Genomic DNA, 144,179 nt, shown 5'->3' with positions numbered 1-144,179 from the left:
ATTTGATAGTAAATAATAAGTGTCTCAAAGAACAAATCATAGAAATAATTGGTGATTTCAATAAAGAAAATGACAATGATGAGACAACATATCAAAAATTATGCAATGCAGACAAAACAGTTCTTAGGGGGAGAATTTATATCCCTATCTGCTTACATCAATAAAATAGAGAAAAAGCAAATCAATGATTTGGGCATGCAACTAAAAAAACTAGAAAATGAACAATGTAAAAATCCCCAGATAAACACCAAATTGGAAATCCTGAAAATCAAAGGAGAAATTAATAAAGTAGAAAGTCAGAAAACCATTGAATTAATAATTAAACTAAAAGCTGATTTTATGGGAAAAACCAATAAAATAGATAAACTATTGGATAATTTGATTTAAAAAAAAAAGGAAATAGGGGCAGCTAGGTGGTGCAGTGGATAAAGCACTGGCCTTGGATTCAGGAGGACTTGTGTTCAAATCTGGCCTCAGACACTTGACACATACTAGCTGCGTGACCCTGGGCAAGTCACTTGACCCCTATTGCCTCACCCCCTCCCCCCCAAAAAAAAGGAAATTTAAAAAATTACAAATATCAAAAATTAAAGGGGTGAACTCACCAATAATGAAGAGGAAATTCAGACAATTATTAGGAACTATTTTGCCCAATTATATGACAATAAATTTGACAATCTCAATGAAAAAGATGAATATCTACAAAAATATAAACTACCCAGATTAGCAGAATAACAAATAAAATATTTAAAAACTGAATTTTAGAAAAAGAAATTGAACAAGCCATCAATGAATTTCCTAAGAAATAATCCCCAGTACCAGATGAATTCACAAGTGAATTCTACCAATCATTTAAACAATAATCAATCCAAATACTACATAAATTATTTGAAAAAAGTGAGTGAAAAAGGATTCCTACCCAACTTATTTTTGAGACAAACATGGTGCTGATACCCAAAGCAGGAAGAGCCAAAACAGAGAAAGAAAATTATAGACCAATTTCATTAATGAATATTGATTTAAAAATATAAATAAAAAATTAGCAAAATTATTACAGCAATATATCACAAAGATAATAGAGTATGACTAGGTGGGATTTATACCAGGAAAGGAGGGCTGGTTCAATATTAGGAAAACTATCAGCGTAATTGACCATATCAATAAAAAAACACAGAAATCATACAATTTTCTCAATAGATGCAGAAAAGTCCTTTGACAAAGTACAGCATTCATTCCAATAAAAACAATAGAGAGGGGCAGCTGGGTGGCATAGTGGATAAAGCACCAGCCCTGGATTCAGGAGTACTTGAGTTCAAATCCAGCCTCAGACACTTGACACTAGCTGTGTGACCCTGGGCAAGTCACTTAACCCTCAATGCCCTGCAAAAAACAAAACAAAACAAAACAAACAAACACAAAAAACAATAGAGAGAATAGGAATTAAAGGAACTTACCTTAAAATGATAAGTACTATTTATCTAAAACCATCAGCAAACATTATCTGTATTGGGGTTGAGCTAGAAACCTTACCAATACAAGCAGGGGTGAAGCAAGGATGCCCATTATCACCCCAATTATTTAATATTGTACTAGAAATATTAGCTATAGCGATAAGAGAAGAAAAATACAAGAATTTGAAAAGGTAATGAATGACTAAACAAAAGTATCAATCTTTACAGATGGTATGATATATTTAGAAAACCCTAGAGAGTCAACCAAAAAGCTACTTGAAATTATTAGTAACTTTAGCAAATTTGCAGGCTAAAAAAATATTCCCACATAATTCATCAGCATTTTTTTATATTACCAATAAAATCCATCAACAACAGAAAGAGAAACTCCATTTAAAATAACTGTGGCCAATATAAAATACTTGGCAGTCTATCTGCTAAGAGAAACAGAGGAACAATATGACCAGTACTAGAAAACACTTTTCACACAAATAAAGACATATCTAAATGATCAGAAAAATATTAATTGTTCATGGGTAGGTCAAACTAATATTTAAAAATATACATATATGCATGCACATCTATACATATGTATATGCACACACATATAAACACACATATACATATATCCATATATGTATACATATATATCCATATATACACATATATATGGATATATGTATTATATCATTATTTTCCTTTAATATAAACTAGAAATTTTTGGTAATTCATTCAAGACATAAAGCATTTTATTAGACCTTGATTTTTTTCTCTCAAAAAGTCATAATCAGAAAAAAAATGAAATAAAATAAAAAATAAAAAAAAAATTAAAAAGATCTAAAAAGTCACAGTTGGGGCAGCTTGGTGGCGCAGTGGATTGGGCACTGGCCCTGGACTCAGGAGGATTTAAGTTCAAGTCCAGCCTCAGTCACTTGACACTTACTAGCTGTTTGCCCCTGGGCATATCACTTAAACCCAATTGCCACACACACACACACACACACACACACACACACACACACACACACACACACAGGCGAACCAGAAAACAAACAAAACAAAAAAGTCACAGTCATCTGAAAACCACATTAAAGTCAAATTAGAAATTTATTATGAAATGTTTCACCAGTTCCAAGAACTGTATTTTGTCAATTTATGTCATTTATAGCATTACTGCCATAATTAAGAAATTTCAGCACCATGGCTGACATTTAGCTGTTACTTTATCATAAAATTGGAAGAATATTTTATAGAAATCTCAAAATAAAAACAATGGATCATAGATCTAACATGAAAATGTAGAAGGGACCTCAGAAAAATAATAAACTCCAATGTGTTCATTTTTCAGATGAGAAGGGCCCAGAGAAATTAAATTAATTTCCCTTGATAACAAAGCTAGTATAAGAATTGGAATGACACCCTTTGCTGGGAGGGACATCATGAGCTCTGGTCTGAAAAGAAACTATGCCACTTTTGCATCTGAAAGTGACCTTTTCTGGAGTTTTGAAGGTCAGATAAGTGTCAGGAAGTGATGTTTGCACCTGTGGGTTCTGTCAATCAGAGCTACCAACCAATTAGCTTGGAGCTGTGTGTGTGTGTGTGTGTGTGTGTGTGTGTGTGTGTCTGTGTGGACTGCCCTGTTTCCTGTTTTACTCGAGGCTTCTGGGAGGAATGAGGCCTTTCATTTGAGGACTGCAGCTTGGCGGGAGGACAGATTCTGGGCTCTCTTAGATAGTTAGATGAAGTTTGCTTTTTACCTCTCTCTCTCTCTTCACTATCTTCTGATGCACTTTAATAAATACTTAATGCAGGGGCAGGTAGGTGGCACAGTGGATAGAGCACTGGCCCTGGATTCAGGAGGACCTGAGTTCAAATCTGATCTCAGACACTTGACACTTACTAGCTGTGTGACCCTGGGCAAGTCACAAAGCTCATTGCCCCACCAAAAAATAAATAGATAAATAGACAAATAAATAAATAAACAAACAAATAAACAAATAAATACTTAATGCCCAAAGATTGATGCTATATGTTTTCTAATTTAAGGTGACAACTCATTAGATTTTAGACATCAGAGCTAGAATTTAAAACCCTTACACTAGTAAATATTAAGAACAGGATTATAGTCAAGGCCTTACTTAGTCCGTTCTTGTCCTCCATAATGTTTCAGTTTCTCCTTACCAGACTTCTCATCTCAAGCATTAATATAGACAGCCATGCTTTCATGTAAAAGTCACTCATGATCTAATATTGACTATAATCTCTTTTCTTCTTTTTTTCCCCTAAGAACTTGTATTTGAGCACTGACAAAAACAGTACACTTTTGTTATATGTTGTGAAATATTTAATGAACACCTTAATTTTTAAATTTCCTATTGTTATAATATTTCATATTCCTTTCTTTTAGGAAATTGGTTGGAGTAAAAAATAAATTCCTTAAACAAAAGGAAATAATGAAATTGTGCATCAATATTTTGTGCATGTAAAATGAAATCTTCTATATGTATTTTGCTTCCTATATAATTAGGATATACCAATTCTTATAATTGTACAGGATGATAAATTAATTAGAGTATTTATGATATGCTTTCAGTTAAGCTAAACATTATCCTGGCAAGTTTTGCAATAACTATAAAAGTCTATAAATTTTGATTTTGAAGTTCATATTAATTTAAAGCACTAACATAATCTTAGCATAGATAAATTGCTTCAATTTACAGTAATCCATAAAAGTTCTATAGTGCATCATGTTATTGTATATAAAGTCATTTTTGGATCCCACTTTAAGAGAAAATAGTGGCCAAAATGGTAGAAGAAATGCAAGTGACTTACTGGAGCTCTCCTCAAGACCCCTCCAAATACCTTCAAATAGTGCCATAATACAATTCCTGGAGAAGCAAAACCCACAAAAGGGTGAAATCATTTTCCAGCCAAAGACAGCTTAGAAAGTCAGAAGGAAAGGTTGGTTGTACCAGTGTGAAAGTGGAGTGCAGTCCAGCACAGGCTATTTCAATGGAGATCCAACCCTAGAAAACCAGGAGCAGGTCTAGTGAGTATCTGAATCAGCAGCAGCAGCAGCACCTGCTTCTGGAAATCAGACCATAGACAGTAAGGGGGTCGAACAATTGACCATAAGGAGAATAAAGGGGTCTCTTTGCTAGCACTGAGGCAGGAAACTTGTTTTTCCCATACTCATATCCAGGTCACAGTCTTGGGTAGCAGTCCCAGGCAAGACAGGAGCACAAGGAGAGAAGAACTTGCAGCCACAGTGGAGCAGGACTCTGTTCATAGTTCTGTAAGATGATCTATTTTCAGCAATACAATGACCTAAAACAATTCTGAAGGACTTATAAAAAATGCAATCCATCTCTAGAGAAAGAACTGATTGTGTCTGGTGGTTTTTTTTGTTTGTTTGTTTGTTTTTTTGGTGAGGCAATTGGGGTTAAGTGACTTGCCCAGGGTCACACAGCTAGTAAGTGTCAAGTGTCTGAGGCAGGATTTGAACTCAGGTCCTCCTGAATCCAGGGCCAGTGCTCTATCCTCTGTGCCACTTAGCTGCCCCACCCCCCCTTTTTTGTTTTTGTTTTGATTTGGTTTGGTTCTTTTGATTGTGTCTGAATACAGATTGATGCATAATTTTAAAATTCATTTTTCTTGTGTTTTTTCTGTTTTCTTTCATAACCTAATTTGAAAATGTTTTGCATGACTACACATGTATAACTTATTGTGAATTGCTTGCATTCTTTTTTTTTTATTTTTGGTGGGGCAATGAGAGTTAAGTGACTTGCCCAGGGTCACACAGCTAGTAAGTGTCAAGTGTCTGAGGCTGGATTCGAACTCATGCCCTCCTGAATCCAGGGCCGATGCTTTATCCTCTGTACCACCTAGCTGCCCCAGATTGCTTGCATTCTTAAGTAGGGTTGGGGAAGGAGGGAGGAAGAGAATCTGGAACACAAAGTTTTAAAAATTGACATTAATTTTTTACATATAATTTGTGAAAAAATTCTAAATAAATGAAAAACAAAACCAAAAAAGTAAATAGAATTTTTTAGTAGTGTGAGAAATATCTAGAGACTTATTTAACTGATTATTTTGTCCTTCATGGAATGAATTGAATTAAATTGGGGTGGGGGTGAGAGAAGTAGGGTAATAGTAGTTTAGAGGATAGTCTCATTAGAGTTGCAGTCAGGACAAGACATGTGGCTTGGCCCAAAAGGGCATTTTTTCTGCTAAATTTTTAAAGACCATGATGGAAGGTTTTTGGATGGGTGATTACTGTGTACAATGAGATTGGAAGCACAGCTGATTAAATGTCAGAACCAAGGGACAGATGGGTTCATCTCATACTAATTATGTCTTTGATTCCACTTAAAAAAATTCTGCATTACAAACTAAGATGATGAAATATGTAATATTGTAATGCTGATAACAATGCCTTGTAGACTTTAAGGATATTTAATTTCTGGTTATGTCAAATGAGAGGTAATTGCTAGAAACAGAATTAAAGGCTTATTAACCAATTAACCCGCATTAGTCTTTTAAAGTGTTTATGCTTTCACCTGTGTGTGCTGGTAGCTATTGCTATATGTACATATATCTATGAATTTGGGCCAATATATCTGCATAGTGTTTTTATTCCTCCTTTGTTTTCAAAGAGGACCAATGACATTCCAGACCAATGACACCACAGACCAATAACATCATGAAGTTGGAGTCATGGTACAATGTGTATGGCTGATCACAGTTCAGAAGGCTCTGCCATAGTCTGGGAACAAGTAGTGTTTTGGACTACAGGATGGGGATATCTACGGGTTTGCACAGCTTACGTTTCTTTGTGCTGCTGCAATTCGGCTTTGCTCATGGAGAACAGTACGTTTTTTGATACAGGTATACGATGCAATGCTGAATAGTCCTGTGCCAGTCTCCCATTTCTCACAATGCATACTAAAGTTCTTCAGAGAGACCTTGAGATTGTCCTTGTGCTGCTTTTTTTGACCACTGTGTAAGCACTTGCCTTGTGCATGTACTCAGCAAAATAATCTTTTAGATAATCATGTATTTGGCATTCAGGTTATGTGGCCAGCCCATCAAAGTTGCACTTTCCACAGGAGAGTTTGACTACTTGAGAGAGGACCTCAATGTCTGATACCTTATCTTGCCATTTAGTCCACAGAATCTTCATAAGATAATTTAAGCAGAAGCAGTTTAGGGGCAGCTAGGTGGCGCAGTGGATAGAGCACCAGCCCTGGAGTTAGGAGTACCTGAGTTCAAATCCGGCCTCAGACACATAACACACTTACTAGCTGTGTGACCCTGGGCAAGTCACTTAACCCCAATTGCCTCACTAAAAAAAAATAAAACAAAACAAGCAGAAGCAGTTTAGCTTTCATGAATGACTGATAGAATCTTCATGTTTCACTGGAATACAACAGAGATAAAAGAATTCTGGCTCTGTAGACCTTTAGTTTGGAATGGAGGCTAATCTTCTCTCCCACACCTTCTTTTGGAACCTTCCCAGTGCTTGGCTACCCCTGGCAATATGTTCATCAACCTTATTTCATAGATGATGGACAGACAGACAGACAGACAGAAATATCTATATAGCTATATATACATGTGTGTCTGTGTGTATATGCATATAAAGATGTACACTATTTGTATGCACATATGCATGCATGTTCATATGAATGCATACATGTATATGTAGACACATGCATACACACATATATACATGCAGATATGTGTTGTGAGTGTATTATACATGTTTTAATATATTGCTTACATGTATGCATGTATGTGCACATGCATAAGCACAAGAATAAAAAATATATGTGTGTACACATTTGTGTGTGGTGGTTCCATGCGCAATGTTGGCTCGTAGAGCACCTCTGTTTTCTTGGTGTTGTTTGTCAGGCCAATATTAGTACGAGCAACAGGGAATTGATACATACTCTGTTGAATCTCAACTACATAGGATGAATTGATTGTGTACTCATCTGTGAAAAAAAAAATAACAACAGGTACCACACCAACTCTCCCTCCACTTTGCTCCTCAATTGTAACCTTTTTGAGTTAAATAGATTACCAAAAGTGTGGTAGCTGACCTTGATGACATTTTTATCCTTTTTAAGGCATCTGACAACACCACAGAAAACCTCAAGCTAAAATTCATGGGAGCAAATCCATAACCCTCCTTCCTTTGGTTGGTGACTAGGTAAATGTAACAATATTGTCTTTTATCCAGAACCCATGCATACATACCATCATGAAACTGGCATAAATTATTTTATTTATTTTTTGTTTTTTGTTTTTTTTGTTTGTTTTTGCAGGCAATGGGGGTTAAGTGACTTGCCCAGGGTCACACAGCTAGTAAGTATCAAGTGTCTGAGGCCGGATTTGAACTCGGGTACTCCTGAATTCAGGGCCGGTGCTTTAACCACTACGCCATCTAGCTGCCCCCATAAATTATTGATATTCTTCTCTAGGTAACCAAATTTCATCATGATTTTTCCACCTGACATCCCAACTGACAATATCAAAGGCCTTGGTCAGGTTAACAGATGCTGTGGTGCTTCTGACATTTCTCCTGGAGTTGTCAAGCAGCAAACGTCACTTCAACCATTTCTTGCTCCTTGCTGAAGCCATATTGGTTCTCAGACAAATGACCATTTTCCAAACGAAGGATCAGCTGGTTTAGGAGGACTCTGGCAACAATATCACCAGCAATGACTAAGAGAGAGAATTTTTTTGATTCTTAGAGGACAGATTGTTTCTTTTTTCCTTATAGAGAAAGAAAATGGAGCATCCTTGATCTCTTGGAGGATAACTTCTTGCCATATAATGTATAATATTTTTTTTTCGTTTTTGTGAGGTAATTGGGGGTAAGTGACTTTCCCAGGGTCACACAGCTAGTAAGTGTTAAGTGTTTGAGGCTGGATTTGAACTCAGTTCCTCCTGACTCCAGGGCCAGTGCTCTATCCATTATGCCACCTAGCTGCCCCAATGTATAAGATTTTAATCAGCTTATGTATGAGCAAATGGCCCCATGACTTGTAGATCTCTTCTGGGAAATAATTGATACTAGGTGCTTTGCCATTTGAAAGATGCTGATGGCATACCTCTTCCTCAGTTGTAAGGTGGATTAGTGAGGGATTGACTACAATCTGAGGCATTCAGACAATAGCATCAGCATTGGTTGATGATGGTCTGTTGTGAACACTATGTAAGTGTTCACTCCATATTTCCAGGATTCTATCCTCATTATTAATCAATATAGTTCCATCAGCACTGAGTAGTTGAGATACACCACTGGTCTTTGACCCATAAATAGTCTTCACGGCATTCTAGAAGTGTTTTCCATTGTTGCCGTAGGTATAAAACTGAATCTCATTCACATTTTACTGAGCCAAGCTTGATTTGAACTTTCCTTTTGATGGAATGAAAAAGTTCTTGGAGACAGATGAGGCAGTAAACCCCGTGGAGTTATTGTTTCTGATTTATCAGCTTTTAAATTTCCTCATCTTTTCATCAAACCAATACTGATGTGTGTGTTCTGGTTCAGATGACCAAATGCCTTATTGTACATCATGTCTCTGAAAACTGCCCACACTTTTTCTGTTCCACTGTTGCCATATTCTGACTCAGCTGTCCCTCTAGGTCAGCAATAATTGTTTGCACATGGAAAAGCACTCTAATGTATGGACCTTGAGTCTCCTGACAGTCATCTTGCCTTGGGCCTGCCACTTTGGCTGAATGGGGTTATTTAGCTTTACCTATCTCACAGGCTGTTGTGGGAATCAAATGAAATAATATTTGCCAACAGCTTTGCAAATCTCAAAGTGCTATATAAATGCCAAATCTACAAGGAGATATTATGTCTCATTCTTTCATTTAGCAATAACTTCTTTATGTCATTTGGTCTAATTTATAATGATAACCTCAGGAGACATACAGTTCTACTTCCTTAGTATTATATCCAATATTAAAATTAATATTTGTAGGTGATTGGTAACTATATGGTTCCCAATGTTCTCTAAATCAGTTTGTAATGATTGGAATGATGCCACCTGCTGGAGACTTACTGTAGGAAAGCTCCAACATGAGGAGAGGGCCTCTGAGGGCAGGACCATGCATCTTTTCTTTGGCATCAGGAAGTGACATTTGCTTGTGGGAGGAAGAAGGGGGAGGCTGGCACTCTGACTCTCTTTCGTGTGGACTCTGCCAGAGAACAGAACTAGGAATGCTCTCTCCCTTTAATACTTAGATGAATGTAGGCCTTTCTCTCTCTCTTTACCAAATTCTTATTCTGCTTAACAAATGCTTAAAAGTCTAACTCTTGCTAAAGGTTATAATTTATTGGCAACCACTCATTAGATATTTTATACAGTATAGCTAGAGTTTTAGCCCTTACAATTTTGGCTGTGGATCCATTTTGAATTTTTGCTTTTCTATTTATCAACATGACCTCAAATTAAATTATGTATTGCCCAGATTAAAAAAAAAATAGTGCTTAACTTTCAGTGGATGGGTGTGTGATCCATCTAATACACTGTACAATGCATTGTCTTCATTACCCTCACTACATGTCTCTTCTTTTTTTTTTCTTTTTGTTTTTTTTTAATATTTGGAATTTTTCTTTTTTACCAAATTGCATGTAAAAACAATTTTATTGTTCATTATTAAAACCTTGAGTTACAAATTCACTTTCTCCCTTCCTCAGCACCCCCACTTAAGAATTTAAGAAATTCAATATAAGTTATGCATGTATACTCATGCAAAACATTTCCACTTATGTCAGGTTATGAAAGAAAACCGACAAAAAAAAAACTTTAGAAAAAGGAACAAAAAATATGCTTCATTCTGTATTCAGATACCATCAGTTCTTTCTCTGTAGATGGACTGCATTATTTTCCAGTTACATAAAAGGATAGTTTTCAACATTTAGAGTATTTTCTCCTTCTTTGAAGGAACTGAATGAAAAATTTGACTTTCAAATACAAGACCCTAGAGAACCATAAAAAATTGGAGTTGGGGGACATACCTGGGGTCATGCAGTGGGTGACTGTCTTGTGTCTGAGGCCATATTTTGGCTGAGGTCCCCCTGTATCCAGGGTGTATGCTTTGTCCACTGTGTCACCTAGTTGCCCCATGATGACATCTTTAGGATAAAAATGAGGGGTGAGGGGAATGTACTGGAGAGGGGGAAGGGCAGAGGTAGCATGGGGTGAAATCCCACATGAAAAAAAGAGGGAAAGGGTTTTTTGGAGTGGGAGAAGAGATGGGGGAGGAGCATAGCAGTAAATGAACTTTACACTCATCAGAAAAAGATCAAAGACATTAAACTCCTCAGAGTTGCCTCAAGGGGAGATTAACACACACAACCAATTGGGTGGAGTAATCTACTTAATGTGGGCAGTAAATGAGCCTAACACTCACCAGAACTGGCTGAAAGAACTCAATCTCATCAGCATTGGCTCAAGGAGGGAATAATATACACACACCATTGGGTGGAGTAATCTATCTAATCCTGCAGTAAAATAGAAGGGGAAGGGAATAAAGAGAGAGGGGCAAAAGAAGGGAGGGCAGATTGGGAGAGGGGACAGACAGAAGCAAATCCCTTTTGAAGAGGGATAGGATGAAAGAAGATAGATAATAGAGTAAAAATTGTGGGGAAGGGAATAGGATGGAGGGAACAGTTAACAATAGTAATCATGAAAAAGAGAAAAGGGGGAAAATTGTACCAAAATATTTATAGCAACTCTTTGTGGTGGCTATGAATTGGGAATCAAGAGAATGTCCATAAATTGAGGAATGACTGAAGAAGCTGTGGTATATGATTGTAGTGGAATGGTATTGTGCTAGGAAATGAAAGAATGATCCCAGAAAAACCTGGAAAGACTCATATGAACTGATGCATAGTGAAGTGAGAACTGGGAGGACATTTTGCATAGTGACAGCAGTATTGTTCAATAAGCAATTTTGAATGACTTAACTACTCTCAGCAATACAATGATCTAAAATAATCCCAAGGTATTAATGAGAAAGAATACTATCCACCCCCTAGAAAGAACTGATAAAAAGAGCACTTGTGGATTGTACATATATATCACCTATATCAGATTGGTTAATGTCTTGTGGAGGGGGGAGGAAAAAAATTTGGAACTCTAAATCTTATGAAAATGAATGTTGAAATCTAATCTTACATGTAACTGGAAAAAATAAAATAAATGTTCATTGCAAAAAAATGAGAGAGGTAGAAGAAGGCTTTTTGGTCTTGAGACAAGATCATCTTCCCACTTGAGTCTTCACTTGTAGGCATTTTGACAAACTCATTTGAGTTTTGGACTTCCCTTTCACCATAGAAGCTGTCAGTGGGGAATGGTCCTTTTTTTGTTTCTTGCTCATGTTGTAGCCTATTTTTAAACTTATAAAGTTGAAGTCTGCTCCTGGGGCACAGGATTCACTGTTGCAAGCTTCTTATTGCTCTCAGCTGCCCCACTCTCAGCTGCCCCACTCTCAGCTGCCCCACTCTCAGCTGCCCCCTCTCAGCTGCCCCACTCTCAGCTGCCCCACTCTCAGCTGCCCCTCTCTCAGCTGCCCCACTCTCAGATGCCAAACTCTTAGCTGTGTCTAGTTGCAGCAGTGTCAAGCTGCCCACTGAGCCAACCTGTTTTGAGCTGAGTGGGGATGAGACATTCTCCCTTCATCCAGTTGAGACACCTTTCCTGAAGTCTTATAAATTATCTCAAGTAGGAAGTTTGTGTCTCTCTCTTTGTAGATTGTGTAGTTCCAGAATCTGTTTATAGGTTTGATCTTATGTTGTTTTTGAGAGAAATAAGGGAAAGCTCAGGCAACTTCCTAGCTTCTCTCTGCCATCTTGGCTCCACCCCTGAGAACTGGATCACTGTATTGTTGAAAATAACTAAGTCATTCATAGCAGATCATCCTACAATATTGCTGTTATTTTATATACAGTACATTTCACTTTGCATCAGCTCATCTAAGTCTTTCCAGGTTTTTCTGATAGCATCCTGCTCATAATTTCTTATAGCACAATACTGTTCCATCGTAATCTCATCCCACAATTGGTTCAGCCATTCCCCAATTGATGGGAATCTCCCCAATTTTTAAGTCAATTAAAAAAATCTCTTTTTGTATACCAATTTAGTAGTGGTATTACTAGGTCAAAAAGTATGTGTGGTTTTATATCCTTTTGTCCATAGTTCCTAATTGCTCTCCATAAAGTTTGAATCAGTTTACAACTTTACCAAGAGTGTAATAATGTCTCATTTTCCCCATATCCCCCACAACATTTGTCATTTTACTTTGCTGTCCTATTATTCAATCCAATAGGTATGAGCTAATACCCATAATTGGTGGGACCAGAATCTCTCCAATCAATAGTGAGTTGGAGCAGTTTTTTCATATGGCTATGGGTAGCCTTGATGATTTCATCTGAAAACTTCATGTCTTTTGATGAATTATCAATTGGGGAATGGCTCTTATTTTAACAAATTTGACTCAGTTTTTTATGTGTTTGAGAACTGAGGTCTATCATATAAACTTGCTATAATTTTTTCAGTTGTTATTTCTAAATGTATTTCCCTCCATCTTATTCCTTCCCCATGATATTTACTCTATTTTCTGTCTTTATACTATCCCTATTCAAAAGTGTTTCTGCATCTCTCATTTTACAATGACATAGTTAATTAAATGTCAGTGCTTGCTACAAGAGTGCATCCATTACATTTTATTGCAGTGAAATAAGCAAAAAACAGTGTGGGTGAGAAGATCATGAGACACACAAATCTTTAGTGTTGTTGTTTCCTACTCTATTTCTCCCAAAGACTCTCTATCATGTCTTATAGTCTTTGCTTCTGACATTAAAGTCAGCCAGAATTATAAGCTTGTCTTCTTTTGGCATATTGATGATAAGAGTTTTCAGCTCTTCACATAATTTTTCTTTGACTTCATCAGGGTTCATCATGGTGGGAGCATATGCAATGGCTATGTTGTGGCCTTTTCCTGCAAGTGGCAATTGCTTTATAATGAACCTGTCATTCACTCCTTTTGGAAGATATACAACTTGCTGATGAGATTAGATCTGATTGTAAAATCTAGTCCAGCTTCATGGAACTCCTAAGCACAGTGACCACTCCTGAAAAATGTGTGTTCAGCTATGACTTTAGTAAGCTGGGGTTCATTTAAAAGCCTTAATTCAGTGTTTCTTTTTGGACACTGTAAATGATGAGGTATTTTATTTTGAAAGAAGAGATGTTCATATTTCAGGTTTTATGTTGTCCATAAGCATATGTATTTTCCATGTACAAGTGGTGATCAGAATTATCTTTACAAATATTTCTCTACTATATTTGTGTTTTGACTGCAAGGTGGAATTCCTGCATGCCATGTTAAGTAGGCCAGAGTGGGGTGAAGCAAACAATTTTTAGGACACCTTTCCTAGCTCCTTCCTCATGTGAGGAGCTTCACAGTGTAGTTCTTTAAAAGAAATGTTGCTCAGACACCCATGGAGCTAATGAATCCCACTGCTGTTTCAGTCCAGTGAGAAAATGACCAATGTGCTTGGTTGCCTATGTACAGGGTTGAGGCTAAAGCTTCCAGTGCATCTGTAACTGCTACTGCACTCCTTTGCCACAGAACTTCAGGAGGTAAGATGGTTAGACACTAAAATAATAAAATAGTAAATAATAAAATGATAATAAATAATAAAATAATAAAATGTTCATGAATTAGATTTAAGTCAGAGTTGTACAAAGTTATCAGTCATGCTCTCTTTTCCAGCATCATTGAAGTTCAGTGTCAAGACAAAAATAAAGATGACTGATGATGGCCCAGGATGCAGTGAATGATCTTCTTGTCTTCTTTGAACAAGTTCTAAGAGCTCCATAAGACCTGCTTTAGCCTTATTCCTAGTCATTGGAACAAATTGTTCTCATCTTCCCATTCTATAAGGGTAAGTCTTCATATGCTTGCCAAAGAAGCTCCCCTAACTTACTGATGGGTTTGAGGTCTGTCAATTACCATCAACCTGTTTTGGTCCATCTGTCAAGGCAATTTACTGGGATATGGTCATTGTACATGCTGCACCTTCCTGGAGCCACAGGTGAGAGTTGCTTGATAGGTAGATGCTAAAGATGGATGAGCAGGCCTGAAAAGACCTCAGGAGGCTGTGACACCAAAGGTAGCAGTCCTCCCTGAAACCCCATACACTCCAAATCTACATATATGTATATGCATATATAACATATATGTGTGTATATATGTATCTCTGTGTATGCATATAATGTTTAAGGGAGTCCCTCTGGTTTAAGGGCTGTTGAGCCCTTTTCAGGGCTGCTCATCCACCTTTGGTATCTGCCTATCACCTAGTTCTCACCTGTGGCTCCAAGAGGCTGTGCCATGTACAGAGGTTACATGCCAGTAAAGTGTCTTGGTAGATGGGCTAAACCAGGTTGAGAATAACCAATGGGCTTCAAACCCATTGGTGAGTTAGCCAGGTGTCTACCCTAAGCATGTGAAGACTTGCCCAGTGGAATAGACAGATGCGAACATTTTATTTCAAAGGGGCAATGAAGACAGCAGAAGGATCGAGGCACTGTGGAGCATTTAAAACTTAGTCAGATAACAAAGATGCTAATGCCATCCACTGCTACCAGAGCCATTTGCAGTTGTTTTGACTTTTGTCTTGTCAATGGGATCTAATGAATCTGAAAAAGGGATGAGGCTGATGACTTGGCACAACTCTGGCTCAGTTAAATACAATTTACGTGAGTCAAAATGTATCACCCATATCATTTTAGTTTATTATTATTTTACTATTCAATAATTTTACAAACTTATCATTTTCTTAAATTATTTTACTATTGCATCATTTATTATTTTACCAGTTTGCTATATTACTATCCTATTATTTTACTTCCTTCAAAATCCTTTGCCAAACAGTAAATGAGGCTACATTGGGAATTGTAGTCACAATAATGTACACAGACATTCCAGGCCAAACAGTTGCCTTCTCAATGTGCTTAAGTAGCAACAAGACTTGGCAGTCCCAGTGACTTCACTGCTCAACTCCTGACATGAGGAAGGAGACCTAAAAATTATCTTTTTTACTTAACAATGGCCTGCTTACCATAGTAGGCAAGGATACCACTAAGATGTAGAAAATAACAAACAAACAAACAAAATGTATAAAAAATTTTGGCAAAGATGATTCCACTCACCATGGAATGTACACATGCTTATAAACAACAAAGAATTCAGTAGACCTGAAAGATAAACAGATTTTCTTGTAAGAGAACACAGAAAGTATCACCTCCAAATAGCAGCACTGAGCAAAACAAGGCTGTCAAATGAAATCTAGCTTAGGGAGGTCAAAGGTGAATATATGTTTTTCTGCAGTGGCCACAGTGATGGGGAACACTATAAAGCTGCCATATATTTCACAATAAAATCTTATCTAGTCAACAAATATTTATGCTTTCTTAAAGGAGGGAACAACAGGGTCATTACAAGCATTGCCACAGTGCTATTTCAATATTAGTAAAACGATCAAGATGATTAACCAAATCAATAACTAAACTAACTGAAATTATTTGATTATCTCAATAGAGGAAAAGAAAGTTTTTGACAAAATATAGTGCTCCTTCCTATTAAAACACTAGAGAGCAAAAGGATAAATATGCTTTTCCTTAAAATAATAAGCAGTATTTATCTAAAACCATCACCAAACATTACATGTAATGAGGATAAATTAGAAGTGTTCCCTATAAGATCAGAGGTGAAATAAAGATGCCCATTATCCCACTGTTATTCAACTTTGTACTAGAAATGTTAGCATTAGCAAAAGAAATTGAAGGAATTAGAATTGGTGAGGAGGAAATAAAACTATCACTCTTTCCAGATGATATGATGGCATTCTTAGAGAACTCTAGAGAATCAATGAGGGAAATACTTAAGACAATAAACTTTGGCAAAGTGGCAGGATAAAAAACAAACCCAACTTAATCATCAGCATGCCAATATATGGCTAACAAAGCCTAGCAGCAGGAGGTAGAAAGAGAAATTCCATTTAAAATAACTGTAGACAATATAAAATACTTCGGTATCTACTTGCCAAGACAAACCCAGAAACTATATGAACACCTTTACAAAACCCATTTCACATAAATAAAATTAGATCTAAATAATTGGAAAAATATCAATTGTTCATGTATAGGCCAAGCTAATATATTAAAAATGACCATTACACTTAAATTCATTACTTATTTAGTGCCATACCCATTAAACTACAAAACATATATTTCATAAAGCTAAAAAAAATTACAAAATTAATCTGGAAGAAAAAAATGGTCAAGAATATCAAGGGAATTCATTGGAAAAAATGCAAAGAAGGTAGCCTATGTGTACCTGATCTAAAACTATATTATAAAGTGGCAGTTATCAAAACTCTTTGATATTGGCTAAGAAATAGAGTGGTAGGGGCAGCTAGGTGGAGTCAGTAGTACCTGAATTCAAATCTGGCCTCAGACACTTAACACTTACTAGCTGAGTGACCCTGGGCAAGTCACTTAACCCCAATTGCCTAAGCAAAAAATACAAAAACAAAAAACTATTCTGGGGGGCACTACCTCAATTGGCTTATTAGCACAATAAAGGAAAATGATCAATGTTGGAAATGTGGGGAAACTGGAATACTAATACATTGTTGGTGGAGATGTGAACCAGTCCAACCATTCTGGAGAGCAATTTGGAACTATGCCCAAAGGACTATGGAACTATACATTCCTTTTGACCCATCAAGTGGTAGGCAAATTTGGCCTAATAATTAACACTAAGAAAACAGAAGTTCTCCACCAGCCAGCATTGTACTATCCATATGTGGACCTTCTGGTCATAGAAAGTGGAGAAATTTTGAATGTTTTGTGTAAGTTTACTTACCTTGGCATTATGCTTTTCACGGATATACACAAAGGTGATGACATTGACACACACACATTCCCAGAGTTAGATAAGCCTTTGGGAGGCTTAGAAAGAATGTGTGGGAGAAGTATTAAATTGCCTAACAGGGGGCAGCTAGGTGGCACAGTGGATAAAGCACCAGCCCTGGATTCAGGCGCTCCTGAGTTCAAATCTAGTCTTAGACTCTTGACATTTACTAGCTGTGTGACCCTGGGCAAGTCACTTAACCCTTATTGGCCTGCAAATTTTTTTTAATTTAAAAAAAAAAGACATAAATTGACTACCAAATTGAAGGACCATTGTGTCATCGTGATGACCTCATTGTTATATGCCTATGAAACCTGAACAGTTTACTGACTCAATGACAAAAAATTGAACCACTTCCATTTGAATATTTTAGGAAGATTCTGAAGATCACCTGTTAATATAAAATACCATAGATAAACTTTTTTTTTTTTGGTGAGGCAATTGGGGTTAAGTGACTTGCCCAGGGTCACACAGCTAGTAAGTGTTAAGTGTTTGAGGCCAGATTTGAACTCAGGTACTCCTGACTCCAGGGCCGGTACTCTATCCACTGTGCCACCTAGCTGCCCCCATAGCTAAACTTTTAAGCATTCAACCTCCACTATAGATAGCACAACTGATGAGCTAGCCATATTGTTCAAATGCCAAACATAAGTTTTATCAAAGCACTCACAAGCTGGTCAAGAGAAGCAATATAAGTCCATTTTCATGGTCTCTCTAAAGAACTTTGGTATTGATTGTGAGAAATGAGAGATACTGTCACAGGATTGTCCACCATGGCATGGCATCAAAGAAGACATTGTACTCAATGATCAAAAGAAAATTGCAGAAGCTCAAAAGAAACCTGTAATGCACAAATTTAGAAACATTTCTACTCCAAATGTCCATATGGACTATTTGTGCCTTACCTGTAATAGAGCTTTCTGAACTCATGTTGGAATGATCAACCACAGTTAGATATATCGTACATTAACCCTGATGTTATTTTGGACTTCTTTGAGCATGAAGAACTAACAACAAAAAACTTCATTATACCATTACAATATTTATTACTTATATTTTTTGCAAATATTTCTGACTGAGGATTATACATAAAATTATATGGATATATGTATATGTTCATATAGGTTAATCTATTCATCCATTAACATAAAAAGATGAAGCTTTGATTTTACTGGCAATGATTAAGTTAAAGATTTTTGTACTATCACTTCATTATAGGGACAAGGAATCTTCCTCTCTCAATGAAGATCAACACAATTTCTGTAACTAATAATCTTAAATAATTGCCTAGAGCCATATTATAGGTTTAGAGGTAAAACCACTTGATAAGGTCAATACAGCCAGGATTTGGCTTAGGTATGACTTGGATGTAAGTCTTTCTAGCTGAGGCCCACTCAAATACACTTTTGCCTTTCATATATAGATGCATTTTTCATTTATTCAAGATGATTTACTATCAACCTAAACTATCCAAAAAAAATAGTAGAAAATCCAGAAATAAGCAAAACAGGAACATACTCTAAAAATATGGATGAGGCTAGATGGCATAGTGGATAGAGAACTGAGCCTGAAGTTAAGAAGAATGTACTTTATGTCTGGTCTTAGATACATATATGTATGATCCTGGATAAATCAGTGAATTTCTATCTGCCTTAGTTTTCTCAATTGTAAAATATTGATGATAAACCTACCTTCCTAAGTTATCTTCTAATGAGATATTATTTATAAAGCCCTTAGTATTGTGCATAGCACATAAAAGCAGTTGATAAATACTAGATTCCTTCTACCATTCCTTCCATAAAAATATTTACTAAAGCAGAATAGGGGTGGGGCCAAGATGATGTAGGAGAGGCAGTGACTCCTGCAAACTCCAAATAAACCCATCCACTCACTCCCAAATAATGCCATAATAAAAACCCAAAGCAGCCTAACACATAAGAACAGAGATAGACTATTTTCCAGCCAAAGATGGCAATGGGATCACCTGCTAATAAGGCTGAGAAAGGAGATCAGCTCACAGTCCAGACCCAGCCAGGAACAAACCTTGCCCCAAGCACCTCAGTGTCTTCAGTGCCAGTGCCTTCTTCTGAAGCTTGGCTCAAGGACAGGTGAGGGGGTTCAGAGGTTGGCCAGGGTGAAGTGGCTATGGTCTCTGCTGGAGCTGGGACAAAGCACCCTGGGTCTAATCCAGTGGGCAGAATCAAATGGTGGCGGCCAAGTGGGGGAGGGGCATAGGCACACCAAGCTTCTCACCATGGAGAATCAGATTTCAGACATCTGCTTCCAGGTTGAGATGAGCAAGCTGAGAAAGCAGTGGATTATAGAAAGCATTTTTAGGGAAAAGTAAACCATAATACACCCTCAGAGGACAATAATAACAAAGTCAAAACTCCAACATCCAAAGCTTCCAAGAAAAATATGAATTGGCCACAGGCCATGGAAGCACTCAAAAGGGACTTTGAAGAGAAAGTAAGATAGATAGAAGGAAGATTTAGCAAGGTGGAAGAAAGAATGGAAAGAGAAATGAGAGTGATGCAGGAGAGTCATGAGAAAAAAGTCAACAGCTTGAAAAGCCAAATGGAAAAGGAGATACAAAAGCTCTCTGAAGTACATTATTGCCTAAGAACTAGGATTGAACAAATGGAAGCTAGTGACTGTATGAAAAACCAAGACACAGTAAAGCAAATGCAAATGAATTAAAAAAATGAAGGCAATATGAAATATCACCTTGGAAAAATAGCTGACCTAGAAAATACTTCCAGGAGAGATGATTTGAAAATCTGAAAACCTGAAAACCAGGAACAAGAGTTTAGACATCATCTTCCAAAAAATTATCAGGGAAAATTGCACTGATATTCTAGAAGCAGAAGGTAAAACAAATTGAAAGAATGTACCAGTCACCTCCTAAAAGAGATCCTCAAAGGAAAACTACCATGAATATTATAAGCCAAATTCCATAGATCCCAGGTCAAGGAGAAAATATTGCAAACAGCAAGAAAAAAGGAATTTAAATACTGTGTAGCTATGGTAAGGAGAACACAAGTTCTAGCAGCATCTACATTAAAGGACCAAAGGGCATGGGATATGGTATCCTGGAAGGCAAAGGAACTGGGACTACAGACAAGAATCATGTACCCAGGAAAACTGAGTATAATTTTTCATGGGAAAAAATGGGACTTAAATGAAAGGGGACTTTGAGGCATTTGTGATGAAAAGACCTCAATTGAATAGCAAATTTGACCTTCAAATACAAAACCCTAGAGAAGCATAAAAAGGTAAACAGGAAAAAGAAATCATGAGGGATATTAAAAGATTTAACTGTTTACATTCCTACATGGGAAAATAATACTTCTAACTCATAAGATCTTTCTCATTATAAGGGCAGCTGAAAGGATTATCCTTAGACAAAGGGCACAGGTATGAATTGAATATGAAGGAATGATATCTATAAAGAATTTGTTTTTTGTTTGTCCTTGTTTTTCTGTGGGGCAGGCAGGGTGTGGGTGGCTTCTGTCTGGGGTTGATATGGGCTCAGGACCTTCTGAGTCCAGGGCTGGTGATTTTTCTACTGTGTCACCTAGCTGAGCCATGATGACATCTTTAAAATAAAGTTAAGGGGTAAGAGGAATGCATTGAAAGAAAGGGAAAGGGAGAGGTGGACTGGGGAAAAGTAGCTCACATAAAAGAAACAAGAAAAAGCTTATGGAGTGGAGGGGAAAATGGGGATGTTAAGGACTAAAATTCTAGCTAAACTGTCTAAACTATTTAATGAGTGGTCGCCAATAAATTATAAGCTTTAGGAAGAGTTAGACTTTTAAGCATTTATTAAGGAGAATAAGAATTTGGTAAAGTGAGAGAGAAAGACCTAGATTCCTATCTATTAAAGGGAGAGCGCATTTCTAGCTCCCCTCTCCACCAGCGTCCTCAGGAAAGAGAGTCTCTTCCTTCTTCCTCCCACTAGCCCACGTCACTTCCTGACGCCAAAGAAAAGACTCCTGGTCTTGCCCTTAAAGACCTTCGCTTCATGGACAGAACTCTTCTACAGTAAGTCTCCAGCAGGTGGTGTCATTCCAATCGTTACAGGGAAGGAATGGGGGTGTGAATGAACCATAATCTGATCACACTTGGCTCAAAGAGGGAATAACATACACACTCAAGTGGGCATAGTAATATATTTTGTCCTGAGGGAAGGTGGGAGGGGAAGGGGAAAAGGGGGGAAAGGCAAAGGAAGGGAGGGCAGATTGGGGGAGGGGTAGTGAAAAGCAAAACACATTCAAGGAGGAATAGGGTGAAGGAAGATAGAAAATAGAGTAAATATGAAGGGGAAGGAATAAGATGAAATGTAACACATTTAGCAATAGTTACTATGAAAGAAATGATGAGCAGGATGATATAAGAAGGATGTATGAAAAATTCAAACTATCAACAGAGAAAGAACTGATCGTATCTGAATACAGATTATAGTATAACTTTATTTGTTAGCTCCTTTTTCTAAAATTATTTTATCTATTTTTTCCACAACGTGACTGATGAGAAGATGTTTTGTATGCCTGCACATGTATGACTTATATTGAATTGCTTGATTTCATAGGAAGATATGAGGAGAGAGGGAAGAAGAAAATTTAAAAATCAATGTGAAAAGTAATTATGAGCAGGAGGAGTTCAGAGAAACCTGGAATGACTTACATGAGCTGATGCTGACTGAGAAGAGCAGAACAAGGAGAACATTGTATATAGTAACAGCAACATTGTGTGATGAACAATGGTGATAGAGTTGGCTCTTTTTAGCAATGCAATGGTCCTAAACAATTTCAAATAACTTCATGATAGAAAATGTTCTCAACATCCAGAAAAAAGAACTGTGTTTTATGAATGTAAATTGAATCATACTGTTTCTACTTTTCACCATTTTCCTTCTTTGTTGAGGTTTTTCCCTTGTGCTCTGACTCTTCTTTCACAAGATGACTAATGCAGAAATATGTTTAATGTGATTGCACATATATAACCTATATTAGATTGCTTTCTGTCTTGGGGAGGAGGGAGGGAAGGGAGCGTAGGAGAAAAATTTGGAAGTAAAAATCCTATGAAAACAAATGTTAAAACTATCCCCATATGTAACTGGAAAATAATAAAGTAGTGAACTGTAAAAATATATATTTATTAATGGTCTTTATTTTTTATAAATATCTAGCAGGTCCTCTTCCCAAAGTCTTCCCTCAGTCTAGGATGTTTGGTTATTGTTTTGAATCACTAACAGAAGGCTCACAATAGCTCTAAAATTTCACATAATAAGAAGCAGAAGCTGCTAACATTAGACATGCTGAGATCCAGCAGAAAATACCAACCTGTAATTTGACAATCAAGAAACAGGAAAAAAACCTATAAAAATACCATTATAAGAATTTTTTAAAAACACAATATTCTGGCGTCAGTTAGTTTTCTTTAGTCCATCAGTGCTATACTGGTCTCATTTTTCTGACATTACAGTTTTAAATCTGTAATTAAAAACTTGATCAAAGTGCTGGCTTTTACCCTTGAATAAATTACAAAAGAGGTGGGATAGTTACAACTACAAACGTAGCAAACAATGTGTACACCTGTTTGGCTGAAAAAAGATATGCTGTGAAAAGGAAATGCCATGAAACTCTCTGGAAAACTATGTCATAGCCAAGATGGTAAGAGTAAATACTGAGAGGATTGCATTATTTTCATTGGCAATGGTCTGCCTCTGAATTTGCTATTGCAGGTGACAGAAGTCAACATACTTGTGCATTAGAAAGATTACTTTGGCAAAATTTTGAATAATGGCTTGAAGTAGGTAAAAGATTAGAGAGATTGAGACAGTGATTAATTATTGAGATATTAGACTATCTCTGGGATAAGACTTCCCAGGAGAACTAACAATGGGATAATAGTGAAGATAATAAAGAGAATTCAGGGAAAGAATTTCTTAGTTGACTTAGCAATTCTCTGTATGTGAAGGCTGAGGAAGAATACTCAAAGATGCTCCTGAAATGTGAAGCCTAGATAACATAGAACGATGGTGCTATCATCAGAAATAGAGAAGTTTAGAATGTAGTATCAGTTTAAAAAGTTTGGTGATGAATCCAGTTTTGGTATGCTAGATTACATTTCTTTCTTTTTTTAATCAAAATCAGCTAGAGGTGTCCAGTAAGGAGTTGGAAAGGTGTTCATTGGAGTTTAGCAAAGAGAAGGTTTTGAAATATACATTTTGGAATTATCTTTAAATATATTATATTTTATATTAAATGAGATTCTCAAATGAAAGAGCATGGAAAGAAATGAAAAGGTGACTCAAATGTTAGCACTGGAAACATTCCACATGTAAAAGACAGGAGGATAAAGCAGAACCAGAAAGAAAAAAAAAAGTGATTGAGAAGCAATAATCTGAAGATAAAATGGACAACCTGGAGAGGGTATTTCCTTGGAAATGAAGACTCCTATCTCTACTGAGTATATTAGGATGGAGCAAATGTTTAATACCATTCAATGATGAAGAAGTTGTGGAGGAAAAAAATAGGGGGAGGTACTTAATATGTCACTTCATAGGTTACTGATTCTTAGTGAATAATTTTGATAAGGATAGATGACATATAAGAAGAAATGAAGAATGCATAGTGAGAAAGTGAAAGCAATGACAGATTATCCTTTTTAGAAGTTTAGTAAGAAAGAAGAGATTCTATCTGAATAAATAACAGCATTATAAGGAGGATTTTTTTCCCACATAAAAGTAAACACAAACATGTTTTAGGTAGAATGATAAAAGCAAGAGGGAGAGATTAGAAAAATAGTAAAAGGGAGAAATGATACAGTAATATCCAAGAGGAGTTAAAAAGAGAAGGGTACCAAGGACACAGACAGAAGGTTTACCTTTGAGAAGACAAGAAACACATTATTTTGAACTGTGCTAGAGGAAATATCAGGGTACTCATGTCAAAATAGCTCAGTTTGTATGTAAGAGAGGAGGTTAATCTTGGGAAGAGAGAAAGACTGATAGAGAGTGTAGAATGTCATAGAGTACCAGTAATAGATGAATAAAAAAGACTGCCATACATCAAATGCAACTCAGCACAAATTTAGTCCATCTGGTCATGATTATCTGTGACTTCCTGCAGAATAAATCTGTTTTTCAGCCATAGGATTGAAGAAGGCAGATAGCAAGAATTATCTTGCATTGATACTTTGAAGGGTGGGGATTCAGGTATAAGAAAAGTATGCACAAATAATTTACTATTTTTTGTTTGTTTTGTTTTGTTTTGGTGAGGCAATTGGGGTTAAGTGACTTGCCCAGGGTCACACAGCTAGTAAGTGTTAAGTGTCTGAGACTGGATTTGAACTCAGGTCCTCCTGACTCCAGGGCCAGTGCTCTATCCACTGCACCACCTAGCTGCCCCCAAATAATTTACTATTAAGACTGAAAATAAAAAATAGAATGAAGAAAAGGGATAATTGAATGAGACAACAGGGATCATGATGAAGTGGAATAGTAGAATAAGAGAAGTGAAAGGTTGTAGGAACAGTAGAAAAACAAAGATTGTGGTAAGAAAGGGAAAGTTGAACGTATTATCAAGATGAGAAAAATGGGAGGAGGTGAAATTAATTAGAGATGAGAAGGCAAAGATATTTGGATACCAGAATATTAGAAATGTTACCACTGTAAATATTCAAGTGTTTATATGGAATGAATTCTCACTTTGTGTGTGTGTGAGTGAGAGAGACAGAGGCAGACAGAAAGAGAGAGAGAAAGAGACAGAGAGAAGGATCTTTTTAGAAATCTTGTGAAACTTAAGGACACATTCTCAGAAAAAGATGCCCTTAAACATATACAATGAAATGCAGAGAATTGAAAAAGAGACAACTTATATTAAAATGTTATCACAAAATTAAGAAAAAATGAAGTTCAGGGACTTTAGCAGGAAATCCCTTTTACAGATTTTTGAAGTGGACAATGAAGAAAAGGAGTGTAAAGCAAATGCTAAATCACTGAAGAAGTAGATAGGATATTCTGCAGGTTGATGGATACAAGATAATGATTAGAAGAGTTTCATATAACAGAATGTCTCAAACTGAAAAGCAAACATTTTAGATGGTAGTATTAGTCTAACAACATCTTTATTATTGGTACCAGCGAGTTAGGAGGATTATGAAAAGAAAATGTAGACAACACAGATGAAGGAAGTTAAGGAATTGTTTGTGCCTTTTTTGTGTCTCTCTTCCTTCAGAAGTTATAGTTGTAATATTGTTAGGGTGATAATTGCTTACTATGATCCAATCACAAACAGATTTTAATCTATAGTGGTTTAGTCGAAATACAAGAAGTTAAAAATTCTTTGGTTTGAATCTGACCTCTCATTTAATAATTTTTGATCATGAACAGATCACATAAACTTTTCTACTTTCCTTATCCTTAAAATATTTGTGTTATCTAATGCATTGTTGGTGGAGCTGTGCACTGATCCAACCATTCTTTTTTTTTTTTTTTTTTTTTTTTTTTTTTAGTGAGGCAATTGGGGTTAAGTGACTTGCCCAGTGTTACACAGCTAGTAAGTGTTAAGTGTCTGAGGCCGGATTTGAACTCAGGTCCTCCTGACTCCAGGGCTGGTGCTCTATCCACTGCACCACATAGCTGCCCCTGATCCAACCATTCTTGAGAGCAATTTGGAATTATGCCCAAAGGGCTATAAAGCTGGGCATACCCTTTGACCCAGCAATACCACTTTTGGGTCTTTTGCCCAAAGAAATTATGGAAATGGGGAAAGGGAAAGACATGTATAAAAATACTTATAGTTGCTCTTTATGTGGTGGCAAGAAATTGGAAGTTGAGGGGATGCCCATCAATTGGGGAATGGCTAGACAAGTTGTGGTATATGAATATAATGGAATATTATTGTGCTGTAAGAAACGAGGAGCAGGAGGAGTTCAGAGAAACCTGGAGGATCTTGCGTGGGCTGATGTTGAGTGAGATGAGCAGAACCAGAAGAACATTGTACACAGTATCATCAACATTTAGTGGTGATCTACTGTGATGGACTATATTCTTCTCACCAGTGCAATTTTTGCTGAGGCAATTGGGGTTAAGTGACTTGCTCAGGGTCACACAACTAGTAAGTGTCAAGGGTCTGAGGCCAGATTTGAACTCATGTCCTCCTGAATCCAGGGCCAGTGCTCTATACACTACACCACCTAGCTGCCCCGCCCCCATTTAGTTTTTTTTTTATGGTTTATTGAATAGAATTTTATTTTCCAAAATATATGTAAAAACAAATTTTAACATCAATTTTTTAAAAATTGTGTTCCAACTTCTCTTCCTCCTCCATTTCCACCCCCCACCCACTAGAACTCAAGCATTTCAAAATAAGTTATACATGAGTAATCATGGGAAAGATTCCCACATTAGCTAGGTTGTGAGAGAAAACAATCAAAAACCTCCCAACACTTAAGATTGAGGAATTGTCAAAGAGAAAAAAAAATTTTTTTAAATGTGTTTCCAGGGGCAGCTAGGTGGCACAGTGGACAGAGCACTGGCTCTGGAACCAGGAGCACCCGAGCCCAAATTCGGCCTCAGACTCCCAAAACCCACCAGCTGTGTGACCCCGCGCAAGCCACCCAACCCCAATCGCCCACCCCCCCAAAAATTAAATAAATAAATAATGTGTTTCCATCTATTTTCAGATACTATCACTTCTTTCTCTGTAGATGGGTTGCCATTTTCATAAGTCCTTCAGGGTTATATTAGACCATAGCCTTGCTGAAAATAGCCACATGCTTCCCAGCAGATCATCTTACGCTATTGCTGTTATTTTGTATACAGTACATTTCACTATGCTTCAGTTCATGTAGGTCTTTCCAGGTTTTTCTTATAGTATCCTGTTCATCATAACCTAAATAAAGTACCTTAAACTTGACAAAGAATTTTCTTCATATTAGCCCAGCAAAGTAGGTACCACATGTTTTGCCATTATATTTAATCATCATAACTATTTCCCTCCATCCTATTCCCTTCCCATGATATTTACTCTATTTTCTATCTTCTTTTAAACTCTTCCTCCTCAAAAGTGTTTTACTTCTGACTGTCCCCTCCTCTACTCTGCACTCCCTTTTTTTTTCACCCTTCCTTCCTCATCCTCTTCCCCTCATACTTTCCTGTATAGTTAAATAGATTACTCCTCCCAACTGGGTGTGAATGTTATTCCCTCCATGAGCCAACTCTGATGAGTTTAAGGTCTTTGAGCTAATTCTATATTCCAAATTTTTTTCCTCCCTCTCTCCTCAACCCTCCCTATGAGATCAAGCAATTCAATATGTCATACTTGTGCTGTTATGCAGAACATCTTTACCTTCCTCAAAAGTATTTTGCTTTTTACTCCTCTCTCCCCCAATCTGCCCTTCTCTCCTTCCCCTCCCCCCCATCTCCCTCCCCTCCCTCAGGGCAAAAATATATTACTATACCCACTTGAGTATGTATGTTAGTCCTTCTTTGAGTCAATTCTGATGATATTAAGGTTCACTCACTCCCCAATTCCTTCCCCCTCTTCCCCTCCCCTCCATAAGCTTTTTTCTTGTTTCCTTCATGTGAACAACCTCTCCCCAGATCATCTCTCCCCTCCCCCTTCCCCAGTCTATTTCTCCTATACCTCAACCCTATTTTAAGGATGTTATTATGCGTTAGTTAGGTGGCACAGTGGACAATGCACCAGCCCTGGACCCAGGAGGCCCCAAGCCCAAATCCGGCCGCAGACATAAGACACCCCACAAAGAACAAAACATAACATCCCTTCATATTCAATTCAGACCTGTGTCCTCTGTTAAATCCTTACTGAGATATTTCTTATGAGTTTGAAGTATTATCTTCCCATGTAGGAATATAAATAGTTTGATCTTTTAATATCCCTCATGAAGTCTTTTTCCTGTTTATCTTTTTATGCTTCTCCAGGGTCTTGTATTTGAACGTCAAATCTTCTATTCAGTTCAGGTCTTTTCATAACAAATGCCTGAAAGTCTTCTTTCTCATTGAAATTCCATGTTTGCCTCTGAAAGATGATGCTTAGTTTTGCTGGGTACGTGATATTTGGCTGTAGTCCCAGTTCCTTTGCCCTCTGGAATATCATATACCATGCCCTCCAGTCCTTTAATGTAGAAGCTGCTAGATCTTGCTTTATCCTTATTGGAGCTCCATAGTATTTAAATTCCTTTTTTCTAGCTGCTTGCAATATTTGCTCCTCGACCTGGGAGTTCTGGAATTTGGCTATAATATTCCCGGAGGTTTTCCTTTTGGGATTTCTTTCAGGAGGTGATCAGTGGATTCTTTCAATTTCTATTTTAGCTTCTGCTTCTAGAATATCAGGGCAATTTTCCCTCACAATCTCTTGGAGGATGGTGTCTAAGCTCTTGTTTTGATCATGATTTTCAAGTAGTCCAGTGATTTTCAAATTAGCTCTCCTAGATTTATTTTCTAGATAAGCTGTTTTTCCAAGTAGATATTTCACATTGCCCTCTATTTTTTGATTCAATTGGATTTGCTTTACTGTGTCTTGGTTCCTCATAAGGTCACAAGCTTCCATTTGTTCAATCCTAATTCTTAGGCAGTTATTTTCAGCAGACAGATTTTTAATCTCCTTTTCCATTTGGCTTTTCAAACTGTTGACTTTTTTCTCATGACTCTCCTGCATTGCTGTCATTTCTCTTTCCATTCCTTCCTCTCTTTCTCTACATCTTCCATCTCTCCTACTTGCTCTTCAAAGTCCCTTTTGAGAACTTCCATGGCCTGAGATCAGTTCATATTTTTCTTGGAAGTTTTGAATGTTGGAGCTTTGACCCTATTATTATCTTCTTCTTCTTCTGAGGATGTATTGTGGTCTACCTTTCCCCCAAAGAAGTTTTCGATGGTCTTCTGCTTTCTCTGCCTACTCATCCTGGCTTACTATTTCTTGACTTTTTACTCCTTAAAGTGTAGTGCTGCTTCCAGGACACGCTGTTCTTGCTACAGCGTGGCCCAGGGGGTGATTGGGCTTCTTCTCAGCCTGCCTGGCTTGTGATTAATCACAGCCGCTTTCTCTTTGACCTGGAAACAGAAGTCTGATTGAACTCTGAATCACTATGGTCAGAAGCTTGGCGTGCTTTTACCCCTCCCCCACTGGGCCACCACCACTTGATTCAGCCCACTGGTTCAGATCGAGAGCGCTTTGCCCCAACTCCAGTAGATACTGCCTCCACTTCACCCCGGCCTGCCACCAAACCCCCTCACCAGTCTATAATCGGAGCCTCAGAAACTGCTGGTACTGAAGACTCTGACATGAGCTGGAAGCAGTGTCCCTGACTGGGTCCAAATGGCGCACTGAGCTGTTCAGCCTGATCAGTAGGTGATTAGAATTGCCTTCTTTTGTGGAGAAATAGTCTCACTCTGTTCTTATGTGCATTAGGCTGTTCTGGGTTTTGATTTTTACTGCATTATTTGGGTGTGAATGGATGGGTTTATCTGGAGCTTGTGGGAGTCACAGCCTCTCCTCTGCCATCTTGGCTCTGCCCCCCCATTTAGTTTTGATATGAAAATAAAATTAAAGCTTACTCACTCATGGCAGGAGAAGTATATTAAAAAAAAAATAGACATTGAAGACAATTCAACTTGACTCAGAGAAGCAAAATTCCCTTGCTTTAGTTACCTATGGTTTTCTAACTGGGATGTTTAAAATCTAATGTGTATAGTCACCTTTTTCTTCCCCCACTGTGGAGGGGAAACTAAATAGGATTTACTTATTAATAAGAAGCTTCAGCAATTGTTTAGGCATTAAGCATTTATTAAAGTATATTAGGGTTTAGTGGAGAATGTGTGGATTTCAGAAAATTGAGGAAAAAAATCCCTTTCTACCCTAGGGTTCAGAATGGACTCCTTCTCCTTCCCTCAGCCACTATCCTGAGGTTCTGGAATGAAAGAGGCTAGAGCCAGGAATCCAGCCTCTCTTCCTACTTCCTGTCTCCCCACCCCTGAAGGGGAGGTCCTTCAAAGTGATTGTTTGAGGGTGGTCTCATGTTAATGTTATAGTCCACAGTCTCTGAGAACACTCTGTCTTGGGAGTCAGGAAGGTGTAGTTTTAATTTAGTAACTTTTAAGTACGCTAAATCATCAAAGTCAATAGCTCTCAGTCAGTCTCACTTAATTCAGTCTATATTACTCTCCTCTGGTTGGGGCCTTTTCATGTTGACAAAAAGCACACACCAGCCAAGCTTTGGACACAGGCAAACAGGAAGTGTTATAATCAGCATTAGCCTTTATTCCCCTTAACCAAGCAAAAGTATAGGATAGTCTTAACCTCTTTTAAAGGAAAAACTAGAATAATTTGAATGAGGATAGAAGTTTAAATATTGCTCCTATCACACTCTCAAATTTGAAATAACTGTATATAGTCAATCTATAAACCCTGTCTATAGTCCAACTGAACTATGTTTCAATACATTAATCACCTATTGTATGGATGACAATGTACTAAATTATGGAGCTCAAATATGAATGAAAATATAACATGATGTGTGTATATGAAACATTAATCTAATAGCAGTATTAAGAAAGGATTAAATTGGTGAGCGAGTCCATAGAGAAGAGAGCATATTTTTAACTGAAATTCAGCTAATTGTTAACCTTTCCAAGCCTGTTGCATATCTTACTTCAACTACTGCTCTCAAAGAAGCTTAGAATATGTGAGAATAATAATGACTCAAAATTATGCTTGTTGCATTTAATTCGTTCACACATTTCTTATTGATGTGTATTAAGTTGGTTGTTAGGTTGTGGGCACTTTTCTTCCAAATACTACATGCTTAACCTAACTTGTATAAATAAAATTAAAACTTTATTTTTTACAAAAATGCCACATATACAACCCATTATAATCTAGAAACCTCTACAAATATTCCTTAAAAATATTAAAATATTTTCAAGAGCTAATTTTGACTGTCATTAATTGTGGAATACACCATCCTTCCAGTACCCCAGTCTCATAACCTCAGAGTGATCCTGGATGCTTTATTCTCTCTCACCAAACTCCCCATATACAAACTTTGCCAAGGCCTACCATATTTGCCTTTGTAAATCTCTTGAATATATCTTTTCTCCTCTGACACTGCCACCACTTTAGTGCATGCCCTCATCACCTCATGCCTTAATTGTTTCAATTTCCTGCTAGTGGGTCTGTTTGCCTCAAGTCTCTCCCCACTCTAATCCATCCCCCATTTAGCCATTAAATTGATTTTCCTAAAGCACAGGTCTGATCATGACACATAACCCTCAATGAATAATTTTTAGTAGCTTCCTATTGTCTCCAGAAAAAAAATAAAGATGACTTATTTTGGCATTCAAAACACCTCATAACATAACCCCTTCTTCCATTTTCAGTCTTCTTAAACCTTACTCTCCAATACATACTCTTTAATCCAGCGACAATGGTTTCCTGGTTGTCCCCCCCCCCCCCACAAAAAAAAAGACTGTCTCTAGCCTCCAGGCATTTTCTCTAGCTGTTCTTCATGCCTAATATACTCCCCCACCTCATGTCTGCCTCTTGGCTTCTTTGGCTTCCTTTAATTCCCAACTGAATTTATACCTTCTATGGGAAACTTTCCTTAAATCTTAATTCCAGTGCACCCAATAATTATTTTCTATTCTTTCTATATATAGTTAATTTTGTATATATGTGTTTTCATTCTGTCTCTCCCAGCTTCCCCCTCCCCACAGCAGGACACGACACAAAGATGAAGGAACTCCCTCTAGCCTTCCAGGAAAGAAGAGGACCTGGAGGGATGGGGGGGGGCAAGGAAACCAACCCCCAAAACACCCTCCAAAAAAAATTAGAATGCAGGTCCAGGCCCCTTTGGAATCCAACCCTGGCTAGGGCCAGAATTTATAAATTGGCTTTCCAAAGGTTTGGAGATTGGGAGCCCCCCAACACTGGGGACCAAAATCTGTCCAGGCAAGAGGTGGCTGGGGTGGGGTGGAGGGGGAGCAGGGAACAAATCATCGCCTCCAAGCAGCACTGAGAGAGAAGAAACATGCAGATGGGGAGGGAACTGAGGGGATATGACACATATGACATGACATAACACAGTATAACATACATGATATGACATGACACAATACAACATGGCATGTCATGTTACAATATGACATAGCAGAAGACTACATGAGAGACATAATATTTAATGTTTGATTGAAAACGTAATTATTTTTCCCTATCTAAAGGAAGAATTTACTATTTACCAATATTTTTCAGATATAATTCTAGTTTTAACTTATAGAAAAATAAGTAGAGGAAATTGAAGCCCTCAGCTATGATATACAAGTCTTATTTTCTACCAAGATAAAATAAAAGTTCCTTATCTTGAAATTCAAAACCTAAAATCTGCCTCCAAGTTGCCTTTATGGATTAGAATATTATATTCTGCAAAGTAAAGGAACTAGGACTAGAACCAAGAATAAGCTACCAAGCAAAACCGTACATAATTCTACAAAGAAACTAATAACATTTAATTAAATAGAAGCCTTTCAAGTATTCTTGATGAAAAGAATAGAGCTAAATAGATATTTCGATTCAAACAAAACAGGAGGGTGGAATCATAAGGAACTAAACAAAGTTAAACTGTTTACATTCTTATGTGGGAAGGAGATACATATATCTATATCTATATCTATATCTATATCTATATCTATATCTATATCTATATCTATATCTATATCTATATCTATATCTATATCTATATCTATATCTATATCTATATCTATATCTATATCTATATCTATATCTATATCTATATCTATATCTATATCTATATCTATATCTGTATCTGTATCTGTATCTGTATCTGTATCCGTATCCGTATCTGTATCCGTATCCGTATCCGTATCCGTATCCGTATCCGTATCCGTATCCGTATCCGTATCCGTATCCGTATCCGTATCCGTATCCGTATCCGTATCTGTATCTGTATCTGTATCTGTATCTGTATCTGTATCTGTATCTATAGCTGTATCTATGTCTGTATCTATATCTGCATCTATATCTGCATCTATATCTGTATCTATCTATAAGCCCTTTCATCACTATCATCACTAGGAATCTTTTTTATTTTATTTTGTTTTGTTTTTGTGGGGCATTGGGGGGTAAGTGACTTGCCCAGTGTCACACAGCTAGTAAGTGTCAAATGTCTGAGAATGGATTTGAACTCAGGTCCTCCTGAATCCAGGGTAGGTGCTTTATCCACTGTATCACCTAGTTGCCCCAATCACTAGGAATCTTAAAGGGAGTTTAATTAGACACAAGACCTGTGTATGAATCATTAGGTTGTGATGATCTCAAAATAATAGATGGATTAGAAGAAAAATGCATTAAGACAGTAGGGAAAGGGAAGAAAAGAATAAAATAATTTATTTCACAAAAATGGGTTAAAAAGGAAGGAAAGGAGGAAGAGTTAATAAAGTGGAGGGGGAAGTTAAGGGGAGCAGACTCCTTACTCTTATCTGAACTGGTTTTGGAAGAATAAACATACACAGAATGTTTGATACAGAAATTCATTGTACCCTATAGGGAGGTAGGAATGAAAGAGGTTAAGAGAAAGAGGGAGAAGATAAGAGGATATATTAAGAGAAACAGTGAGAAGAAGCAACATAGACTCTTGAGGAGGGGAAAGCATAAAAAAGAGAATAGTAATTATAGGATATTAGGATGAAGGGAAATACATAGTAATCATAACTGTAAATATGAATGAGATGGACTCATATAAAATGGAGCACGACAGCAAAATGGATTGGAAAACAATCTAAAAATATGTTGTTTTCAAGAACCACATTTGAAACAGAAAGACATGCACAATATTAAAATAAGGGGCTGGAGCAGTATTCATTTAATTGTAGCTGAAGCAGGGTTGGGAAATGTGATCTCAGATAAAGCAAAAAACCAAAAACAAAACAAAACAAAAAAACAACAAACTGACCTAATTAAAAGAGGTAAATAGGAGAACTGCATTTTGCTAAAAGTGAACAAATATTGAATCTATATTCACCAAATGGAAAAGTTAAATGAATTTCAGGAGGAAATTTGAAATTAAAATTACTAGTTACCCCTCTCAAACCTAGATAAATCTAAACATAGAAACAAGAAGGAAGCATAGAAAAATACAATTTTATAAAATAATTGATATGATAGAAGTCTAGAGAATATTGAATGAGAATTCAAACAACTATACCTGCTCTCAACTTGCATGGCATCTTCACCAAACTTGACCATGTATAAGGGCATAAAATATTACAAATAAATGCCAGAAATCAGAAATATTAAATGCATATTTTCTGACCATAATATTACACAAAATATTAAAGAAAGGCTTTTAACATAGATTAAAATTAAGTGGAAAAAAATAAATCAATCATTTAAAAAGTTAAAACAATAGGGGCAACCTAGGTGGCACAGTAGACAAAGCACCGGCCCTGAATTCAGAAGTACCTGAGTTCAAATCTGGCCTCAGACACTTGACACTTACTAGCTGTGTGACCCTGGGCAAGTCATTTAACCCCCCACTGCCCTGCAAAAAAAAGAGAAAAAAAAAGAAAAGTTAAAACAATAAGTCAATATTCAATCATTTCACCAAAAATAAGGACAACAATGATAGACTGTACTAAAATTTATAGGATATAACCAAAGCAGTACTTATGGGAAATTTTATATCTTTAAAAGCTTAGATCAGTGAAGAGAAAAAGAGATCAATAAATTAGACATGTGATTAGAAAAAAAAGGCAAAACCAAAAAAATTAGATCCACCTAATTAAATATGAATATGGAAATCTTGAAAAATCAATGGATTTACACAATTGAAAGAAAAAAGTGGACTAAAAAAAGCAAGATCTCATCTACCTATCTTTCTATTTATTTATTTGCAGGGAAATGAGGGTTAAGTGACTTGCTGAAGGTGACACAGCTAGTAAGTGACAAGTGTCTAAAGCCAGATTTGAACTCAGGTCCTCTTGAATCCAGGGCTGGTGCTTTCTCCACTGTGCCACCTAGCTGCACTCCAGGATCTTGTTTATTAAAAGAAATAGATTTTACCGAAATACATCACAAAAAACTGAAAATCTAAATAAAAAAGGTGTTTTTTTTCCTACAAAAAATAGCAAATTGTCCAGATTGTTAGAAGAGGAAATTGAATGCTTAAATAACCCAATCCTGAAAAATTAATTTAAATAAGCCATAAATGCGCTCTGTTTATGTATGTATGTATGTATGTGTGTATATGGATATGTATATGTGTGTATATGTATTTTTGGGGGGTGGGTTTGCTCCAATTCTCATTTCAGCTTTATGAATCTGAGCTTTTAAAGGAGCCATATCCTTTGAGCCTCTAAGAAATATCCTTGCAGAACAATGCTAAATCATAGTTTTATGAAAAAAAAACTATGTATAACCAATAAAATATATAATCAAAAATGTATGAATAAAATATATACTTTCTAAAGCAAAATAGAAATGATATATTTTAACCACTATTTTAAATTATCTACACCTCTATTCCCCTGAATTTCAAGAAAATATAAATTGATTATTTATTTTACTATGCAGAAATAGCTCAAGTTTTGAGTTTGTTTGCTTTGTGCAAATGTATTAAGGAAAAAAAGAAATCTTTTTTAATCTATAAATTTCTTCTATACCCTGAAGACATGTATCATTTATTTCAGGTGTAAGAAATAATAAAATTGCCTTTTGCAACTCTCACCATTATACACACACACACACACACATACATATATATGTATACATATACACTTTAAATGATTCCCTCTCCTTCCCTCCCTCTCTTTCTTCTTCTCTCTCTCTCTGTAACAAAGTAACTAAGTTGTAAATGCTGCTACACAGTGAAAAGATTTTATAACCTATTTATTATTATTATACATCTCTAGTATTCCTTAGGAATGATTATGAATAAATACAAACATTTTAGAAATATATAATGGGGTGATTTCTTTTATAAGGGAAAAGGTTATTTTTCTTAATTGTCAATACTGCTTTCAATGCTTTTAATAGAGTAATGTTATTTCTGCTCTGCCTTGGACTCCACAGATGTTCAGAAAACCAGAAACAATCTATTATCTGGATCAAGATTGTTAGGATTCCTCATTAAGCCAGTCATTCTTTCATTTAATAATGGCTCATTACTATAGCTGCCATTTATAAATTCAATGACTTCAACAAAGTAAATGAGAAAAAAATATGGACTCAAATGCTAACCCAAATATAGAATGGAAAATCTCTTCAATTTTTACATATCTGTACTGCTACATACAAGCCACACTATGTTACTAGGATCATACTTTTATACCTACAGGAATACTAAAAATTAACGAATTAAATATTCTCATTTTTATAGATAATGAAATTAAGGGATAGCCAGGTTAAGTGAATTGTTCACCTCACCTGACTAGTTAGTGTATCTGACAGGGAATTGAACTCATATATTCTGATTCCAATCCATTGCACTACTATTAACTTACATTTACTCTCACTATGAAAAATCCTACTTGAGGTATCCCAAAAAGATCATAAGGAAGGAGAAAAGGACACATATTTACAATTATATTATATACATATTATATTTATATATATTTAGTATATATATACATATATACATATACATACATACATATATTATATAATAGTATATATATATATATATACTATTGTGCTATAAGAAATTCTGAGCAGCTGATTCTTCTCTTATAACATGACTAATGCAGAAATATGCTTGGTGTTGTTGTACATATATGACCTATATCAGATTGCCTGCTGTCTTGGGGGGGAAGGAGGGAGAAAAATTTGAAATTGGAAATCTTATTAGAACAAATTTTGAGAACTGTCTCTGTATGTAAATGGAAAATAATAAAATACTTTTATTTAAAAATAAAAAGCATTGGTCCTGGATTCAGAGGAAATGGATTAAAAAATGTTTATTGACTGACAAAAAAAAAAAAAGGAAATTATGACCAGGAAGATTTCAGAAAAAAAAAAAAAACCATGGAGACACTTAAATGGACTGATGCTGAGTGAAGTGAGCAGAATCAGGAGAACACTGTACAGACTAACAACAACATTGTGTGATGATCAACTGTGATAGACTTAGCTCTTCTCAGCAATACAATGACCTAAGAGAATTCCAAAGGACTCATGATGGAAAACTTTATCCACATCCATAAAAAAAGAACTGTGCAATCTGAATGCAGATTGAACCATACTATTTCTACTTTTTTTTCTTTTTTAATGTTTTTCCCTTTTGTTCTGATTCTTCTTTCACAACATGACTAATGCAGAAATATGTTTAATATGATTGTACATGTATAGCCTATTGACTGCTTTCTCTCTTGGAGAGGGGAGAGGCAAGGGAGTGAGGGAGAAAAGTTTGGAACTCAAAATCTTATAAAAATAAATGTTGAAAACTCTTTCCATGTAACTTGAAAAAGATAAAATACTATTAAGATTGAAAAAATCCTGCTTGAGGAGAAAAAGACATATATGATTCTAATAATTAATTTCAGACAAAACACAACAAACTGGGAAGCATCACAGAGTGAAAATATTATCGGGGCTCTTTCCTACCATAAAAGATCTGCTACAAATATTTTTGGTACATATAGATCCTTTTCTTTTGACTTTGATTTCTTTCAAATATAAACATACATACACACACATATATTTGTTATTTCTCATAGGTATATGATGGTATGTCACCGTTGTTTTAATTTGCATTTCTCTACTCAATAGTGACTTAGAGCATTTTTATTTGACTGTAGAGAGCTTTGTTTTTTACAGTAAAGTACCTGTTTATATCCTGTGACCATTTATTAGTTGGGGCAGGGCTCTTATTTTTATAAATTTGACTAATTTCTATATTTAGTATATTTTTGAAAAATGAGGCCTTTATAAGAGAAACTTGCTATAAAATGTTTATATCATTCCATTTTCCATGATGACATTTGACAAAAACCTCATCCAAATCATATTTACAGTTGTATTATTAACTGCATATTTCCCTATTCTTTTATTTCTTCCTTTCTCTGTCTCTGTCTCTCTTCCTCTGTCTCTGTTTCTCTGTGTCTTTCTTTCTGTCTCGCTCTGTCTTTCTGTCTCTGTATCTCTCTGTCCCTCTTTCCCCACTCTCTTCTAACCACTACCTCCTTTAATCTATCCTCCCATTTATCACCCCCTCCATTTCCCTTATCCCCTTCTTTTCCTATTTCTTTTCCAATTTTTTATTGCATAAGGTAGATTTCTGATTTGTATGTGTTTATACATCACTTCTTTGAACCTGTCCAAATGAGAGTGACTTTCAAGTATTGCCCACCAGCTCCCCATTTTCCCATCTACTATAAAAGATCTTCCTTGTGTGCTGCCTTTATGTGAGAAAATTTTCCCCATTCTACCTTTCCCTTCACTAATGCATCTATCTTACCCCTCCATTTTTTTTAATGGAAATTGGGGTTAAGTGACTTGCCCAGGGTCACACAGCTAGTAAGTGTCAAGTGTCTGAGGTCAAATTTGAACTCAGGTACTCCTGACTCCAGGGCCAGTGCTCTATCCATTGTGCCACCTAGCTGCCCCTACCCCTCCATTTTTTTTGTTGTTTTTATGGGGCAATGAGGGCTAAGTGACTTGCCTAGGGTCACACAGATAGTAAGTGTCAAGTGTCTGAGGCTAGATTTGAACTCAGGTCCTCCTGAATCTAGGGCTGATGCTTTATTCACTGTACTACCTAGCTGTCCCCTAACCCTCCATTTATTTTTTGTTTTTTTTTTTTTTTTTTTTGCAGGGCAATTGGGTTTAAATGACTTGCCCAGGGTCACACAGCTAGTAAGTGTTAAGTGTCTGAGGCCGGATTTGAACTCAGGTACTCCTGAATCCAGGGCCGGTGCTCTATCCATTGCGCCATCTAGCTGCCCCTATCCCTCCATTTTTAAAGATCATTTCAACCTAGACTACTCACATCTATGCCTTCTATCAATGTCAATTCACTTTGACTATCCTAATAATGATAAATTCTTAGGACTTACATATGTCGTTTTCCCATATTTTAATAAAATCAGCTTAATTTACCTTATGATTTCTCTTATCTTTTTTATGCTTCTCTTGAGTCTTTTGATTGAATGGCAGATTTTATTTTCGTCAGTTTTTATCAGTAATTCTTAAAACTCCTCTATTTCATTAAATATCTATGCCCCCCCCCTTAATTATTCATTATATTCAGTTTTGCTTAATAGGTTAAATTTGGTTATAATCTTAGGTCCTTTGCCTTCTGGAATATTATATTCCAAGCCCACCATTCTTTAACATAAAAGATGCTAAATATTGCATGATTCTGACACAATATTTAAATTATTTTTTCTGGCTGTTTGGGGGTATTTTCTCCTTGGCCTGGGAACTCTGAAATTTTACTATAATATTCCTGGAAGTTTTCATTTGGAAATGTTTTTCAAAAGGTAGCAGTTGACTCTTTCAACTTCTATTTTACTCCCAGCATCTATGATAGCGGGTAAGTTTTTCATTCTATCTATCTATTTATCTATCCATCTATCCATTTATCTATCTATAATGATGACTAAGCTTTTTCTTTGATCATAACTTTTGGGTAGTCAATACTTGTTACATTATCTGTACTAGATATTTTTCCAGGTCATTTGTTTTTCCAATGAGTTATTTTCCAGGATTTTTTTTTTTCTATTTTGCCATTCTTTTGAGTTTGTTTTATCATTTCTTGATAGTTCATTAAATTATTGGCATTCACCTACCCAAGTCCAATATTTAAATAATACTTTTCTTCAGTAAGATTTCATACTTCTTTTTTCCATTTGACTTATTATAATTATTTAAAAATTAAATTCTCATACTTCCTTTACAAATTCTGGGGGATTTTTGGAGGGATTTTCTTCAGTATTATTGTGCTGCTTATGCCGCTATTAATCCCCTTTTCATAATTTTCTTACATCACCATAATTTCTTTCTCCAATTTTCTCATCCAGGAATGCTTTTTTTTGGGTTGGTCTAATTAACATTTTTCTTTGAGGCTTTGCCTATAGCTGATTTCATATTGTTATCTTCTGAGTTTATGTGTTGATCTTCTCTGCAAAACTAATAGCTTTGTATTATCAATTTCTTTTTGTGGTTTTATCATGTTTGAAGCCTGTTTCTTCATTTTGAACTTCATGTCTAATTTGGACTCTGCTTACCTAGGGATGAGGAGGCACTGTCCTAATCCTCAGACTTTTTCATGCTACTGTGAGTCTTCAAGTTTTTCATGATTTCAATGTGGTGTAATCTTGTGAGATATATGGACACTTTTCCTCTTGTCTATGTTCTGGTCTTTACACAGGAAGTGTATCTGGTCTTCTGCAGCCACAAATGAAAAAAAAGTCCCTGTTTGGTTCAGAACTGATATGAGGGACCCCGATCACACAGGACTGACTACCAGCACTCCCCTGCTCCCTGGAACTCTGACCTAAAAGTATGTATGTTCAATAGAGTTGCCAATTAGTCCACCTGTAGCTATTATCAACAAAGGGTCCCTATAATCTTTTTTTTGTTTCTAATTTTCTGACCCCTTACAATATCTAGGCTGAGATCTTCTGAAACTTCTATTGAGACCACTATTGCTGCCTCAGGTTACACTCAGGACAGGCCTACATTCCAATGGCAAAGATGTTTCCTGCTGATCTCCTAAATTTCCTTAGCCTTTAATAACATTTCACCTTGACCATTTTTGTCTCTGCTGCCCCCCAAATTTATTTGAGACATTATTTTACAGTTGTTTGAAGGGAAATGTTGAGAGAATTTTGTTGAATTGCTCCTTCTAATCCTCCAACTTGTGATATAACATTTTAAGGTCTGTAACATTCTTCACATCAGCACCATCATTTAGATGGTATAAATATCAACCTCTTCATAGAAATCATGAAATGGAGGCACAGAAAAGAGAAGTGACCTACCCAGAAACATAAAGTTGGTAAATGTTTGATCAGGTACTCAAACTCAGATACATGTATGTCAAGATCATTCATATTTCCATTATATTATATTACTTCTCTTTTTAAAAAAATCCTAAATTGAGGAAGGATTAGTTTACCTTTCAGACTGATGGAAAGGAGAATAGTTTATGACCAAAGAAGAGATAGAAAATATTATGAAATGCAAAATGGATGATTTTGATTACCTTAAATTAAAAAAGTTTTGTACAAACAGAAGCAATGCATCCAAAATTAGAAGGGAGGCAGAAAGCTGGGAAACAATTTTGTAGCCAGTATTTCTGATAAAGGCTTCATTTCTCAAATATATAGTGAACTAATTCAAATTTATAAGAACACAAGTCGTTCCCCAATTGAGAAATGGTCAAAAGATATGAACAGGAAATTTTCAGATGAAGAAATCAAAGCTATCTATTGCCAGATGAAAAATGCCCTAAATCACTACTGATGAGAGAAATGCACATTAAAACCAATCTGAAGTACCACCTGACACCTATCAGATTGGATAATATGACAAAAAAGGAAAACAATAAAAAATTGGAACACTAATGCATTGTTGGTGGAGCTGTGAACTGATCCAACCATTCTGGATAACAATTTGGAACTATTCCCAAAGGGCTATAAAGCCGTGTATACCCTTTCACCTGGAAATACCACTATTAGGTCTTTTTCCAAAAGAGATCATAAAAAAGGGAAAAGCATCCACATGTACAAAAATATTTGTAGCTGCTCTTTTAAATGTGGTGGCAAGGAATTGGAAATTTAGAGGATACCCATCAACTGGGGAATGGCTGAACAAGTTGTGGTATATGAATGTAATGGAATACTATTGTGCTGTAAAAAAAAAAAATAATAATGAACAGGGAAATTTCAGAGAAACCTGGAAGGACTTACATGAATTGATCCTGAGTGAGACAGGCAGAACAAGACCATTGTACACAGTATCAACAACATTGTGTGTTGATTAACTGTGATAGACTAGACTCTTCTCAGCAATACAGTGGTCCAAGATGGTTCCAAAGAACTCATGATTGAAAATGCTCTCCAAATCCAGAATTAAAGAACTATGGAATCTAGAGGCAGATGGAACCATACTATTTCTACTTTTTTTTGTTTTTAATTTTTGAGATTTTTCCTTTTTCTTATGATTCTTCTTTCATGGCATGACTAATGCAGACATATGTTTAATGTGATTGTACACATATAACCTATATTAGATTGTTTACTGTCTTGGGGAGTGGTAAGGGAGAGGGTAGAGGGTGAAATTTTAGAACTAGAAATCTTATAAAAACAAATGTCAAAAACTATCTCTATATGTAACTAGAAAATAATAAAATATTTTTATGGTTTAAAAAAAATCCTAAATTAAGTCACAGCAAGAATTCTTAGCATAGGGTTCAGAGGTATATGCAGTAATTTGATGGGTTTGATGAATTTAGATTGAGTTGCCTCTATGTAGTAAACCAGTTTATGTATCCCTTGAAAAATAAATAGTAACTGCTAATCTAATTTAAGTAACTCTTATTTAACAAACAATCCTATATGTGGAATTCTCTATGATCATCAATCCATATATTATTCCCAATTTTGCTTTGTTTCATTTTTTTGCTCTTGCCTTAACAATTTGTATCTGAGTTTCTCAGCATGGGGAGAAAATATATGAAGGAGTTGATAATATTTGTGGAACCTCAGAAGAATAGAAAGAGTTGAAGAGGTAATCATGATTCATTGAACATTTTAGGTGTTAAAGTTTTTGTATTTGGTTTTGTTTCCATTAGAGAGGGGAGAAAATAAAATGAATAGTAAGTGGGACAAATAATGAACCCAGGAATTATGAGATGGATGAGGACCTGAAAATTATTTTTATTCAAACAAAATCAGGTTTATTATGTATTGTAGCAATAGGTTTCTATTTAAATTTAGCTTCAGTTTAATGAAGCAGTTCTTATGTCTCTTCTGTTTCATTAAGGTAGAATCTTACCAATCTAGCCATCTGCTTTCTAGTCATAGTGAGAGTCTGGGCTACTCCCCTGAGCTCTCTAACTTGTTTGGAAACCAGGAAAGTAGGACATATGTTTTCAGCATGTAAAATGTTTACTAAAAAACAATCTTTTTTTCCTTCCTGGGAAATTTCTGTTGCTCCTACATAGATAATAACCACCCTCTAACCCGAAATGCTTCATTTTTTAATTGTACAATTGTACATAGACAGGCTTTACATTCATATGTGTTCATAGAGGCGGGTACTCTTAAATGTATGTATGTATCTTTTTATGATGTATTTATGCATGTATATATGCATATTTATATATGTATATGTGAGAAATAATTATTCATCACTAATTTCTTGGGAGCCTAATTTTTAGCCTTTCTACCCCCCACTTCAGAATGCCCAGCTTTTGAGAAATTTCTAATCTCAAATTCCTAATCCTATGTGGGACTCTATGAAAGGATCAGTGAATTGGGGGGATTAAGCTGTAAATATCTGGACTTTGACTTTGCCCCTCACAGGGATCTGTCTCCCATTAGACCCTGATGTCATCATGGTAGAGCACATTTTAATATGGACCACCTTCAAGTCATGTCAACCAATGGAATTGAGTGATGTTAGCCAATTAGCTTTGATCATAGTGTAAGGAGTCACCTCTATCTTAAAGAAGAAAAAAGGACTGGACTGGACTGCAGGGGACTTGCTTCCTTCTTCCTGGGATTTTCTTTTACTCTACACATGTGCTCTCCTCTTGGCTCAATATGCTGGGTATGTAATTGTTTAGACCTGTAAGCCTGTAACTAGTGGGGAAGTTAGGGAGACATGCAGTCAATACTTTAATAATGTGTGATATTAATTAGTAAATAAATGTTTACTGCCAATATTGGTACAATAACCATTAATTTATAAGTAGCAATATTTTAGAAAACCCAGCCAATCCCCTCAAAATTAACTAACACTTCTATAAATATATTTATGTATATATTATATATGTTTATATATACATATATATGTATATTATAGATATATATTGGCCTCTTGGAAGTCTGGTGGATTCTATGAACCTATTCTAAGAATAATTTATGAAAATTAATTAACTGCTAAATTTTTGTAAAAAGGTACTTTTTTTTACTTATTTTTTGTTTGTTACTGTTTCAGGTGTTTATCATAAACAACATATTGTTGTATTCTGGTTTCTAATCCATTCTAACATCCTATTATTCTGTTTTATGGGTATGTTCATTCAATTAAAATTTATGATTATTATGATGGCTAAATATATATTTCCTTCAAAGCTATTCTTTTTTAGTTACCCTCTTTTTAAGCATGTCCCTTTTTCAAAACTCTATTTTGTTCTTAATACTGCCCTTTTTAAGCCATCTTCTTTCTTATCACAACCCCCTTTTCCCTTAGCCACTTTTTTTTTTTTTTTGGTGAGGCAGTTGGGGTTAAATGACTTGCCCAGGGTCACACAACTAGTAAGTGTCATGTGTCTGAGGCCAGGTTTGAACTCAAGTCCTCCTGATTCCAGGGCCGGTGCTCTATCCTCTGTGCCACCTAGCTGCCCCTTCCCTTAGCCACTTTTACTCCTCATTCTCAGATTAGTTAAAAATTTTATACTCATCTATGTGTGTATATATTCTTCATTATGAACTAGTTTAGTTAATAGTGGAGTTCAGTCAGCTCTCTCCTTATATTCCCTAACAACAGCAAGACAAACAAAACAAAACAAAAAAACCCACTTCTTTATGCTACTCTTTTATGTAAGATAATTGCTACCCCCTCATTCTTCTTTTCTCTTCCCCATTCACCCTTCTCTCTTTCTTTTGAGGTAATCCCAACATAATAGACTCAACCGTATGTTCCCTTTATATATAGACTTTTTCTAACTACACTAATGACAACTTCCCATATAGTTTTAGAAACACTTTAAACTTTTTAAGCCCTTTATAAATTCAGGCTTATGTATAGCTTCTTATGTTTCTTATGTTTCTCTAGAGTCTTATGCTTGATTGCATTTTTTTCTGTTCTACTTATGATTATAAATTCTCAAATGTCTTTTATTAAATTAAATATCCATTTCCCATTATTGGATTATATTCAGTTTTACTGGGAAGATTATTCATAGGTGTAATTCTGGCTCCTTTACTTTTCAGAATAGTATATTTCAAAATTCTTAACAACTTAGTATTGGGAAATACAAAATCTTGTGTGATTCTGACTGTGGCTACAAAATATTTGAATTATTATTTTTTTTCCAGGCTAAGTGCAGTATTAACTTCTTGACCTAAGATCTCTGGATTTTGGCTATAGTATTATTGAAAGTTTTTATTATGGTATTTCATTAAAGTTTTACTTTAATTTCTGGTTCTAACTTATCTGGGCAATTTTATTTTAAATTTTCTTGAAATATGATGGTTAGGATTGTTTTTCATAATGGCTTTCCAGCCTTACAATAATGCTTAAATTATGAATATGGTGTATTTTCCTAGTTAGTTGCCTTTCTTGTGGGAAATTTTATATTTTTCATCTTTTTAAAATTTTTCAAATTTGTAATCTTCTCGTCAGCTGTTCATCTCTCTAACTTTCAGTGGGTTGAGTTCCAAAAGCTGTTGATACTGCTGCTGATTCAGTGGCTCCCAAGGCCTTTACCTGGTTTGCTGAGGCTTGGTCTGTTCTGGTCCTATCTCTGGAGTTCTGTGTTCCACTCTCAGCTGGGTGTGGAAGATGTTTCCTGCCAAATTTCTAAGTTTTTTTTGACTGGAAATTTATTTCATCCTGTTCTTTTGTGGCTTCTACTGTAATAGGAATTATATTGTGGCATTATTTGGAGATCTTTGGGAGAGCTCAGGTGAGCTACTGCCTTTTCTCTACCATCTTGGCTCTACCCTAATATATATTTTCTTGGAGGCTTTGGATGTAGGGCTCTGACTTTGTAATTTTCTTCTCAGTGTGTGTCTTATCTTCCTTGTCACCATAGAAACTTTCTTTGGTCAGAATTTTTTTACATTTTTTTTTCTCTTTTCCCAAACTATTTCTTTACTTTTAACTCTTTTCTAAAACAGGGCTCTGCTTCCAGGGTGGAGTTCAGGGGTTTTGTGAAGTTGTTTTTAAAGATACTTCTAGGGATCTGTAAATTTTCATTTCTTACAAGTAGAATTATGTTTACTATTTTCCAGGACTGTGCTATGGTCTGTGAGCAGCCACAAGCACTCTCTTTTGCCCTGGAATTGTTAAGAGGGTCCCCTCTGCACCATGCCTGAAAGTTCTTCTGTGACATTGTTTCTCTTTTTCCTGGGACTGCCACACAGGACTATGGTTTGAATCTGAGCATCTGAAGAGCAATAGAGTCCTTCCCCTAGTACCAGCAAAGAGACCCCTGTGATTTTCTGACCGTTTTTTTTTGATCCCCTTACTATGATCTGAAAGCTCCAGAAGCACCCACTGCCACTTCTGATTCAATGACTGTTAAGGCCTGCTACTGGTTTGCTGGGTTCACTTTTTGCTAGAAAGGCCTGCAGTTTAACTGTGCTTTACTCTCACCCAAGTATGACAGAACTTTCCTGTTGTCTTTGGCTGGAAAACTATTTTACTCACTCTTTTTTGAGGTTCTATTTCTCCAGAAAGGGTTTTATAGCATTATGTGAAGGAATTTAGAAGAGTTCTTGGGAGAGCTCAGGTGAATCATTGCCCTTTCCCCACCATCTTGGCTCCTTAAGGAGTTATTCTCTTCAGTATTTTTGCTTTCTTTATCCAGGTGCTAATTCTTTCATCATAACTTTCTTGTATAGCTTATTTATTTTCCTCATTTCTATCTACTTGTATTTTAAAGGTGATTTAAAAAAATGTTTTTAAAGAATTTCTAAAACAATCTCTATTTTTCTTTGAAGGTATCTTTGTAGATGTTTTCATTTCATTGTCTTCTTTAGAATTTTCATTTTCAGCTTCTTTGTCATCATTGTAGCTTTTAATGGTAAGAATCTTTTTTTCTTGATTTTTTTCTTGATTTCTTGATTTTTTCCAGGCAATCTCTTGATTTTAGACTATATGTTAAGAATTGGGCTCTATTCACCTCTGGTGGGCAATGGGGGGGTGTTTGGCTTGTTTTCTCAGTTCATAGGGGGACTCTGAAGTTTTCAGTGCTTCTACTGTATTCCGATCCAAAGAGAAGTAATGTCACTGAACTCTTGCTTTGTGTTCTGGCCTTGCAGAAGTATGTCCCTTACTCCCTAGTGACTATGAGCACTCCTTATTATCCTGGAAATGTGACCCAGAATTAGGTATTGAGGAAAAGATATACCAAATTTTACCTACTTCTTCTTTCAATGATAGTACAGGGATTCCTTAGGATCTTTTTCATATTAGGTGTACAATTTCCTTATAATTCCTTTGAATTGTGCTGCTTCCTGCCACTGATCCTGTCCTGCTACCAGTCTCCCCATTGGTAGCACTTCCACCATAACACATTCCCAGCCGAGACACATTTCAGTATATTTGTTTACAAATCCTCCTTTCTGTTTTCCTAAGTTGCCTTGGACTGGAGCAAATTAAATCCAGGGAATTTTTCTTGTATTTCCTCACTCAGAATATGATTTGGTCCTTTTTAAACATTGTAGAGGGGTATTGGGATAACTCAGAAAAATTCTGGCTTCACTCTCCATCTTGGCTCCATCCTCTCTAATGGCTGTATTTCAAAGCCTTTAGCCATAAAATGACAAAAATACAAAAAGGACAATAGATTTAGAGGATATATAGATCAAGTGATGTAGTTTTTTATTTAAGGGATATTTTTGTTCAGAGGGGAGAGGTGAGGGGTTATGGACAGCTTTGTAAAGAACAGTGACAAAGGTAATAGAAAAAGAGAGATTTGAAATTCTTGAGAGAATGGTGATGATAAATGGAGAAATATTCCAAAGGAGATGGAAGAATCATTCTGCAAAGGAAAAGCCACATTTCCATGTTTTATATGGGTGAAGGAGAAAATAGTAGGACAAGTAATCTGAATGGTATAAGATGAGGAAGAGATGAGAAATGATATCTCTTGTAAAATGGTCCCATGATTTTCAATGAAATGTGAGGTAGTATTCTTAGCTGAAATGGCAGAAAGAAGGTAAGCTATTGAAGAAGATTGAAAGGTTTGGAAAAGATACTATACAGAGTGGCATAGGGAGGTTAAAAAGGCTGGCCTGGTCACAGTGAGGGCCATTTAAGATTATGATGTAATGGGCCCTGTCAGCATGGTTTCATGATTTCCTTCACATTTTTTTGAGTATCACAGGAATTAGAAAGAAAGTAGTGCATCATGGGAATAATTTTAGGCTCATGATGAGATGAGATTAGTAATAGGACAAAGACATAATGGAATTGAAAGAAGAAGAGCCTATAGAATTGCAATGGTTTGCCAAAAAGTTGAGAAGGGAAGGGATAAGAGTATAACCCATGTATCCTACCCTATCATAATTAATGAGAATGACTTTTCAATCCACATAATATAAAAATGTCTATTTCAGCTGCTAGTCAGCTTTATATATCAGAAATAATAGCAGATTTCTAACCAGAAGATTCTGTATTTTCTTCGGGACACTGCTACATTGGATAAGTCATTTACAAACTCTTAACTTACTTTTCTATACCTGTAAAATGAAGATAATAATATTTATAATTCCTTCTTCAAAGCATTGTCTAAGGAAAAAGTGAGATGAATGAAAGCATGGTTTAAAATTAAAGAGTTTTATGTATGTTATTATAATTGTTGTACACTGATAACCAGGACCAGGAGTACCTGGTCAAATCCCATTGTTTACATAACAGATATGTGCTACAGGCAAGACAATTTTGATGGTGTTGAGGGACTGACTTTCAAGATATCTGGAATAAAAGAGGATAGTAAGCATTTGGAGAAAAGAATCACAAATGTTTGTGTTTCTGAAAGGGGATAATTATGAGGAATCTTTTAAATTAAACTAAATAATTAGGCATAGTGGTCAAAGATTAACATATGTTTTGGGGTTATTGATGAGAATATAGAAAGGGATGAGTAGGCTTTTTATAAATAATTGTATAGCATGCTACATAGTTTCACAGTCATTGAATTGTCTGAAATCACTGTTATCCAAGATTCAACTTTTTTACTTTGTTAATTATTTAAAAAAATAGTCTCTTAAGAAAAAATGAAAACTTATAGTCTCTCCTTGAACATGAATATGCAAAGCTAACAAAAGATTTCCTTAATAGGTATGACAATGGATATCAAAACAATGTGACCCTTCTGTTGTGGCTGCCATTGAGGCTACAATCATGCTGCAGCCATGGCCATTTGCTACCCCATGGCTGTGGGCCTCAACAAGGGCCACAAAGTTCCCAAGAACATTTCGAAGCTGCGACACTGCCACCGCCATGGGCACCTGACCAAACACACCAAGTTTGTGTGAGATATGATCCTGGAGGTGTGTGGGTTTGCCCCTTTTGAGAGGTGGGCCATGGAATTGTTAAAGGTCTCCAAGGATAAGCGAGCACTAAAGTTAATCAAAAAAAAGGGTGGGAACTCACATCCCAGCCAAGAGGAAGAGAGAGGAACTCAGTAATGTCCTGGGTGCCATGAGGAAGGCCACTGCCAAGAAGGACTAGACTGGACTCTGCCTGCCTTCCCCCAGTTACCCAACAAATTACCCAATAAAGATTTGACAAAGAGAAAAAATAAACAAAAAAATAATATGACATTCACAAAATATGATTGCAACTGTGATTGATGATATGCTTTTAGAGTCCATATTGTGCTTATCACACTATGTAGCAAAGTTACAGTCTCATAATTGTAATTTAAATTCATTAAATATAGTTAACTCTAATACTCCACAAAGGGGTAAAACTGAATAAAGAATATTTCCTTTTCCAGAATCAACATGTAGTTGGATGAACAGATCATTAAGCTGGTCTATACTTAGAGATATCTCTAGAGCGGACATCACCAATGAACAATGAATGGTTTTGAGAAATAAATAATTGGGGAAAAGAATGGAAATTTTACCTCTGAAAAATGAGGTACAACTTACAACAACCTCACTGAATTGAAAATCCATCTTTTAATAATATATTTTTAAGGTTATTGAAGATTCAAAATTATAGGATATCCAAAGGACAAATGAGAAGTAAATAATAAGTACAAATATGTTGTAGTATATTACCAACAATGACCTGAAATCATGAATTACTATAAAATACTTTACTGAAGAAATGTATGTACTTCCAGGGTGGGGCCAAGATGGTGGAGAGAAGGCAGTGAGCTCTCAAACTCAGTACACGATCACTCCCAAAAACATCCAAATAATGTTATAGGACAATTCCTAGAGTAGCAAAATCCACCGACAAATTCACTGAGATCATTTTTTGGAGAAGGATGCCTTGGAAGGTCAGAAGGAGGGAGCTGCTGTGCTGAGACAGGAATGGAGCCCAAGCTGACAGTCACCCTGACACAGATCCAGTCCCAGGAAGGTGTCACCAGAGAAAGAGATCCCCAGAGCCTCTGAATAAGCTGTAGTCCCAGTGTCGTCTGGAACTAAGCTCACAGTCTGGTGAGTGGGCTGAGCCCTGGGCAGGGGGGAAACTATAGGGGTCTCTGCTGGTGCTGAGGCAGAACTTGGGTTTTTCATCCCTGCTGAGAACCAGGAGGTAGGCTTGAGTAGCAGTGGCCCAGGTCGGGGAGGGGCACAGGATCACCAGAGCTGAAAACCACAACACACAAAGCTGGTTGATTAGCAAGTTGGTCTGGGGTCATCTATGGACCAGAGAATAGGCCAGGCAAGTGAAGAACCTGATCCTCCTTAAATCATACCACCTGGGACTTCTTAAGCTTGGGATACTGCAGCCTGGAAACAGTGCCCCACTTTAAGGAGCTAAAATTCAAGTAAAATAAAGTCAAGATGAACAGACAGAGAAAGTGGAGGACCATAGAAAGTTTCCTCAGTAACAAGGAAGACCAAGGGGCACCCTCAGAGGAAGATGTCAACATCAGGGCCCCTATATCTAAATCTTCCAAGAAAAATGTGAATTGGTCTCAGGCCATAGAGGTGCTCAAAAAGGACTTTGAAGATAAAGTTAGAGAGGTAGAGGAAAAAATGGAAAGAGAAATGATGGTGATGCAGGAAAGACAAGAGAAAAAATCAATAGCTTGAAAAGTCAAATTGGCCAAATGGAAAAGGAGGTATAAAAGCTTTCTGATGAAAATAATTGCCTAAGTATTAGGATTGAACAAATGGAAGCCAGTGACTTTATGAGAAACCAAGACACAATAAAGCAAATTCAAATGAATAAAAAAATAGAGCGCAATGTGAAATATCTTCTGGGAAAAACTGCCAACCTGGAAAATAGGTCCATGAGAGAAAATTTGAAATTATTGGTCTACCTGAAAACAATGATCAAGGAAAGAGCTTAGACACCATCTTCCAAGATATTCTCAGAGAAAATTGCCCTGAAATTCTAGAAGAAGCTAAAATAGAAATGGAAAGAATCCACCAATCACTTCCAGAAAGAGATCACAAAAGGAAAACTGCTAGGAATATTATAGCCAAATTCCAGAACTCTCAAGTCAAGGAGAAAATATTCCAAGTTGCCAAAAAGAAAGAATTCAAGTACTATGGAGTCCCAGTCATGATAGCACAAGATCTAGCAGCTTCTACATTAAAGGACCGGAGGGCATGGAATATGACATTCCAGAGGGCAAAGGAATTGGGATTACAACCAAGAATCATGTACCCAGCAAAACTCAGCATAATCTTTCAGAGGAAAAAATGGGACCTTAATGAAAAAGAGGACTTTCAGGTATTCATTATGAAAAGACCTGAACTGAATGGCAAATTTGACTTTCAAATACAAGACCCTAGAGAACCATAAAAGAATTGGAGTAGGGGGACATACTTGGGGTCATGCAGAGTGTTACTTAAATTTGTGTGTTTCAGACAAAGTAATACTACAAGAAAAATTTATATCTCATATCATATATATATATATACATATATATATATGTATATGTATATCAATAAAAAGGAGAATGATCAGATCAATTAATGTAGAATTTAACTAAAATATTTCAGGAAAAAATCTTAATAACCATTTTTATTAAAAATACCAGAAAGCATAAAAACCTCCCCAATAAGACCAGAGGTGAAGGCATAATGTTCTTTATCACCCCTATTATTCCATATTGTGTTGGAAATGCTACCTATAACAAGAAGTCAAGAAAAAAATGAAATGAAAAAATAGTCAACGAGGAAACAAACACTATTGTGCTCTCTTTTTAAGACTATGTAGGTATGAAGGCCTGAGAATATGAAAAGTTAGGGAGACATGCAGTCAAATACTTCTCAGATATAAAATATTAATTAATAATAAATGCTTACTGCCAAAACTAGGGCAATTGCCATTAATCTATAAAATAAGTTAGTAGAAATTGTTTTAGAAAACACAGTAATTTAGTTGATCATGGAAAATTATATGTCAGATTCATAGGTAAGAGAACAGACCAAGTAAAAGAAAGACAGAATTATAGAAAGAAATATAGATCATTTTTATTACATGTAATTTGTTAAATGCACAATAATAATGCAGTCAATATTGGAGGAAAACAGGAAACAGAAAAATTATAGCAATTTTGTCTCATAAAAATGGGAGGAATAGTACCATCCAGATCAATGGTTTTGCCTTCAGCCCAGTGTTCCTCCTAGCCTACTTCTGGGTTCTCAATTCATGTAGAGAAGGAACCAGAAGTTCCTAACAAATGCCAACTGGTTGTCCCTCTCAGGACAGACAATTAATTAAACCTTGTTGATGTAATAAGGCAATCTGAGGGAAAGTCAAAGAACACACCCTAAGAGACAGCCCAAAAGCTCAAAGCCAAAGGCCTTAATAAAGGAAGTATTTTCAGTAGTGACTGCAGGTATCATTCTAGAAAGCAGCTACCAGGGAGATACAGCCTGGCAACTTTTCCTGTATGAACTATAGGCACAATTACTGAGGTCTGGAAAAAGAAAATTCTTGCAAAGTCTTTGGCAATGTCAGATGGTTCAATATCAGAAACTGAAATAATTTTATCAGTAGAAACGATACTATAGAAGTGGCACTATTCTCTGCCTTGCATCTGTACCCTGAGAACTATGAAGATTTTCTTTCTGACATACAGCTGAAACCTTCCCTATGTGCTTTTCCCCCCATTAAAATGTGTGCTTCTTCATAGGAGAGACTGTCTTACTTTTCTATTTGCATTCTCAGTAATTTGGACACAGTACGTACTTAATAGATAATTTTACTCATTTTATTCATTCACATAAGCAGCTATTAGCAATGTCAGGAAAGTGGTGAATAATATCTATGAGAATAATATCTCTTTCCATTATTTGGAAACTGCAGCCTGGCAAAAGTCCAAATCTATGCTATGAAATTATCCAGATATGGTAAACCCAAAGCAGAGCTTGATGTGCTTTGATGAGGAAGTAAACCTAAGCTCAATATGGCTCCATCATTCCATCTGTTCAAGATAAATAACATTTCTGTCATAGGAATATTATGACACTTTACAGATTGTCCATAGACAAATTTAAATTCAAGGTACCCACTCCGAAACAAATTGACAGCTTGCTGATACTCAGGAAATACAAATATATTTCAATATTAATGTGCCTAAAACTTAATTGGGAATAAAATAAAATTAATAAAATTAATTATTCATTAAAATAAAATGTCTATCTTTTTAGAAGATAATCTATTGTTTTGGAATATTTGTGACATTATTCCTCACGATTAGCATGGTATCACTTCTAATATGGTCATTCTTTATATTTCATTAAGTTTTCTAGAAAGGATAAATCCCTATTTCCAATGGAAGTTTCCTTTTAATCAATATGAATTTTTTTATCAAATACTTCAACAGTTTTTAATATCTAACCTGCCTCTGAAGAGTTCCACATTTCTCTTGACTTGAAGACCCACTGAGAAAACTAGGAAAATCACTCTAATAAATGATTCAAACAGGTTAACAAAAACTTCTAATTTATAAGCTTATTCACTGCAGCTTAGGAAAATTTAGTTTAAGAAAGAAAATTAATTAATGTTATACATTCTAAATTGTCTCAACAAAGTTGTTGTTAACAAACAAAAAACAACAATAAAGTATTTTGTTATGACTTTGCCTTATACTTGTTTACTTTCCACATTGACTCTTCCCTAATGTTATTGTGACTAGATAAAGAATTTTTGTACCATGTAGCTTTTGAGTCTTTTCTATGAAGCTGGCATAAGTTTATTCTACTAAAGGAGAAACTGGAAGTGTGTGAAATAATTACAGAGCCCCAAGCGATTGAGTTTGAAGAAAATTGAAGAGATTTAAAGAGCACTGTGTTCCTCTCTCTCCCCTCTTACCATTAAAAGAATATAAAAAAATAGCTAAAATGGCCAAATATTTGACCTAAACATTCAACTAATCATATACACCAATTAGGTCACACACTAAAAGACTGTTTCCAAGTGTACACTGAAGTACATGTAGCAGTATTCTTGTGGTAGCAAAGAACTTGTTTGACATTCATTCTTTTTTTTTTTTTTTTTTTTTTTTTTTAGTGAGGCAATTGGGGTTAAGTGACTTGCCCAGGGCCACACAGCTAGTAAGTGTTAAATGTCTGAGGCCGGCTTTGAACTCAGGAACTCCTGACTCCAGGGCCAGTGCTCTATCCACTGTGCCACCTAGCTGCCCCGACATTCATTCTTGAAGAGGACCATAACATCAAGGTGATGTCATGGCTTGCAGTGATTTGGATTTAAGTGAAGGAAGGATGTGCAAAGTCACCAACCTCATTCTTTCCTATAGAGTCATGTGGGTCCAGTAGCAAGATATACATCAGGATTACTGGAGATGGCCCTGGAATTTTCAGGACATTTTATAGCTAGTAAGTGTCTGAGGTGAAATTTAAATTTGGGCCCTCCCAACTTCAAGCCCAATGATCTATCCACTGAACTATCTATCTGCAAAGAACTACAATAAAAGTACATAGTCAAAACTCCATTCATCCCTTTGTGCAGGTGTGGAGCAATAATCTACACCAATGAGGAGAGAGTCCTATATAAATAAGACTCAGGTTACATACTCAATATATACATATATTTTTAATATAAGCATTTTGTTTTACTTAATATAATATTATTTTCTTGAGGGTATAAATCCTTTACCTTTTTTTTCTTTTTTTTCAGTTAACCAAGTATACTTGGAACACTGTTGGTACCTCAGAAATTCTCAATGATTGGTTGCTTGATAAAAAGAAATATACACACACATATATACATGTATACACATATGTGTATGTATGCATGAATATGTATATATGTGTGTGTATGTATATATAAAATCCAGTGCAGCAGATATAATCATAGAGTAAAAAATTTTGAGAGTTGGATGGGACACCAGTTCTTATGTAGGTTGACCTATGTATGCATCAAAGGATGCCCACTATAATAGACTTAACAAGCATTCATACAAAGGCAATAGTAAGCGCCAAAAAAATAAGCTATGCCAGTCATAAATTGTTGTATTCAGGGGCAGGAGGGAGGAAGGAAATATCTAGCCCAGATCAATTTACAAAAGAAATCTATAAAACATTTAAGTAAAAATGAGTTATTGTGTTATACAACTTATTCAAAGATCAACTAATCAGTACATATTTATTAAGGGCCTACTATATACATACATTGTACTGGGATCTATGGATACAAATACAAGAAAAAATAATTTGTTTACTCAAGGACCTCACAAAAAAAGGACAGTTGCTAAAAGCTTTTATAAGACAAACAAGATTGTGATATTCAAACAAGTGAGGATAGGATAGAAAGGAAGAAAGGAAGGAAGGAAGGATGGAAGGAAAGAAAATTAACCCCTATATTGCTTATATAGATGCAAAACATATAAAATATTAGAAGGGAGTCACATAGCATAAACATAAAACACCAAAAGGCTTTATCACAGAGATGTGATAAAAAATGTGAATGATTCTATAAAAGGTTTCACACAGTATTAAAAACTATATTAAACAATTCTCTAATTCACTAGAAATAAGAAAAAATTTAGATCAGAACAACTCTGAAGTTTCACCTCAATTCCAAAAAATTAGGAAAATTGATTAAGATAGGAAAGATAAATATTGGAGAGTTTGTGGAAAATAAAAGATACTGATGCATTTTATGCAAAGCTGTGAATTGATATAACCATTATTCAAAGAAATAATGATTTAATGAAAATAATTAAAATGGCCCAATATTTTAACCTAAATATTTGACTAATCATTTAGACCAAGGAGGTCACTGAATAAAAGAAAGTTTCCAAATTTACCAGTGTATGTTTTGCAGTACTTTGTGTAGAAGCAAAGAATTGTAATCAAAGATCAAAGTCATAGGTGGGGTAGAGGCTGAACCAATTTTGTTGCTGTTGTGCATGTGTGTGTCTACACAAACTTATACACAAGTATGCATACACACATATAATAGGTATATATTTTTTTCTGAAAGAAACTACTAACATAAAGGAACCATCAGTTTGTAGAAAAGCTTACATGAATTGATGCAAAGTGAAGTCTTCATAGCCAGGAAAATAACATACACCCTGACTACTACAGTGGAAATGGAAATAACTACCCCAATAATTTCAAATTAAATTGGCTTCAATGAAAAAATATGATAAAATATCTTCACTCTTATGAATAAGTGGGAGTTTAGTTATCAGAATTGGCTTTTTTCTATTTCATAAAAAATCATAGAAGAAATATTGAAGAAGATAAATTCAATTTAAAATATTGACAATTTTTTAATACCATGGAACTCATCCACCAATATACCAAAAATATACCCCACCCCATATATATATATATATATATATATATATATATATATATATATATATATATATATATATATATATATATATATATATATATATATATATATATAAAATAAGGGCTAAAATTCTAGCTATACTGCTTAAAATATCTAATGAGTGGTCACCAATAAATTATAAGCTTTAGCAAGAGTTATACTTTTAAGCATTTATTAAGGAGAATAAGAATTTGGTAAAGAGAGAAGGAAAGGCATAGATTCATCTATCTATCAAAGGGAGAGTGCATTTCTAGCTGCCTTCTCCACCAGAGTCCTCAGGAAAAAGAGAGTGAGCCAGCACGCCAGCCTCCCCCTTCTTCCTCCCACCAGTAAACGTCACTTCCTGATGCCAAAGAAAAGATGCATGGTCCTGCCCTCAGAGGCCCTCTCCTCATGTTGGAGCTTTCCTACAGTAAGTCTCCAGCAGGTGGAATCATTCCAATAATTACTATATATATATATATATATATATATATATATATATATATATATATATACACACACAATTTATTAATTTACCAAAATTTCCCATGCTTAGAAATAAAGAATTTAATTTACATAGATGAATAAAAGGCCCAACTTTGAAGCTTATGTTAAGAGAAATCAAACGATGTTGTATAGAAATATTTTTTTCCCAAATTATCTAGTTCTGCTTCATATTTTCCTTACAGAATAAAGATGATTAGAGGAATAAGGATAAGGAGTAGAGCTGTGAATTCTTTAAGGCAAAAATGTACTATTCTTTATAACGTTTATTCATAGAGATTTCCCTCAAATAGTGGTTCTCAAAGCATTGTTTATGGAACCCTGGAGATTTTCAATATTCCAATACACAGAGGTTCCATGAAGTAAAAACTATTTTCACCAATGTGCATCATCATCATCATCACCATCATGTGATATTTGCCTACTAAATTTGTCTTCCGGTTTCCAGTTGTGAGGTTAAATATTTTCCATATACTCCAAGCAAATCAACAGATTGAATGCAATAGAAGATGTGAGAATGCAAACTGCATTTAATATTATGATATATTAAGGGGGGAAAACAATACAGTTTTTAAAATTTATTTTTACATAAAGTGTTATTTATGCTAACATGTAATGGACTTTTGTTATTTTACATGAATTCATGATTGTTTCAAAATTCTATCCATTAATATTTCCAATACATTAAAATGTATACTTATTTTCCACATCAACCAAAAGTTTTTGGGTCCCCCAATAAGTTTACAGAATCAGCGGATTATGAGATCAAAAAGTGTGAGAACTGGGGCAACTAGGTTGCACAGTGGATAAAGCACTGGCCCTGGATTCAGGAGGACATGGGTTCAAATTCAGCCTCAGATACTTGGCACTTACTAGCTGTGTGACCCTGGGCAAGTCACTTAACCCTCAATGCCCTGAAAAAAAAAACAAAAGAAAAAGTGTGAGAAGTGTTGCCCTAGATAATGAAAGGTTAAATAACTTGTCCAGTGTCACATGGCAAGTATGTAAGATAGAAAATATACATAGAAACAATTTTAAAAAGCTACCTATTTAACATAAAATAACAAATCCAACAAGATAGACGACAGATTTTTTTATTTGACAAAAAAGAGTATAGAAAAACAACAACAACAACAACAACAAACCAGGGTGGTATTTTCTAAATATGAAAAAATCACACAAGATTGATTTAAATGGAAGGCTATTATATTCATAATTCCAGATTAAGGAAGGATTTGAAACAAGATTCATTTGCAACAAGATTATAAAAGACAGAACAATCTTGAAAATATAAAATTGAATTATATAAAATCATCAATTCATATCTGATTAAAAATCTGATACTTAACATTTATAAAAATAAGTGGCATTCCCCAATTGACTCCAGTATAGCAGTCAAGTATATGAATAAATACCTTTTAAAAGGAACTTTAAACAAAAATAATATAAAAACTATACAAATAAAGTGAATTATCAAGCACTGGCAAAAACGTATTGTGAACAGGAGACTAGTAGTATAATAAATAGAAAAATATTAATTTTAATAACCTCAAATTATCTTCTTTTGCCAATAATTAGAAAAAAGTTATAAAAGAAAAAGGATTATTCCAATCTTTATTTTATGTAATTGTCCATTACTCCTCTAATACCCTGAAATAGGGCTAGATTGAACTTCACTGTTGGTCATATCAAACGCTCGATCTCCAGAGTTCCTTCCTTTGAATAATTTGTCTATAATATAAGGAATTTCCTTCATCCCCACTTCCAGTTTATAAGATAGGCATTTACATGCTACATGAAGCCTTTCCTAATTATCCAATTACTTGTGCCTTCTCTCCCAAATTTGTGTGTCTTTGCTACTTTTTAATTTACTGTATTTATATTTATTCAATATGTGTCATGTGTACTTATGTCCCCTTTAGAATCTAAGTTCCTCATTTGAGTGTATTTTTATTTAATTTTCCAAAGACATCATTTAATAAGTGCTTAATTAATATATCTATTTAATTTACCATAAGCATGAGGAAACACAATGATGAATTTACAAAAATATGTAAAGAGTCAAAATATTCAAAATAGTATTCACAATAACTATAAAATTTAACATCAACATTAAGAGGCAAGAAAAGTCAGGTCATATAGACCAGAAAAAGTCAGGTCCTGGTCATCAGAATTATACATAAATATGGTATTTTTCCCAATTATTTTCTGAATCAATATGCAAATAAAAGGTTATTATTATTTTTATGAGTAGGGATAATTAAACAGTTTCTTAATGTCAAAATATAATTATATTTATAAATAAATCAAACATTGTTATAGTGATAAAAATATTGTTTTACTCTTTAAAATCCTTAATTTAGTATTTATGCTTCAATATTCATTGGTTTTTGTAATGCACAACAAAATATGACTTTACTCTTGAGGCACATAATATGATAAAAAAATACTACAACTTTTAAGTAATATGAAGTTTCTGACCTCCAAAATTGTTCATAATGAAGAATATTTTCTAAGATACTTCTCACTATCATCCCATTTACATTAAAGTCTTCAAGTATTAAGTTATATATTAAGTTGCTTTTGAAGAACCTTTTGAAATTTTTTTTTCATTGGTTTCTTTATTTTAGATCCTGCTCCAGTTGTTGGAGTGTATTTCTTTCTTTATACTTTTTAGTACGTTGTTCCTCTGTCAGCAGATCATGGAAAAGTTACTAAGCAGGAACACAAATACTCAAGGATAACATTAGGCAGTTTCTTACTCATAGAAGTGTGAGCATGCTTCTCCCCAATCCTTCAGTGCTAAGCCTCAGTTGTGGGTTAAAGGTATAATGGAATGCATGCCCAGGTCCAGAGCCCAGACATTTGAAGTTCTGCCCTTATATCAGATTGCCATTGCTAGGTAGACTCACAGGGCCTGATTGGGAGAGAAATATTAGGGATAATTATTAGGTAACCTAGACCCTGACCTTGCCCCCTCTCCCAATGGACTCCAGGGTCATTATGATTGGAAAAGTTTACTAATATTATATTCCTAGAAAAAATGAAGTTTGCTTAACTCCTTATGATCAGAAGAACTTTTTATTTATTTATTTTTTTGCCAAAATGAAGCTAACATATTTGACAGAGAATTACTTCCTATTACATGGGCCAATAGAGATCAAACATAAAGTCACTTCTGTCAGCTAGGAAGGAGGGGATGGAAACACAAATGTTTTAAGTAGCAACTATGTTCCAGATACTGTGTGATAAGTTCTTTGCAAATATTTTATTTGGTCCTCAAAATACCTTTGAACAATAGATAGTACTACTATCATCATTTTGCTTCTGAAGTACTGAGGTAGACAGAGGTTGTAGGGTCTTCCTGACTATAGGCCCAGTGCTCTATGTACTGCACCACCTACCTAGATATGCCTTCTGCATCCTCACATGCTTTTAAAATAAAATTATTTTCTTTAAAAAATTCAGCTTATTCACAGCCTTCTGTATTAAGTATTTCTGTTTCTCTCCCCCTATTCTATCTTCTAGTGGTTCTGCCAGGGAATTATACTTTGTACATATTTTATGTATACTTATATTTGTACATGTTTCTTAATAGTAAAAATAGCCATGACAGAAATGTTTAATGCAACTTCCTAGTATAATGTAAATCCTTATCAAAATAAAAATGAGGTACCACCTCACACCTATCAGATTGACTAATATGACAAAAAAATGATAAATGTTGGAGGTGTGGGAAAATTGGAACACTAATGTATTCTGGCTGAAGATGTGAACTGATCCAACCGTTCTGGTGAGCAATTTGGAACTATGTCCAAAGAGTTATAAAATTGTGTATACCCTTTGATTCAGCAACACCACTACTAGGAATACATATTCCAAAAAGATCATAAAAAAGGTAAAAGGACCCACACAAGCAAAAATACTTATAGCAGTTCTCTTTGTGTTGACAAAGAATTGGAAATTGGGTGGATACCCTTCAATTGAGGAATGGCTGAACAAGTTTTGTCGTATGAATGCAATGGAGTATTATTGTGCTATAAGAAATGATAAGCAGGGGCATTTTAGGAAAATCTGGAAAGACTTACATGAACTGAAGCTGAGTGAAGTGCACAAAACCAGGAGAACATTGTACACAGTAACAATGACATTGTACAATTATCAACTATTATGGACTTACATAGTCTCAGCAATTGAATGATCCAAAACAATTCCAAAAGATTCATGATGGAAAATTGCACATAAAGGAAAAGAACTATGGGGTCTGAATGCAGATAGAAGCATATTATTTTCATTTTTTGTTTTATTTTTCTCATGTCTTTCCCCCCCTTTTTTTTAAACAGTTCTTCTTTCAGTTATAACTTATGTGTAAATATATTTAACATAATTGTACTGTGTAGCCTATATCAGATTGCTGCTATTTTAGGGAGGGGAAGGGATGGGAGGGAGGGATAAGAATTGGGAACTCAAAACCTTATGAAAATGTTTAAAACTTTACTTACATGTAATTGTAAAACAATAAAATAATATTAAGATGGGAAAAAAAGAAAATAAATTCCTTTAGGACAGGAACTATTTACATTTTGTAAACATGTTAGATTTTGTTTTTGACATTGTCTAAAACACAGGGGTGTTTTATAAATCCTTACAAATGGATTGATCAGTCACAAGATCATAGTATCTCATGTAAGCCTCTATCTTCTATGTACTGGACTATATACATTAAAGCTTTATTGCTGAGACACAATAATATATTTCTTGATGATGTCATTGTCTATGTATAATATGAGTATAGGATGAAAATATCATTGAACTATCCCCTGAAATGATATTTCTTCTTGCTCTTGAGAACATTATGACAAAAAATGTCTTATTTAATTTTTCTGAAGAGGATTTTTATCTCCCTTGTGTCCTTGTTTTAACTATAAAAATGTGAGTAAGGAAAAGGCTCACTTATTTCAGTGAAGTATCAACTTGTTAGTCTTTAAATAATCAGCTCAAATTTCTAGTACACACAGTTTAATTTTTATAAGTGGTTATAAAATTGTGTGATTTTTAGAATCCTTCACCTTCTCTGAGCTCAGCCTATGTCTCTGTGGTGGGAAATAGAGCTTCTCCATAAACCTGAGGAATATTTCATACTTTTGTCTGTTTCATGAGTCATAATTCAAATAAATCATTACTTAGTGATCAACTCCTTAGGTATTCCCCTCTGCTAAATTGTTTGGAATAATTGTCAGATAGCAAACACAAATTTTCACAAGTGCCATATTCAAGGAGTTTCTGCCTTGGCAAAACCTAAAGTTTGTACTCCATCTTATATCTATTGAAAAACTATGTTTCCTTCAGCACAAGACAAGACTACAAACTAGGATTTTTGTATTATTAAAAAAGAAAGGGGCAGCTTGGTGGCATAGTAGGTAAAGCACCAACCCTGCATTCAGGAGGACCTGAGTTCAAAACCAGCCTCAAACAATTGACGCTTACTAGCTGGGTGAGACCCTGGGCAAGTCACTTAACCCCTATTTCCCCACAAAAAAAAAGAAAGAAAGGAAGAAAGGAAGGAAGGAAGGAAGGAAGGAAGGAACGAAGGAAGGAACGAAGGAACGAAGGAACGAAGGAAGCAAGCAAAAAGAAAAGAAAGCAAAGGACTTTTTAAAAGTATGTTACTGGGGGCAGAGCCAAGATGGCAGAGGAAAGGAGGTAAACATTCTGACTTCCTGACACAATTACTCCAAAAAAACCCAAACAAACACACAAAACCCCAAAACTCCAAACACAGCCATAAAACAACTCCTGGAGCAGCAGAACACGCAAAAAAAAATGGCTGAGATGGTTTTCCAGCCAAAGACACCTTGGAAGTTCAGCAGAAGGGGGAGCTGGTATGGGACTGGAGTGAAGCCCCAAGATCACACTAACACAGATACAGTCTCAGGCAGGCTGAGCTAGAGAAACTTATTCCCAAGCCTCCAAATCAGCTGCAGTGATGGCTTCTTCTGGAATTAAAGTCACAATCTGGTGAGAGGGCTAAATGGCTGCCCGGGAGGAGTCTATGAAAGTGTATGCAGGAGATATGGGGGATTTTTATGTTTTTCCCCAACAGGCAACCAGGAAGAAACCTTGAGTGGCTGAGTTGCGGCCCAGGTAGGGGAGGGGTGCAGGCTCATTCAGAGCGAGCAACCACTGCACATAAAGTTTTGCTGCCTGGTTGATTGGAAAGTTGGCCTGGGATTATCTATGGACCAGAGAAAGGGCCAGGTGAGTGAAGAAATTGCCTCTAATTAAATCATAACTTCTGGGACCCCCTGAAGCTTGGGACAGTATATCCTGGAAGCAGGACACCACACTAAGGAGTTAAAAGTCAAGAAAAAGATGGGAAGGATGAGCAGGCTGAGAGAGTTGTTAACCATAGAAAGCTTCTTTAGTAACTAGGAAGATTGAGGTCCATCCTCAGAGGAGGATAGCAATGTCAGGGCCCCTAAATCTAAATATGAATTGGTCTCAGGCCATAGAGGTGCTCAAAAAGGACTTTGAAGATAAAGTTAGAGAGGTAGAGGAAAAATGGAAAGAGAAATGAGGGTGATACAGGAAAGACATGTGAAAAATGCCAATAACTTGGAAAGCCAAATGGAAAAGGAAATGCAAAAGCTCTTTGATGAAAATAATTTCCTAAGAATTAGGACTGAGGAAAAGGAAGCTAGTGCCTTTATGAGAAACCAAGACACAATAAAGCAAATCCAAATGAATAAATAAATATGGGGCAATGTGAAATACCTTCTTGGAAAAATTGCTGACCTGGAAAATAGATCCAGGAGAGATAATTTGAAAATTATTTGACTACCTGTAAACCATGACCAAGGAAAGACCTTAGACTTGTTCCAAGAAATTCTCAGGGAAAATTACCCTGATATTATAGAAGCAGACAGTAAAATAGAAATGGAAAGAATCCACCAATCACCTCCTGAAAGAGATCCCAAAAGGAAAACTTCCAGGAATATTATAGCCAAATTCCAGAGCTCCCAGGTCAATGAGAAAATATTGCAAGCATCCAGAAAGAAGCTATTCAAATTCTGTGGAGCCACAGTAAGGACAGCACAGGATAAAGCAGCTTCTTCATTAAAGGATCAGAGGGCATGGAATATGGTGTTTCAGAGGGCAAAGGAATTGGATTTACAACCAAAAATCATGTATCCAAAAAAACTGTGTATTATCTTTCAGGGGAAAAATGGGACTTCAATGAAAAAGAGGACTTTCAGGTATTCATTATTAAAAGACCTGAACTGAATAGAAAATTTGCCTTTCAAATGCAAGACCCTAGAGAAACATAAAAAAGATAAAGAGGAAAAAGAAATCATGAGAGATGTTAAAAGGTTAAACTGTTTACATTCCAACATGGGAAGATGATATGTCTAAATCATAAGAGCCTTCTGAGTATTTGGGCAGATGATAGGAATAAATTTAGACAGAGGGCACAGGTAGTAATTGATTATGAAGGCATGATGCCTGTAAAGGATTTTTTTGTTTGTTTATTGGGTTTTTTGTTATTGTTGTTGTTTTTTTGAGGGAGGGGAAGTGGTCACAGGTGATTAGTGTCTTGTATCCAAGTCTGAATTTGGGCTTGAGTCCTCTTTGGTACAGGGTGGATGCTTTATCCACAGTGTAACATAGCTGCCCCATGATGAAATCTTTGGAGTAAAAATGAGGGAGGGAAATAATACACTGGGGGAGGTGAGAGGGGAGTGGCAGAATGGGTTGAAATCTCACATGAAAAAAGCAGGAAATGGTGTATGAAGTGGGGGGAGCAATGGGGGACATGTGGGGAAGTGAAGGAGCCTTATACACATCAGAATTAGCTCAAATAACTTAATCTCATAAGAGCTGGCTCAAGAAGGGAATAACATACACACTCAATTGGTTGGAGTAATCTAGCTAACTCTGCAGAAAAGTAGGAGCAGAAGGGGATAAGGGGGGAAGGGTGAAAAAAGCGAGGGCAGAAGGCAGAGGGGGCAGTCAGAAGCAAACATTTTTGAGGAGGAATAGGTAAAAGAAGATTAAAAATAGAGTGAATATTATAGTAAAAGAATAGGATTGAGGGAAGCAGTTATGATTGATTATAATGGCAAATGTATGATACTTACTTTGCTGGGCTATTGTGAAGAAAATTATTTGCCAAGTTTAAAGTACTATATAAAAGTTATGATGAACAGGATGCTATCAGAAAAACCTGTAAAGACCTACATGAACTAAAGAATGAAATGTACTGTATAGAAAATAACATCAACAGTGTAAGATGGTCTGCTGTGAAGGATGTGGTTATTTTCAGAAATGCAATGATCCAATATTACTCTGAAGGACTTATGAAATTTGCAGTCCATCTAAAGAGAAAGAACTGATGGCATCTGAAAACAGATTGAAACATAATTTTTTGATAGTTCCTTAATCTGAAGTTTTGTTTTTGTCTGGTTTCTTTCACAACCTAGCTAATGTGGATATGTTTTGTATGACTGCTTATATTGAAATGCTTGTGTTCTTGGGGATGGGAAGGAGGGGAGGAAGGGAGGAGTAGAAGTTGGAACACAAAGTTTAAAAAAATTGATGTTGAAATTTGTTTTTGCATTTAATTTGAAAAATAAAATTCTAAACAGAGGAAAAATATGGTACTGTTTTGTTTTGTTTATACTATATATCTATTTGTTATTCCTTCCATGGCACTTAATCACTAAAGGACAATTTTTAATTTGGGTATAGATCAAAAAAGGAAACCTTGCAGGAGAGAATCTTAAATCCATTGAAAAAATCCTCATAAATTAAAAATAAAATTAGAGCTCAAAACAATAGGTGTTAGGAAGAGAGGACTGATTTCCTTCGTAGACTGTGTCAATAATTTATGGGGTACCAATCAGACACAGTTAGAGGTTTAACAGTGATCAAGTGTAGGACTTATTTCATTGGCAAACTATGGCATTTAGGAAACTGACAAACGATTCAGATTTTTTCCCTTTTGGCCACCTAGAGCTTAAATATTACAAATGAAATATTTTAATTAAATTATTAAGTTGGTAATTACTTAAGCAAATTTGTAAAAAAAAGTTCCTTTAACATTTGTATGTGATTTTTGAAAATGCTATTGAATTTTTGACCTGTTATAGTTCTGATCTAGATCAAGAAAATTCCCTTAGCTAAGATACAAACTTCATGATAAAAATTGAAACCTGTTCAGTTGTATTCAGAAAGCTTCATAATTTTTTGTCTTGCTCAAATAGAGGTAATCAGCTTGTAATTAACTACCCTGGACCACTGCATTCCTTTTTTTCCTCATCAGGTTGATCTGACAGCCATTTACAAAACTGATTTCTCTCAACGATGTGACTGTCACTATGTCAAGATAGCTGTTATTTGAGAAACTGCATTATTAATTTATTGCCTTAATGCCAGCTTGCATAAAGCAAGAAAAATAGTTTGGGGTATATATAATAAACATGTCTGCCTTTACAGTTCCTGCTCTAATTATTAGCTTGATTGACAAAGTCCTCTAATCTTGTTCGCTATTTGAATAGAAACAGTGTTTTGGGGAGAGTAAATAAAAGTCATATTTAAATACAGGCAGCTAGTAGGTACAAGGGATAGAAAACTAGACTTACAATCAAGAACACAACTTTATGAGTTCAAATCTGGCCTCAGATATTTAATAGCTGTGATCCTGGTGAGTTAATTATCCCTGTTTGCCACAGTTCCTCATCTATAAAATGCCAAGAAAACTCCAAAATGGATTCACAAATAGTCAGACACAACTGAAAAGATCAGAAAACATATTTACATTCACAGTTATTGCATGAATAAATAAATTGTTTCGATGAAGCATTTTTTACTTTGTAATTCATTCCATTTTTCTCCAATGCTATTTAAAAAATTCCAAGTGAAAAAAAAAACAATTTTAACATTTTTTTATAATTTTAATTTCAAAATTCTCTCACTTCAATTCTCCATCATTGAGAAGGCAAGCAATTTGATAGATGGCACCTTCATTCACGTTGTTTTTCATTAATTCCCTAGATATGGTTTCCTTTTTTTCTTCCAGATGCATTTTGCTATTATGTTGTAGTTCTATAAAGGTCAGCTAGATGATGCAGGAGAAAGAATGTCAGGCCTAAAGTAAGGAAAAATTGAATTCAAATACAGCTTCTGATACTTACTAGATGTGTGGCCCTGGGCAATTCACTTAAATTTGCCTTTATTTCTTCTTTTGTAAAATTAGCTGAAGAAGGAAGTGGCAAATCATTCTAGGATCTTTCCAAAGCCAACCCCAAATGAGGCTATGAAGAGTTGGACATGACTGAAACAAATGAACAAAGCTCTATAAAATATTTTTGATAGCTTAAGATGTATGGTACTGAATAAGTGAATAATTTAGGTATAATTGGAATTTCATTGAATTAGCTTGGTCTACCCATGAGCATAGTTCCAAAGATCATGCCAGGGTGGGAATGGGGATAAGCTCCCACTCTCTATAAAATGCTCCAATGGCGTGCATCTCAAATAGCCTTTGACAACTGAAGCCCAATTCCTGGCCTTCTCCTAGTGGGACTGTTTCCACTAACAGGAGAAGGGGCCAAGGTGAGTCACTGGAGCCTTAAAACCAGTTGTTTCAGGCAGCTGAGGCTCGTCAGCCTTGGCAGGCAACTCATCTAGGGGAAGGAAAACCCTGATTTTAAACCTCCACTGCCTTGTGGCTGTACCCATATATGGGAAAGACTTTGGGAGTTAACCCCGAGGAAAGATCAGGCGCCAGATTCCCTTAGGCAGTTGGATGTTGGACATCACATCCTTCTGCCAACTGCTGCGGCGGCACTGGTGCCAAACTGTACTGGCTCTGCCTCTCCTTTGGATCCACCAATGTCACAGAGAGGGAAAACCTGCTGCATGGGCAACAGCTTGTTTTCCATATTGATCCGCCCAGGACAGCGCCCTTGAGAGGACACTCCAGCTACACCTCATGGGGTAGATACAACACAGGATGCGGCACTTATCGGTTATAAGTAACTTGCCGATTGAGGTAGGGCTTGACGCCAGGGATTGCATTTGACGGTGGGAGGAATGATGGAGTTCCACTGGATAGCTACCGCCCACCTTAAGCTGGGTAAACCCCAGCCAGTAAGGTGTTGTCCCATCATGGTTCATCTTCCTCATTGGGTACATGGGGATTAAGGTTACGGCCTGACAGGTGAACTGAAGCATGAGCACCAGCGAACAATAAAGTTAACTCACATTCCAAGCCACCTGCCTTAAAGTTGGGCAGTTGGAATGTCTGGACTATGATGACTGGACTCTCAAATGACCTACAAGCAGTCAGAGACTTTCGGAAAACAGCGGTGATAAACAACAAGCTACAGAGACTAAATGTTGACATTGCGGCTTTGGAGGAAACGTGAATCACAGACTCTGGAAGGCTGAAGGAAAAGGATTATACATTCTTCTGGAAGGACAAAACTTTGGCAGAACCACGAGAACATGGTGTGGGCTTTGCTGTGAAAAACACGTTGCTGAAAATGATTGAATTGATGGGTGACAGTACTGAGAGACTGCTCACACTTCAACTGAAAACAATCAAAGGCCTTGTGAACCTTATCAGTGTATATGCTCCGACATTAACAGCTTCACAACAGACCAAAGATGAGTTCTATGATAAGTTGAAAGCATCTCTAGGAGCTATCCCCAGATATGAATTCATCATTCTTCTGGGTGATTTTAATGCAAGAGTTGGCTCTGACCATGTGTCCTGGCCAACATGCCTCGGGACATATGGCTTTGGAAAGATGAATGAAAATGGGCAAAGACTGTTGGAATTTTGCGCTTACCAGGACTTGTGTATATCCAATTCATTTTATAAGTCCAAGCCACAACACAAAGTATCATGGAGACATCCCAGATCGCAACATTGGCATCAATTGGACTTAATAATAACCAGGCAGTCTGCTCTCAAGTATATTCTTAACACAGTGCCAACTGTGACACTGATCACTTGTTAGTTTGTTGTAAAGTGCGGCTCCGGCCCAAAACATTGCATCACCATAAACCAACAGGGCGATCTCTTATTGACACTAGCAAAACCATGAATCTCAGTAAGGTGGATCAATTTTTGAGATCTCTCAAGAATGCATTGATTGCATCTTCTTCTGCTACATCAGCTGCTGAAAAATGGAAACAATTACATGAGAGTGTCCACAGACTTGCTCTTGATGTCTTTGGGAAGAAGACCAGCAAAACAAATGACTGGTTTGGAGCCAAGTGCAATGAAATGAATCCTGTTCTTGAGGCCAAGTGCAGCGCACTCATTGAATACAACCACTCCCCAAATGAAAGTGCTCTTCAGAAACTACATGCTGCAAGAAGAAATGCTCAGCAAATCCAAAGGTGACATGCGAATGAATATTGGGTTGAGGTCAGTGAGGAAATATAGGTTGCTGCTAACACGGGAAACATCAGAGTAATGTACAAAGGCATCAAGAAAGCTTGTGGACCCAGAGCAAGACAGCTCCCCTCAAGTCCAGCACTGGAGAATGCATTACGAACAAAGTTAAGCAAATGGGCATTTTTCTGAGTTGTACACCATCAGAAATTCTATCACAGAATCAGCTTTGAACATCATGGAGTCCTTCCCTGTACTGCAGGAGTTGGACAATGTACCCACACTTGAGGAACTTGAGAATTCAATTAGATCCCTAAGATGTGGAAAAGCTCTGGGTATAGACAGTATTGCAGCTGAATTGATCAAATGCTCTAAAAACGTCCTGCATGAATTGTTGTGCTTGTGTTGGAAAGAAGGTGGAGGGCCACAGGATATGCGTGATGCCTTTATAATTACTCTTTATAGGAACAGTGGAGACAGGAGTGACAGTAACAACTACAGAGGACTTTCACTTCTCAGTTTTGTTGGGAAAGTGTTTGCCAAGGTCATCTTACTTAGACTGCGTAAAGTTGCTGACCATGTTGACCCTGAATTGCAATGTGGCTTTTGAGCAAGGAGGTCAACTATTGATAAGATTTTCTCACATCGGCAACTGCAAGAAAAGTGCACAGAACAAAGAAACACCCCTCTTCATTGTCTTTATAGACCTGACCAAAGCGTTTGATATGGTTAATAGAGAAGGTCTTTTTGAAATTCTCTTGAGAATTGGTTTCCCTCCTAAACTCCATAGCCTCATTCACTCCTTTCATTGCAACATTCAGGGTGTTGTACAGTTCGAAGGCAACACCTCTGAAGCATTCAGCATAAACAGCGGAGTCAAGCAAGGATGCATGCTTGCTCCCACGCTATTTGGAATTTTCTTCTCCATGCTGTTGAGTCATGCTTTTCGTTCGTCAAATGATGGCATTTATCTGCATTCTTGGTTGGATGGAGGCCTGTTCAACGTTTCACGTCTGAGATCCAAAACCTGAGTGAGAGGTAGCACCCTTAGAGATGTGCTTTTTGCCAGTGATGCCACACTTGCCTGTCACTCAGAGCGTGGATTGCAGACCTTGATGGATCGCTTCTCTCAAGCTTGCATGGACTTTGGCATAACTATTAATTTTAAAAAGATGAAAGTCATGTGTCAGAGTGCTATGTCACCTCCATTGATATACATCGGTAGCTACCAGTTGGATGTCGCAAGCCAATTCTCGTATCTTGGCTCTATTGTCAGTGACAATTTGTCACTTCATTCTGAGATCAATCAGAGGATTGGGAAACCTACTTCAACCATGGCTAAGCTTGCCAAGTGTGTCTGGGCAAACAGTAAACTGACAAGAAGAACCAAATTTGCTGTCTATAGAGCATGCGTCCCGAGTACCTTACTGTATGGCAGCGAAACATGGACTAGGTATACTAGACAAGAGAAAAAGTTTAACAGCTTCCACATGCACTGCCTTCGGCACAACCTTGGCATATCTTGGTCAGATAGGATCACCAACATAGAAGTGCTCCAATGCACACAACTTCTGATCATCTACATGCTACTGAAACAAAGTCTGCTGCCCTGGCTTGGTCATGTGCACTGCATGCAAGATGGGTGCATTCCTAAAGACCTACTCTATTTCGAGTTAGCCTCAGGCCAAAGACCTGCTGGATGCCCCCAGCTTCACTGCAGAGATGTATGCAAGTGAGACTTGAGGGCTCTGGGAATAGACATCGGTAGCTGGGCGGAGATGGCCAAGGACTGCGCCCAATGGAGTTCAGTACTCAGGAGCAGCTTGCACGCAGCTGAGATGGGCCTTCAAACTTGGGAGGAAGAAAAACGAAAGAGACTCAGGAACTGACAGACAACAGAGAGTGCAGTTTTCTGATGTCTTTGTTGCAGCAGGAGCTGTGGCTCCTGTATCGGATTGTACAGCCACACCGTGGCCTGTGGCTCTTCAAGGTCCTGATCCATGGTTGTCCGCGACTGGTGGAAGCCTACTAGTAACCATGAGAAATTAAATTTGCCCCAAATTTAAAATCTGTTTTTATTTCTGTGAAAAATATTTTGTGATTGTGTATATATAGTTTCAGTATTTATCTTCACTCAAGTATTTTATATTGTCTAGAGTTATTTTAAATGGAAGTTATTTTTCAATCTCTGGCTGTTGAACTTGGTAATATATAGAAATATTAATGAGTTATGTGCATTTAATTTATGACCTGAAACTTGTTAAAGTTATTAATTTCAGCTAGTTTTTTACTTGATTCTATGGAATTCAACAAGAATACCATCGTATCATGTGCAATGAGTGATAGTTTTGTTTCCTCAATGCCTAGTCTCCTTCATTTAAAAAAAATATCTTATTGTTATGTTTAGAATTTTCAATGTAATATTGATTAATAATGATAATAATGAGCCCTGATATTATTGGCACTAGCTTATTCCTACTACAGCTGTGCCCCCTAGAGAAATACAACTTACCATTTTAAAGAAATTACTGCTTACCATATATTATTATGCTTGGTAGAGTTTTTAATAGGATTGGATGTTATATTTATAGTGAATGATCTTTACAATATTTTGTTGTAATCTCCTTGTACTTTATTTTTAAATTCTCATCAATATTAATTTACCTAATAGGTAAATTAATTTATATTTTTCTTTCTCTGTTTTTACTCTTCTTGGTTTAGGTATCAGCACCATATTTGTGTCATAAAAATAATTTGTTTGGCCTCCTTCTTTGCATACTTTTCAAAATAGCTTAAGCAGTATTTGAATAAATTATCCTTTACAAGTTTAAGAGTTCACTTGTGAATTGATGTAATCCTGGATTTTTTGTTAGGGAACTCATTGATAGCTTGTTCAATTTATTTATTTTTCTTAATAGGGTTAATTTTGCATTCTATTTCCTCTTCTGTTAATCTGGGCAATTCGTATTATTGTAAATATTTATCAATTTCACTTAGATTCTTAAATTTATTGGCATATAAGTGTGCAAAATACCTCCTAATAATTGCTTTAATTTACTCCTTTCGTTTTTGGTACTGGTGCTTTTCTTCTTTTTTTAAGATCAAAATAACCATTGATTTTTCTATTTTGTTGTTTTATTCATAAAACCTGTTCCTGGTTTTATTTATTAGTTCAATTGTTTTCTTACTTCCAATTGTATCAGTCTCTCTTTTGATTTTCAGGATTTCTCATTTGGTATTTAATTGGGAATTTTAAATGTGTTTATTTTCTTCTTCTTCTTGTTGTTTTTTAGTTGTATGCCCAAATCATTGATCTGCTCTTCCTCAATTTTATTTACATGTTTAGAGATATACATTTTACTCTAACTACTACTTTGAATACATTCCATAAATTTTAATATACTGTCACATTGTTTTCAATTTCTTTAATGTAATTATCAATTGTTTCTGATTTGTTCTTTTACCCACTCAATCTTTATGATTAGATTATTTAGTTTCCAATTAATTTTTAATCTGTTTCTAGGGCCCCTTATTAAATGTTTTATTACATTATAATTTGCAAAGAGAATGCATTTAATATTTTTACTTTTCTACATATATGTGTGAAATTTTATTTTATACATGGTAATTTTTCTTTTGGTAGGAGCCATGTACTGCTGAGAAAAGGGTATATTCCTTTCTATTCCAATTCAGTTTTCTCCAAAAGTCCATCACATATGACGTTTTAAAAATCTATTTATCTCCTTAACTTCTTTCTTATTTATGTTTTGATTACATTTAATTCTGGGAAGGAAAAGTTGAGGTCACTCTTTAGTATATTTTTACTTTCTATTTCCCCCTGTAACTGATTTAAATTTCCCTTTAAGAATTTGGATGCCATACCATTTGGTGCACATATGTTTAGTATTGATATTATTTCAATGTCTTTGGTGCTTTTTAGGAATAAATTTTGTTTACTTATAAGCACATACAAATAGTTATATATATATACACACATATATATAATACAAACACATCTATATGTGTGTAAATTTTAGCTGAAGCACAATAAATCTATCTCCATTCTCTTAACTTTGCTGTGTGTCTCTCTGATTAAAGTGTGTTTCTTCTTTTTTAAATAAAAGTATTTTATTATTTTCAATTGTGTTTCTTTTAAACAGCTTATTGTAGGATTCTGTTTTTGAATCCACTTTTATACTTCAGTTTTATGAATGAGTTCATCCAATTAACATTCAGTATGCAGCTTTCTGTTTCTGCCTGTCTCTGTCTCCTTTCACTGTATCACACTTCAAAATATTTTGCTTCTGACCACCATCTCCCCCAATCTACCCTTCCTACTGTTAGTCCTCCCTCTTCTTTTATTTCTCTCCTACATATTTCTATACCCAACTGAATATGAATGGCATTCTTTCTTTTAACCAATTCTGTTGAGATTAAGATTCAAGTATTGCCCACTACTCCCTTCATCCCATCCATTTTAAAAGATCTTTTATACCTCTTTTATGCGAAATAGTTTATCCCATTTTACCTCTCCTTTGACCCTTCTTGCAGTGTATTCCTTTTTCTTGTGCCTTAATTTTATTTTACTTTTTGGATATCATCCCATCATAGTCAACTCATGCTTATTGCCTCTGTATTTTCCCTTCCACATTGTGACTTTCCCCTTTATGGTTTCAATATATTGCAGGGTGGCATCAGAAATTAAATGGGAATTGCTTGAGAGTTTAATGGAAGTTGGAGATGACTCTTAAAGGCCAATAGGTAACAGAGAAAAAGTTTAGAAATTTAAAAATTAATAAAATATATCTAGAGTCTTGTACATGAAGAAATTTTATCTTTTAATACCAAAATAATTCAGACTTTTATTTTGGTATAAAGGGAGGGACAAAAATTTTTAGGCGAATGTTCAGATCATAGGGTCACCATATCCGTAATACCCACAGTTTGGAAGAAATAACTATATACTCCTCCTAGCTGACCTAATAATGAAATGGTTCTTAGAAATTAGTTACATGAATCATCTTCCCATGTACACATGTAAACCTTATTGAATTCCTCACATATTTTCTCTATTCATATTTTTATGCTTCTCTTGAGTCTTTTAAAATGATTTTGTTGTTGTTATTGTTGTTGTTGTTGTTGTTGTTTAGCTATGGTCTATTCACGAGTACTGAGCTTAATTTATTTTTATTAATTTATTTGTTATTAATCTCTTTAATTGTATATCAAAATTTTCTTCTGAAGTATTGTCTCAGTTTCACTGGGTAGATGATGTTAGTTGCAATACTAGTGCCTTTGCCTTCTGGATTTTCATATTTCAAGCCTTCTAATTCTTTAATGTAGAAGCTCCTGAATCCTGCGTACCTGACTGTGTCTACATGAATTTGGAATTGTTTCTTTCTGACTGCTTCCTGTATTTTCCGCTTGACCTTGGAACACAGGGATTTGGTTATAATATTCTTGAGAATTTTTACTTTGGGATCTCTCTCAGGAGGTGATAGATAAATTCTCTCCTATATCTATTTTCCAGGTTGCTTGTTTTCCCAATGAGGTATTAAATCATTTATTCTATTTCTTTTCATTCTTTTGATTGTATGTTTTTCTTGATATCTTGTGGATTTATTATATTCCATTTAATTAATTGTATTTTATTAGAAATTTTATTTTTCCAAATTACACATAAAAACAATTTTCAATGTTAATTTTTTTTGGAAAAAAATTGAATGACATATTCTTTCCCTCCTCCCTCATTGAGAAGGCAAGTAATTTGATATCTATCTATCTATCTATTTGATATATGTTATACATGTGTAGTCATGCAAAACATATTTCCATGTTAGTCATCTTGTGAAAGAAAACAAAGACAACAAAATAAAAGAAATAAAAGAAAGTTAAAAAAGGTATGTTTCAATCTATATTCAATCTATATATATTCTTTTTCTTGAGATGGACCTCATTTCTCATAATAAATCCTTAAGAATTTTCTTGAATCTTGTATTTCTGAGAATAAGAAAGTCATTCAGAGTTGATCATTATACAGATTGCAATTACTCCAAATAATGTTCTCCTGCTTCCCCTCACTTCACTTTGTATCAGTTCCATAAGACTTTCCAGCTTGCTCTGAAATCCACCTGCTCATAATCTATTACCAAATAGTATTCTATCATGATAACATAAAACAATCTGTTCAGTCATTCCCCAATTGATCAACATCCCCTCAATTTCCAATTTTTCACTGCAACTAAAAACCTGCTATAAATATTTTTATACATTCAGGGACTTTTGATGTTTGTTTTTATCTCTCTCAGATATAGAACTGGTATTGGTATTGCCTGGTCAAAAGGAATATATTGTTTTATAACCCACTTAGCATAGTTCCAAATTGCTTTACAAAATGTTTGAATCAATACACAATTTCACCAACAGTGCATTAATGTCTCCATTTCCCCACATCGTTCCAAGATTTGTCATTTTCTTTTTCTGTTATATTATCCAATCTGACAGATGTAAGGTAATGCCTCAGTTGTCTTAATTTGTACTTCTCTAATTAATATTAATTTGGAGCATTTTTTTTCATTTCATTGTAGACATCTTTGATTTCTTCATCTAAAATTCCACGTTCATATTATTTGACTATATGTGGTTTAAAGAATGATGCTTATTTCTCCTTGTCCTAGGAGTTTTGGACTTCTGCTATAATATTGCAAGGATTTGAAATCTCATTCAGGAAGTGATAGTGGATTCTTCTTATTTATTTTTTACCTTATATTTCTAGAAAATGAGGGCAGTTTTACTGGAAAATTCCTTTAAAGATGATGGCTAGGCTCTTTTTTTCTTATCAAGGCTTTCAGGTTGTCCAGTTATTCTGAAATTCTCTCTTCTAGAACAATTTAGAGGTTAGTTGTTTATCAAAGATATATTTTCATCTATTTTTTTACATTTGTTTGATTGCTTCTTGATGTAAATGGACATAATAATGTATTTATAACCAGGAAAAATTCTAGTGATAGAGTCCTGGAAATGGAAGCAGAAAAAACTTGGCCTTGAATTCCATACCAGATACTTAGAAACTATGGGTAAAAGATCTCAGAAGCTCAGTTTCCTCATATAGAAAATGGAAATAATAATGCCCCTGGAATTTAACTGGCATTATTGCTGTCAGGGTTCAAGGAAATAATGGATATAAGGTCCTTGGCAAACCTTCAATCAATTTTTTTCTTCATTGTAGAGTAGGATATGTGCCAATCAACGTACTAAATAAATGTCAGTCATTACCTACTTCATGGAAAGGTTGTGAGGAATATACTTTGTAAATAAAAAATACTTTATAATGTAATTTCTTATTATATTAATGTCAGAGTTTCTCTGCCCTTACATGGTGCAAACATACAGAAAAATTCAGAAAAAAAATACCCTAACTGGAACCAAGATGGCAGAGAGGAATCAGCAAGCTGACTGAGCTCTTCTTCTGTTCACTCAAAAAGAGCATTAAATCAAGCCTCTGAATGGATTCTGAAACTACAGAACCTGCAAAGAGACAGAGAGACACAGTCTTCCAAACAGAGATAATTTAGAATACTTCAGGAAAGGTTGATCTGACTCGGGCAAAAGGGAGATGCAGCACAGGGCGGCAACCCAGCACCGAGGGGGTCAGGGCAAGTCAGCAGGAGCTGCGGGCCACAGCCAAACAACTGAGGCCCCCAGATCCTGGCTCAAAAATCTGGTGGTCCAGCAAGAGAGTGGCTAAACCTACCTGCACCAGCCGAGAGAGCAAGTTGCCAGCTAGAAGTCCACGAACAGGATAGGAACAACTAGGCATACTGATCTAGCTCCCTCAGACAGGAAGTATGGGGGGGTGAACTGCACACACTATAACCTATAACACACAGAACCTGTACCCCTGCACAAGAAGCCCCAAACAGGGACCTTGGTGCCCCCAGGGCAGACCTAAACTTAAAAAATAAATAAATAAATAAGCTGCAATAATGAGTAAGAATCAAAAAAGAGCCCTCTCCATTGAGAGCTTCTGTATCAACAGAGAAAAGGCAAACACAAACTCAGATGAAGAAAATGCCCTCAAATTATGTACATGTGAAGCTTCAAGAGGAAAGGTGAATTAGACTCAAGAACAAAAAGTCTTCCTAGAAGAGCTCAAAAAGGATTTTAAAAATCAATTGAGAGAGGTAGAAGAAAAAATGGGAAGAGAAATGAAAGCAAAACAAGAAAATTATGAAAAAAGAATCAGCAGCTTGGAAAAGGAAGCACAGAGATTAGTTACAGAAAACAATTCATTAAAAAATTCATCTAGCCAAATGGAAAAAAAAAAGGTGATTAATTACACTGAAGAAAACAATGCCTTAAAAAATTCATTTGGTCAAATAGAACAAAAGGTGCATAATCTCACTGAAGAAAACAATGCCTTAAAAATTAGAATTGGACAGTTGGAAGATAAAAAAATCCATGAGACACCAGGAATCAGTCAGGCAGAATCAAAAGAATGAAAAAATAGAAGAAAATGTGAAATACCTCATTGGAAAGGCAACTAATCTGGAAAACAGATCCAGGAGAGACAATTTGAGAATCATTGGACTGCCTGAAAGCCATGACCAGAAAAAGAATCTAGACACCATATTGCAGGAAATTATTAAGGAGAACTGCCCTGATATTATAGAATCAGAGGATAAAATCATCATTGAAAGAAACCTCATTACAGTACAGGGAAAGAAAGGAGGGGTAAACATTCTTTCAACCCTACTCTCATTAGATTTGATTCAAAGAGGAAATAACATATACATTCATTGGGATAAAGAAACTTAGCTCATTCTTTAGGGAATTAAAAGGGGAAGGGAAAGGGGGGGGCTGATAGAAGGGAGGACAAAAGCAAGGGAGAAAAGGGTAAAGAAAGGGGAGATGGGTGATAAAAAGGGAGGGCAGATTGGGGGAGGCAGGGGTAAGAAGCAAAATGTCGGTGAGGACGAATATTGTGAAAGAAGGGGGAAACTACAAAGGGATTAAATAGCATGGAGGGAAATAGTTAGTAATAATAACTGTGAATGTGAATGGGATGAACTCTGTTATAAAACAGAAGCAAATTGCAGAGTGGATCAAAAACCAGAATCCTACAATATGCTGTTAACAAGAAACACATTTGAGGCAGAGAGATACACACAGAGTAAAGGTAAAAGGCTGGAGAAGAATATATTATGCTTCAGCTAAAGTAAAAAAAACAGTGGTATCAACCCTTATCTCAGACAAAGCAAAGGCAAAAATAGATCTCATTAAAAGAGATAAGGGGGGCAGCTAGATGGTGCAGTGGATAGAGCACTGGCCCTGGAGTCAGGAGTACCTGAGTTCAAATCCGGCCTCAGACACTTAACACTTACTAGCTGTGTGACCATGGGCAAGTCACTTAACCCCAATTGCCTCACTAACAAAATAAACAAACAAAAAAACAAAAGGGAGAGAGAGATAAGGAAGGAAACTACATCTTGCTAAAAGGTACTATAGATAATGAAGTAATATCAATATTAAATATGTATGTGCCAAGTGGCATAGCATCCAAATTCTTAGAGGAGATGTTAAATGAGTTACAAGAGGAATTAGATAGTAATACTATTCTAGTGGGGGATCTGAATCTCCCCCTCTCAGAATTAGATAAATCTAGCCATAAAATAAATAAGAAAGAAGTGAAAGAGGTGAATAGATTACTAGAAAAGTTAGACATGATAGCTGTCTGGAGAAAATTGAAAGGGGATAGAAAGGAATATACCCTTTCTCAGCAGTACATGGCACATTTTCAAAAACTGACCATGTATTAGGCCACAAAAACATCATAGTCAAATGTAGAAAGGCAGAAATAGTAAATGCATCCTTCTTAGACCATGATGAAATAAAAATTACATGTAAGAAAGAACCAGGGAAAATAGAATGAAAATGAATTGGAAACTAAATAATTTCATTCTAAGGAATGAATGGACCAAAGAACAAATCATAGAAACAATCAACAAGTATATCCAAGAGAATGACAATAATGAGATAACATACCAAAATCTATGGGATGCAGCCAAAGCAGTGCTTAGGGGAAAATTTATAGCTCTAAATGGTTACATGAATAAAAAAGAGAAAGAGGAGATTAATGAATTAGGCATGCAACTTAAAAAGCTAGAAAAAGAACAAATTAGAAATCCCCAATTAGATACTAAACCAGAGATCCTGAAAATCAAAGGAGAAATTACCAAGACTGAAAACAAGAAAATTATAGAATTAATCAATAAAACTAAGAGCTGTTTTTATGAAAAAATCCATAAAATAGATAAAATATTGGTTAATTTGATTAAAAAAAAAGAAAACCAAATTACCAGTATCAAAAATGAAAAGGGTGATATTACCATCGATGAAGTGGAAATTAAATCAATAATTAGGAATTATTTTGCCCAACTGTATGCAAATAAATTTGACAATCTAAATGAAATGCATGAATATTTACAAAAATGCAAACTGCCCAGGTTAACTGAAGAGGAAATAAAATCCTTAAATAAGCCCATATTTGAAGAAGAAATTGAACAAGCCATTAATGAAATCCCTAAGAAAAAATCCCCAGGGTCAGGTGGGTTTACAAGTGAATTTTACCAAACATTTAAAGAACAATTAATTCCAATATTATACAAATTATTTGGAAAAATAGCTGAAGAAAGAGTTCTACCAAATTTGTTTTATGATACAAATATGGTGAGGATACCCAAACCAGGCAAAGCAAAAACAGAGAAAGGAAATTATAGACCAATTTCCCTAATGAATATTGTTGCTTGAATCTTAAATAAGATATTAGCAAGCCAAGATGGCGGAGAGGAAGCAGCAAGCTGCCTGAGCTTTCCTACTGATCCCTCAAAAAGAACATTAAACGCAAGCCCCTGGACATATTCTGAAACTACAGAACCTGCAAAGAGACAGAGGGACACAGTCTTCCAAACAGAGATAATTTAGAAGGCTTTGGGAAAAAGTCAGTCTGACGCAGGCAAAAGGGAGGCCCAGCGCAGGGCAGCAGCCCAGCACTGAGGGGGTCGGGGCAAGTTAGCAGGAGCTGCGGGCCACAGCCAAAGAACTGAGGCCCCTAGAACCTGGCTCAAAAATCTGGTGGCCAAGAAGGACAGTGGAAATCCTACCTGCACCGGCCAAGAGTGCAAGTTGCCAGTTGTATGGCCACGATCAGGACAGACGGGATCAGGTGCCTGCCGGAGTTCTCTCAGACAGGAAGTGCAGGGGGGTGGACTGCACACATTATAAAGACCTCAGAGTAAAAATCCAGTCACACAGCACCTATACCCCTGAACAAGAAGCCCAAGACAGGGACCCTGGTGCCCCCAGCGCAGAGCTCAAATTAAAAAATAAATAAATAAGCTGCAATAATGAGTAAGAAGCAAAAAAGGGCCCTCTCCATTGAGAGCTTCTGTATCAGTTGGGAAGAAGCCAATGCAAACTCAGATGAGTACAATACCCTCAAATTGCCTACATGTGAAGCCTCATGAGGGTAGGTGAATTGGTCTCAAGAACAAAAAATCTTCCTGAAAGAGCTCAAAAAAGATTTTAAAAATCAATTGAGGGGGCAGTTAGGTGGTGCAGTGGATAAAGCACTGGCCCTGGATTCAGGAGTAAATGAGTTCAAATCTGGCCTCGGACACTTGACACTTACTAGCTGTGTGACACTGGGCAAGTCACTTAACCCCCATTGCCCCACAAAAAAGAAAAACAAAAAAAACAAAAAATCAATTGATAGAGGTAGAAGAAAAAATGGGGAGAGAAATGAAAGTAAAACAAGAAAACTACAAAAAAAGAATCAGCAGCTTGGAAAAGGAAGCACAAAGATTGACTGGAGAAAACAATTCCTTAAAAAATTCATCTGGCCAAATGGCAAAAAGGTGCATAATCTCATTGAAGAAAACAATGCCTTAAAAATTAGAATTGGACAGTTGGAAGATAAAAAAATCCATGAGACACCAGGAATCAGTCAGGCAGAATCAAAAGAATGAAAAAATAGAAGAAAATGTGAAATACCTCATTGGAAAGACAACTGATCTGGAAAACAGATCCAGGAGAGACAATTTGAGAATCATTGGACTGCCTGAAAACAATGAGCAGAAAAAGAATCTAGACACCATATTCCAGGAAATTATTAAGGAGAAATGCCCTAATATCACAGAATCAGTAAATAAAATCATCATTGAAAGAATCCACCGATCACCTCCTGAAAGAGACCCCAAAAGGAAAACTCCAAGGAATATTGTAGCCAAATTCCAGAATTATCAGGTGAAGGAGAAAATACTCCAAGCAGCCAGAAAGAAGCAATTTAAATATCATGGAGCCACAGTCAGGATTGCTCAGGACCTGGCAGCTTCAACATTAAAGGACCGCAAGGCTTGGAATATGATATTCTGGAAGGCAAAGGAGCTTGGATTGCAGTCAAGAATCTATTACCCAGCAAAAATGCACATTCTCTTTCAGGGGAAAAGATGGACAATTAATGACATTGGGGACTTTCAATCTTTCCTGATGAAAAGACCGGAACTGAATAGAAAATTCGATGTTAACATACTAGACTCAAGAGAAGTTTAAAAAGGTAAACAGAGGGAAAAAAAGGTTACTTAATTAGGTTAAACTGTTTGGATAATACTCATAACTCTTAAGAATTGTAAATGTATTTGAGCAGAGAGCAGGACTTTACACAGAGGGTATAAATATAAATTCTTTGATGTGATGATACAAAAAAATGTAAGGGGTTAAAAAGGGAGTTTATGGGGAGGAGAGGGAAGGGGAGGTGGAATGGGATGAATTATAACACATGAAGAGGTGAAGAAAAAAAAAACCTATTACAATAGAGGGAAAGAAAGGAGGGGTGAACATTGTTTCAACCCTACTCTCATTAGATTTGATTCAAAGAGGGAATAACATATACGTTCATTGAGATAAACTTAGCTCATTCTTTAGGGAAGCAAAAGGGGAAGGGAAAGAGGGGGATTGATAGAAGGGAGAACAAAAGCAAGGGAGAAAAGGGTAAAGAAAAGAGAGGAGCGTGATAAAAAGGGAGAGCAGATTGGGGGAGGCAGGGGTAAGAAGAAACACATTTCAAGCAGAAAGATACACACAGAGTAAAGGTAAAAGGCTGGAGGAGAATATATTATGCTTCAGCTAAAGTAAAAAAAAAAGCAGCGGTAGCAATCTTGATCTCAGACAAAGCACAGGCAAAAATAGATCTCTTTAAAAGAGATAAGAAAGGAAATTACATCTTGCTTAAAGGTACTATAGATAATGAAGTAATATCAATATTAAATATGTATGCGCCAAGTGGTATAGCATTCTAATTCTTAGAGGAGAAGTTAAATGAGTAACAAGAGGAATTAGACAGTAATACTATACTAGTGGGGGATCTGAATCTCTCCCTCTCAGAATTAGATAAATCTAGCCAAAAAATAAATAAGAAAGAAGTGAAAGAGGTGAATAGATTACTAGAAAAGTTAGACATGATAGAAGTCTGGAGAAAATTGAATGGGGATGGAAAGGAATATACCTTTTTCTCAGCAGTACATGGCACATTTTCAAAAATTGACCATGTATTAGGGTGCAAAAACATCATAGTCAAATGCAAAAAAAGGTAGAAATAGTAAATGCATCCTTCTCAGATCATGGTGCAATAAAAATTACATGTAAGAAAGAGCCAGGGAAAAGTAGAATGAAAATCAATTGGAAACAAAATAATTTCATTCTAAAGAATGAATGGGCCAAACAACAAATCATAGAAACAATCAACAAGTATATCCAAGAGAATGACAATAATGAAACAACATACCAAAATCTATGGGATGCAGCCAGAGCAGTGCTTAGGAGAAATTTTATAACTCTAAATGCTTACATAAATAAAAAAGCGAAAGAGGAGATTAATGAATTGGGCATGCAACTTAAAAAGCTAGAAAAAGAACAAATTAGAAATCCCCAATTAGAAACAAAACTAGAGATCCTGAAAATTAAAGGAGAAATTAATAAGATTGAAAGCAAAAATCTATAGAATTAGTCAATAAAAGTAAGAGCGTTTTTTTTATGAAAAACCTATAAAATAGATAAAATATTGGTTAATTTGATTAAAAAAGAAAGAAGAAAACCAAATTACCAGTATCAAAAATGAAAAGGGTGATGTTACCACCAATGAAGTGGAAATCACATCAATAATTAGGAATTATTTTGTCCAACTGTATGCCAATAAATTTGACAATCTCAATGAAATGGATGAATATTTACAAAAATACAAACTGCCCAGGTTAACTGAAGAGGAAATAAAATCCTGAAATAAACCCATATGAGAAAAAGAAATTGAACAAGCCATTAATGAATTCCCTAAGAAGATATTAGCAAGGAGATTACAGCAAGTGATCACCAGGATAATACATTATGACCAGGTGGGATTTATACCAGGAATTCAGTGCTGGTTCAACATTAGGAAAACTATTAACATAATCAACCACATCAATAAGAAAACTAACCAAAGTCATATGATTATCTCAATAGATGCAGAGAAAGCTTTTGACAAAATACAGCACCCATTCCTAATAAAAACACTAGAGAGCTTAGGAATAGGTGGAGCTTTCCTTAAAATAATAAACAGTATCTACCTAAAACCATCAGCAAGCATTATAATGCAATGGAGATAAATTAGAGGCCTTCCCATTAAGATCAGGGGTGAAACAGGGATATCCATTATCACCCGTATTATTTAATATTGTCCTACAAATGTTAGCTTTAGCAATCAGAGAAGAAAAAGGAATTAAAGGAATTAGAATAGGCAAGGAGGAAACAAAACTATCACTCTTTGCAGATGATATGATGGTATGCTTAAAGAATCCTAGAGAATCAACTCAAAAATTACTTGAAATAATTAACAACTTTAGCAAAGTAGCAGGATATAAAATAAATCCACCTAAATCATCAGCATTTCTATACACGACCAGAAAAGTCCAGCAGCAAAAGATAGAAAGAGAAATTCCATTTAAAGTAATGGTAGATAATATAAAATACTTGGGAGTCTACTTGCCAAGACAAACCCAGGAACTCTATGAACACAACTATCAAACACTCTTCACACAAATCAAATCAGATCTAAATAATTGGAAAGATATCAATTGCTCATGGATAGGCAGAGCTAATATAGTAAAAATGACAATTCTACCTAAGTTAATTTACTTATTCAGTGCCATACCAATCAGACTACCTAAAAATTATTTCCTAGAGCTAGAAAAAATAATAACAAAATTCATCTGGAAAAACAAAAAATCAAGAATATCCAGGGAAATAATGAAAAAAAAATTCACAAGAAGGTGGGTTAGCCATACCAAACCTGGAGCTTTACTATAAAGTGGCAGTCATCAAAACTATCTGGTACTGGCTAAGAAATAGAGTGGAGGATCAATGGAATAGGCTAGGCACAGGAAACACATTAGTAAATGACACTAGTAATGTAGTGTTTGATCAACCCAAAGACTCCAGCTTCTGGGATAGGAACTCAGTGTTTGACAAAAACTACTGGGAAAACTGGAAGATAGTATGGCAGAAATTAGGTATAGGCCAACATCTTACAACTTATACTAAAATAAGGTCAAAATGGATACAAGATTTATACCAAAGTGGTGATACCATAGGAAAATTAGGAGAGAAAGGAATAGTCTGCCTTTCAGATCTTTGTAAATGAAAACAGTTTATGACCAAACAAGAGATAGAATATATTATAAAATGCAAAATGGATGATTTTGATTACATTAAATTAAAAAGTTTTTGTACAAACTGAAGCAATGCATCCAAAACTAGAAGGGAGGCAGAAAGCTGGGAAACAATTTTTATGGCCAGTACTTGTGATAAAGGTCTCATTTCCAAAAATATATAGGACACTAAATCAAATTTATAAGAATCCAAGTCATTCCCCAATTGAGAAATGGTCAAAGGAAATGAACAGGCAGTTTTCAGATGAAGAAATCAAAGCTATCTATTCTTATATGAAAAAAATGTTCTAAATCACTATAGATTATAGACATGCTAATTAAAACAACTCTGAAGTACCACCTGACACCTATTAGATTGGCTAAAATGACAAAAAAGCAAAATAATAAATCTTGGAGAAGCTGTGGAAAAATGGGAAAACTAATCCATTGTTGGTGGAGCTGTGAACTGATCCAACCATTCTGGAGAGCAATTTGGAATTATACCCAAAGTGCTATGAAGCTCTGTATACCCTTTGACCCAGCAATACAACTTTTGGGTCTTTTGCCCAAAGAGATCATGGAAAGGGGAGAAAGACCCACATGTACAAAGATATTTATAGCTGCTCTTTATGTGGTGGCAAGGAATTGGAAGTTGTGGGGATGCCCATCAATTGGGGAATGGCTGGCCAAGTTGTGGTATATGAATGTAATGGGATACTATTTTGCTGTAATAAATGATGAACAGGAGGCATTCAGAGAAACTTGGAGGGTCTTGCATGGACTGATGATGAGTGAGATGAGCAGAACCAGAAGTACATTATACACAGTATCATCAAAATTGTCTGTTGACCTACTGTGATTGACTATATTCTTCTCACCAATGCAATGGTACAGAACGGTTCCAGGGACCTCATGATGGAGGAGGATCTCCAAATCCATGAAAAAAAAAAAAAGAACTGTGGAGTATAGATGCTGAATGAACCATACTATTTCTTTTGGTTTTGGTGCTGTTGTTTTTCTATTTTCAGGTTTTTCCTCATTGCTCTGATTTTTCTCTTATATTAACATGACTAATGCAGAAATATGTTTAATATTATATATATATATATAACCTATATCAGAGTACCTGCTGTCTAGGGGAGGGGAGAGGGAGGGGAGAGAGGGAGAAAAATCTGAAATTGGAAAGCTTGTATAAACAAAAGTTGAGAACTAAAAAAAAAATGCTAACTTTTGTTTCTGTTAAATATTTGGAAAGTACAAAAGATCCCCTGATATCCTGTGATTAGACTTCCAGTGTAAATAAAAACACACATTGTGTGTATGTATGTATATATGTATGTATGTATTCATATCCATATATGTATATATTGTGCCTATATATGCATACATTCCTTTAGGAAAAATTTGATTATATATGTACTGAAAAAACAGCCTAATTACATGTGTACTTTATGGAGGTTCCTTTAAGAATGCAACACTTTTTCATGCTGGTTTCTTTATGATGAAGCAGTGTACAATGAAAGTGACATGGCCTTAACTTCAAAGGCATATATCTATGACACTGATATTAAGTAAAGAAAGACAACTTACTAATTGTAAATGAACGGAAGATTAAAAACTATAAGTGGCTGAAGTGGAGTAAAGATGTTTTTGACATTCTCAATGTTTGTGATTAAAAAAAGTCTGGCTCTGGCAATGTATTGTTAGGATATTGGTTTCATTAAAGAATTGTCTGGAAACAAAAATAAAAACAAATATATATATATATATGTGTTAGGTTTAGGAAACACCTAATGGGTTTGAAGAGAAACTCCTCTCATATGAAATTTAACAAGTGATAGCAATATATAAATGTACTATTTTCGTTCTTTTTACTTTGTTTTTTTTTTTTTTTGCTAAAAGTAATATATGGAATATATAAAAAAACTGTTGTTCATCATAGTCCAAAAATCTGGTCAACACTTCTATGTGATAATTTTCTAAGACTATCATTTAGGTAGACTGTATCATTTCTATGGAAACTGTGGCATAGATGTTTGCAAAGGCTGGCAGTGTTTTTTGTGTGTTTTTTGCATTTTATTATTTTTTTATTTTTATTAATTTAGAATTTTCCCCCAAGTTATATGTACAAACAAATTTTAACATCAATTTTTAAAACTTTGTGTTCCTGGGCAGCTAGGTGGTACAGTGGATAAAGCACTGGCCTTGGATTCAGGAGGACCTGAGTTCAAATTTGGCCTCAGACACATGACACTTACTAGCTGTGTGACCCTGGGCAAGTCACTTAACCCTCATTGTCCCACACCAAAACAAAACAAAACAAAACAAAACAAAACAAAACGAAACAAAACTTTGTGTTCCAAATTCTTTTCTTCACTCCCTCCCCACACCCCCTTAAGAACTCAAGTAATTCAATATAAGTTATACATGTGCAGTTATGCAAAACATTTCCACATTAGCCAGGTTGTGAAAGAAAACAAAAAACTGAGACTATCAATTCTTTCTCTGTAGATAGATTGCGTTTTTAATAAGTCCTTCAGAGTTGTCCTGGATCATTGCATTGCTGAAAATAACCAAGTCATTCACAGAAACTCATCTTACAATATTACTGTTATTTTGTATACAATACATTTTACTTTGCAACAGCTCATATATTTCTCTCCAGGCCTTTCTGATAGCATCCTGCTAATCATTTCCCATAGCAGAATAGTATTCCATTCAAATTTCATTCCACAATTTATTCAGCCATTCCCAAATGATGGGCATCACCCCAATTATGAATTCAACTTTTTTCTCTTTTTTAGGATACCAACCTAGTAGTGGTATTGCTAGGTCAAAGAGTATGCATGGTTTTTAGCCCTTTGAACATAGTTCCAAATTTCTCTACAGAATGTTTGAATCAGTTTACAACACTACCAAGCATGTATTAATATCTCCTTTCCCCCCCATTACCACAACAAAATTTGTCATTTTTCTCTGTTATCCTATGATGCAATCCAATAGGTATGAGGTAGTACCCAGAAATGTTTTGACATGAATCTTTCCCATCAATAGTGAATTAGAGCATTTTTAAAAATATGGATATAGTTGGTTTTGATTACTTCATCTGAAAAGGTAATGACTTTTGATCATCTATCAATTGAGAAATGGCTCTCATTTTTAACAAATTTTACTGTTTTCTATGTTTTTGAGAACTGAGAACTATCAGAAAAAACTAGCTTCAATTAATTTTACTATTTACTATTGTTAACAGTATTTCTCTCCTTCCTATTATCTCTCCTTGACATTTACTCATTTTTCTATCTTCTTTCACCCTGTCCCTCCTCAAAAGTATATTGGTTCTGACTAGCCCCTCCTCCAATCTTTCCTCCCTTCTATCACCCCTCATTATCCCCTTCTCTTTCCACTTTCCTATAGGACAAAATATATCATTATACCGTGAGAATATTCTTACCAGGGGCTTCCTGCTGAGAGAGCAGGGCTGTACAGAAGTCACCTCCCATCAACATGAGACCACCCTCAAACAATCAGCTTGAAGCAGTATGGAAGGCAGTTTGTTTTGTCAGTTGGTGGTTGGAATCTTGTGGTGGTGGTTGAAAAACAAGTAAGGTTGAACCCTGATCTCTCCTCAAGGGTAGATAGGTTTTCCTATTCTTTCAGAGACACTTGTTCTCTAATAAATTGTAATAAATGTTTAATGCCTAAACTGTTCTCCTAGCTAGCTTTCCCTACACTGGGGAAAGGTAGGGTGAACACACACATTTAGTTTTACCCATCACAGTTATGGTGAGCCAGCTAGGAGAGCTGAATCCCTCAATCTTCTCATCTTCACCGGTAAAATAAGTTGGGTAAGAAATACACCTTTTCCAATGCAAAATGATTTTGATTTCATAATACAATATTAATTCTGGAAGTATTGTTCTCCCATATTCTAAATTGTTTATCCAACTGATTTTCTTTTGGCCAGGTAATGGGGGTTAAGTTACTTGCCCAGGGTCACATAGCTAGTAAGTGTCAAGTATCTGAGGCTGGATTTGAGCTCAGGTCCTTCTGAATCCAGGGCCGGTGCTTTATCCACAGTGTCACCTAGCTGCCCCTCCAACTGATTGTTTGATCAAATGCTATAAAGTATTTCCTTGGTAAATTGATTGCCATGACAAGTATAAATTAATTCTAGATTATTTTTGCTAAGCTTAAAAGTATAAAAATAAAAATAAATAACTTGTATTAAAATATGTTCTGATTTTTCACAATGATAATTTTATACTTAGCTTAAAAAGGTTATTATTTGGAATTATTGCATATTGTATATTATATTCTGAGTCAAAGCAAATTCACATTTTTTGCTGTCAGCTTTATAGTCAATTGTTATATCCTTATGAGACTTGGATTATGGGAATTTACCATTTGAAACATTAATTGCCTTTATTCTGAGTTATCAGATCAGAGTAACCAAGACGCCTGCCATCCAGGGGTGGAATACATACAAGAGCAAGCATTGAAATACCTCAGAAGAAGAGACATGCACTAAGTCCAGGTGGTGCACTGCCTTGTGAAAGGCCAAGACAATGACTATTTGCAAGAGTTGAAGTTGTATTCTCTTGGTTTAATTTTCCCCTACATAACACTGGAGAGCTGGGCTATGATATCTCATTTCATGCCTGACTTCTATAATATATATATATATATATATATATATATATATATATATATATATATTCTACTCTATTCTACTCCTATTCTATTCTATTCTATTCTATTCTATTCTATTCTATTCTATTCTATTCTATTCTATTCTATTCTATTCTATTCTATTCTATTCTATTCCATTTTCTCTCTTTTACAAATCTTACTTTTATAAGCAGTCATTGCCCTTTTCTTCCTTCTTATACTGTTGCAAAACTTAAAACACTGTGCTCCTAGGACTGAATAATATTATATGTTTAGAAAAAAATACTTTTAGGAGTTCTGAAATAATTAGAAAGTGAATTGCAATTCTCCCAAATTGTTTAAAATTATTCTTTTTATCTGTTTTAGTTTTCTTCAGTGGGTACGTTCCACTCAATTTAGAACATCTAAATATTTCAGTCAGAAAATTTACTTTTCATTTATATATATATATATGTTTATGTATATATATATATATATATATATATATATATAATTATTTCAAGGGAAGATAACACATGCTTTTGATCAATAGCCAACATTTTCTTTAGAGATCAGTTTGTTTATTTTTTAATAATAAATAGTTTATTTAGAGTTTTGGGTTCCAATTTTTCTCCCTCTTTCCTTCCCTCCTCTTACCCTCTCTGAAGTGGCAAACAGATACAGGTTATACATGTATAATTATGTCATTTTGTACAATAAATCTTGATTAAAAGAAAAAAATGAAACAATGTGAAAATAGCATGCTTTGGTCTGTTCCATCAATATCAGGTCTTTCTTTGAAGATGGCTAGGATGTTTCATCAATAGTCCTTTGGGACTATTTTGAATCATTGCATTGTTGAGAATAATCAAGTCATTCAGATTTCTTCATCAAAAAAATACTGCTGTCTCTGTGCACAATGTTCTCTTGGTTCTGTTCACTTCACAATTAGTCACTTCTTACTTTTCTTTCCAGGCCTTTCTGAAGTCATCCTGCTTGTCATTTCTAATAGCACAATAATATTCCATCATCGTCATTATAGCAGTTTGTTTAGCCATTCCCCAATTGATGGGCATTCCTTTGATTTCCAATTCTTAACCACAACGAAAAGAGCTGCTATAAATATTTTTGTACAGATAGGTCTGTTTCTCTTTTTGGGGATGTCATTGGCATATAAACTTAGCAGTGGTATTACTGGATCAAAGGATATGCACAGTTCTATAGCACTTTGGGCATAGTTCCAAATTGCTCTCCAGAATGGTTGGATCTTTTCACAACTCCACCAAGAGCATAGCCAAAATTTCTGCATCTAGGTGACATAATACACCTAAAAATGTCATCCATGGAAATGTTTACAAGATGTAATTAAAAAACTTAATATATGAGTAGTTCTAAATTGTACTTTGAATAGTATACTATATTGAGTTTCTCTAAATGAGGACTCTTCTATGGCAGTAGAATTTTCCATTCCCCTTCTTAAAAGAGCCTAAAACTGAAAATATCTATAAAATTCTATGACACATCAAATGTTTCTGAAGATTCTCACAGAGAGATAGTCCACTTAATCATTCAATTGTAAATATGCCTCAATCCAGCATTTTGGAATATGTCAAATGCAGTAATATAGGTAGAGCAACTCACTAAATGCAATCCTCATTTTAAATTGCTTGCTATTAAATGAGTTCTAGACCACCCAGAAACTTTAGTAGGGATTCCATGTTTTCCAAAGATTGGTCATAGATGAGGAAGCTCATTTCACATTTTTTTCATTTTGCTTTAGGGAAATTATGTTATCATCAGAATTTAATTTGAAAGGTGATTGACCAGAATATCTTGAAAGGGAAAGGTCTAGTTTCCTAAAACCAGAAGATCAATATGAATTTAAAAGGCTAAATAAAGTAGGTGTTTAAAGGACCACACAGTCAAGAACAAGGGGAAAGGTAGGAGTTGTAGGAGCAGAATAATGCAGACATGGAGAACAATTAAGTGACATCAACAGCAAGGACAGGACTTTGATAACTAAGGCATTTTTTTTGTCCAGATCTTAGCTTCCTCTCACCCCCCCTCCCCAGAGGATAGTAAACTTGAACAACATTGCCTGGAGGCTGGCAGGTGATATTATTAGAAACAACTGACTAGAAATGGAATACAAGGCTATGGAGTAGAAAAATTTCTGAAATAGTGTTCTGATCATTAAATATTGGAGTTAAACCTCTGAAAAGAAATTATTTTCCTACTTTATTAATCTCATTTTTGTCTCAATTTATTAAAGAAGTATGAGATATTTAAAGAGAAGTATTTGTATAGTTATATTTTAATGAAATCTTGCATTATTTAAGCCTATACAAGCACAATTTTAGCTTATTTTTTTTGTGTGGGGGGTAATCAACAAACTAAACATTTCAGGATTATTATCTATAAGGTTACTTTCTTCAACTTTTCATTTAATTAAACAAATATATGTCCTAAAGTACAGAATTATCTGGAAAAGCCTGCCCGTTCTCTACAAATTTCATCAAATATACTTTCCTTATGTTTCTAACTCATTTTTATAAATATCATAAATGTGGGAAATACATAGGTCAGTAGTTATTGATGTTCTTTCAATCTGCATTTCTGAGGAATAATTTCATTCATAATGTTTCTATTTAATATATTGACTCTCCTGGGGGTAGAGCCACTTATAAAACAGTAGAGAAACCACTTGGCTGAGCTCTTAAAAAATTCCCCTCCAATTATATTACGGTAAAATTGAGTATCTAAGTGAAGTTGATGTATACTAAATATATATATATATGGATATGTATATATGTCTATCTCTGTGTCTAACTACTGAGATTAGTGGAAGAGAAAAGAGTAACCCTATTTTGGGAGTGGGGGAAATTGAACCAGCCATCAATGAGCTCGCTAAGAAAAAATCTCCAGGACTAGATGGATTTACAAGTGAATTCTGCTAAACCTTTAAATAACAATTCCAATACTATATAAACTAATTTCACAAAATAGGTAAACTTGTCCTGGCAAATTATTTTGTGACTCAAATACGGTCCCAATATCTAAGTCATGGAGAGGGAAAAAAAAAGAAAGAATATTATAGACCAATTTCCTTGATGAATAATAATGCAGAGATTTCAAATAAAATACTAGAATGTAGATTATAAAATATATTTCAAGAATAATAAGCACTTACAAAGTGGGATTTATATCAGCAATGAAGGAATGGTTTAATACTAGGAATATTATAAGCATAATTTAACATATTAACAACAAAATCTAGAAAAATCATATGATATCAATAGATGCAGAAAAAGCCTTTGACAAAATATACTAAAAAACATAGGAGCTTTTCTTAAAATGATAAGTAGTATCATTATAAATCTGAGAGGAAACATCTGTAATAGGGGTAAACTTGAAGCTTTCCCAGCAAGAATACTGGTGAAGCAAGGATTTCTATGATCTTTAATATTCATTATTGTACTAGAAATGTTAGTTATATAAATTGGAGAACAAAAATAAATTCAAGGAATTAAAACTGGCAAAGAGGAAAAATCTATCATTCTTTTCTTTTCAGGTGTTATGATTACATATTTAGAGAAACCTAGAGAAAAACAAAAAAAAAAGAGTTGAAACAAACATTTTAGCAAAACAAACATTTGATGAAAATTACTGAGAAAATGAAATCATTCTTGTAGAAAATAGACACTGACCAACATCTCATACCTTACAAAAAGAAGTTATCAAGGTGAATAAATGATGTAGACATAAAGGATAATATTGTAAATAAATTATGCAGCATGGAAAATGTACCTGCCAGATCTATGGGTAAGTGAAGCATTTATGACAAAACAAGTAATGGAGAAAATCATGGAAATTAAAATAGATGATTTTGAACACAAGAAACTGAAGTTTCTGCACAAATAACACTAATGTGGCCAAAATTAGAAGGAAACTGGAAACTTTTTTTCCTGAAAATTTCTCTGAAAACCTCATTTCCTAGCAACAGAGAACTGAGTCAAATTTACAAAAATAAAAGCCATTCTCCAGTTGATAAAAAGTCAAAGCATATGAATAGGATGTTTTCAGGTGATGAAACAAAGGCATTAATAGCAAAGAAAAATGAACTAACAACTACATCCCAGAGAAATGTGAATGATCACATCTCTGAGATACCATTTCACATCTATCAGGTTGACTAATAGGAAAGAAAAGGAAATTGACATATGCTGGAGTGGATGTACTAAAATTAAGACAGTAATGTCATGTTGTAAGAGTTGGAAACTAGTCCAACCATTCTGAAGAGTAATTTGTAATTATGTCAAAAAGACAATAAAACTTTGTATATCCTTTGATTCAGTAATTGCACTAATATATACGTACCCCAAAAACACCAAAGCAAAAGGTAAAGCATATATTTGTACAAATAATCTATAACCATTTTTTTTTGTGCTGGCCAAGAAATTGAAATCAATTGGGCAATCACTGAACTAGTTGTGATATATGATTGTGATGGAATACTATTATGCTATAAGAAATGATGAGCATCATGATGTCAAAAAACATGGGAATATTTATATACACTGATGCATAGTGAAGTGAGTAGAACCAGGAAAACACTGAATACATGAACAACAATATTTTCATAATGCTCAACTGTGAAAGATTTTGGCTATATCTGACAAATTTTATGATGTCTTATTGTTGTCATTAACTTTTTTGTTTTGTTTTGTTTTGTTTTCCTGTGGGGCCACCAGGGTTAAGTGACTTGCCCAGGGTCACACAGCTAGTGTCAAGTGTTGGAGGCTGGATTTGAACTCAGGTCCTCCTGAATCTGAGGCCGGTGATTTATCTACTTTGCCACTTAGATGCCCCTGTTGTCATTATCTTTAATAAAATTATTGATAATTAGTATGATTTGCTTCTTTACCCATTCATTACTTAAAATTAGATTAAGCTCCAATTAATTAATCCATGCTTCTGTGGGCCTTAATTAAATATGCTTTTTATTTTATTATTCTCTGAAAAAGGGAACATTTAATGTCTCATTTTCTGCATTTAGTTGTGAGGTTTTTATGCCCCAATAAGTGGTCATTTTTTTGGTTTACAGTACCATGTCCATCTGAGAAAAAGGTATAGTCTTTTCAATTCCCATTCAATTTTCTCCAGAGATCTAACCTATCTAAATTTAAAAAAAATCTTTAACTTAAAATTCATCTCTTTAACTTCATTCATATTTATTTTATAGTGAGATTCATAAAGTTCTTAGAGGTGAAATTTGAGGACTCCACTGTCATAGTTTTACTGTCTATTTTATCCACACATTAAAATTTTCCTTTACAAATTTGGATGTTGTACTGTTTGGTGCACACATTTTAAATATTAATGTATTTTTTGTATTATGATTTTTCTTTCATGTTTACCATTTTATGATTTTTTGAGTCTTGTATTTGACTATCAAATTGTCTATTCATCTCACTTTTCTTTTCATCTACAATGACTGAACGTAATTTATTTTATTAAATATTAAGTTCTTTTTTTTCTGAAATAGTTTGCTCAGTTTTCCCAGATAGGTTATTCTTGGTAATCCTAACTTCTTTGCCTTCCAGAATATTATATTTCATACCCCCCACTTCTATAACATGGTTGTTGGTAAATCTTATGTAATTCAGACTGGTATTTGAATAGTCCCTTTCTGACTGCTTGAGAATTTTCTCTTTGATCTAGGATTGCTGGAATTTGTTTATACTATTCTGGAGAAATTTTCATTTTGACATTTCTTTTAGAAGATGATCACTTGCTTCTTTCCATTTCTTTTTTTTTTTTTAGTGAGGCAATTGGGGTTAAGTGACTTGCCCAGGGTCACACAGCTAGTAAGTGTTAAGTGTCTGAGGCCGGATTTGAACTCAGGTACTCCTGACTCCAGGGCCGGTGCTCTATCCACTGTGCCACCTAGCTGCCCCCCATTTCTTTTTTTACCTTTTGTTTCTAGGAAAGTGGGCATTTTTTTCCTGATATTTTCTTACAATGTGATACCAAGGCTCTTTCTTTGATCAAGAATTTCAGGAATTCCAGAAATTCTTAAATTATCTCTTCCTGGGGCAGCTAAAAGGCACAGTGGCTAGAGCACTGGCCTTGGATTCAGGAGGTTAAAATTTGGCCTGAGTTCAAATTCGGCCTCAGACACTTAACAATTACTGGCTGTGTGACCCTGGGCAAGTCACTTAACTCCAATTGCCTCTCACACACACACACACACACACACACACACACACACACACAAAGTTTAAAAAAAATATTGCTTTCTGATCTATTTTCCAGGGCAGTTATTTTTTCTGGTACATTCTACAATGTCTTCTTTTTTTAATCTTTTATTTATTATTTCTTAATGTCCCATAGAGTTATTAATTTCCATTTTCCCAATTCTAATTTTTAAGAATTTATTTTCTTTATTAAGCCTTTGCACCTATTTTTTTCAGTTTGGCTCATTCTTCTTTTTAAAGAGTTATTTCCCTCAGTGATAAATTGTGCCTCTTTTATCACATAGCCAATGTTGTTTTTAAAGAATTTTCTTCCAGATTTTTTGTACTTTTCCTATTTTTTGCCCATTGTTTTTATCATTGAATTTTTTAGTTCTTTCAGGAATTCTTGTGGTCTTGTGGCAACTTATTTGTAATTTTCTTCTTCTGATGTTTTATCTTGATCTTCTCTGTCAGCATAGCAACTTTATTTGGTCAGTGTCCTTATTCAGTAGTTGTTCATTTTCTTGTCTATTCATTGACTTTAAACTTTATGTTAAAGTTTGACTGTTTCCAATAGGGGTGGAGGGGTACTGTCCTAAGTTTAAGGATATTTTTCACTGGAGTTTTCAGAGATAGTTCTGGAGGTTTGAAAATTTTTGATGCTTTCAAGGTGTTATAATCTGGGAAGAGGTGTGGCCATTGCTCTCTTGCAATGGCAATTAACATTTCTCATCAGGGTACCTGATCCTTTGGGCTACAAGTGCTCTTCTTTGCTCTGGAACTATTACCTGGAAGTGAGTATAGGCAATGTAATTGTCCAAATGCCTGTACTATCTTTCTTACCATCAGTCTGATTACCTATCCTCTCTAGTTAAGAATATCTAAAGCCTCCACCATTGCTGTTGCCACCTGAAAAGGCATTATGCTAATGTTGCTTCCATGTCCACTCTTAGGCAGTCCCAACCTAATGTCACAGACCCCTCTCAAACTTCTAAATTTTCTTTGCCTGGAAAAATGTTTCACTTCAAACTTTTGTTGGCACTGTCTTTTTCAGGATTCTATTTGAAGCATTGATTTAAAGATATTTAGAGCAGAATGTTGGGAAACCTTGGTTTTAGTGTTTCCTCTACTCCAGCATTTTGTCTTCTTTAGAATAAAGTTACTTTCAGAATATTTACAATAACAGCAGAGATTTATATGTCCTTGACAGGTTACAATTTTTTTCCTCATAATATTTCTCATCCATGACATTCATCTTAGATCTAAATCAGTTTTATACAACTTTAGTTTTCTTCACTAAAAGTAAATTATTCAACATTTTCATTTATCAGTCTTTATCTTATTTGACAATATGTATCACAGATATGAAGGCTATTTGAATCCCAATGCTATACATCCAGGTATTTACCACTTATTTTTTGATATAGAATACTTTTGATTATATTATTTTTATTTGATATAATACTTTATAGAAAAAAACTTTATAATACTTTAAAGAAAATCTAAGATTTCATTGATGTGGGTATTCTTTTTTTTTAGCATTTTTTTTTTTAGTGAGACAATTGGGGTTAAGTGACATACCCAGGGTCACACAGCTGGTAAGTGTTAAGTGTCTGAGACCAGATTTGAACTCAGGTACTCCTGACTCCAGGGCCGGTGCTCTATCCACTGCATCATCTAGCTGCCCCAATGTGGGTATTCTAATAGACATAGCTAGAATAGAATGACAAGGCCTTTTCTTGATGATGGTGACATTTGTATGGCCCATTTACTTCAGAGTTCTGCCCTAAATCCTATCACATTCAATTATTAGTTGCATAACACTAAAGAAAATATTTAACTTTTCTCATCTTCATTTCCCTCTCCTGAAAAATGGTTATAATAATGTTTCAGGGATTAAATAACATAACCTATGGAAGCATTTTGTAAACCTTTAACCATTTTGTAAATGCTAGTGATTGTTGCTGTTTTTATTATTGTAGTTGTGATAATGATGATAATTATGGTGATGTTTTCAATCTCATACTCATACTTTAAACAATATTCTCCCCTGCCTCTATCTGAGGGATTTGAAGGTGAAAGGGAAAGAGGCACTCAGACCAAAAGTGTGGTATGGGAGGGCCCCTTTTGCACCTACCCATCTAATATTCCTGTTGGAGAGAAGATCCTTAATGCTTTTGAAAGATCATTTTTCACTGCCTTAAAGAGGACTTTGGAATTCTTTTAAAACTATGGAAGGCCGCATCTATCATATTCTGTGATAAACCAACCAACCAAACAAAAAACAATTCCATGGCTTAGGCAACTACCTATGATATTGAAGTAGTAGGGTCACTGGAAAAATCTTGCTGAAGAAATTGGTCTCACTCCCAGGTTCCAACATATTGGACAGGTGAAGTTCAGGGCAGCATGAAGGTTTTCTCTCCCTTATGTCTCCACCTCAAGCTCTGGCATCAGTGGAGACTTTAGAGAGAAGCCTCAAACAAGCCCCAAATACTCACACTGAGAGAGTTTGGAGTGATGACCTCTGCTTGGACACTTTAATCATCATATGAACAGACATCACAACCACCCAACTCAGTTTTGAATCTGATGCTTTTCCTTCATGGCCACACTCCACTACCAGTCTGTGTTTCCCACACTGTCACTATTGCATTTACACCACCTTTACACTAGTTAATAATGCAATAACACACCTGGTTAATTGTGATGTATTCAGATGTTTGCATATCCAATAGTATGAATCCAAAATAATCAAGAAAACATTCACTTGGTTGTCAGACCATTAAAATTATTTTGCTTTGCTATGTATTTTTCATTTTATATTAATTTTTATGCATATTAAGAGTGGGGACTTTAAAAGCCCTGAGGTTCAGGAACAGAGAATGGACATTGCTTGTTTAGTGAGTACTGGGACCAATCTTTATGAAATATCTATTTGTCCCTAATGTTGAATTAAGACTTTAAAAGTATATAATATACTATTAATTTGGGTCAATTGTAAAGTGTCATTTATATTACAACTCTTCCAGTTGATCAGGATTGTCTATAATACCTTCTTTAAAAACTGGAATTATTCTAAAATAAAAAAAGAAGAAAGCGGAAAAAAGTTTTCACTAATTAGTGAAGACTTTATGGAGCTTCAGCCACTACTTTTTTCTCCCTTGTAAAGAATTCAATTGCATTGCTAGTTAAGTCTCTCATGCAAGTCCCCATACAGCTTTGAAATGCTGTTTCAAGGGGATCAGGAAATAATCAGCTTCATTGAAATGACTTGACTAGAGCTAAATAAGTTCTAGTTCCAATTATGTTAATGAAACTACAAAGAGAGCTGCTCACTTGGGAATCTCAGTAAAATATTCAGACATTGCTGGTACAGCAGCCTTCAACATGCATGTTTCAGTGTCTTTGAAATGTATGGATACAATTCTATTTTGTGTGTCTTCAGTGTACAACTGTGGTTCATAAATCTGCATGAAATCAGTTATTTTTTGATTAGGCTGTGAACAAAATTCAAATTTAGAAAATTTGAACTAATGAAAGACTCCAAAAGATGTCAAAATTGAGAGGCAAGATATTGTTCTGGATAGTATATATGAGGTTAAAAGGATGTCTTCTCTCTTTCTTGGCCAAAGGGATACCATTAGCATTATAGAATAAAGTGATTTTTTTATTGTTCTTTGTAAAGAAGGTATAAGTCATTAAATTCTTTAGTGAAGTATTTTCTTTTTGAAATGACATTATACTTCTACAATATAGTCATTGCAGCCTTATGATCAAAGAGAAATGGGTTTTAGTCCTGCTTCAGACACAAATTGTTATGTGACAATGGATAACTCATTTAATCCACTAGACTGTGAACTACTTGAGAGTAAGAGCTATTTTTATTGCTTGTTGTTTGGTTTGTGTTTTTTTTTTCATTTTTAGCATCCATTTTTAAAACTTTTTACTCCAAATTATCTTCCTCCCTCCCTCCCCACCCCTTAAGAATTCAAGAAATTAAATACAAGTTATACATGTATACAGATCATTTCCATATTATTTGAGTTTTATCTCCCTACAGCATTTGCCATTTTCTTCTCCTGTCCTATTATCCAATCCAATAAGTATGATGTAGTACCCCAGGGTTCCTTTGACTTGCACCTTTCTAATCACTAGTGAGAGCATTTTTTCTCATATGGCTACAGATAGCTTTGATTATTTCGTATAAAACTGTTCGTATCTTTTGATCATTTATCAAATGGGGAGTGGGTCTAATTTTAATAAATTTTACTTAGTTCTCTATGCATTTGAGAAATGAGGCAATTATCAGACAAACCTGCTTCAAATTTTTTCAGTTACTATTGCTAACTTTGTTTCCCTCCATCCTATTCCCTCCCCATTCCATTTGCTGTATTATCTACCTCCTTCCACCCTGTCCTTCCTCAAAAGTATTTTGCTTCTGACTGCCCCCTCCTCAAATCTATCCTCCCTTCTATTTCCACCCCCTCACTTATCTATCTCCTTCCCTTCCTAATTTCCTGCAGGGTAAGATATATTAATACACCCAATTGAATGTGTACATTTTTCCCTCTTTGAGCCAATTCTAATTAGAGTAAGGTTCACTCACTCTCTGGCACTTTCCCCATCTTCCCATCCACTATATGTGCATTTTCTTGCTTCTTTTATGTGAGATACTTTACCTCATTCCACCTCTCTCCTTCCCTTTCTCTCAACTCTTTCCTCTCTCACACCATAATTTTATTTTTAAAAAGATATCATCTGTTCATATGCAACTAACACCTGAGCCCTCTGTGTAAATATACTCTATCCGCCTACCCTAATAATGATAAAGTTCTTATGAATTACAAGTATCATCTTCCCATGTAGGAATTTAAACAGTTTAACCTTAAAATATCCCTTATGATTTTATTTTCCTGTTAACCTTTCTATGCTTCTTTTGAATCTTGTATCTGAAATTTAAATTTTCTATTCAGCTTAGGTCTTTTCATCAAGAATACCTGGAAGTCCTTTCTTTCATTGAATTCCCATTTTTCCCCAAGAATGATTATATTCAGTTTTGCTGGGTAGGTGAGGCTTAATTATAATCCCAGTTCCTTTGCCCTCTGGAATATCATATTCCCTCCTATCCCTGTGTTTTTGTGGGTTCTCTGGTCCAGGAATTATCTTGTGGCATTATTTGAAAGTATTTGAAGAGGTCATGGGGAGAGCTCAGACAAGTCCCTGATTTTCCTTAACCATCTTGGTTATGTCCTTTCTTGTTTTCTCATTTTTTGTATCCCCATCTATCATAGTACCTGATACATAATAGATATATAATAAATGATTGCTGACAAAATTTGATCTGACTATACTGGATGATTTACTTAATCCCTCAATTCTCAAAGACAACAAATTGCAAAGAATATGCTGATCTGAACTGATGAAAAGAACTTTCTTTTCCAGTAGTTCCTTATATTCATGAATCTGCAAGTCCATTCCCTATCCCTATCCCTATCCCTATAATAACCTTGATCATGGTGCTAAATATTTAGGAATGAAGGTGTTGTGAAAATAGCTAGTTGGGCATCTAGGTACTACAGAAGATAGAGTGTTGAGGCTGGAGTTAGGAAGATTCATTTTCATGAGTTCAAATCTGGGCTCAGTCACCAACTAGCTATATAACTCTGGGCTAGTGACTTAATTCTGCCTAAGTTTCCTCATTTGTAAAATTAACTGGGAAAAGAAATAGCAAACCATTCCAATATCATTGACAAGAAGACTCCAAGTGAGGTCCTAAAGAGTTGGATACAACTGAAAATGACTGAACAACTATAAAACAAAATATAACAAATTTTTAAAATAAAAATTCAATGAGGAAGCAAATTTATGGAAAGGTTGACTAAACATGTAGATTGGAGAATTTTTATTTTAGTGTCATTGGTATTTACAGCTATAATTGTCCATTTACTAATTGTATATTAATAGAGGGGAAAAAAGGTGGAATGTATCTCAGAAGTCAAAGGCCTTCTGAGATGGGTAACTTGTACATAAACAATATTTTTCCCAGGATCTCCAGTAAGTGGTCAACTAAGCTGTACTTAAAAATATCCTTTGAGCCTAAGGAACCTTTATCTCTCATGTTAACTCATTCTCATAAAATAAAATAACTTTTATTTTTAGAAATTTTTCCCCTAGTAGAAATATGCCATTTTGAGACTTCTAGACTTTCCCCTTAATTTAGTTGTTTAGCTCCAAAGAGAATAAAAGATCCACACGAGGTTAAATCCAATTCTTAATCTCCCCTTTAGAGTATTGATGATGATAATGATGAATAAATAATAATACATAATGATATGGTGCTTCAAAGTTTACAAACACTTTTTATGAGATAACATTTATTAAGAGTCTACTATGTTCCAGGAACTTTACTGGATGATGAGCATTAAAAACAAAGGAAAGAAAATGAAGTAAACATTATCTTAAGTGGCTTCCATGCATGAAACAAAGGGAATAAAGAATGTCAAAAAGGAGGATAAATGCACAATGTCAAAAATTGAAAGGAGCTCTGGCAATATAAAGCCTGCATCCAGGTCATTAGCTTAAGCAATTAAAGAACCAGTAAATTTTCAGAGAGTGATTTTTGTAAATGTTCATAATTTGAAGCTAGATTTATAAGAACTTTACATTTCATGGTTGATTAGGAAAAAGAAGTAACATTTGGTATAAAAAAGTGGCAATGAATAAAAAAGGAAGCTACTTAAGAAGGGAAAATAGCAGGATAGAAAGAACACTATTTAACCCATTCTCCATTATTTTAAAGATTTTAAATGCCCTAAATATATCATGTAATTGTGATGCTCAATTGTACTGTGGAATCTTTTTATTTGTCTAACTGCATTTGATCTCCAGAACATTTTTTGAAGTTTCCTTTTCCTGGTATATTAAACTGTGAAGTAGGTTGTTTTCATTATGACATGTTGATTTTTGAAAATTATCTCTATCTCTTGCAAAAGAAAAGAATACCCATAATTTCATAGAAGGTTTAGTTAATTGTACTTCTATTGTAACAGAAAAATACTTGGTAATTATTCCTAACAGGATGGAAAAGGGAAAAATTTTAGGACATGGCTGATCTCTTGGCCAGAGGAAAAAAAAGGAAAGGTAGCTTGGCTTCAAAGCCCTGGCTTAGGCTTCTTCCTACATCTTGTCAATTTTAGCTCATTTTAGAGGAAGAGAACACTAAACCCAGGAGAAACAGTTTACCTTTTGTATCACAAATAATAAAACTACTGAGTATTAGACCTTGATATAAAGCTGTAAAATACCCCTCCAATTCCCTAAATCAATAGAAACTTCTAATCCAGACATAGGAGGTATTATGATACTTATATCCCCAATGCTTTATCAGTCTATACAACACTGAGATACATTGCATTGTTACTGAATTCAGAAGATTTACTTCTCTGGCTCTTAGTATGAAGATGAATTGATCTGAAGTATGATTGTTTAATGATTTTACTTCTCACAAATAATTTCTAAATAAAATAGGAAGCTATATTGCACCATATACCACACATGGAATTTAGTCTCGGTTTTTTCAATTGAGATCATTATACTTTTTGTTGTGGTCATAGTGTGGTTATGAAAAATTCATATAGCTACACAAGTTTGTACAGAAGAGTCTACTATGACTCTTCTTAAGCTCTACATTTCCAGTCTTTGAGAATGTGTTTTTTTCATAAAAGTATTTTATTATTTTCCAGTTCCATGTAGAGATAATTTGCAACACTTGTTTTATAAAATTCATAGCTTCAATTTTTTCTCCCTCCCTCACTTCCCTACTCATTCCCCAAGACAACAAGCAATCTTATCTAGGTGATATATTTACAATCACTTTAAATATATTTCTTCATTAGTCATGCTATTCTAGAAGAATCACAGCAAAAAGGAAAAATGAAAAAAAGAAAAATGAAAAAGTAGAGATAATATGGTTCTATCTGTATCTAGATTCCATAGTTCTTATTTTTTTCTGAATTTGGAGAGCATTTTCCATCATGAGGACATTGGAATGATCTTGGACCATTGTATTGCTGAGAGGAGTCAAGTCAATCACAGTTGATCAACACACAATGCTGTTGAAACTGTGTACAATGTTCTTCTGGTTCTGCTCATCTCACTCAGCAAAAGTTCATGTAAGTCCTTCCAGGTTTCTCTGAAATCTGCCTGCTCATCATTTTTTATAGCACAAAAGTATTCCATTACATTCATATATCACAACTTGTTCAGCCATTCCCCAGTTGATGGGCATCCCTTCAATTTCCTATTCCTTGCCACCACAAAAAGAGCAGCTATAAATATTTTTATACATGCAGGTCTTTTCCCCCTTTTTATGATGTCTTTGGGAAAAAAGACCTAATAGTGGTATTGCCTTCAAAGAGTAGGTGCAGCTTTATAGTGTTTGGGGCATAATTCAAAATTGCTCTCCAGAATGGTTGGATCAGTTCATAGAAAACCATTGCATTAGTGTTCCAATTTTACCACAGCGTCTCCAACATTTATTATTTTCCTTTGTTGTCATATTAGCCAATCTGAAAGGTGTCAGGTGGTACCTCAGATTTGTTTTAATTTGCATTTCTCTAATCAATATTGATTTAGAGCATTTTTTCATATGACAATAGATAGCTTTGATTTGTTCATCAGAAAACTGCCTGTTCATATCCTTTGGCCATTTCTCAATTGGGGAAAGCCTTGGATTCTAATAAATTTGATTTAGTGACCAATATATTTTAGAAATAAGGCCTTTATAAGAAGTACCGGCCATAACAATTATTTCCCAGCTTTCTGCCTCCCTTCTAATTTTGGATGCATTGCTTCTGTTTCTACAAAAAAACTTTTTAATTTGATGTAATCAAAACCAACCATTTTGCATTTCATAATATTCTCTATCTCTTGTTTACATATAAACAGTTCTTCTTTCCATAAATCTGAGAGGTAAACAATTCCTCCCTCTCCTAATTTACCTAAGGTATCACCTTTTATGTCTCAACCATGTACCCATTTTGACCTTATTTTAGTGAAAGGTATAAGATGTTGGTCTATGCCTAGTTTATGCCGTACTATTCCCCAGTTTTCTGACCAGTTTCTGTTAAATACTGAATTACTATCCCAGTAGCTAGAGTCTTTGTGTTTATCAAACAGTAGATTACTAAAATAATTTCTTACTGTGTCTCCTTTGCCTAACCTATTCCATTGATCCACCACTCTATTTCTTAGAAAATACCAAATAGCTTTGATGACTGCTGCTTTTTAATATAATTTCACATTTGGTATGGTTAGCCTACCTTCCTGCACATTTTTTTATTAGTTCCCTGTTATTCTTGACTTTTTGTTCTTCCAGATGAATTTTTTCATTATTTTTCCAGCTCTCTAAAATAAATTGTAGGTAGTCTGACTGGTATGGCACTGAATTAGTAAATTAATTTAAGTAGAATTGTCATTTTTATTATATTAGCTCTGCCTATCAATGAGCAATTCATATTCTTCCAATTATTTAGATCTGATTTGATTGCATCTAAAGTGTTTCATAATTGTGTTCATAGAGTTTCTGGGTTTGTCTTGGCCAGTAGACTCCCAAGCATTTTATATTGTCTACTGTTACTTTAAATGGAATTTCTCTTTCTATCTCGTGCTGCTGGACTTTGTTGGTCATGTTTAGAAATGCTGATGACTTATGTGTTTTTATTTTATATCCTGCAACTTTGCTAAATTTGTTAATTGTATCCCCAACATTTTAGTTGATTCTCTAGGATTTTCTAACTATACCATCACATTATTTGCAAAGAGTGATGGTTTTGTTTCCTCCTTGCCTATTCTAATTCCTTTCATTCCTTTTTCTTCTCTGATTGCTAAAGCTAGCATTTCTAGTACAATATTAAACAATAAAGGCAATAATGAACATCCCTGTTTTAGCGCTGATCTTATTGGGAAGGCTTCTAACATATCTCCATTACATATAATGCTTGCTGATGGTTTTAGGTAGATGCTGCTTATTATTTTAAGGAAAGCCCCAAATACTCTTAAGCTCTCTAGTGTCTTTATTAGGAATGGTTTCTGTATTTTGTCAAAAGTTTCCTCTGCATCTACTGAGATAGTAAAATAATTATAAAATAATAATTATAAAATAATAATAAAATAAAGATAATTGTGGTTAGTTTTCTTATTAATGTGGCTGGTTATGTTCATAGTTTTGCTAATGTTGAACCAGCCCTGCATTCCTGGTGTAAATCCCACCTGGTCATAGTGTATCATCCTTGTGATCACTTGCTGTAATCTCCTTGTAACATCCTATTTAAGAAGTTTGCATCAATATTCATTAAGGAAATTGGTCTATAATTTTCTTTCTCTATTTTAGTTCTTTCTGGTTTTAGTATCGACACCATATGTGTGTCATAAAAGGAATTTTGTAGAACTCCTTCTTCACATATTTTCCCCAATAATTTGTCTAGTATTGGAATTAATTGTTCTTTAAATATTTGGTACAATTCACTTGTAAATCCTTCTGTTGCTGGAGATCTTTTCTTAGGGAGTTCATTAATGGCTTGTTCAATTTCTTTTTCTAATATGTGTTTATTTAAGGATTTTATTTCTTCTTCAGTTACCCTGGGCAATTTGTATCTTTGTAAATATTTATCCATTTCATTTAGATGGGCAAATTTATTGGCATACAGTTGGGCAAAATAATTCTTAAGTATTGCTTTAATTTCCACTTAATTGGTGGTGAAATTACCCTTTCATTTTTGATACTGGTAATTTTATTTTCTTCTTTTTTAAATCAAATTAATCAAAGGTTTATCTACTTTATTGTTTTTTCATAACATCAACTCTTAGATTTATTGATTAATTCTATAGTTTTCTTTTTTCAATTTTATTAATTTACCCTTTAACTTTCAGGATTTCCAATTTAGTATTTAGTTGGGGATTTTTAATTTGTTCTTTTTCTAACTTTTTAAGTTGCATGCCAAATTCACTGATCTCTTCTTTCTCTTTTTTTTTATTGATGTAAGCATTTAGAGATGTAAAATTTCCCCTTAGCACTGCTTTGGCTGTAGCCCATAAGTTTTGCTATGTTCATCCATTATTGTTATTCTTTTGGATGAAGTTATTGATTGTTTCTATGTTTTGTTGTTTGACCCACTCATTCTTTAGAATGAGATTATTTAGTTTCCAATTATTTTTTAGTCTACCTTTCCATGGCTCTTTATTACATCTAATTTTTACTGCATCATGATCTGAGAAGGATGCATTTACTATTTCTGCCTTTCTACATTTGACTATGAGGTTTTTGAGCCCTAATACATAGTCAATTTTTGAGTATATGCCATTCACTGGAGTTAAAAAGGTATATTCTTTTCTTTATATATATATATATATATATATATATATTATATATTTTTTATATTTTTCCCCATTCAATTTTCTCCAGACATCTCTTATATCTAAATTTTCTAACATTCTTTTCACATCTTTAACTTCTTTCTTATTTATTTTTTGGCTAGAATTACCTAATTCTGAGAGGGGAAGATTCAGATCCCCCACTAGTATAGTTTTGTTGTCTATTTCCTCTTGTAGCTCATTTACCTTCTCTAAGAATTTGGATGCTATACTTGTTGTATAACTGCTTAGTAGCTATCATTTTATCTATCGTTCTCTTTAGTAAGATGTAGTTTCCTTCCTTATATCTTTTAATTAGATCTATTTTTGCTTTTGCTTTGTCTCAGATAAGGATTGCTACCCCTGCTTTTTTTACTTCAGCTGAAGCAAAATATATTCTGCTCCAAACTTTTATCCTCTGTGTGTATCACTCAGTTTCAAATGTTTTTTTTTCTTATAAACATATTGTAGGATTCTGTTTTTTTAATACTCTGCTATTCACTTCCATTTTTTTCAGAGTTCATCCCATTCACATTCACAGTTATTATTACTGTTTAGTTCCCTCCATCATATATATATATATACCCCATTTGCACTTTTTTGCCCTTTTCACCCTATTTCTTCTTATCAATGTTTTGCTTGTGACCCCTGCCTCCCTAATATGCACTCCCTTTTATCAGCCCCCTTCCCTTTTCTTTACCCATTTTTCCCCTGCTTCTGCACTCCCTTCTATCAGTCCCTCCTTTTCCCCTTAACCTTTTACTTCCCTAAAAATAAGCTAAATTTCTTTATCCAAATGAAAGTATATGGCATTCCTTCTTTGAATCAAATCTAAAGAGAATAAGATTGAAACAATGTTCACCCCTCCCTTCTTTCCCTCTATTGTAATAGTTTTTTTGCACCTCTTCACATGATGTAATTAAGCCCATTCCAGCTCCCCTTTCCTCTTCTCCCCATAAACTACTTTTTCACCCCTTAATTTTCTTTATATAATCACATTAAAAAACATTTATATTTATACCCTCTGTGTATAATCCTTCTGCCTGCCCAAATTGAGATACAGTTCTCAAGATTTATAAGTATTTTTTTCTTGTGTAGGGATGTAAACCACTTAACCTTTTAAATGACTTTTTATTTCCCCCTGTTTACCTTTTTAAACTTCTCTTGCATCTTATAGGTTAAGATAAAATTTTCTATTAAGTTCTGGTCTTTTCATCAGGAAATCTTGAAAGACCCCTATTTTATTAAATGTCCATCTTTTCCCCTGAAAGCGAATGCTCAGTTTTGCTGGGTAATAGATTCTTGGCTGCAATCCCAGCTCCTTTACCTTCTGGAATATCATATTACAAGCCTTGTGATCCTTTAATGTCAAAGCTGCCAGGTCCTGTGCAATCCTGAGTGTGGCTCCATATGTTTAAATTGCTTCTTTCTGGCTGCTTGGAGTACTTTCTCCTTTACCTGATAATTCTGGAATTTGTCTACAATGTCCCTTGGAGTTTTCTTTTTGGTGTATCATTCAGGAGGTGACCAGTGGATTCTTTCAGTGATGATTTTATCCTCTGATTCTATAATATCAGGGCAATCCTCCTTGATGATTTCCTGGAATACGGTGTCTTGACTCTTTTTCTGATCATGGCTTCCAGACAGTCCAATATTTCTCAAATTGTCTCTCCTGGATCTATTTTCTAGGTCAGTTGTCTTTCCAATGAGGTATTTAACATTTTCTTCTCTTTTTTCATTCTTTTGTTTCTATTTGACTAATTCCTGGTGTCTCATGGATTAATTAGCTTCCAACTATCAAATTCAAATTTTTAAGTCATTGTTTTCTTCATTGAGATTATGCACCTTCTTTTCCATTTGGCCAAATGAATTTTTTAAGGAACTGTTTTCTTCTGTCAATCTTTATGCTTCCTTTCCCAAGCTGCTGCTTCTCTTTTCATGATTTTTTTGTGTTGCTTTCATATCTCTCCCAATTTTTTCTTCTACTTCTTCCAATTGATTTTTTAAATTCTTTTTTGAGCTCTTCCGAGAAGGCATTTTTGTCTTGAGACCAATTCATCTTCCCTCTTGAGGCTTCACATGTAGGCAATTTGAGAGTATTGTCCTCATCTGAGTTTGTGTTTGCCTCTTCCCTGTCAACACAGAAGCTCTCAATGGTAAGAACTCTTTTTTGTTCCTTAGTCATATTGCAGCGCATTTTTTTTTTAAGTTGAGGTCTGCTCCTGGGACACCAGTGTCCCTGTTTCAATCTTCTTGTGCTGGGGGATAAAGGCTATGTCACTGGCTTTCTACTCTGAAGCCTCCATGGCTTTTTGATTATTCACCACCCTGGGCTTGTTCCCTGTGCTTGTTCCTGGCATGCTGGGATGGCCAGGTTTGGTCGTGCCTGTCCTATGGTTGGCCTTCTAGCTGGCAGCCTGCCCTCTCAGCTGATACTGGTGGACCTCACCACTGGCCTGCTGTGCCACTAGCTTGCCGAGCCAGGATCAAGGGGCCTCAGTTGCTTGGGTGTGTCTTTAGATTCCTGCTAACTTGTCCAGTTCCCCTCCACACTGTGCTGTGCAAAGATGTGCTGCACTCCCCTATTGCCTGAGTGAGACCTACCTTTCCTGAAATCTTCTAAATTATCTGAAGTTGGAAAATTGTGTCTCTCTGTCTTTTTGTAGGCTCTTTAGGTTCAGAGTCCATTTAGAGGCTTGATTTAATGTTCTTTTTGAGGGAGCCATCTCTCTGCCATCTTGGCTCAGCCCCCTGCTAATCTATGACTTTTTTCCAAACAATAAAAACTAATAATATTCAGATCCTCAAATTTATCTGTGATCTCATGAGTGTGGATCTCCACCCCACCATGATTCAAATCATAAGCCATTCACATTTGTACATCCTGTGTGAATATTGAATAAAAAAGTTTTTTTTAAAATATTAAAGACTTCTAAAAGTCCTAAATATATCATGTAATTGTGATACTCAGTTGTACTATGGAATTTCTCTACCTGTCTAACTGCCTGAGGATTTCAAGACATTTTTTGAATTTTGCTTTTTTTGGTATGCTATGTAGGTTGTTTTCACTATGAAATCTTGAATTATGAAAATTATCTCTATGTTTTGCCAAAGAAAAGAATACCTGCAATTCCATTTATGGTTTAGTTAATTGTACTTCTATTATAACAGAGAAATACTTTATCATTATACCTAACAGGATAGAAAAGAGATGGTAGTGTGTCATAAGGAAAAAAAATACAAAGAATTTTGAGAAAATTGAGATCTTCATGAACTGAGATGAAGGAAAATAAGCCAAATCAAGAGAATAATGCACAGATTCTCTCATAATTTTACCAGAGGAGTTATATAAACTAGTTGGTAATTTTCCTGCTTCCCTCTGACATTGCAAGGATACCAAAGAAACACAAAATCTGCCCATCAGTTATCTTTCATTTTAGAATTTGCAATAATTAACTTCTTATATTTAATTTCCTTTTTTTTTCAAGTATTCCAATGAGACAACAACAAAAACATTAATCCCTTACAATGTACCTTTGACTATTATTTCACCCAAATAAAGAAAGTTAATATAGGTAAAAATTTTGACACAGTAAAATCTTATCAATATCAAAAAAGGAGAAGATTAATGTTTGGAGGCCCAATTTCTTTGAATTATTTAAAGATTGAATTTCAAGACAATTACATTGTTCTCTGCACTTCAAAGAGTAGGAATAAGTATGTTCTGAAATCATTAATGTAAGTCTCTGAAAGTCTTAAATATTTCTGTCCACCCACACCATGACTTTTATAATGAAAGGGATTTTCACTGCATAGGAAGCTTCAAAGAAATGGAGCATGGTTTTAAGAGACAAACAGAATAAAGAGTAAATACAAAATATAGTAAATGTTAATGAGAATTTCAGCAGAAAGTCAGAAGATATAAAAGTTAATGTTCTGATAATAGGATTAACTTATCCACACTGAAAACATATACTGCTGCTTTTGACTATTTTACTTACCGGAATTTTTTTTCTTCACTGTGACGCTTTCATAAAAAAAAATGCAAATAACAACTAAAGAAAAAATTATTTGCTTGTTTTAGGCATCAGAAAGCCAGGAAATTAAAAGCAAATTAAACACACACACACACACACACACACACACAGTAGCTTTTAAAAATAAAACCTATAGCTTTAAAACTGTAGTAATTTAGTGTCTTACATTTAATTTCCTTTCAAAATAAATTTTTGGAAAGTACCTTTTTTGCAAAATGATGGCATTAAAATTGAATGCTGTTAAAATCTTCCCAATTCAGTGCAGCTACTGAGAGGAGTATGAGTGTGTCCTATAGTTTTAAATATGAGTCTTCTGAGTAAAGTTAACCAAGCAGCATTTCTTCTGCATTTATTGGATGGTTTCATTTCCATTTCATCCTGTTCCTCTGGAAGGTTAAGCTAGTGTAATAGAAAAAATTGTCTAATAACACTTTTTAAAATGTTGTGTTGTTTATAGTTTTACATTGTTATCATTTCAAAACAGTATACTCTATATAGCATCCAATACCCAGTAGAGACCCTCCTTGATTTAAGGAATGTTGTGCTTGTTGTTTGTCTTCTGGTTTTGAATAGGACCAATGACATCATGGTATAATCTCTTGACTTATACATGGATAAGATTTAAAATGAGGCAGAGTTGCACAAAGTTGTGAGAGTCAATCTCTCTTCCAGAGTCAAAGTCCAATAGCAAAACAAAAGTCAAAATGGCTGGTGATGTCCAGGGATGCAGTGGATGCCATTTGTGCTTTCGATGTTTGACCAAGCTCTAAGCATTCCCCAGAGCCTGCTTTAGTCACTTTCATAGCCTTTGGGGCAAATTATTCTCATTAGCCTACTAACTGCCACATAGGTTTGAGGCCTATTATTATTGCGTTCAACCTGCTTTAGCCCATCTGCTGGGAGATGATGTTACTAAAGTATAGCTGCTGTGTATGCTACATACAGCTTCTTGGAACCAGAGATGAAAGTTAGGTGACAGTTGGACACCAAAAGTGGATAAGCAGCCCTGAAATGGGCTGAGCAATCCTGCATACCAGAGGTTCTAGTTCACCTTGAATACCCTCATATATCCCCTTGAAGAAATGTATTGTGCAGTTAACCAAACAAAATGTAATTTGGGCATATTGGGAAGCATATGGCTTATTCTAAACCCATAGTATATGATCTTTTTGCTGAGAGCAGACATATATATTTTACCATCAGTGCTCTGGAATCCATATTCATTATTATATTGATTTGACCTTATTATAACCTTTATTATTATCATTAGATCAATTATCATGGCTATTATTATATTGCTTTCTTCATTCTGCTTTCTTTATTCTTTATCATTTCATGATAAAGTTATCTTCCTAAGTTTCTCTGATTTCTTTATACTCATTTCTTATGATACTATACTATATTTTATTAAAATTTATATAGGCATTTCCTAATTAACGGGAACTGATTAATTTCCAGCTATTTTTTTCCTACAACAAATAGTACTAATGGGGTATTTTCTTTTATATGCCACTGTTTTGTCCTTTGGACATATGCCTCCTGTTTATTATTTAATAGGCAATGTTTAGGTTTCAGAAAACTTTGATTCATTTCAAGAGTAACAAAACATATTTCTATAGAAAAATAAAAAGAAGGTTTACTCTTTGGCATATATACATGTGTTCTAGACTGGATCTGATATGGCCAATTCTCTGATAGTTTAGGCTCCATATTAGAACAACAAACAACAACAACAACAACAACAATAAAATGTGTGGTTATTCAAAAGGAGGAGAGACTATTCCACAAGAGTAAGCATAGAAGACACGTTAAATTGATTCAACTAACAAGTTTGTCTGCTTGACTTGCCTTTCAGGGTCTAAAAATCAATGGAGAGGGTTTGATTTTTGTTTTGTTTTGTTTGTTTGTGTGTGTGTGTGTGTCTATTTTTTTTACTCAGGTGATGTCAATAGTCTCAGACCTTAGTTTTCTTGGACAAATAAATATCTCTTTTTTTTTTTTTTTGGTTTTGTTTTGGTGGGGCAATGAGGGTTAAGTGACTTGCCCAGGGTCACATAGCTAGTAAGTCTCAAGTATCTGAGGCCGGATTTGAACTCAGGTCCTCCTGAATCCAGTGTCAGTGCTTTCTCCACTGCACCACCTAGCTGCCTGCCAATTAAACCTCAAGGATGGTTTTAACATCCGCTAAGGAAAAAATAGTCTACTGGAGAAGAAGAAGGTGGAGGCCAAGATGGAGAAAGAGCAGGAAAAGAGGAAGAAATAGAGAAAGAAAAATTATCCGACAAAACAAATACTCAAATATTATAATAGACCTGGGATCTCAAAGATTTGGAGAGTCCACTGTTGTAGATTGCAACTCATACATGCATGCTCGTCCTCTGTTAATTATTCCCACAAACTGTGCCCTGAAAATCATCCAGCCTTTTGGAGATTTTCCTCAAATACTTCTGATGCTGTAAGTATACCAATGATCACGTATACCATGCCTTGCTTTATTCATGTGATGGGTGTCTTCTTTTTTGTGACATAATATAATTTAATAACATCTTGTTTTTCACAGTGTGGTAGGTGAAAGATTAAATGACAAAGGTTTGATCTTCCAAACATGCCATTTGCTCAACAAACCAGAACCAGGCTGCTTCCTCAGCTTAAGGTTGGGATCCTGAATATAGGAGGAGACAGAATTGAATACATTAAAAATAATTAAACAAAGCCAATTAATTAAAATGAAATTATATTGTGAATTTAGAAAAAGGTTTCCAGGGGGCAGATAGGTGGTGCAGTGGATAAAGCACTGGCCCTAGACTCAGGAGTACCTGAGTTTAAATCCAGCCTCAGACACTTGACACTTACTAGCTGTGTGACCCTGGGCAAGCCACTTAACCCCCATAGCCCTGCCAAAAAGAAAAAGAAAAGAAAAAGGTTTCCACTACTTTCAAGTGTCTATAAAAAATCAAAGGAACGTGGAAAGAAGTTACTGAGCAGTCTGTGGAGTTTCCAGATAACACATATGGATTGCTTGAGATGTACAATTGTGAGAAAATACCTAGTATCAGACTTTGGATATGTTGGGTTATAATAACCAATGTCTTATTTTTTTTTTTTTTTAGTGAGTCAATTGGGGTTAAGTGACTTGCCCAGGGTGACACAGCTAGTAAGTGTTAAGTGTCTGAGGCCAGATTTGAATTCAGGTACTCTTGACTCCAGGGCTGGTGCTCTATCCACTGCGCCACCTAGCTGCCCCCATAACCTATGTCTTTAGTTAAGATTCTCTGCACAGCACATAGAAGTGGTCCAGTTTCCAAGTCATGCAGTACTAGGTTCAAACAGCACTATACAATTTTATCACAATTCCCACAACTGAATAAACTTTTTTTCACAAGATAGAACTTAGACTAGACCCATAATCGAATTGAAAGGCAACTGAGCTAGCAGCAAAATTCAGTCACATGATGGAGTCAGTGTGTTTCACTCAATTCCCACAATTAACCACTTGCTGTTCTAATGCCTTCAATTCCCTCAATTTTCTTAGTTGTCATATTTTGAAGCACATTCATTCATGCATATAAACAATATTGTTTTTACTTGTACCTCATCAGATTTAGTGCTGTTTATTTTTAAAATATAACCTCCCAGTAGAGTATTATAATAATATTACTCTTATGATCTAAAAATAGTCTTTTCCACGTTTTTTCCACAGAAAGAGTTGGTGGAAAAAAACAGAAAACCAGCATGTGGAATAAAAACAAAGAAAAATCAATATTAGTTTGCTGTATATTAGTCTTCCTTTATTTCAGAGCAACTTTAGTCAATTTCCTCATAATGAAGATAAAAAGACATTTTAAATTTTGAACTATCTTTATTAACGAAAAATGTTTTGCTTTGCCATTTTGGATTATTATTGAGTTATCAATTTACAAAATATTAATAGCTTTTCTTTATAAGGTAGCATATATATTATACTAACTCAACAGATTTCTTCAAATATTACCATGATGTTTCTAAACTATCGTATGACTCAAAATGCATATTATTTACTCTCAAATTCAAAAATATAGGAAAATTTCAGAAAGAAAAAAATATGAAGTAGAAATCAGGTTAAGTGTGAAATTCAAAACATGTATGACCTAAATTTTCAAGAAAAATTATGATTTGAAATGGGTAAATGATTGACTTAATTAGCATGGGCAATAGACTTATATGGTTTTCTGGTTTGGAGAAGTTGTCTTATTTAGTCCTAAAATAGTAATTCCACAAGAACACCTTGTCTTTATGGTAGAATAATTAACATAATTCCCTTTGTTAATTTTATTTTCTTCACATATAATTGGCCTATGAGGGGCAGGATTATACAGAAATTTGAAATGTGCCTTTATTTATTATTGGACTTGATTTCCAGTTATTGGACAATTAGTCAAGGGAGATGACCTCATCAGAATAAATGAATTACTCCAGAGGTTTGAAAAATGTCTCAAAGATCATTTTTGATCTTGTTATGTAGGATTATGAATCAAAGATTTTTATAGTCGATTTAAATTGATAAAAATATTAAAAATTATTGGAAAGACTTCATTTTACTTTGAATATTCAATTATTCCTAAAAACAAAGTTATTCTTGAAAACTGAATCATGTTATTACAAAGGTCTCTATTTTTATCTCTTCTTCCACCTATTTACAAATTATAATCTTATCCATGAAATGGTTCATGTCTAATTTCCAAAATTAAATTGTTTTCTTGAATATAATAGTTCTGTGGAAACATAAAATAGCTTAAATATTTATTTAAAAACAGTGCAGTTATAGTAAGAGAAAGCAAGTATGAAAGGAAGAAAAAAGGAAGAAATAAAGTTGAAAGGACATCTCAAAACTGTAGTTATGGGAAGAATTCTTATTGAAACAAAGAATATAAAAAAAACAACAAAAACATTTTTGACAATTTCAATTAAACTTTTTCTTAAGCAAAAATGACTGTATCTAAAATATGAAGAGAAATTAAGAGGGGGAAATCTCTCTCAAAAGTGTCTTTGATAAGTGTATGATAAGGGTTTGATGTGAGCATGTGAAGAAAATTTTAAAAGGATAATTGTGAAAGGATATTAACAATCTTTCTTCTACATTATTAAAACATTTTTATTTAAAATTTTGCATTCCAAATTCTAATCTTCCCTCCTTCCCCTAACCCCTCCCTTAGGTACTAAGCAATTAGATATAGATTATACATGTACAATTATGTAAAATATTACCATATTAGTCTTTTTTATAAGAAGACTCAAAAGAAAAAATGAAAGAAAGTGAAAATAGTGTGATTCAGTCTTCATTCAGTTAATATCAGTTCTTAGTCCTGTGGGACTGTCTTGGATCATTGTAATACTGAGAATAGCTGAATCATTCCCAGTTCTTCTTTCAACAATAATGCTGTCAATGTGTGCAACATTCTCCTGATTCTGCTTACTTCACTATACATCAGTTCATGTAATGCTTTCCAGGTTTTCCTGAAATTATTCTGCTTGCCATTAATTACAATACAATACTATTCCATTACAATTATGTACTTCAAGTCCTTTAGCCATTCCCAAATCCATCAGGACATCCTTTTGATTTCCAATTCTTAGCAAGCGGAAAGAGTTGCTATGAATATTTTCATACAAATAAATCCTTTTCCCCTTTTTGGGATGTTTTTGGGATATAAACCTAACAGTGGTATGGCTAGATCAAAGGATATGTATAGTTTAATAGCCCTTTAGGAATAGTTCCAAATTGTTCTCCAGAAAGGTTGGATCATTTCACAACTGCACTAGAAGTGTATTAATTTCCCAGTTTTCCCACATCCCCTCCAACATCCAATATTTGCCTTTTTTTTGAAGAGGGATCATATTAACCACTTTGATAGGTAGTACCTCAAAGTTGTTTTAATTTTCATTTCTCTGGTCAATAGTGATCTAGAGCTTTTAAAAAATATATATATGATTATAGATCACTTTGATTTCTTTGTCTGAAAACTACCTGTTCATATCCTTTGACTATCAGTTTGGGAATGACTTGCATTTTTATAAATTTGATTCAGTTCTCCATGTAACAAATAATGTTACAAAGAGGAAATGTAGGTCAACAACCATATGAAAAATAAGAGAAAAAAGGCTCCAAATCACTAATGATAAGAGAAATAACATGGAAATAACCTTGAACTTTCACATTTGTGAAAGTGGCCACATAAAAGATGAATCCCGACAAACTGTAAGTGATAATAGATGAAAAAAGTGAATGTTAGAATTCTAGCTGGAAAAGATATACTTATGTACCACTGATTGTGAATTGGTACAACCATTTTGGAAAACACATTGAAATTATACTAAAAATGTTATTAACAGCTCAAGTCCTTTGATTCTTTAATAATCAGTATGAAGTTCAGGCCACCAAGTTAGTCAGGCAGAAAGAATGATACCATAAATAAATTTATAAATTACACATACATGTGTATTTTTCAGATAAATTATATCATACACACACACGCATTTATATGTGTGTGTGTTTGTGTGTGTATTGTTAAAAGAGCAGCAAATAAATCATATGTCCATCTACAATGGAGTGTTTGGACAAATCATAGTATATAATGTAATTACATGTTATTGCACTATAAATAATAAAGAATACAAAGAATTAAAGGGAAATAAAAATTTGGAAAAAATTGCATGAATTGATCCATAGTTAATCATTTATGTAAAGAAGACCAAATTGCAAATGAAAAAAGTTTTAAAACTTCAGAATTTTGATCAATGTCAGAAGTCAATTTGATCTCGAAGCTTTAATGGTTAATCATAAAGATGGGTGATCACATAGATAGAAGGACTTTTTTTTCATATATAGCCAATGTGTTGATTTTTTTTTATTCACTATGCTTAAGTGGTAGAGTTCAACATAGGTGTAGACAGTCATTGAAAAGTGACAGTCATTAAAAAATAATTAAAGCATCAATGATAGTTTGTATGCATGTCTTGTGTATTCCCACCCTACTTACATATTATTAGCAACAGAACAGAATGTGATCTCTTGATAAGCAAGGACAGTGTTCTGGCTCCTTTTATCTCCCCAAAGTTTAGCGCAATCTCTGACATATATTTAAGTTTTCATTTATTCTTATTTAATTGTTAGAAAAAAAATCCAGAGCTTTAAATTGAATGGTTGTCTCAGTTAAAACAAATAATAATTATGTGAACAAAACACTAATTGTCCCTTACCCTCCTTCTACATGACATTAGCTTATGTTATTTGATTGCCTTTGTTCATGAAAGCAAATACACCATTTGGAGAACCTGTAATTAACTAACCAAGAATTCTCATGAGGAAGTTCTTCCCCCAGTAAATTTAGGAAGTAGCCATTATTATACCTACTGTATCCAAGGATTCTGGTTACAAAATCCTGGGTTGTTTTTGATTACAGTATATGTAATGTAAATGTATGAAAGGTGTTGTAGAATTCTTCATTTATAGCAGCTCTGGTTTTGTATCTAATAACTGGAAACTGAGTGGGAAGAAATGACCTGGGAAATGGCTGAACAAGATATAGTATAGAAATGTAATATAATACTATTGTGTATTAAAAGAAAAAATGAAAGTTTCAGAGAGACCTGAAAGACATTCATGAACCAATCAAAAGCTGAAATATAGGACAGGAATTTGTGCTAAAGTTAATTAGTAAAGTAGCATTTATCAAGCCCCTACCATGTACCAGGAATTGTGAAAGTGTTCTTGGAAAATGTCATTCTTTAACTAAGAACTAAATAAATCCAAGGAACACAAAAAGTGAGATGAAAGGGAGGTGTCAGAGAGAGAGGAGACAGAGATAGATAGAGACATACTGAGACTGAACAAATAAGCAGAAAGAGAAACAATTTTTAACTGACAGTATATAAATTGTAGCATTGCAATAATTATTTTTGAGAGAAGTAACACAATAGAGCTAGAAATAGTTATAGTTAAAGATTAAGATATAGGTATAGGCTTTGGTTTAGATGACACAGATTTATGAAGTATTAATTATGGACAACATAGCAAATTAGGAATAGAGGACATTAGGACCAAAAGTGGTATAAACTTTGCCCTCAGGGTGTTTATATTCTATTAGAGAAGATGGGACAGCATATGTCAAAAAACCAAGGTTAATATTCTGCTGCTTGCCAGTCTTTTGCCTTTGAGAGTCCTTCATATACGTGATAGAGCCTATTTTTTCAAAGTTTAATTACAGATGAGGGCAGAGCCAAGATGGCGGAGGAAAGACATTAAATGCACAGAGCCCCAAAAACAGCAATAAAAGAACCCCTGGAGGAGAAAAACATACAAAAATATGAACTGAGATAATTCTCCAGCTATAGATAGATTACAGGGGACTGTGAGTAAAGTCCAACCCTGAGATAGCACCAATAGAGACCCCATCCACTCCACCAGAGGAATTTACACCAGAGGCTCTGATTCAGCTATAGCACCAGTGTCTTCTAGAACTGAGCATGTGGTTGGGTGACAGGGCTAAATGGCTGGCCGGGGGGCCAGGGTGGGAAGTGCAAGAGTATCAGTAGGACCTAGGGAGGAATTCAGCTGTCCCACTAAAGCAGGGAACCAGGAAGAAATCCTGAGTGGCTGTAGGCCCAGGTATGGGAAGGGCACAGGCTCTTCAAAGCTAAGATTCATACCATAGAAAGCTTTGCTGGTTGGTTGTTTAGTAAGTAGGCTTGAGGTTATATTCAAACCAGAGAACAGGCCAGGTGAGAGTAAAACCTGCCCACTCTCAAACCAAAACACCTGGGACCCTCTGAAGCTGGAAACAGTAGTAGAACTGAAAAACAGGGACCTCCAGTGGAGACTTTAAAGTCAAGCAAAAGATGAGCAAGCAAAGAAAGTTCAGAATTATAGAAAGATTCTTCAGCAACAAGGAAGGGTATGGAATATAATATTCTGGAGGGCAAAGGAACTGGGACTACGGCCAAACATCACATACACAGCAAAACTGAGTATTATATTTCAGAGGAAAAAATGGGATTTCAATGAAAAAGAGGACTTTCAGGCATTTGTGATGAAAAGACCTGAAATGAATAGAAAATTTGAGTTTCAAATACAAGACCCTGGAGAATCATAAAAAGTTAAACAGAGAAAAGAAATCATGAGGAACATTAAAAGGATAAACTGTTTACAATCATACATGAGAAAATCATACTTACAACTCATAAGAACTTTTTCAGTAAGGAATACACAGAGGACACAGGTCTGAAGTGAATATGAAGGGATGGTATTTGTAAAGCATTTATGTTTTGTGTGTATCCTTGTCCTTTGTGGAGCCAACGGTGTGGGTTGTCTGTTGTCTGTGGCTGGATTTGGGCTCTGAGCCACCTGGGCCCAAGGCTGGTGCTTTGTCCACTGTGCCACCTAGCCAACCCATGAAGACATCTTTAAAATAGGGGTGAGGAATAGGAGGAATAGACTGGGGGAAGAGGAGGGGAGAGTTGGAATAGGGAGAGGTAGCTCACATGAGGGAAATGAGAAAAAATCCTATGGAGGTGAAGGGAAGAGGGGGAAGGAGATGAGGAAGGAGTGAATGTCACTATCATCAGAATTGGCTCAAAGAGGGAATAACATACGTACTCAAGCAGGTATAGTAATACATTTTTGCCCTGAGGAAAAATGGGAGGAGAAGGAGATGGAGAGTGGGGAGAAGAGGGGAAAGAGGGAAGGGAAGTTTCAGGGGGGGACCTGTAAAATGCAAAACACTTTTGAGGAAGGTGAAGATGTTCTATATAATACCACGTGTATGACATATATTGAATTGCTTAATTTCATAGGAAGAGTTGAAGAGGGAGGCAGGAAGAAAAATTTAGAAAACAGAATTAGCTCAAAGGCCTTAACCTCATCAGAGTGGGATCAAGGAGGGAATAACACACACCCATTTGGGAAAAGTAATCTATTTAACCCTACAGGAAAGTAAGAGGAGAAGAGGATAATAAGGGAAGGGTGAATGAAGGGAGGACAGTGTAAGGGGCTAAAATTCTAGCTAGTCTGTTTAAAATATCTAATGAGTGGTTGCCAATAAATTATAAGCTTTAGCAAGAGTTAGACTTTTAAGCATTTATTAAGGAGAATAAGAATTTGGTGAAGAGAGAGAGAAAGGCCTAGATTCATCTATCTATCAAAGGGAGAGCCCATCTTTAGCTCCGCCCTCCACCAGAGTCCTCATGAAAAAGAGAGTGAGAGTGCAAGCCTCACCCCCTCCTCCTCCCACAAGCAAATGTCACTTCCTGACCCCAAAGAAAAGCCACATGTCTTTCCCTCAGGCACCTCTTCATGGCAAAGCTTTCCCACAGTAAGTATCCAGCAGGTGCATCATTCCAATCGTTACAGCAGAGCGGGGGAGGGGATAGTCAGTAGCAAAACACTTTTGAGGAAGATTAGATCAAAATAAGATACACAACAGAGTAAATATCATTGGAAAGGAATGGGATGGAGGAAAGTAGTTATGATGATTGACAAAATGTCAAAACATATGGTACCTACTCTTTTGGGCTATTGTGAAGAAAATTCTCCATCAAGTTCAAGGTACTATATAAAAATTATGAGGAACAGGATGCTATCAGAAAAACCTGAAAAGACCCACATGAACTGAAGCATAAAGAAATGTACTGTATACAAAATAACAGCATTAGTGTAAGATGATCTGCTGGGAAGCATGTGGTTATTTTCAGCAAGGCAATGATCCAATATGGCTCTGAAGAACTTATGAAAATTGCAGTCCATCAACACAGAAAGAACTGATGGTATCTGAAAAGAGACTGAAATACATTTTTTTGACAATTCCTTAATCTGAAGTTTTGTTTTTATCTGTTTTCTCTCACAACCTAGATAATGTAGAATTGTCTTCCATTACTACTCATGTATAAATTATGTTGACTTGTTTGAGTTCTTGCATTGGGGGTGGGAGGAGAGGGAGGGAGAGAAGTTGGAACACAAAGTTTAAAAAATTGATGTCAAAATTTGCTTTTACATGTAATTTGGAAAATGAAAGTCTAAAAAAAAATTAAAGAAAGAAATGACAAGCACAATGATTTCAGAGCAACCTGGAAAGACTCATATATATATATATATATATATATATATATATATATATATATATAGTGAAGTGAGCAGAACCAGGAGAACATTGTGCACAATGACAATGTTATTATTCTATGATCAATTGTGAATGACTTAACTACTTTCACCAATACAATGATCCAAAACAATCTTAAAGGACTAATGATGAAGCATACTATCCACCTCCAGAGAAAGAACTGATTGATTGAAAACAGACAAATGCTCTCTTTTCCTTTGGCCCAGGTGGCAGCAGCATGGGTAATTGTTGGGTCCTCATACAGCTAGAAAGCTCTGCAGCCAAAGAGACCAAAAGTGGCATGACAAACAATACAAGAAAGCTCATTTAGGCACTGCCTTGAAGGCCAACCCATTTGGAGGAAGATCTCACACAAAAGGGATTGTCTTGGAGAAAGTTGCTGTTGAAGCTGAGCAGCCCAATTCCACCATCAGGAAGTGTATGAGAGTCCAGCTGATTAAGAACGGCAAAAAAAACAAAAACAAAAACAAAACACTGCCTTTGTTCCCAATGATGGCCGCTTGAACTTTATTGAGGAAAATGATGAAGTTTTGGTTGCTGGATTTGGTTGAAAAGGTCACACTGTTGGTGATATACCTGGAGTCTGCTTCAAGGTTGTGAAAGTTGCAAATGTTTCTCTCCTGGCCTTGTACAGAGGCAAGAAGGAAAGACCAAGATCATAAAAATTTTATGATTTCTTTGTCATAATAAACAATTTTCATGTAAAAACAGTTTAATTATACCTTTCAATGCACATGAATCTCATGACCTAAATGTTCCAGCCAATCTGGTAAACTTTCTATTCCCTTAACTTGTCATTCCAACTCCTACCTCTATGCCCTTCCATAACTGAAATGCACTCTCTCCTGAATTCTGTTTTATAGGTACTCTAGCTTTATTTATGACTAGGCTTGCATGTGATATTTTACAGAAATTTCTTCTGACCCTCCATGGTCATTTAATCTCTTCCAGTTTTTTATTTTTTTAAACAAAAATAAAGAAGTAATTTTTTCCCAGAAGATTGTCAAGGAAAATTGCCCTGATACTCTATTTTATTTTTTTCCTAATTAATAAAATTATTTTATTATTTTTCCAGTTACATATAAGGATAGATTTCAACATTTGTTTTCATAAGATTTTTTGTTCTAAATTTTTTTCCCACCCTTCCACCCCTCCCTCTTCCCCAAGAAAAAAAGCAATTTGATATAGGTTATATGTGCCATCATATTAAACATATTTCTGCATTAGTCATATTGTGAAAGAAGAATCAGAGCAAAAGGGCAAACCCTCTAAAAAGAAGGAAAAATTACATCCCCAAAGTAGAAACAGTATGGTTCAATCTGCATTCATAATCCAGTATTTTTTTTTTCTGGATGTTGAGAACATTTTCTATCATGAAGTTCTTTGAAATTGTTTTGGAAGGTTACACTGCTAAAAAGAGTCAAGTCTATCACTGTTGTTCATCACCCAATGTTGCTGAAACTGTGTACAATATTCTCCTAGTTCTGCTCCTCTCAGTCAGCATCAGTTCATGTAAATTCTTCCAGATTTCTCTGAACTCCTCCTGCTCATCATTTCTTTTCACTTTGATTTTTAATACTTTGTGTTCTAAATTTTCTTCCTCCCTCCCTCCTCAACCTTCCCTATGAAATCAATCAATTCAATATGTCTTACATGTGCAGTTATACAAAACATCTTCAAATTAGTCAGGTTGTGAAAGAAAATAGACAAAATAATTTTAGAAAGAGGAGCTAACAAATAAAAATATACTTCAGTATGGATTCAGATACTATCAGTTCTTCCTCTGTTGATGGTTGGCATTTATCATATGTCCTTCTGTTATCATTCTGCTCATCATTTCTTTAACAGTTACTATTGCTATCTGTTGTACCCTCCATCTTATTGCTTCCCCTTCATATTTACTCTAAGTTCTATCATCTTCCATCCTATCCCTGCTCAACAGTGTTTTGCTTTTTATTTCCCTTTCCCCAAAATCTGCCCTTCCTTTCTTCATCTCTCCCCACCCTTATCTCCTTCCACTCCCACTTTCCTTCAGGGCAAAATATATTACTATACACACTTGAGTGTGTATGCTATTCCCTCTTTGAGTCAATTCTGATGAGAGTAAGGTTCACTCACTCCCCCACTCTTTCCTCATCTTCCCCTCCACTACATAAGCTTTTTCTTGTTTCCTTTATGTGAGCTACTTTTCCCCAGTCCTCCTTTCCCTCTACCTTTCTTCCAGTGCATTCCTCTTATCCCTTAACTTAATTTTAAAAGATGTAATCATAGGTCAGCTAGGTGACACATTGGACAAAGCATCAACACTGGAAGCAGGAGGCCCTGAGCCCTAATCCTGTCCCATATAGAAGCCATCCCACCCAGCCTGCCCCACAAAAAACAAAGATAAACAAAAAATAAATTCTTTACAAATATCATGCCTTCATATTCAATTTACACCTGTGTCCTATATCTAAGTATATTCTTTTCACCTGCCCTAATACTGAGAAAGGTCTTATGAGTTAGAAGTGTTATCTTCCAATGTAAGAATATAAACAGTTTAATCTTTTAATATCACTCATGAATTCTTTTTCCTGTTTACCATTGTATGCTTTTTTATGGTCTTGTATTTGAAATTCAAATTTTCTATTCAGCTCAGATCTTTTCATCAAGAATGTCTGAAAGTCCTCTTTTTCATTGAAGTCCCATTTTTTCCCCTGAATGATCATACACAGTTTTTCTGGGTACATGATTCTTGCCTGTATTCCCAGTTCCTTTACCCTCCAGAATATCATATTCCATGCCCTCTGGTGCTTTAATGTAGATTCAGCTAGATCTTGTGTTACCCCTACTGTAGCTCCACAGTATTTGAATTACTTTTTTCTTGTTGCTTGCAATATTTTCTCCTTGACCTGTGAGCTCTGGAATTTGGCTATAATATTCCTGGAAGTTTTCCTTTTGGGATCTGTTTCAGGAGGTGATTGTTTGGATTTTTTCAATTTCTATCTTACCTGTTACTTCTATAATATCAGGGCAACTTTCCCTGATAACTTCTTGAAAGATAGTGTCTAAACTGTTATTTTGGTCATGGTTTTTGGGTTGTCCAATGATTTTCAAATTATCTCTCCTGGATCTGTTTTCCACGTCAGTTATTTTCCAAGGCTATATTTCATATTGCCCTCTATTTTTTTATTCATTTGGATTTGCTCAACTGTGTCTTAATTTCTTGTAAAATCATTAACTTCAATTTGTTTTATCCTAATTCATTAGCAATAATTTTCTTTAGAAAGGTTCTCTTCTTCCTTTTTCCATTTGGCCATTTTGGTTTTCAAGCAGTTAACTTTTCTTTTCATGACACTCTTGCATCACTTTCATTTCTCTTTCCATTTTTTCCTTTACCTTTCTAACTTTTCCCTATAACTCTCTTACTTTATATTTAAATTCCTTTTTGAGTGCTTCCATGGCCTGAGACTAATTCATATTTTTGGGGGGAAGCTTTATATGTTGGAGCTTTGACTTTGTTATTTTCTTCTGAGGCTACATTTTGATCTACCTTGTCACCAAAGAAACTTTTGATGGACTGCTGCTTTCTAAGCCTGTTCATCTACCTGGCCTATTTCTTGCCTTTTAAGTCCTTCTTAAATTGGAGTGCTGCTTTCAGGATACACTGGCTCAAGCTACAGGAGGTCATAGGTGGTAGGATTAGGCCATTCTCAGCCTGCCTAGCCTTTAAGTATCCACAGCCCACTTTCTCTTTAACCTGGAAGCAGAAGTCTCACTGAAATACGATTTTCTGTGGTAGGAAACTTGGCTTGCCTATGCCTCTCCCCCATTGGGCTGCTGCTACTCGAGTCTGCTTAATGGTTCAGAATATGGGCACTCCACCTTAGCTCCAGCAGAGATTGCAGCTATTTCCCTCAGCCAACTTTTGGATCCCCTCACTCCTTAGCGAGCTGAGTTTCAGAAGAAGCTGCTGTTGCTGTAGATTCCAAGACTCTGGAGGTGCAGCCTTCCTGGGGCTGGACCTATGCCCTGTACTGAACTCCTCTATCACCCCGAACAGCAGATGATTCCAGTTGTCTTTGGCTGGAAAATAGTCTCACTCTGTACTTTTGTGGGTTATCACTAGGGTTTCTAATATATTGGTATTTATAAATTAGAGGCTATAGAACCAGTCTTTGGCATTAAGCACTTATTAAAGCATATTAAATGTTAGTAAAGAGAGGGCACATGGCTCTGAAAGTTCAGAAGCTCTACATTAACTAGGATAGAGAGATCACGATGGGGCTATGTGGCTGCCTTAAATTGTTACCACGATCCATGGTTCTGTTAGACCTTCTTACCTGGAACTGCAACCTGGAACTGTTTATGGATAATGCAACAGTGGCTTTCTCCCAGTGTCTCCCAGGGTCCCCAGTAATTTTCTTCTGACCTTTTTGTTTGATCCCTTTCCTTAATGTGGGATAAGAATGGTGGAACCCTCTGCTGCTGCAGACTCATTCACTTACAAGGTTGGCTTGCTAGATGGGTCTGTTTGGGTTATGGACTGCACTCCATTCTTACCCCAGTGAGATAGACCTTTCCTGAAAACTTTCTAAGTTGTCTTGTGTTAGAAAATTTTTTCTCCATATGCTTTTTTGGGTTGTTCCGTTCCAGAATTTATTTTGAGGAATTGCTTTGGTCTTATTTATAGGTGAATTTAGGAGAGCTCTGTCAAGTCCTTCCTTTTACTTTGACATCTTTTCTATGTCCTGTCCCCATCCTTTCCTTATACTTCACTTTCAATCATCATCAATCCCTGAATAATTGTTAGAGATATGTGTTTTATTTTTATTCCTCATGTCTTCTAAACTTCTCTGCAACATTTGGTTATATTATTGGATATCTCCTTGATGTGCTCTAGTTCCCTTTACTCTTGTCTTTTGTTCTGCCATTGAAATCTAAGGACCATAGCTGAATCCTTCTTTAGGTGTTGTCTTCCACAAATAGAATGTAATCTTTCTGAAGACAGAGACGGTTTTATTTTTCTATTTGTGTCCTCATTTAACAGTTAACTTTAAATAGTATGTTTTAATATTTTTTTTTCATTTTTCTGATACCATACTTTTCTGATTCTTCTACTTTCCTTCTGTTAGTTCCTTCGTAAATACCCACCAACTTACTGTTGTTCTTGCTCAAGGTACAACTATATAATTGTGTGCTTCTTGCAGAAATAATATTTCATATGGTTATAACTTCACTCTTAAGACTAATAAGATTATTTCCTAATGATTCCTTCAAAATGTTCCTACACATATCAGCAATACTAAGATTCTATCCATCTCCCTTGAAGGAAAAACATTCATTGCTCTCCTTTGTCTACTGAATAAATTCCATACTTATAATTTTAACATAAAAGGCTTTCCAATATTGTACTCCAAAATACCTTTCTGCTCTTATTTAATTGATTGTGTCTTAACATACTCTGAATACCAATAAAACAGGATGGCACATCACTTTCTTAATATACCCTGAACTTACCCTCATTTGTGCTTTAGCTCACAGTGTCATCTAGGGTTTGTGTAATGCCTTATTTTCTCCACCACATAATGTAATATATACTCCCAAAGCTCAAATAATTGCTTCTTCATAATTCTTCTTTGAGATCTGAATAGGCAGTTTCTGTCTGAAGAAATGAAAGCTATCCATAATCATATAAAATGTTGTTATCATTGATTAGAAGAATGTGAATTAAGATGACTCTAAAGTATAACCTCACACCTATCAGAATGGCTAATATGACAGAAAAGGAAAGTGATAAATGTTGGAATGGATTTAGCAAAATTGGGTCACTAATGCACTATTAGTGAAGCTGTGAACTGCTCCAGCCATTCTGGAGAGTGATTTAGAAATATGCCCTAAGAACTAGATATCTACAGATAACTTTTGATCCAGCAATACTACTATGTCTGTATCCTAAAGAGATGATAGATAAGGGAAAATGACATATTTGTATAAGGGGATTTATAGCATCTCTTTTTGTGGTGTCAAACAATTAGAAATTGAAGGCATGTTCACCAATTAGAGAGTGGTAGAATAAGTTTTGGTATATGACTGTAATGGAATACTATTGTGCTGTAAGAAATGATGAGCAGGATAACTTCAGTAAAACCTGGAAAGACCTACATGAACTTATGCAGAGGGAAGCAGAACCAAAGTAACATTCTACACAATAAAAGCATATTGTATGATGAACACACATGAATGAATTAGCTTTTCTCAGTAGTACAATGACCCAAGAAAATCTTAAAGGACTCATGATGAAAAACTATCTTTCAAAATGCAACTTTATTGACCTATAGGTTGCATTTGGCTTATTGTCTTTATATTACATAGATATATTTAACACCTTTATTTCTATCCTTCCTGAAGAGTTTGCTCAAAGATAGAAAGGTACTATGTTTTCAGTCAAGAACGTTCTGTTAAAGAAAACCCATTTTGTTCCATATCTACATAAGCTGTAAAATTTAGCAGGAAAACTGGGGTCAAAGTTGCATTCACCTCAGGAAGGTTAGAGCCAAACACAGCTCAGATAGCTGTCAGAAGGCATATCCACCTTAATAATCTAGGTAAGGAGTCTGGGGCAAAGTGAAGCCAAGTTCCGAGAGTTAGTGTGCTGGAATCAACTCAAAAGAACTCTCTATAGCAAATTGCAATATTTTGAGGTAAATAAGTTTTAACACCTTAACACCATAGCAAATGCTACAAATCAGGACTTATTTTGCCGATTGTTTAAACTGTAATGATTGAGAAAATGTGAATAATGTTGATTAGAATTAGTGTTTCGTTGGTACTTTTTTTTTTCATGGCAATGGGGGTTAAGTGACTTGCCCAGCATCACACAGCTAGTGTCAAGTGTCTGAGGCCAGATTTGAACTCAAGTACTCCTGGATCCAGGGCTGATGCTTTATCCACTGTGCCACCTAACTGTTCCCCCCTGTTTTTTAGAGTGGATTTTTAAAAACTGACTTCTGAGTAAAAGGGAATACTGAAAACATACTCATTTGTGACTTAGACCTGCCTAGAGTGAGCAAATCTTGTAATAAATACATACTACATTATAGTGTGTATATATGTATACATACATTACATCATAGTATTATATACTACTGTAATGTGTATATCTATATCTATATAGATCTCAATCTCAAAATCTATAAAAGGACAAAATAAATAGCATTTAGAAGAACAGTAGACTTGAAGTCAGATAACACTGGTTCAAAATCCAGCTCTTAGATTAGATATCTAAACTTGTACAAGTCACTTAGTTAAATGAGTAAGCAACAAAAAATAATCTCTAATGCCCCTTCCAAATATAAGTCTATAATCCTATGATCCTAGAAATAATTCTGTAATTAACAAAGTAGAATGAAGTTTTCCCTGAGTCACTGGGGGTCAAATGGGAGAAGGTGTACTTATATGGTTATCAAGCTCTGATTTGGTATAAGTTCCATATAGTACTTAAAATGGTTGTTTCGATTCAGAATTTCTGGTTTACATTAAATAGTCCTGGGACAACCTAGAATCCATTTGCAAGTACTGATAAATATAATAATGTCTCTAAACCCATTTCAGGGAATTGAATAAAAGTTAGGATAATTCTGAGTCTGGCAGCAAATCAGTGTGCACTGCCACTGCCCCCCAGGCAAGACAGGAGCAAGAAAATAAATGACTTTGGTTCTGGATTTTTTTGCATATTCTTCAGCTATTAAGGTTGCAAGTCATATTATTGCTGCAAAATGATTTTCAGGTGAAGAATCTATATGCTCTTTGAACTCATCTGGCTTCACCCCAGGGCAATGAAATAGCTCAAAATGTGATTGGACGATATATGTGTGCCTTTTTTTTATGGAGGTAAGAGATTGTTCAGTATGAGAATCCATAGTCTTTGAACTTGTACAGTATGCCTCTGGGCAATGATAGACTAAAACCGTAAATTGAAGTGATCATATTAAGTATTCAAGACTTTTTCACAGATAATTTCACCAATATCAATTCTACATATAAAAGATTAGAAATGATAGCTTGTATTCTTTTTCCTTTTAGAAATATTCTAAAGTTGGCATAACTCTATTCTGAAGTAAATTGATTTTAAAAATATTTTAAAGGAGTCATACATAGGCAGTCATTATATGAGAGAGAGAGAGACAGAGAGACACACACAGAGAGAAATTAAGCTTACTATATGTCAAGTGTGATGATAAAGGTGATCATTGCTGATCAGCCAAATAACTTACTGTGTCTAATTAACTTCTTGGGTCTAATTTAATTGTGCATGTTTTAGTAGACTAAGAATATCAATTTCCAGATTGTATTTCAGAACAGTTTAATATTTCAATAGATCTGTGACCATAAATAAATCTTGCTTCTCAGAATTCATTGATATGTACTCCATAATTTCTCTTCATCCCTTCTCCAACCCTTAGGAATCCTATATGCCATTATGTAATAAAGTGAAAACAGCCATTTCCAGGTGGTGGTTCTTTTCCCAATCATTTGTTTCCCCATTTGATGGGCATTCCTTTGATTTCCAGTTCTTATCCACCACTAAAGAGCTGATATATATGTGTATACATATATACATATATATGTATGTGTGTATTTATATATGTATATGTGTGTATATATGTATATACATATATGGGTATATGTGTGTGTATATGTATATATGTGTGTATATATATACATATATATATACATATATGCGTGTGTGTGTGTTTTGGGGGATGGGGCAATGAGGGTTAAGTGACTTGCACAGGGTCAAACAGGTAGTAAGTGTTAAGTATCTTAGGGTGGATTTGAACTCAGGTACTCCTGAATCCAGGGCCAGTGTTTTACCTACTGAACCACCTAGCTTTTCCCTTTATGTGTAAATCATAAAGCCATTTTGAGCTTATTTTAGTATATGGTGTATACCTAGGTTCTGCCATACTGTTTTCCAGTTTTCCCAGGAGTTTTCATCAAATAATGAGCTTTTGATCCAAAAACTTGCATCTATATATATATATATATATATATATATATAGAGAGAGAGAGAGAGAGAGAGAGAGAGAGAGAGAGAGAGAGAGAGAGAGATTTACTATAAAATAATTTCTATCTATTCTATTCCATTGAACTACCTCTCTATTTCTTAGCCAGTACCAGTTTATTTCAATAATCATAGCTTTATAATACAGTTTGAGATCTGGTATTACTAGATAACCTTCTTTTGTATTTTTTTCATTGATTCCCGTGATATCCTTAAACTCTTATTTTTCCAGATCAATTTTGTTATTATTTTTTCTATGTCTATAAAGTATTTTTTGATATTTTGATTGGCATAACACTAAATAAATGAATTTAGGTACCATTGTCATCTTTATTATATTGACTCTGCCTATGCAAGAGCAATTAATATTTTCCCAATTCTTTAGATCTGCTTTTATTTCTGTGAAAAGTGTTTTATAGTTCTGGTCATATAGTTGCTGTGTGTGTCTTGGGAGGTAGACTTCCAAGTATTTTATATTGGTGGCAGTTATTTTAAATGGAATTTCTCTTTCTATTTGTTATTAATGGACTTTATTGGTAATATATAGATATGCTGTTCATAGCTAGGCCAGAATACTCCTTAAGAAGAAGGTAATAACAAAGTTAAAGCTCCTGCATCCAAAGCTTCCAAAAAATATGAATTTGTCTCAGGCCTTTTAAGTAAGTGCTCAAACATGACTTTGAAGAGAAAGTAGGAGGGATAGAAGGAAGATTTAGAAAGGTAGAGGAAAGAATGGAAAGAGAAATGAGAGTGATGCAGGAAAGTCATGATAAAACAGTCAATAGCTTGAAAAGCCAAATGGAAAAGGAGATTCAAAAGCTCTCTGAAGAAAATAATTGCCTCAGAATTAAGATTGAACAAATGGAAACTAGTGACTTTATGAAAAACCAAGATGCAATAAAGCAAATCCAAATGAACCAAAAATAGAGGGCAATGTGAAATAACTCCTTAGAAAAATAGCTGACCTGGATAATAGATCCAGGAGAGATAATTTGAAAATCATTGGACTACCCAAAAACCATGAACAAAATAAGAGCTTAGACACCATCTTCCAAGAAATCATCAGGTAAAATTGCCCTGATATTCTAGAAGCAGAAGGTAAAATATAAATTGAAAGAATCCACCAATCACCTCCTGAAAGACATCCCAAAAGGAAAACTTCCAGGAATACTATAGCCAAATTCCAGAGCTCCCAGGTCAAGGAGAAAATATTGCAAGCAGCTAAAAGGAATGAATTCAAATACCATGGACACACAGTCAGAATAACAAAAGATCTAACAGCATCTACATTAATTGATCAGAGGACATGGAATATGATATTCCAGAGGGAAAAGTAAATGGGACTGCAACCTAAAATCACTTACCCAGGAAAACTGAATATAATCTTTCAGGGAGAAAAATGGGACCTCAATGAAAAAGAGAGCTTTCAGGCATTTGTGATGAAAATATCTGAAATAAATTTTTAAAAAATTGACTTTCAAATATAAGACCCTAGAGAAGCATAAAAAGTTAAACAGGAAAAGCAATCATGATGGACATTAAACGGATAAACGGTTTACATTCTTACTTGAGAAGATAATCTTTGTAACTCATAAGAACTTTCTCAGTATTTGGACAGCTAAAAGGAATATACTTAGAGGGCAAAGGTGTGACTTGATATGAAGGGATGATATATGTAAAGGATTTAACCTTGTTTTGTGTAGGGCAGACAGGGTGGGGAGGCTTATGTCAGGGGCTGGATTTAGGCTCTGGGCCTCCTGGGTCCAGGGCTGGTGCTTGTCGACTGTGTCAGCTAGCTTATCCATGATGACATCTTCAAAATAAAGTTAAGGGGTAAGAAGAATGCACTGGAAGAAAGGGAAAGGGAGAGGTGGAAGGGTGTAAAATAACTCACAAAAAAAGAAACAAGAAAATACTTATGGAGTGGAGGTGAAAATGGGAAAGGAGTGGGGGAGTGAGTGAGCCTTACATTCACCAGAATTGGCTCAAACAGGGAATAACATAAACACTCACATGGGTATAGTAAGATATTTTGCCCTGAGGGAAACTGGGAGGGGAAGCAGAAAGGGGGGGGTAGGTAAGGAAAGGAGGGCAGATTGGGGTAGGGGACAATAAAAACCAAAAAACTTTTGTGGAAGGGTAGGGTGAAAGAAGAAAGAAAATAGAATAAATATCAAGGGGAGGGAATAGGATGAAGCGTAATACAGTTAATAATAGTAATTGTGAGAAAAATTATGAGCAGGATGCTATCAGAAGGACATATGAAAAGTACAAACCATCAACAGATGAAGAACTGATGGTATTTGAATACAGATTGAAATATAATATTATTTGTTAGTTCCTCTCACTAATGTTATTCTATTTTCTTTCACAACTTGAGTAATGTGAAGATGCTTGGCAAAATTGGACATGTATGATTTATACTGAATTGCTTGATTCTATAGGGAAGATTGAGGAGGGAGGGAGGAAGAAAATTTAGAACACAAAGTTTAAAAAATTGTGGGGGAAGCTAGGTGGTACATTGGATAGAGTACCAGCCCTTGAGTCAGGAGGACCTGAGTTCAAATCTGGCCTCAGACACTCAACACTTACTATCTGTGTGACCCTGGGTAAGTCACTTAACCCCAATTGCCTTGGCAAAAAAGCCCCCAAACAAAAACAAAAACAAACCCACAAAAAAACAATGTGAAGAAATAATGAGCAGGTAGATTTCAGAGAAACCTGGAAGGACTTACATGAATTGATGCTAAGTAGGATGAGCAGCAGAAGGAGAACATTGTACACAGTATCAACAACATTGTGTGTTGATCAACTGTGATAGATTTGACTCTTCTCACCAACACAATGATCCAAGATAGATTCAAAGAACTCACGATGCAAAATGCTCTCCAAATCAAAAACAAAGCAAAACAAAACAAAACACAACTGCAGAATATAGATGCAGATTGCACCATACTATTTCTACATTTTTTGTTTTCCTTTTATGAGGTTTTTCCCTTTTACTCTGATTCTTCTTTCACAGCATGACTAAATCAGGAATATATTTAATGAGATTGTACATATGTAAGCTATATCAGATTGCTTGCTATCTTTTGGAGGGTTGAGAGAGGGGAGAGAAGGAGAAATATTTGAAAGTAGAAATCTTATAGAACAAATGTTGAACACTATCTCCACATGTAACTAGAAAATAATAAAATACTATATTAAAAAAAAGAAATAAAATTGTCCTCTCAAGGAGGAAGGATGTCTGAGAGGTAAGAAGATAATTTGGAGCTTAAAATTTTAGGAAAGATTGTTCACATTTTTAAAGCAATTGGAAAATAATTGCTGAAATTAAAAAAAAATAAAAATAAAGACATTGCACATCCAGAAAAAATAAAAAGGATTATATTAGTCTCCATTTATTTTTTTTTTGGTGGGCAATGGGGGTTAAGTGACTTGCCCAGGGTCACATAGCTATTAAGTGAGGGTGGATTTGAACTCAGGTTCTCCTGAATCCAGGGCCATTGCTTTATCCACTGTGCCACCTAGCTGCCCCTTCCATTTAATTTTAATTTGTACTTTTCCTGTCCCTTATTGAATGTAACTTTATTCCTATTGCATTATGGTCATAAAAGAGTACATTTAATATTTCTGCAATTGATTGTGAGGCTTTTTATGCCTTAATACATGAACATTTTTTATGAAGGTGCCATATACACCAAGCAAATTAAGTACTTTCTATTTGCAATCAGGTTTCTCCAGATCATAATCACGTCCACATTTTAATTTTTTCTCTATATAAATATTTTATTTTTTTCCAGTTACATTTAGAGATAGTTTTCAACATTTTTTTTTGTTAAGGCAATTGGGGTTAAGTGACTTGCCTAAGGTCACACAGCTAGTAATTGTTAAGTGTCTAAGGCTGGATTTGAATTCAGGTCCTCCTGAATCCAGGGCCAGTGCTCTATCCACTGAACCACTTAGCTGCCCCCTCAACATTTGTTTTTATAAGATTTCTAGTCTCAAAATTTTCTCCCTCCCTCCTGTCCCTCCCCCCTGCCCAAGACAGCAAGTAATGTGATTAAGGTTATATATGTACAATCACATTATACATATTTCTTCATTAGTCATGTTATGGAAGAAGAATCAGAGCAAAAAGGAAACATATCAAAAAAGAAAAACAATAACAAAAAAACTCCAATAGAAATAGTTCAATTGACATGGTGATAACACAGGTTGTTTTTGTTTGTTGGTTTGTGGGTTTTTTGTTGTTGTTGCAGTTGTTTTGTTTGGTTTTGCTTTGTTTTTCTGGATTTAGAGATCATTTTCCATCATGAGTATTTGGAACTATCTTAGACCATTGTATTACTGAGAAGAATCAAGTCTATCACAATTTATCAACACATAATGTTTTTGATACTGTGTACAATGTTCTCCTGGTTCTGCTCATCTCACTCATCATCAGATCATGCAAGACCTTCTGGGTTTCTCTGAACTTCTCCTGCTCATACTTTCTTACGGGACCATAGTATTCCATTATATTCATATAACACAACTTGTTCAGCCATTCCACAGTTGATGGGCAACCCCTCAATTTCCAATTCCTTTCCACCACAAAAAGAGTAGCTATAGTTTTGTAAATGTGGGTCCTTTTCCCTTTTTTATGACGTCTTTGGAGAAAAGATCTAGTAGTGGTATTGCTGGGTAAAAAGGCTATGCACAGCTTTAAAGCCCTTTGAGAATAGTTCCCAACTGCTTTGCCAGAATGGTTGGATCAGTTCACAGCTCCACCAACAATGCATTAGTGTACCAATTTAACCACAACTTCTACAACATTTATCATTTTCCTTTTTTGTCATATTAGCCAATCTCACAAGTGTTCAGGTGGTACCTCAGAGTTGTTTTAATTTGCATTTCTCTAATCCATAGTGATTTAGAACATTTTTTTTTTCATGTGGCAATAGATAGCTTTGATTTCTTCATCAGAAAAGTGCCTGTTCTCTCCTAATTTGCCTATCACATCACCTTTTATGTCTAAAAATTAAGTGAAAACCCATTTTCACTTAATTTTTTTTTTTTTTTAGTGAGGCAATTGGGGTTAAGTGACTTGCCCAGGGTCACACAGCTAGTAAGTGTTAAGTGTCTGAGGCTGGAATTGAACTCAGGTACTCCTGACTCCAGGGCCAGTGCTCTATCCACTGCACCACCTAGCTGCCCCTTGACTTAATTTTTTTTTTTGTGGGACAATGAGGGTTAATTGACTTGCCCAAGGTCACACAGCTAGTAAGTGTCAAGTATCTGAGGCCAGATTTGAACTCAGGTCCTCCTGAATCCAGGGCCGGTGCTTTATCCACTGTGCCACCTAGCTGCCCCCCCTTGACTTAATTTTAACATAAGGTCCAAGATGTTGTTCTATATGCCATACTCTCTTCCAGTTTCCCAGCAGTTTTTGTCAAATATTGAGTTCCTATCCCAGAAGCTAAAGTCTTTGGGTTTACCAAATTGTACATTACTAAAGTCATTTTCTACTATGTCTCCTGTACCTAACCTATTCCATTGTTCCCCCATTCTATTTTTTAGCCAATACCAAATAGTTTTGATGACTTCCACTTAATAGTAAAGCTACAAATTTGGCACAGCTAGCCCACCTTTCTGTGCCTTTTATTTCCTTACTTCCTTAGATATTCTTGACATTTTGTTTTTCCAGATGAATTTTGTTATTATTTTTTCTAGCTCTGTAAAATAATTTTTATTTGTTCTGATTGGTATGGCATTGAATAGGTAAATTAATTTAGGCAGTATTGTAATTTTTATCATATTAGCTCAGCCTATCCATGAGCAATTGACATTTTTCCAATTATTTATATCTTATTTGATTTGAGCTTGCTCAAAAATCTTCAGTGATTTTAGATTTTGATTATAGAATTAAATAAGTATTCCTCAGTCTGACTTTTAAGGTACTTCATAGTATGTGACTAAGCTACCTTTCCAGATTAATTCCATTTTTATCTTTACACTATCTATTTTCAAGACAAACTGGCTTACTAACTAATTGGCTTACTGTAGTTTTACTATACCTTTTTATGGGAATGTCTGCCACCCTCATCATTTGTCAGAATTCTTAACTATTTTGAAGGTTCAGCATTGGGGATACCCCTTACAAAAATATTTCCTAACTTTCCCTTTCACCCAATAACTTGCTTTGTCACTTGACAAATTACCTCTCATTTTCATACTCTAGAATGATGCTACCTCTTTGACCATAGTAAAAAGTAAGTTCTTTAAATTCAGGAATTGCTTTTGATTCATTCACTTAGCATCAAAACAGAAAAATCTAGAAGTAATTCCAAGCAGTAATACTGATTTTTCTTTTGGTATTGAATTTAAATCACTCCCATCTTTGCGCTTTACTTCACTCATGTAAAATGCAGACATTTGATGTGACATGTAATCATTGTTTCCATACCAAATTATACTGTGGGCTAAGAATCTATTGACAATTTATATAAACAGAAATTTTGCCTCTTCTTCCATTTTTCAATTTCAAACACCTTAATGTAACTATGAGAAAACCTAGTGGAGAATAATAACTTAAGCAGAGATCAAAAGCTCATATTCAAATACTTGCTAAAATGTATCCAAGATATACTTTGGCAGAATTATTAAAGATAATACTTTGTCTTAATAAATTGAGGACATTAGATTATCAGCCTACTATAATAGTCCTACAGTAAAAATAACGATAAAGTTTTAAATTTTAACTAATATTGAGATATGAGAGCAGTTATTTGGCACCTGTCATGTAGTCAAAAAGACTTGATTTCAAATCTGGCCTCAGACACTTTCTAGCTGTGTGATCCTGGTTAAGTCACTTAATCCTAACTTTCCTTAACTGTAAAATGAGCTGGAGAAGGAAATGGCAATCCACTCAAGTATCTTTGTCATGAAAATCCCAAATGGGGTCATGAAGAGACTGATCTGACTGAAATGGCTGAACAAAACCAACCAATCAAAATTGAGATATAAAAATGGTGAAGATGATGGTGATGTAATCATTGTCATTGTTTGGAAAGGACTACAAGGCCTACAATACAAAAATATACCTCATAATGGGACCTGATAAATGAGTTACAAATACTTCAAAATTGTTATCATCTTTGTGGTTGTTGGCCTATCAGTATAAAAAGTTGCCTTACTTTAACAACTTTAAAATTAATATATCTGAACTCCTGCTAAGAATTTTACTCTTTTTAAAAAAAGTGAAACCTATTTTTTATGCATTAGTTCCCACTCTTTAGCTGAAAACTGAATAGCCTAGTAGTAAGATGGTATTCAGAGGTTGCATGTTCTTCTTATAAGCAGTAGACACAGTGTTGAGATTACCTGTGAATGGAATAGGAAGGAAAGGGGGAAAATGCAATTGCTGTTCTCCAATATTTGAACAGACAGTTACAATTACCTTTCTAATGAGTGTGGTCAGGGTCAAAGAGGCAATAGAAGGCAGGCACTGTATAGGTTGAAACTGGATTCTTATAGCCAGTCATTCTGTGCTCTGTTTCATTGCTTCTTTCATTATTGCAGGAAGTCTTGCTTTTTCCATTTGCATCAAAATGCTCCAGTAACTGGACTTATTCTTCTTAGGTTTAATTTTAATGCTCTTTTTCCATGATTCCAGGGAACTGTACAAACTGGTCATTATCATCACCCTGTTCCCCAATAATTTTATGTCAAGAGTGACTAGAATAGTTATGGTATATAATACAGCTCTGAGTATAATTACATTTCCAGATAAAGCACTTTTTCAATCGCTTCTCTAGTATTCATCATTTTCTATATCTCTTCTTGCAGAAGAGATGTGTGGAACTTATAGGGAAGAAGGACAGGGTTATAGGACAAATAATTTAGTTAAAAATAGGTCAAAATATTTAGTTAATTATAATACAATGAAATCAGAGCTGGAAATGAATTCACACTTAGCACAAAGGTCTAAGTAAGTGAGCAGGGTTGCTGATAATTTCTTTCTTTTTTCAGTGTGTGTGGATCATAACAACTGTCAACATAAGTCCTCATTCTTAATGTGTTTCCCCCCATCTGAAAGGTTTTGAATTGAAATTATCTCACAGGAAAAAAAAAGAAATTATCTCACAGATAATACTGGTTAACAGGATCTTGTAAAATGAAGGCATTTCTCTTATCTTATAAAGAATAGTGATTCCCTTGAAGAACCTTATTCTCATGATTTCCTGCCAATGGCATGACTTGTATAATTTAATTTAAGGAATCTCCAAAAGAGAAATCACTACCATCTACCAATAAAAATACTAAATAAAATATAACCATCCTTTGACCTTGCAATTGTACAATGCAATGGAATTTCCTATAATTTTCACCATTTCATTTATTTCTATACCTTTGTGTGTGGAGGGGAGGAAGGTGGAGGAATGGTCTACATTTGTGATTTTATCAGCATAGGTGACTCCTATTGTGGAGACTCTCTACTAAAGCAGATAGGTAATTCAACTAGTGGGGCACTGTTAAATGATTTACTAATGATATCACATATAGTATAAGTCAGGGGCAGTACTTGAATCCAAGAATTCCTGATATCCAATCCACTCTGCCAAAATACCTGGTTTATACCACTCCCCCCAACTCAAGTTTAGTTATACTAGAGCTTGGTTTAAAAAATATCATTAAGCTTTTGAACTGAAAGGATATCTAATTTTTTAAAAACTGAAACAAATTTTTACAGTGTCAAGTCACAAAGGAGTAAAAATAAAAATGATGAATTAATGACATTTAATAATTGATTTTTAAAAAAATCTCATATCTAAAGTAGCACTTTCTGAGTACTTTAACATAATGTAGACAGTGAATATATTATCATATTGTTACAATGATTTTATCTTAATGAGTAGGAGGTAATCCTTTGCAAGATCTCCATAAATGACATTTCCAAATCAATAGTTGACTACCCTGACCCAGCTCACCCCAAACTGGCCATAGTTTGATCAAGCAGGCAATACAAGAAGTTCATAATGTATTTCCCCTTAGCCTACATTTGGTCACTGGATTATCATTCAATTCTATTTCTCCACTTCCAAAAATATGCAGGAAGAACACATAGGTCTAGCACAGTTATTAGATATATATTGTTGGCCTGTAAAAATCTATATTCAGTTCATTTTCTTGGACAATCTCCTTCCAATCTTGTTCTCCAGTTTACTACTCAGGAGAAACTTTTGTTATGAAACACTTCTAACTTTATTTGTGAGACATCTCTATTTCAAGAAGTCCCAGACATTATGCTTTTCTTCACTCCATACTTTCCTATTATTTCAATATCAGCCTCACCAACCTCCCTTAAAGTTCATACTCATTCTCCCCTCCCCCTCTCTCAAGTACTTTAATACTATCAATGATTGAATAAAACCTTTTTGCTGTATTGGATAGGGTCTAGCAATCTACTCCCCTATGATTTCACTAAATATCCCTATAAATTCCAATCTGAAAACCCTCTCCCTGGTCAGCAGTTTCCTTTTTTGTGTCTCTTCTATTAGAAGGAAACATCTTCAGATAGATAGATAATAGAGGTTTATCATATATATATATATATATATATATATATATATATATATATATATATATATATATATATATATATATATATATATATATATTTATTCAAGTACTCATTCATTCATGCATGTATTTGTGAAAATGGATACCTTGATTTGCTTGAGTCCCCCAATCATCTAGGTAATCAGAAAAACTTGTGAGGACTGGTTGTATTGGCTAGCGCACCAACAATCCTTTATAGTAACCAGAGTAAACCCAACTGGAAAATTAGTAACTCTGATGCCAATTAAGCTCATACCAGTTTTAAAGCAGATCCTGAACTATTTGGTGATGTTGGTTTATGGACCTTCAAGACACATTCCTATCTTCAAATACTTATCTGACTGCAAGTTATGATACTATGAATATACCCCATTTACAGTCTTATTGTCTCCAGTTTTGCCCAACACTGGTTATGGGGCTCTGAGAATTATGATTTTTTGAGAAATCTCCTTGTCAAGAATCTCCTAATCAAGCCTTATACTGTGAACTGCCTATCAGCAAGAATGCTTTCTGATTTGTATATCAAAGGCCATATTCCTGACCCTTATAATTCACGCATACACAAATGCATGCATATACACATACACAGATACACACATATATGTGTGCATATACACATACACACATATGTGTGTATATATATATTTATATTAATATTAATATTTATATACACACAATCTATTACTTTGTGTCCTATTCAGCATAGGCCAGATAGTACTCCTGCAGCATGTTAAATTTTTTTTTTCTTCCCTGCTTAATAAAAACCTTTCTTTAATTTTACAAGCATTATCTTTCTCTGGTTTCCTTCCTTTTTAGAAAGAAGCAAATTTAAATCTCAGGAACTGACCTTAGTATTCTCTAGCCTTCACCTTTGGGGAATGAGAGATCTAAATTCCATCAAGAATTTCTCTCTGCAAAATAAAGAAAAGAAAAGAAAAAAGGGACAGCTAGGTGGGACAGTTGATAAAGCACTGGCCCTGGATTCAGGAGAACCTGAGTTCAAATCCAGCCTGAAAAACTTGACACCTACTAGCTGTGTGACCTTGGGCAAGTCACTTAATGCTCATTGCCTGAAGAAAAAAAAAGAAAGAAAAGAATTTCCTTCAGTTTTCACATTTGTGCATTCATTTTGAAGTACAAATATCACATACCAGTTTTAAGCCATTATTGGTTCAAACATTCCACAATCAGTAACCATTGTTTTCATTTATTGTTTGTTCTTTTTAAAAATGAAAAAAAATGCTACTCTGAATATTTTGGTATATATGGGACATTTCTTTCTGTCACTGATCTCTTTAGAGTATGTGTCCTTTAGTGGAAAATATTATCTTTCCACATTTTCCACTTAATCTATTTATCATTTCCAAATCACTCCTTTTGACCATTTCAATCAATAATGTTTTAATATCACTTAAGATGTTAACCAGTAGGATTAAGATGTTTCCTTAAAACAGTCCAAGGGAAAATGTAAATAGGTATTTTAATAAGGAATTTATATAGAAGTACAACATAATTAGGACATACTGTGCAAAACATTAAGCTCTATGCTGTGGAAAAAAACAATTGAGCATGACTTTTATTGACTTGTATAATAGATATATGACACCAATGTAGCTGCTATATTCAATATTATAAGTATATTTAAGAGTTACAATGAGAAATGCTAATGAGAATGAAAACATCAAAATTTTTATTAATTGTGAAGGATGAAGTTAATGAAACTTTTATTCACGATAGTATGAAACTTATGTCTGTTTTATAGAAGGATAATTGTAGAATGATATAGCAAGAACAGAAGTGTGAAGCAATTCCTCCCAACACTGAGACATACACCTCCTTACACCACTTCTGTGCTTAGGGAGAATGGGCTCAACATAAAAACATTTACTACAAAGCATTCATTCCAAGTACACTACCCATTGCAGTATATCATATCTTCAGCTAATGCTGTACTGGCTCCAATATGCTAGCTTCACCTCACATAGCTTATTTTCTAGCAAAATCAGG

General features: G+C 35.1%; 2 pseudogenes; both read left to right on the top strand.

Moving 5' to 3' along the window:
* The first annotated feature begins 49,809 nt into the window (after positions 1–49,809).
* On the top strand, positions 49,810–50,131 carry LOC122734689 (annotated as a pseudogene).
* A 19,873-nt stretch (positions 50,132–70,004) lies between these two features.
* On the top strand, positions 70,005–124,185 carry LOC122751657 (annotated as a pseudogene).
* The last annotated feature ends 19,994 nt before the right edge of the window (positions 124,186–144,179 follow it).

This window comes from Dromiciops gliroides, chromosome 1, assembly GCF_019393635.1.
Source record: "Dromiciops gliroides isolate mDroGli1 chromosome 1, mDroGli1.pri, whole genome shotgun sequence".
NCBI lineage: Eukaryota > Metazoa > Chordata > Mammalia > Microbiotheria > Microbiotheriidae > Dromiciops > Dromiciops gliroides.
Note: the sequence above shows the minus strand (reverse complement) of the source record. Positions and strands in the feature narration are given on the sequence as shown.